The sequence below is a fragment of the Theobroma cacao genome, chromosome 9 (assembly GCF_000208745.1).
Source record: "Theobroma cacao cultivar B97-61/B2 chromosome 9, Criollo_cocoa_genome_V2, whole genome shotgun sequence".
NCBI lineage: Eukaryota > Viridiplantae > Streptophyta > Magnoliopsida > Malvales > Malvaceae > Theobroma > Theobroma cacao.
In genome coordinates, this window is record NC_030858.1 from 32,551,729 (window position 1) to 32,673,069 (window position 121,341).

The 121,341-nt window shown below is 33.8% G+C and overlaps 10 protein-coding genes across 13 annotated transcripts; 6 read left to right on the top strand and 4 right to left on the bottom strand.

Annotated features, from left to right (window-relative positions):
* LOC18590154 (beta-glucosidase BoGH3B) lies at window positions 2,892-8,306 on the top strand. 2 transcript variants are annotated; one of them, XM_007015518.2, is made up of 10 exons: window positions 2,892-2,970; window positions 3,439-3,687; window positions 4,140-4,344; window positions 4,886-4,976; window positions 5,079-5,224; window positions 5,945-6,188; window positions 6,280-6,384; window positions 6,550-6,732; window positions 6,850-7,054; window positions 7,622-8,109. In XM_007015518.2, the coding sequence occupies exons 2-10, from the start codon at window positions 3,468-3,470 to the stop codon at window positions 8,107-8,109; spliced, it is 1,887 nt and encodes a 628-aa protein (XP_007015580.2). In that variant the 5' UTR covers window positions 2,892-2,970; window positions 3,439-3,467. The 2 variants fall into 2 exon arrangements, with proteins under 2 accessions (XP_007015580.2, XP_007015579.2); XM_007015517.2 differs by having other exon boundaries at window positions 2,898-3,063; window positions 7,622-8,306.
* LOC18590155 (beta-glucosidase BoGH3B) lies at window positions 8,840-12,875 on the top strand. Its single transcript, XM_007015519.2, has 9 exons — window positions 8,840-8,922; window positions 9,177-9,641; window positions 9,786-9,876; window positions 10,005-10,150; window positions 10,330-10,573; window positions 10,657-10,761; window positions 10,861-11,043; window positions 11,139-11,340; window positions 11,447-12,875. Exons 2-9 carry the CDS (start codon window positions 9,208-9,210, stop codon window positions 11,923-11,925), a joined length of 1,884 nt encoding a protein of 627 aa, XP_007015581.2. The 5' UTR covers window positions 8,840-8,922; window positions 9,177-9,207; the 3' UTR covers window positions 11,926-12,875.
* On the bottom strand, window positions 12,448-32,571 carry LOC18590156 (structural maintenance of chromosomes protein 3). The gene is made up of 30 exons (XM_007015521.2): window positions 32,210-32,571; window positions 31,274-31,313; window positions 31,091-31,166; window positions 30,403-30,441; window positions 30,242-30,309; window positions 30,082-30,153; window positions 27,293-27,372; window positions 27,081-27,159; window positions 26,841-26,958; window positions 26,562-26,737; window positions 24,360-24,605; window positions 24,144-24,265; window positions 23,550-23,694; window positions 22,483-22,649; window positions 22,303-22,402; window positions 19,511-19,647; window positions 19,200-19,401; window positions 18,214-18,301; window positions 17,981-18,130; window positions 17,287-17,438; window positions 16,982-17,173; window positions 16,712-16,895; window positions 16,557-16,627; window positions 16,326-16,477; window positions 15,817-15,985; window positions 15,573-15,719; window positions 14,682-14,780; window positions 14,179-14,353; window positions 12,997-13,188; window positions 12,448-12,802 (listed from the first exon to the last, which is right to left on the bottom strand). Exons 2-29 carry the CDS (start codon window positions 31,286-31,288, stop codon window positions 12,998-13,000), a joined length of 3,612 nt encoding a protein of 1,203 aa, XP_007015583.2. The 5' UTR covers window positions 31,289-31,313; window positions 32,210-32,571; the 3' UTR covers window positions 12,448-12,802; window position 12,997.
* LOC18590158 lies at window positions 35,182-37,001 on the bottom strand. Of its 2 annotated transcripts, none has more exons than XM_007015524.2 (3): window positions 36,673-37,001; window positions 36,474-36,599; window positions 35,182-35,654 (listed from the first exon to the last, which is right to left on the bottom strand). In XM_007015524.2, the coding sequence occupies exons 1-2, from the start codon at window positions 36,909-36,911 to the stop codon at window positions 36,497-36,499; spliced, it is 342 nt and encodes a 113-aa protein (XP_007015586.1). In that variant the 5' UTR covers window positions 36,912-37,001; the 3' UTR covers window positions 35,182-35,654; window positions 36,474-36,496. The 2 variants fall into 2 exon arrangements, with proteins under 2 accessions (XP_007015586.1, XP_007015585.1); XM_007015523.2 differs by having other exon boundaries at window positions 35,182-35,539; window positions 36,673-37,000.
* LOC18590159 (serine/threonine-protein kinase TOUSLED) lies at window positions 37,368-46,919 on the bottom strand. The gene is made up of 16 exons (XM_018127416.1): window positions 46,284-46,919; window positions 45,656-45,745; window positions 45,235-45,441; window positions 44,489-44,539; window positions 44,138-44,245; window positions 44,000-44,044; window positions 42,975-43,087; window positions 42,019-42,085; window positions 41,775-41,841; window positions 40,396-40,493; window positions 40,097-40,276; window positions 39,721-39,931; window positions 39,289-39,553; window positions 38,504-38,558; window positions 38,084-38,245; window positions 37,368-37,649 (listed from the first exon to the last, which is right to left on the bottom strand). The coding sequence occupies exons 1-16, from the start codon at window positions 46,560-46,562 to the stop codon at window positions 37,554-37,556; spliced, it is 2,094 nt and encodes a 697-aa protein (XP_017982905.1). The 5' UTR covers window positions 46,563-46,919; the 3' UTR covers window positions 37,368-37,553.
* LOC18590160 (probable RNA polymerase II transcription factor B subunit 1-1) lies at window positions 54,149-61,875 on the top strand. Of its 2 annotated transcripts, none has more exons than XR_001929448.1 (20): window positions 54,149-54,460; window positions 54,829-54,907; window positions 54,998-55,059; window positions 55,207-55,270; window positions 55,776-55,890; window positions 57,078-57,153; window positions 57,243-57,338; window positions 57,529-57,573; window positions 57,754-57,810; window positions 57,968-58,123; window positions 58,258-58,323; window positions 58,593-58,716; window positions 58,894-58,950; window positions 59,034-59,161; window positions 59,237-59,428; window positions 59,526-59,639; window positions 59,873-59,950; window positions 60,086-60,328; window positions 60,411-60,458; window positions 60,816-60,836. XR_001929448.1 is itself a non-coding variant. In XM_018127428.1 (20 exons), exons 1-20 carry the CDS (start codon window positions 54,380-54,382, stop codon window positions 61,403-61,405), a joined length of 1,794 nt encoding a protein of 597 aa, XP_017982917.1. In that variant the 5' UTR covers window positions 54,150-54,379; the 3' UTR covers window positions 61,406-61,875. The 2 variants fall into 2 exon arrangements, 1 of the variants encoding a protein (XP_017982917.1); XM_018127428.1 differs by lacking the exon at window positions 60,086-60,328 and adding an exon at window positions 61,319-61,875 and having other exon boundaries at window positions 54,150-54,460; window positions 60,816-60,884.
* LOC18590161 (ubiquitin carboxyl-terminal hydrolase 13) lies at window positions 62,629-79,205 on the top strand. Its single transcript, XM_018127408.1, has 32 exons — window positions 62,629-62,870; window positions 63,034-63,100; window positions 63,245-63,395; window positions 63,512-63,669; window positions 64,308-64,573; window positions 64,651-64,869; window positions 64,951-65,059; window positions 65,150-65,265; window positions 65,730-65,828; window positions 66,596-66,705; window positions 68,216-68,290; window positions 68,822-68,900; window positions 69,013-69,159; window positions 69,594-69,674; window positions 69,755-69,874; window positions 70,184-70,306; window positions 70,637-70,714; window positions 71,145-71,233; window positions 71,319-71,427; window positions 71,817-71,885; window positions 71,966-72,076; window positions 74,099-74,154; window positions 74,320-74,497; window positions 74,593-74,694; window positions 74,784-74,855; window positions 74,971-75,036; window positions 76,349-76,414; window positions 76,620-76,706; window positions 76,828-76,944; window positions 77,124-77,198; window positions 77,292-77,378; window positions 78,645-79,205. The coding sequence occupies exons 1-32, from the start codon at window positions 62,841-62,843 to the stop codon at window positions 78,684-78,686; spliced, it is 3,354 nt and encodes a 1,117-aa protein (XP_017982897.1). The 5' UTR covers window positions 62,629-62,840; the 3' UTR covers window positions 78,687-79,205.
* On the top strand, window positions 80,871-84,977 carry LOC18590162. Its single transcript, XM_007015538.2, has 4 exons — window positions 80,871-80,977; window positions 81,894-82,168; window positions 83,514-83,758; window positions 84,349-84,977. The coding sequence occupies exons 2-4, from the start codon at window positions 81,928-81,930 to the stop codon at window positions 84,721-84,723; spliced, it is 861 nt and encodes a 286-aa protein (XP_007015600.2). The 5' UTR covers window positions 80,871-80,977; window positions 81,894-81,927; the 3' UTR covers window positions 84,724-84,977.
* On the top strand, window positions 87,116-97,298 carry LOC18590163 (ubiquitin carboxyl-terminal hydrolase 8). Its single transcript, XM_007015542.2, has 13 exons — window positions 87,116-87,401; window positions 87,842-88,093; window positions 89,266-89,407; window positions 90,071-90,130; window positions 90,208-90,303; window positions 91,411-91,761; window positions 91,888-92,028; window positions 92,146-92,316; window positions 92,879-93,136; window positions 93,238-93,386; window positions 94,414-94,971; window positions 95,597-95,870; window positions 96,739-97,298. The coding sequence occupies exons 1-13, from the start codon at window positions 87,289-87,291 to the stop codon at window positions 96,850-96,852; spliced, it is 2,679 nt and encodes an 892-aa protein (XP_007015604.2). The 5' UTR covers window positions 87,116-87,288; the 3' UTR covers window positions 96,853-97,298.
* On the bottom strand, window positions 104,595-112,275 carry LOC18590164 (putative axial regulator YABBY 2). Its single transcript, XM_007015545.2, has 6 exons — window positions 111,683-112,275; window positions 109,441-109,560; window positions 108,863-108,986; window positions 107,796-107,844; window positions 107,617-107,692; window positions 104,595-104,997 (listed from the first exon to the last, which is right to left on the bottom strand). Exons 1-6 carry the CDS (start codon window positions 111,749-111,751, stop codon window positions 104,887-104,889), a joined length of 549 nt encoding a protein of 182 aa, XP_007015607.1. The 5' UTR covers window positions 111,752-112,275; the 3' UTR covers window positions 104,595-104,886.

Consider the following 121,341-nt stretch of genomic DNA (forward strand, 5'->3'; position numbering starts at 1 on the left):
CTTATTGGAGCCGAATGGGTCTTTGATTGGATTCCACAACGGTTATAATTTTTCAATAATTTTAAATTCCTCTTTCAATGACTTAGAAAAAGAACAAAAGGAATTATTTTTAAATTTTATCAAGGATATTGACAGATGAACAAGAGTCATATAGATTAATCATTGAATAAATATGGATGAAACTTTACTATTAATATATAAAAAAATAAACCCTTGCTTTAATCTTTCTTTGACTTCATGTTCGTAAGCCGCCGCAAACTTGCAACACCCAATTAATTGAATTGTTTACTACCATTAAAAAATGCTCCCACGTGGACCTTTCACCTTTACTTGAAACTTAAATTTATCTTCTCGATATTCATTTTTCACATGTCCACGCCACTTATATTTAAGCTTATAGATTTTTTTATTATTTTTTTATAAATTATAATACCAACAAAAATTTAGAAAAAATTTATTACATTAAATATTATTATTGTATACTAAATATAGTCTAATAGCAACGGCCAAGCAGGGCAGAGTTAGGATTAGAAGTGGGAGGGGATCAAACTGTATTCTATTAAGAATCTGTTTGGTTCGATTTTTTTTTAACTTAAAAGCTATTATAAAGCTCTTATAAAAAATAATAACTTTTAGAATTAATCTGAAATTGTTTGGTAAATTTCTTTTTATAAGTTATAATTTTGATTAAAATTATCGTAAAAAGTATTTTTTGTATAAAAGTAATATTATAATTATTTTTAATAGATAAAGATATTTTAAAAATAAAAATAAAAATTCTCTTGCATTTAAAAAAAAAAGAGAAGAAAAAACTCATCATATGAGCTTTTCTTAAAACTCTTTTTTTTTAATTTTATTCTTTAAAAAAAAGTTATTTTTTTGTGAAGAGCTTTTCAAAATTTATGTTTAGCCTGACTTTTGCTTTTGAAAAATAATTAAGTAGAAAAAAAATCAGGCAAAACAAGCACTAAAGGTTTTTTACAACGAGAATTAAGTTAAAAAAAATAATTACTTAGTGAAAATTTATTATTATTTAATTAATTTTATATTTTAAATATAAATAGTTTAGTTTAAAATTTATTGGCATAAATTAAAGTTCTTGTATTATTGTATTTCAAGCTATTCAAAATCATATGCCAAAAAAAATTAATTTTATATGTAAGGAAATATAATTTTATAAAACAGATGATCCATTTAACAATTAATACATGGTTTTTTTTCATCATTTTCAAAATTTTAATCGGAAGGATTATAATTATATATACAAATTGAAAAAAATGAAAACAATTATATGAAAAAGAGATAAGTAAGAAAAAAAAAAGGGATATATCGTTAAAAGAATATTCAAGAATTTGTTTTGATAAATAAAGTAATTAAAAAATCAAATAAAAAGTTCAAAAAACTTAATTGCAAAATAAAAAACTTTGAAAAAAAATGAAGGGATCAAGTAAGGATTAAAAAGATTAACTTATTCCTCAAGTAAAGATAAGGAATAGAAGTCAAGATGAGGCTATCCTACCATAAATAAATTCAGGCTGAGCCCGGTTTTGTCTTCGATGAGAAAAAGTGAGCATGTCCCGTTTTCAGTCAATTCTACAGTTGGCATGACAAAGATTTCCAACCGAAGCCTTTCCTTCTTGGAAAAATCCATATAGAAAATAAATCAAAAGAGACGGCCAAGAAGTGACGGGTAGAGAATACATAAATATATATATTTACATGTAATATCCTGATTTGTTAAATTTATAATTGTCTTGATAAAAAAGGTCTATTTAATAATCGACTTTTAGATTGCAATTATTTTGCTATAAATTGTGAAAAAAAAAGAAAAAAAAAAAGGGAAACCTGTCTTCTTGTTTTGTAGTGACCAGATTTTGTAGGTGTTAAAAGGTAGGAAATGGACAGGTAAAACATGTTGAGTAGTGAGAATTTGTCTCTTTTCTAAGCCAAGTTGAACAAGTATTTTTATGCATCTCAAGGAGAATTCATCCAAAATTCAATCATTGAAAACTTTAAGGTTTCCTTTTTTTCCTTCAGCAGTGGAGGAATTTAATGATGCCCCCACGTTACCTGTTGTTGCATCATACACTTAATTTTTGCATGATGTGTCCAATATTTATTATGTTAAATTAAATTTTTATATAATTATTTTAAATTAAATAAAATTTTATAATTATGATTAATTTACTTAAAATATTTTTTATCATTTTATGTTATATGAGATTAATGTAGTATACTGATATGATATAATTGATGATAATAAGTGTGACACTAATGTCATAAAAATATAAAATGATAATAGTGTTAAGATTATAGACGATTAATAAATCATTAGCAATAAGAGTTTATTTGATTTAAAATAAATATATAAGGGTTTCGTTGCACGTAATATAAAAAAAATAATTTAAAATTTTTTTTCAAATATTATGTCATATTTATTATTAAATAAAAAAATAAATATTACATTAAAAGTCTCGATCCTCCTATCACTTTTGACTTAGTATTTCTTATAAGTAAATAGTTATAACTCCAAAATAATGGGGGAAAATAATAAAGATGTAAAAAATACAGTAATAATAAATAGTTTAAATTAAAGTAATCGAAAATAATATGTTGTACTCTTATATCGAATTCCATCATATCAAGAAAAAAAAAAAAGAATTTCCCTTCTTTTCATTTTATCTTTTCTTTTCCTGCTAACTTTCCTTTCCTATTTCCCGACAGTTACAACGTGACTGAAGGTGAAGGCTGGATAGCAAAACCAGGCAGCTTGAAGTTTGAACACCCAGTAAAAGTAAATAAGCAGATAGAAACGCTACCGGACAAGAAGAAATTAATAAAATAATATGACTATGGTTTCTATAAGTAGATGGCATTCTCACATTCTCATCATTCCCACTGGCAGTCTCATTGAGACTACAAATATCTTCTCTCTTTGCGTATAGTTTCTCAGCTATTAGTTTCAACCCAGTAAGTTCAAAGTTCAAACCCCTTTTTTGGGTTCACTGCTTCCACAATATAACATTTGCATTATTCTTCATTGTTCCGCTACTGGGCTTCAATGTAATACTTCACTTTCAATCTTCTTTTTCAGAATCTTTTCTTTTTTCTATTGTCATTTATTTTTTTATCTTATCTGGTAGCAAATGGAAATGCTTTGAAGCATTTGGTTTTTGGCTTACAAACAGATTGCTTTCACATTGGCTCTGTCTCGTCCTTTCTTTTAGTTTTCTGCCATTTTTAAGATCCTAATCTTCACTGTTTCATTCTATTCACTGATTTATCTATCTAAAATATAGATCTTTCATCATTCCTTAAAGAACGTTTTCACATTTTTACAGTGCCAAAAATGGTATTTTTTTTTTTTTTTGGCATGCTAAAGTTTCACTTTTTTGCTTACTTACCATTCTAACAATCTTTAAATCTTCAATCTTTCAGAGCAAAAGCTTGATCTGGGAACTCGAAACATGGCTAGATTTTCAATACCCAAGTTGGGATTTCTACTCTTGTGCTGCTTAGCAGCTGTAACAGATGCAACATATATGAAGTACAAAGACCCAAAACTGCCATTGGGTGTTAGGATCAAAGACTTAATGAGCAGGATGACTTTAGCTGAAAAAATTGGCCAAATGACGCAGATCGAGCGCAGTGTTGCTACCCCAGATGTGATGAAGAAGTACTTTATTGGTAAGAAGTACTTCAATGGTATAAGCTAAATCCTTTTTTAACAATCTTTAGTATGTGCACATTTTAGTTTTTCACACGTTTGTTTAAATGGTCTGTTTATCTCATTTGTTCTATAATTGTATCCTTTTTTTATCAATTTGATGAAAAATCCATTATAATTTGTACATTTAGATTCAATTAGTCACTTTCATGGTTCCATTTAGCAGCGGATTTATACATTTGGCACGTATTCATTTAATCGAATATGTTAAACAAATTCATTATCTTATTTACTGTTAATGGATAAGCGGTAAGTGTATATAAGTCCACTTAAAAACTTTAACTCTGCTACCGGTGTATAAGATAATATTCCTTTTTTATTTTCTTACATTTATCTAAATGAATGTCTTGCTTTTGCTACTGTTTATGACAAACGAGTTGTGTTGTAAATGGATGTTCTTTGGTTTGTGTAGGGAGCGTTTTGAGCGGAGGAGGGAGTGTACCAGCTGCAAAAGCTACTCCTGAGACTTGGATTAAGATGGTGAACTCAATCCAAAAGGGGGCATTATCCACCCATCTTGGGATTCCAATGTTATATGGGATAGATGCAGTTCATGGCCACAACAATGTGTACAAGTCCACTATTTTTCCTCATAACGTTGGTCTTGGAGTGACCAGGCAAGTCATGCTCTTGAGGCAAACATGTTCTTTGAATTTTTTTTTTTTGTTTAATCAAGGTTGTATATTTTACCTTGAAGTATGAACTTTCATTTTTGTTTTGTTATATAGAAAGCTGTTATCCTAACTTGTGTTAAGTGTCTTATTATTGAACTGAAGTGGTGCTTTGAGATTCAAATCGTTTAACCTGCATAGACCCAAATGGTAGTATTAAATTTAGTGGATGAAAATTTGAACAATTAAGAACTTCGTCATCTTTAAAATAACTAAATGATATTCCTATGAATTTGGTATTCTATGCTACTCTGCTTCTTGAGCTATCAAGAATATGGATATTCTGGGATTTCCAGAATGAAGATTAATGAGAAGGTTTATAATGGTGTTGAGTTTTCTTACCCTATCAGTAAAGCAATTGGAAATATTGTTGAAAATTGAATGGAGAGGTTGGAGTGCTTTCTTTCTGCATTGCCCATCCATTAAAGTCAAATCAATTGTTTTACAATTCTTGGTTGGAATTATTTATTCTTTTTTTTATCTACAGGGATCCTCAACTTATCAAGAAGATCGGTGATGCAACTGCTCTTGAAGTTAGAGCTACAGGAATCCCCTATGTTTTTGCCCCATGCATTGCGGTAATTAAAACACAGGAACATGCTTGAATGCTGATTACTGTGGCCTAGACCATGTGTCTGATTGTTCTTTTCTTTTTACTTCTGCTGTCAAATCTTTCACAGGTTTGCAGGGATCCAAGGTGGGGTCGATGCTATGAAAGTTACAGTGAGGATCATAAGATTGTTCAGTTGATGACCGAGATTATACCTGGTTTACAAGGAGACCTCCCTGCCAATGCTAAAAAGGGTGTTCCCTTTGTTGCTGGAAAGTAAGAGTCTTTATTATAAACAGCCACCTGATAACGCTAATGTTCCTACTTAGGAAAATATTAGTTATGATGGCAATTTCTCAACCGGCAAGTGTCCCAAATTTGTCTTAATTCTTTTGGACATCTTTAGGTGTAATCATGTGGCAGGCTCTCATTGTGGGCCATTTAGTCATCTAAATATAAAGCATGACTTGAATAATGAAAGCAAAGCATTAGGTCCACCAAACACTTCAATTTCATACCTTGTCAGTTAGATGAGGTTACATCATCTGATCCGGTCTTGAAAAGTGTCTGCTCCGTTAGATTTATAACACTCTGCTATAGTGGTCAGCCATCCAGTGCTTTATGCAGAAGGCAGGGTAAAACTCAAGCAAAATGTTTGCCCCAGCTTCCATATTGAGCTTTATGTATTTTCCAGTTTTAATCATTCATTTTCTTTTTTGGGGGTTCTGCATTCTGTCTGATAGCACAAACACAAGTTTGGCATAAAGTAGACAATTCCCTTTACGGATTTACCTGATTCAGTGGATAGATAGCTGCTGAATTTTACCGCTGGGAAAAAATGTATCATGGTAAAGTAGTTGTGAAGATTTAAAGTAGGTTCTCCTAATGTATAATTTCAAATTAGGCATGAAGTAATTAATCAATTTGGTCTGATTAAGTCTGAACTTTTAACTTCAAAAGTAATAATTTCTCCTAATCAATTAATTACTTTGTTAGGAAAAAGGTGGCAGCCTGTGCTAAGCACTATTTGGGGGATGGAGGTACGACAAAGGGCATCAATGAGAACAATACTGTGATTAGCTTGAATGGATTACTCAGCATCCACATGCCTGCATATATTAACTCCATCAGAAAGGGTGTTGCAACTGTTATGGTATCTTATTCTAGCTGGAATGGAAAAAAGATGCATGCTAATCGTGATCTTGTGACTGGGTTCCTGAAAAACAAGCTTAAGTTCAGGGTAACAAAAAATAACTTGAACTACATGTGTTTCTATTTACTAAAATCAGTTTAAAGCATTGGTTTGACACATTGCTTTGGGTGTATTTCAGGGTTTTGTTATATCAGATTGGCAGGGTCTTGATAGGATTACCTCTCCTCCACATGCTAACTACTCATATTCTGTAGAAGCTGGAGTCAGTGCAGGGATTGATATGGTCAGTCAATATTTAGTACTACTATCAATGTCGATGCAATTTAAAAATTTGATGCCATCAATGCACAATTTGTTTTAGCATATGGTACATTCCTTCAAGCATTTAAGATTTTTACATTCACCTTTCTCCCTCTTGTTTTCTAATATGTCTCTGGATGTTGTGCAGATTATGGTTCCTTATAACTTCACAGAGTTCATTGATGACCTAACCTATCAGGTCAAGCACAATATCATTCCTATGAGCAGGATTGATGATGCTGTGAAGAGGATCTTGAGGGTTAAATTTGTGATGGGTCTCTTTGAGAATCCAATGGCTGATTACAGCCTGGTTAACCAACTTGGGAGTCAGGTACATCTATCTATTCTGTTGTTTATATATGGACTTGGACTCTCTTCATTTATCTTCATTTACAGGCAAAGAGGAAAGCAAATAGTCTTTACTAAATGAATAATGTGCTTTGAACAGGAACACAGGGAGTTGGCAAGGGAAGCTGTAAGGAAAACTCTTGTCCTACTGAAGAATGGTGAGTCTGCTGATGAGGCATTGCTACCCCTTCCCAAGAAAACAACTAAGATACTAATTGCTGGAAGTCATGCTGATAACCTGGGCTGTCAATGTGGAGGCTGGACCATTACATGGCAGGGTCTTGGTGGCAATGATCTCACAAGTGGTACGCTTTAAATTTACACTTAAAACACTAAAGACATATAGGTTTTGATAAATACTGACCCAGAAAAGCATTCAAGAGACGGGGAAATTTACCTTCTTGCCTCTGTTAAAAGATTTTCCCAATTTGGTGCAGTTGGACTTCTGTGTGAGTAGTATTTTTATTTCCATAGGCACACAATATGGTGACATGCTTGGAACTTAATAGAACAGGAGCTCCAAATTAATATGAGAGCCGCTTGATTAACTACAAAGATATCAGGCACCGATTTCACTGTCTGAAATCAATCCCAGTGGTAAATGTCATGTGATTGCTAGAGTGCATTTGCCAGTGTTATTAACCACCCTATCTTGAGGGCCTAGCTAAAACTGAAATATAACATCAGTTTTGCTTAGTTTAATCATAGTTGAAGCCCTTCTGTTCTATGGCTTATGTCTCGGGTATCACGGAAGAAACAATCAATCAGCAAAATGTGCAAACTGATCCTTAATAGTCAGAGTGTTATCAATTGGAAATTTTCTCAAAATGTAAATTTAGAATGATTTAACTGAATACAATCTGCATGAACAGGTACCACTATCCTCCAGGCTATTAAAAAAACGGTTGATCCAACCACTCAAGTTGTCTACAGTGAGAACCCTGATGCAGACTTTGTCAAGTCCAACGAATTTTCTTATGCCATTGTTGTTGTGGGAGAACCCCCTTATGCAGAAACATTTGGTGACAGCCTGAATCTTACAATATCCGAGCCTGGACCAAGCACTATTTACAATGTTTGTGGGGCTGTGAAATGTGTTGTTGTTGTCATTTCTGGCCGCCCCGTTGTCATGCAGCCCTATCTCTCATCAATCGATGCACTTGTAGCTGCTTGGCTTCCAGGAACCGAGGGCCAAGGTGTTGCTGATGTTCTGTTTGGTGACTATGGGTTCACTGGCAAGCTTGCAAGGACATGGTTCAAGACTGTTGACCAGCTCCCTATGAATGTTGGTGATCCACACTACGACCCTCTCTTCCCATTTGGATTTGGTTTGACTACTAAACCTACCAAGCAGAACTAAAATCACGTTGGAGCTTGCTGCTTTATATTTGACTTCTTTTTCCTATTTTTTCATGTAGAAACTTGTGAGATATTGTCCCTCTTCATTGAAGAGTTCACAATTTCTACTTATTAATCTTATATCAAGTGGTCGAGAAACGTTTAAGAGGGATGACAATCTTCTTTTCAAACTTTTAACGTGAAGAACAGATTTGCAAATGGTGTGCACCCCAATTGCGATGGGAAAATTGATTGCTCTGTCTAAGGGTAATATGAAATTTTAGCCATGAGAAAATCCAAAGGACCATGTCTTCCTAGACATATGTCCTCCTCTCCACGTTGGAAATCATATGTATTTTCTGAAGCGCAAAAATGTATTGTTCTTTATCACCCATAGCCATAGAGAGAGAGAGAGGCAATAAGAGCAACAGTTTTAGCAAAATGTTAACATTTGTTTTTTCGAGTGGAGTGGTATTAATTTGAAAAAATGAAAAAGCTTTCTAGGTCTAATCGTAAATAAATCTTTTGCTTTTGAAGTTTAGAAGCACAATCATTTTATAGCGAAACAAATCTAAACAAACCAACCAAAATTGTAGGTAACTTTATATAACTGCTCATTATCCAAAACTTGAAATAATCCATTCAGTAAAACAGCGGCATCTTGCTTGTGTTTATCTAATCCTCATTCCATACCAACATTATCTCCATTAATCCCCACTGCATGACCATGCCTATGTAACAACTTAAACATACTCCTTGGTATATTTCCTTGGCTAATCTATTAACCATTCTGAAGGTTCCTTTTCTCTTTTCCCTTTTGTGCCTTAGCAGCAAGGTTTGAGTATGATTTTGTTTTTCCAGTACTAAATTCTACATTTCTTTTTGATAAAACTTGTTCATTAGTTTAGAACAATGTATATTTGTGGAGATATTGGAAATGCAAGTTTATTCTTTAATTTGGATGGAAGATGTTTCAAGTGTTAATCATTTGCAGCAAATTGTTTCCTTTCTTTTTTTTTCTTTTTTTTGTTTTCCTCGTTGTTTTAGGCATCGAATCTGAGTGGACTGTGGTCTGTTATTTTGTCACAGAAGCAAAGTTCAGATCATAAAGCAAAAGAAAATGGCGAGAGTATCAGTCCCCTTAGTGGGATTATTTCTTCTCTTCAGTTTCTTGGCATTCACGGCACAAGCAAGAACTGAGCACATGAAGTACAAGGACCCCAGCCTGCCCACTAACATTCGGATTAGGGACCTCATGAAACGAATGACTGTAGGAGAAAAGATTGGTCAGATGGCGCAAATAGACCGTGCTGTAGCCACTCCAGAGATCATGAGGGACTACGGGATTGGAAGCATCCTAAGCGGCGGAGGAAGCGTGCCGCGTCCTAAGGCCACTCCACAGGATTGGATCAAAATGGTTAATAATTTCCAAAATGGTTCTCTCTCAACCAGGCTTGGGATCCCAATGATTTATGGCATTGATGCGGTGCATGGACAGAACAATGTTTACAAGGCCACCATATTTCCTCATAACATTGGCCTTGGTGCTACAAGGTAACACCATTTTTTTTTTAATTTATTTTCTTCTAGTACAAGTTAACTTCCTGTCAAAAATTTTCAAAGACAAGTCTGTGTTTTGTTGGTTACTCTCATTATTTATTAATCTTGGACAAATTAACCTCCTATTCCTGTACGTAGGGATCCCGAGCTTGTGAGGAGGATTGGTGCTGCGACGGCTCTTGAAGTTAGAGCTACTGGCATAAATTATGCATTTGCACCATGCGTTGCGGTAAAGGAATAATTGACCATAAGTTGTGCTTTGTTTCTCTATTCACAGAAATTATATTCCAACTTCTCAAATATTTCAAGGTTACAAAATGGAAGTGCGGCTGATATGTTAATTCTGACGAGTGATAGGTCTGTCGAGATCCTAGATGGGGTAGATGTTATGAGAGTTACAGTGAAGATCCTGAAATCGTCAGGGAAATGACAGAAATCATAAATGGATTGCAGGGTGAAATCCCTCAGAATTCACGTAAGGGTGTTCCTTACATTGGTGGAAAGTAAGTTAATGCGCAAAGTATGAATCTCCATAGAAGATTGAAGATTGTTATCGAGTTTGCTCTTTCATTTTGAATCTCTGAGAAGATTGAAGATTGTTAATGAGTTTGCTCTTTCATTAATTTCATCTATTTGTAAACTTTCTTCTTCTTTTTTTTTTGTCTTTTGTGCTTTGGAAAAGGGACAAGGTTGCAGCTTGTGCCAAGCACTTTGTGGGTGATGGTGGCACAACCAACGGCATCAATGAAAACAACACGGTGATTGATAGGCATGGATTGCTGAGCATTCACATGCCAGGTTATTATGAGTCCATCATTAAAGGAGTGTCGACAGTCATGGTTTCCTACTCTAGCTGGAATGGAGAGAAAATGCATGCTCACCACGATCTCATCACCAATTTCCTCAAGGGCACCCTTAGGTTCAGGGTAAATTTTACTAAATCACTAATTATTGACAACTGGAGCAAAACAAAAATCTTATGATCTTTTGCATCACGTACAAATTGCAGGGCTTTGTCATCACTGATTGGGAGGGTATTGATAAGATTACAGCTACTCCCCATTCAAACTATACATATTCCGTTCTGGCTGGGGTTCAAGCTGGCATTGACATGGTGAGTAGCTCTGGCCAGTTAATTTTTTAAGTTCTTTTTCCCCTTACATAGAAATCAACCGGTTGGTTTCCTTACGGTTGTCTTCTGCTTGCTTTCCAGTTTATGATTCCCTTCAACCATACCGAGTTTATTCATACTTTGACTAAACTTGTCAGAGACAAATTCATTCCCATGAGCCGTATTGACGATGCTGTTAGGAGGATTTTGAGAGTGAAATACAAACTTGGCTTATTCGAGAACCCCATGGCTGATGAAAGCTTTGTGGCTGAGCTTGGAAGCCAGGTTATTAACCAACATGCTTTTCCCGAGATTCTGGTAACATTGACATTAAGAACAAGCTTCGGGTCAGCAAAATTAATACGTGTTTTCTGAAACAGGCTCATCAAGAATTGGCAAGGGAGGCTGTCAGAAAATCGCTTGTTTTGTTGAAGAATGGAGAAAATGCAGATGATGCTGTGCTACCCCTTCCCAAGAAGGCATCTAGGATCTTGGTTGCTGGAAGCCATGCCAATGATTTGGGTAATCAATGCGGTGGTTGGACTATCTCTTGGCAAGGACTTAGCGGAAACCACACTGCTGGTAACTGTTCCTTCTCTTAGCTTTCAGTACGAAGTAGTAATTAACTCTATCATCAGCAAACACTTAAGTTTTTAACGAAAGCATTATACGCGTTTTTAATCAACAGGAACCACCATTCTCGAAGGTATTTCAGCAGCTGTCGACCCTGACACAAAAATTGTCTTCAAAGAGAATCCTGACATGGATTTTGTCAAGTCCAAAAACTTCTCCTATGCCATTGTTGTTGTTGGAGAGCCTCCCTATGCTGAGGGACAAGGAGACAGTATGAACTTGACAATTCCAGAGCAAAGTCAATATACAATATACAATGTCTGTGCGAATATCAAGTGTGTGGTTGTTCTAATTTCCGGACGACCTCTGGAGGTAATGCCCCATCTTGACCAAGTAGACGCTTTCGTTGCAGCGTGGCTGCCTGGGTCAGAAGGCCAAGGGGTTGCTGATGTTCTTTTTGGAGACTACGGGTTCACAGGTAAACTGCCTAGAACCTGGTTCAAGACTGTGGATCAGCTCCCAATGAATGTCGGTGATCCTCATTACGACCCTCTTTACCCCCTCGGTTATGGCCTCACAACCAAGCCTGTCTAGCCTACAAATTAGCCTCGGGCCTCTGATCTTGTCTAAGTGGTAGTCCTTAGGTTCGTTTTTGTTTTTTGGATTTTTGTCCTTTCTAGTTTAGCTTGACAGTAGCAGTTAAACTGTTGTTTGCCATTCCAATGGCGTATGAAAAGAGGTTTTGCTTTGCTATCACGGAATACAATAGCAATAATTCTGCACAAGGAAAACAAGGATTGAATCCACTAGGTTGGAATGAAAACATCCATTCGTAAATTAAGCGGGTTTTGCACATTTATCTGGTCTATTTTTAAAGTGGCCGACAACACTGGCAGTTTCTAGACTTGTAGTTGCACACTCACTTGCGGAGAAAACAAAAGGTTTGAAATTAGAAAAGAAAAACCAAAGGTAATTTAGTAGCTAATAAAGCAGTCATGCACGGCCATTACCATTATTTAGTAATAAGAAAAGACAAAGGGTGCCCTTGACAAAAATATTTTCAACAATTTATGTAAAGCAATCACAATCCACCATCATTCCATATATAACATAAAATTGAAAATGAACGTAAATTCCAAATTTGATTTATAGATAACTAGCCAACTTCATTTAACACTGACCACAAAGACTAAGGAGATTCAATGCCTACCAAGCTTAGCAACTAAGGCTCCATATATATACCATCACATTCATTGTAAGTTAACAGGCAGGCACCAGCAAATAAAGGTAAAACAACTTCGTGTTGACTTCTTCAGCACCGTACAGCCCTATGATTTCACAGCAAGACCTAAACATTATGCGAGATCCACATCACTCCAGGCTACCTATAGCATTTAATCTTTACACTGACAACTAACAAGTAAATATTCCACAGCCTCCAATCAGCTTGTGTAATTTACATGGCACTTTTCTGCACTTGCCAACAAACAACAGTTGGCTCAAAACATAGAGATGGAGAACTAAAGTAGAAGAAAGAAATGGGGGGAAGCTTGGGGCAAAGGGACAGTACATATTGGGAGGTGGGATTGTTTACTAAAACAGTATTATTAAAATGAAAATTTATGCCCTCTAGTAAACATATTAATGAAAAAAAAAGGTTCCAACCTTAATCAGTATTATGAGACTGATCATGCTCGATAAAATCTAGCGCATCTTCCTTCGAGACAACATTTACACGGCTGACCCTGTTTTTATGTGTCACCCCATATATCTGATCAGCAACTTTGACAAGCTCTGGCCGAAATGTGGTGGTTATGAATTGTGTATTTGCCATGTCTGCCAGACGACGAATCATATCTAGATGAGGTAATTAAGGATCCACCAGCAATCCAAAAATATCATTCCTTCTACTTACCTTCAGAAAAGAAAAAATGACGAAATTGCATAGTTCACTTATACCAGAATTATACAAGACAAACCAAGTGCTAAGAAATAAAAATGAGAATATGCTGAGGGTCAATGAAAGGAACTGTGAAAATGAAAAATCAATAACAGCAACTTCATTAGCTAATAAAAGGGAGGTTGTAAAGGCAAATCAACATGCCATGGAAGACATTCTGATTAAAATATTTCCAACGTTCAGAAACAAATCAATTATGCAGGCCCGTTTCCTCGTGTTTTCTTCCCTACTAGGGCATAATGTTTGAGCAGCAAAAAATTGCAACAATGCAGTCTGTTGTGTATAACAAATTCCTTTGTTCAATTGCTAAGACATGAGAAAGTCACTGTTCCAAAATAATGAACAGTGTCAAAGATGCATTGACCCAATTGACCTGAATGGCCTTTGATCCAATTGACCTAACTTGACCAAACACAACACCAGAGAAACCTGAACCTAGAATGATGCAAACCAATCTGAAACCCACCCCAACCTGCCAAATTGCCACCTTTTCTCCAAAACGCAGTTTGGTTTCAACTCCTCATGGAGACAGCTTCCAACAGGTAGTTAATCAACCACAGAAAGTAATTTAGGTATAGGACTGCAAGGAGCAAAAGGTTTATATTGCTGCAATGGATGCTCAAGAAAAGGTGAAACACCTTTTGGGCTAAATCATTTGTTTCTTAATGACAAAACATTAGGATTCAAGTTCCACTCTCTGGGGTCTAGATGGTCACAAATTTGCCCCTATCCCCCACATTTCCCCCATTCTGCAAGCATCACCTTTGAAAAATGAAGCGTGGGTGAGGAAGCATAATTATAAAGATAGCGATGAATTAGAAATGGAACCATAAACAAACATTAATCATTGACAGAGCTAAATATCTTATATATTAGAAATAGGATACTTCCAACAGCAGTTCGGTATTGAGGATCCAGCGCTGCATCTATCTCATCAAAAAGATAAAAGGGAGCAGGATCACATCGTTGAATCGCAAAAATTAACGTGAGGGCTACAACAGTTTTCTGTCCTCCAGACAGCTGCTTCATTGATTGAGTCTCACCTTGCCCAGTAAAAGAAACCTACCACATCAATAACAAAGCTTAGAAACATTACATTTGAATGTATAAGAGGAAATGGAATTTGCTTCCAGATTCAGCTGTAAAATCTAAGAATTCAGTGCAATAGGCCTAATTTAACTTTCACATGTAACCTTCTACCAACTTTCCAAATACGGACCAACATATGAAAATTAACAAACAAGAACTAGACCAGTAATATTCCTACGTAGTATTAGAATGCAACACATGCACATCTATGTCCAACAAGGTCAAGCAAATAACAAGCTTCAATAGTTAACCACCTCACTTTTGTTAAAGAAAATAAGTGATACTGCATAAATATACGTACCTTCACTTTTACGCCAATGTATTTCTCAACCCTTCCCTCCAAATCCACCTCACGAGGTCCATCATCATCATGATCATCATCATCAGCACGATCACCATCCTGTGGAAAAGAAAATACAACTATTATAACAGAATTGCTATATTTCCTCCATTCCTAATTTGCCTAGAAATTCTTTATTCATATGGTGAGAAGCTAGGGTCAAATACAGAATGTTTCTTAAAATTCTATTATGATTTATCTAGGTTTTGATTCTAAAGTGTAAGTCTAACATAAATAAGCCATGAACTCAAAAAAATCATATCTTGCAACTCAATCACATCAAGTTAACAAGTGGATTCATTGGAGAGATAAGGGTGGGGACAAGAACAAATTGAGAAATTGAAATTAATCTAAAGATTAGGGGTACATCCTCTCATCACAGCTCCCATAAACATAAGATATAAGTTAGATTGAAGCAAAATGACTGACAGGACGTATCGAACCTCGGGCTTCGTCCCAATGGTTCACCCAACCCCTTTAGGGGATGGACTTCCCTCAGGGCTGAGGTTCTAGCCCAGCTCCTGCATAACCACAGAACTAAAGAAAAAAGAGACTGACAGGACCTATCTTAATAAGAAATTCATCCAAAAGAAAATATTGAAGCCTCCAGATGGCAAGACAAGGAGGTGCACCTATTGAAGACAGAGCAAAACAAAATAATAATAATAATAATAATAATACCAATTTTTTGGACCCTCCAAAACCATAAATCAGAAGTGAGAAGTTCACCAGTCTAGAGAACTATGCATTGGCCAGCAAAGTAACAAATCAAACACCAAAGTAGCCAACAGATGAGAGACTATATAATTCAAAAAGATGAAATAAAAATAAATAAACTTAAGCCCAACAAACCTTTTTCTTCATCATCACCAAATGACCATGACCACCTTGCACAAGTTCAGAGAATACTTCTCGAAAATGTCGGGCAACACCTTTGAAAGTGCGTTCTATTGATTCATCCTTCCGCTGATCTAAAACTGCTATAAGTTCTTTAATTTTCTGCAAAAAAAAAAATGTAATCATATATATACAAGGTTAAGCTGAGCAAAGTTCATATGACAGCCCCATTTGCTGGGAAATTTAGGTTTAGTATTACCTCATCGCCTGAGTCCAACTCAGCCTGCCTTTTCTGCAGTTCTTCTCTTTGCTCTGTGAAATTTACATACTGGTCAAGTGCTTTTTTGTTCACATGGCTGAACTGTTGCAGCTGCTCATTGCACCTATGAAGCATTTTCTGCAACTCTTTCACCTGCTTTCGCTTATACCTATCATTTTCAACATGGCAATGAAAGAATTAAATAATTTTTTTTTAAAAGAAAAACTATATGTTGCCAAGATAAGCAGATACTATCATAACTAAGGGAAACAAATAAAAACCACCAAATTTTATTACATATCAAACAGAATCAAATAGAAGAAAGAAAAACATGATGTACATTGATTAAAATACCGCTAAACTTAACTAGAGAACATAAGAAATCCTTAAATAAATTCACTGCGACATAATCTGAGACCAAGTATCTAACAACTTTTATGAAGTCCAAATACCATCTAGAGGTGAAATGAAGTAAGGGAGGAAACTAAAATTTCAGGCAGAAGATATACGTTTCAAAAGCATCTGACGACAAAGGACCCAGCTCCCTTATTTTCTTTGAGAACTCCTCTTGCTTAGCAAGAAGATTACTCCTTTTACTTAATAGTTGTTCCAACTCTTTCGCTTCATCCTGAAGTGTCCCCTCATAGGCATCTTCCAAACCCTGCACTAGCAAGTGATCTTTTCAGCCGTAAAAATAAATATCACGGATTTGTGCTAAACCTTATCAGAGAACTAACTACCTTTAGATTGTTCTTTTCATCCTTGATTGCCCTAAGTTGCTTTGTTCGTTCATCAATTCTATCAGAAACTCCTGCAGAGCAAAACCAATGTGAACACTGAGCATTAGATCTTAACTCCATAACTAAATATTGTGGCAACTTCTAAAAGCTCTTACTTTTAAGCTCCTGTGTTGCATCTTGAACCAATAATTTAGCATCCATCAGCTCATGCCTCTTTAATTCAGCTTCATCAAGCAACGTGTCAGCCTCTGCCACAGATATTATTGCTTCCAACTCTTGTTTCCGCCTCTTAAGGTTGGTTGTGAGATTAGTCTCAAGTTCTGCTTTTCTCGTTTCAGTCTAGCAATAGAATTTGTGCATGGACAAAGTATGTAAGTGGACACAAGTCACTGCAAAAGAAATCAGATAAGGTTCAGTGAGCAGACCTCAATGCGATCACTCCTGCAACTGATAAGCTGCTCCTTAAGATCTGTTATTTCAGGGTTCAATCTAGACAGAAGGTCCTTCTCTTCTGGCGTTAAGTGATCAATAAGCTCTGTGCCCATTTCAGCATGTTTCATGGCCATACTAGCTCTAAGCTGATCAATTTGCGTCTGGACATCTGCAAGTGACTTTTCCTATAAACAAGTGACAAGAATCTGAGCAGGTTGAACTAAAATAATCACAAATAGCTAATACGAGTAATCCTAATAACAAGGCATAGGAAGTAAATTAAAAGTTTTTTCAATACCTTATTTTCAAGAGCTTTACATATATATTGCTTTTGCTTATTAGCATTAGCAATGTCCTGCTTATGCTGTTCCAACAGTGATTTGTCAAGAACCCGCTTAGCATCAAGTTGCTGCTGTTCAGTAACAAAGGCTGTAATTTTCTGTTCTAACTGTGAGCTAAATTAAGTTGAAACAAAGCATAGAAGCATATAAGGATTGATGGAAAATAATTCAGGATAACAAAGAATGCAGAGCTCATGTAAAGTCATGCACGGTAATTTAGTCGCTGTCAGATTTTTATTCCATGTTCCTTTACATCTAGCTATGTTGCTTCCATATTCAACTTTAACCTCTCTAACTAGCCACAGCAGATCTAAGACATTCATCAAGAAAAGAAGCAGTACACTCATATTTAGATGTCTTGATGTAAATACAATACGCATGAATTTATGCCTGAATGCATACAGAATTCAGAATAACACCCAGTCAAGAATTTTATAAAAGAAAAAGCACAAAACCTCAATGTCCACAATTTTTTTTCCAATTCCCTGATAGACTGAAACTTGCTACTATTAACTACACACACACCAGAACCCAAACTCAAACAAAGAAGTTAACACCTTGATGCACGTAATACAAACTGAGAAAATACACAATACACGAAAACAAATTGAAAAGAATAACATTAAACCATAAACTACGGCAAAAGGATATTTTGAAGTTCTGAGCCAACTCCTTTCAGCTCTTCTTCCTTCTTATTTATAGACATCGTGTTTTGCATAATTACATTCATGAACTTTAATTTGGAGCGCCTATAATCATAAAATCCCCCAGTCATACCACCCTTCTTGCTAACTTGATCACCTGTTATCACACGACAAGGGACTTGTTATAGAATTAGAGACATAAGCCAAAGCCAAATAATAGAAGGAAAAATCATTGCCAACCTTCCAAAGTTATGCAATCCAGGCCATCAGTCCGAGCAACTCTTGTAGCCACATCAATATCTCGGCAGATCACTGTTCTACCAAATACCTGATAAAAACTAGAATACATAATATAAGAGGATGAAGCTGAGAATATATTTGTACATTCTAGCAGTTAGGAAAACATTATAACCTCCAGTAAGACTTCCTATTTTATTCCCAATAAGAGATGAGCCCTGACTCTGACCCAGGAATTTCTTCAAATTTTTTTTCTTTTCAGCAAACTTTACATCTCAGATCATCTCTAATTTCCATTGATTTTTAATATTACAAAGAGAGGGTTAAAATTTTAAAATAAACAAAACAGCAATCCCCAACTTCCACCTCCACTTTCTGAGCTAAAACAGTAGGGCCAAATCTTTTACCTATATGAAAACATGGTAAAACAACATAAATCAGATTAAACCTATCAAGGTCCAATAGCAAAGATGATGTTACCCCCTGAGCAAATATTAGAAATCATTGTCTCCAACAAGGAATAATCATCTAATATTTTAGACACCATGCATGACATGCAGATGGTGAAAAAGCTGTCAAAATTCCTCACAATGGAAGAAATAAACCATTCTTAATTTAAGCAGTACCAATGGTCAAAACAATTCCTCTTTCTCAGTCATCTAAATGTTAAATTTGGCTCTCTCAAGTTCATCATAACCAAGTAAATGAATCCAAAGTTGTAAAACATGGCTATGAACACTTGGAACAAGCTCAGAATGATTAAAGATGCAAAAGCAACATACAACTTCCTATGACAAAGTTAGCAATATAACCATTAATTTAGTGATCAAATATAGGCCCTAACAAAATACATGGATATTAGGAGAGAAAGAAAAGGGAAAACGAAGGAAATCATAAAGCTAAAAGTATATTTGCTAAAATTTCATCTTAGTTCTTGCAGGTATCCATGCTCATGCCCATTCAAGAAACAGACTCAGTATGAACCTGACCTGTGCAAATGCGGGAGTGAATTTGGGAGAAAAGTTCAATTTCTTTAACAGAGGTATCACGTCAGAACTTTGTGGATATGTAACATGTGGAGCCTTTACGCGGTTAAGTGGTATAAAAGTAACACGTCCACCTTTCAGAGAATTAAGATGTCGAATTATCTGGGTTGATATCTCATCCTTTTCAACAACCACATGAAATAAACTGTGGAAAAACAAGAGCAAAACCATGTTAAGCCCAGTGTGCACAAAAAGAAGTTAAAGTTATTAAAATAATTTGCAGTCTTATAATAGAAACATCAGGAAGATTATACCTGTTTCCAGCAGTTACTTCAACTGCAGTAAAAAACTTCTCATCACAATTGAGTAGCTCAATAATTGGACCAAACACTCCACCAATATTATACTCTCTGCAGATCCTCCTGATAGAATTCAGCCCTCTCCTTACATCCTGATAATATAAAACAAAAGGAAAAGAAGAAAAAGTATAAAAATGTTAAGGTCACAAACACAAAACTGAAATCTAAGAATCTATTTGCCAAGGGTACACCTTTCTAAGAATTAAAACCAACGGGGAAAAATGTTAAAAAAAATTGAGAGCCCCTGATTGTTTATATTACTTTAACAGCAGAAAGAAACACAACAATTACATGAAAAGATAACAAAAAGGACAAAAACATACCATTGATGCAATTTTTGAACAAAATTCTAAGTCACAGCAGGATCAACTTTATCTTCTACATCTGACCATACCATACAATTAAGGTACCAAAAATAGAAAAGAAACTGCAAACGTTTTGGATTTTATTTTACAACACAATAATGGTATAGTCCAAGAGAAAGGACATTGAATGTCATCTTTTTTGTTAAACAGATTCTTTTCATACATACAACATACATATTTGAATGTTTATACAGTTGTCATGGACCCAGGCTTAAGCCAAAAAATCTAGCCTTTAGATAATGATATTATTGCTCATATATGCTTAAGACATCATGAGTACATGGACTCAACACACACCAGCTTCACATGACAACTCTGCTATCCAATCCATAGCACCTTTGCCACAGAACCCACACCCTAGTGTAAAACTGGTAACGTAGTGCCCCTAAGTCCGCACAATAGTACCCCTAGGGTGGCTCTGATACCAAATGCCAAATCTTGGGAATCAACCCAAAAGACTAACCTATCGGCTAAAGATATCATCCCTCTATATATGCCAAGACATCTGTAATACACATCCACTGTAGGACTCAATACACACCTGCACCACATGAAATAATGCCTAGATCTCATGCAAAAATAGGCCCATTTCAAATATTATGAATTGGATGTCTTCCCCTCTCTTTCTCTCTCTCACACACACATATGACAAAAAACAAAAACTAGAAACGAACAAGGCAACAATTTTATCAATAGGAATACAGAATGTATGATGCAAAACATCTACAGCAAGTTCTGCATGGGCAAATTAGTATCATTAGCAAGGTTCCCTAATCCCTAACTCAAAAAAGCAAAAGGAAATGCAACAAAAATTTCATTGAGAACAATGGGGCCACTTTCTTCTTTGATCCCCATCATTGCAACACATTACATGAAATGATATATCAGGTTGCTACAAATGAGAAGGGCCCTTTCTGGTTTTTATTTCTTTAGTTTTGACCAAAAATCAAATCTAACCCTATAAATTCATCCTTATCATTTAATGCTTTTTATTTGAGCAATTAATCACAGAGGGTTCATCTCCATTACTTTATAAAACATGACAACAATACCCTCTCTAAGTCACCTTATGTTCTTGTTACGCATCCATCAAAAACAAATTGGTAATAGGTGGAGAGGCCCAAATATAAAACCACAACAAACTCAAGAATTAGCCAATGAGAGATAGCATCACTTCACACTTCTCCAGACCACTTAACAGTTCTTTTATTGGTTTTGGGATACTTCTCTTCCTCTCTCTAACTCTATCACCCTTTCCAACTTTTCCTATTTCACCATCATCATTGTCATATTCACCAATGACATTGACTTGCTTTATTTACTTTCGTTTACTCTCTCATTGATGTTCTTAAAAAGATCTTCAGATATCTCTAAAACAAAGACTTTCCATTTCTAAAGTTTGAACAAAATTTGTTTCTGCTAAGAAGCACCCATGTGCACCCCCTAGCAAGAAGAAACTGACTAGAGATTTCACAAGGCTCTAATAGGCTCTACCTATGTACACAGGATGGGTTTCCCTTAAGATACTGTGATTCTTGGGTAAATTTTATACATTACACTTTTGGGTTATTTTCTTTATTTTCAGCTTCATTATTGATATTTTTCTTTTGGGACTGGGATAGGCAATTCCAAAGGCAGAACCGCAAAGGATTAACCTGTAATGCGTCTTGTGAATTTGGAAGGGTCAATTTCTGAAAATTATAGATTATTGCAAACAATGGGCTAGATAGTGGATGTCTTCAAAGAAGAGTATTCTATTTGTTGTTGATTAGGCATTGGGTCAACCCCCCTGCCGAAGGAAGTGTTGGATCTTTTCCAGGAAGAACCTCCAGCATTGCAGCATATATGGAAGAATGGTGGGGTAACTGGCCTGCTTGGCTTTGTTAAGGGTGTTTTGTACTAGCTACTTGGTGATATTGGAGCATGCAGAGGTTTTGGAATGATCAAGGCTATCATGGGAGAACTATAACTATGGGCTTGAGTGACAATTTGCATGGGAAAGAGCGGGTTAAGAAGAGATAAATGGTGAAGAAGACCAAAAGGACAAAAATAAAATGAGAGAGATGAGAGACATGGTAATCAAAGAGTTATTATTTCAGTAAAAATTAACATCATAAATCAAAAGAGGTTTAGTTATAACATTGAGACAGAGGTAATTTTCACAAACCATAAGCACATTAAATTCAATTTGCACTCTTTTTAATAACATCATTATTTAGTATAACACACCCAATGTGATATGCATTAGTTTAGTTCTTCCATTTCTAGGATCTGCACCAAGCAAGACGATCTTGTGAGCAAGTGACCTAGCAAGCGTGTGCGCACACACAAGAGAGAGAGAGAAGAAGAAGAAGAAGAAGAAAAAGGAAAGTAATTACTCACTCCAGGAGTTGCATGATCGAGGCTCTTCTCTGCTTTCTCAACTTCTGCTTTCAGCTTATCTATTTCAGCAGAAAGTTTACTTTCTTTTTCCCATAAGGACCTAGCCAAAGAAAAATGAAATTGATATGTTGACTATTTGAATATCGACTAGACAAAAACTAAAGGTTTCAAAGGACATACTTCCTTTCATCCTGCAGCTTGTCTCTTTCTGTTTTCTGAGTGTTGAACCGTGACTGAGAGATTGAAGATTCTAACTCTTTGATTTCAGTTTTGCGTCTTTCAATAGAAACATCCAAGTCCTTCAAGTCAGCATTAAGCCGACCAATTTCATCCTGAAGCTTTTGCTCCTGAAAAATACAATAGTAGCCAAGTGCAATCAAAAGATAATACCAAATTTATTGTACAATAAGATAATAAGCAACTCATGCACAAAGAGATACAAGGAAAAGTAAGAAACAAGGGCTGCAGACAAATGAAAACTATGTCATTTTCTAGATGTGATTCCTCCAAAAATTAGCAAGCAAAAACTTGACAAAAAGATATATCCTAGGGGAAGTAAGCTGAGTCAACAAACACAATCAAGAATTTAGATCGTTTAGAACTGCTATCCTAATTAATAATCATTTACAACCCATACCCCACACAAATGTCATATCTTGCCACTAAGCTAATATCCACAGGCAATGATAGAATCCAAGATGTCATTTTGTACTTGCACAAAGAGCACCATAGCTGTGTACAAAATGACTTTAATTGTAAAATATTGCTGTACAGAATCAAAGAATAGAAGTGCACTGTGCTATCCATCAACCATGCCATGGAAAAAGTGTATCCTATTCAAATACTCTCTTCATGATGATCATCAGGTTGCACCATCAAGCCAATTAAATATTATTAAACCATTAAATATTACAGTATGCAGTATGTACGCTAGATATCCTAGAATGTAACAAAACATTATTAATACAAAATGGCATCATTATATCAAAATAATCAAAACTATCATAAGCATCAGTAGATAAAGATGGAGACAAAAAAAATTCTATTTCATGTATTTTTAAATATTCATTTCATTCAAGTTCGTTGACCCTTCCCCTCTAATGTTTCTTCTCCATTCAGTTGCATTTTCCTGACTGTATTGACACGATAAAGCACTCACATGATATCTACCACCTAGAATATCCTGACAACAATCCATCATAAGATCTCAAACTAAGTAATATATTTTCAGAACAAAACCAACCAACCTGCATCAAGTTTGACGAAAGCACTCGTTGCAAATCATCAATTTCCTTTTGAAGCCATTTATCACGAGCAGCTTTACTGGAAAACTGAGTAGCACGACCTTGTTTCTGATAAAGAATGCTAAGCTGCTTTTCACGCTCCATGATCCTATAAATTATCAGAAACAATCATGAAAAAGCAAGAGCAACAACTATAAAGAATACGGTCTGGTGGGCGGAACCATTCCATTATTTTGGGTACAAAGATAATTGCAATAAAACACAAAAAAAAAAAAAAATCACATTAAGTCACTAATATATGTGCTACAGTAATAAAGTTCAACAAAAGAAATTAACACATTTCATACTTAAGACTGAATGGGCGGCTTATGAAGCGAAGTGCAAACTGGGCAGACGCTCAGGCAGTAGTATATAAAAAGGCACTCAGCTTAACATAAAGTGCTAATCTTGAGCATCCTGCCTAAGAAACCGAATTCAAGACATAAAAGCACATATTTGCACTTGGCATCTGGCATCTAGAGATTTTAAACATGTAACTAAAAAATGGTGGCCCGTCCATTATAATCAACATAATACACAAATTGTATACAGGCATACCCTTTTGTTATATTCTCCTCCTTTTTGACTTGGCTGTCATACAGGGGTTTAATCCTGTTAAGCTCCTCTGTTGAGTCCTGTATTTCCTTCTGCAACATCTGTAGCTGTTTCACTGCATCATCCTGCAAGTATTGAAAATAAAATACCAAAAAAATTTTAACATTTCCCCCTTTTTAAAAACGTAATTAAGGAGGAAATTCTGTAAGATAATAATACTTTGGCTTGCATGTTCCCCGACATCCTCTCTTCTAGATCAATTACATCAAGGTCGAGTGCAGTCTGCTTCTTTAGAGCTTCCGCTTGTTGAATTTCTAAGGCTTCTTTATCTTTGTTTAAACTTTGAAGCTCCTTTGTCACATCTTTAGACATCTTGTCGAGTTCCTTGAACCTTTCATGGGAATCCAGCACAGCATTATACATTTTAGCTGATGTTTCAGAAACCTTGGTTCGAGCTTCTTCTAACTGAATAAAAAGGAGAAGGTCAGAAAAAGGAGAAGTTTCGTGCCCAGGGATCAAAAAGAAATGCTATAATAGCAGGTATGATGATCATAACAATCTGTGCACTAAAAATCATTGTTGGCAGAAGAACTGGAAAATAAATGACCTTCTGTTTTCAAGAACAGTAGGCTCTCACAATATGTTAGTTCGCACATTCCTTGCTTCCAAGCAAATTATGATACTCTCAAGTGAACATCTATTTTGTATCATAAGGACATGAGATGGAGACTAGGATGAAACTTGGTACTTAAAATAGCTTCACTCACAACATGCACAACAAAATTATTCCACTTGTTTAAATTATGACAAATACCAACTGACTTCCTTCTAAAGAACCCAAAACACACAATATCTTTGCATTTATAAATGGCAAACGCACTAAATCTTTACATATTATGGCTCAGCCTTCAACTAACTCCAAATTTGTAATGCGACACCTAATGCAATGTTCTTCATGGGGTCATTCTCAAAAGGCAGCCGGAGCAACTCATAAGCCTCATGAACCTAAATATCCATATGATCAAACTCAGTTTTCCATTTTTGAGAGACTAATGACAATTAGGTACATACACAGCCGCAACAAACATAGGGGTGAGAAATTTGGGTTCACCCCAACATCTTAGTTAAATAGCATATTTTTCTCCTATTTCTTTTTTTTCTTGGGTGGGAGTTTTGGAGGTGGCTGGGGAGGGGGGTGTGATTGGAAAAGACAATACAAATACCCAAATCCTCACATTCTTCTTCTACACTGGATTCTTTTCATCATTTTACAACATCAACCAACTGCTCCATATGTATAAATTATTTTAACACTGCAGTACCATTATATTAATGCATACAGAAGCTAGTTAGAGATCCATTTGGTGCCATGCCAGGCATGTTAGGATACAACTGCTATTAACAATAACAACGAATGGGTTAAACAGTTCATATATGTGATAAATCCAAATAGAACTCTTTCTATCAGAGATGTAATTTCTTGACAGTGCATGAGAGAGAAAAGAGAGAGAGAGAGAGATCAATAAAAAAGGACTAACAGACATATGCACGTGTGCTTACACATTGAAACATAGAGTCTATCACAAGCAGAGTTAAAAAAAGAGAGGAAAGATAACAAAAGTTGAAGGAACATAGAAAACAGGACTATATAAGCATATTAGGCAGACGCCTGCATCTACATCTGTGCATGTTTGTACAAGTCTAGAACAAAAATAAATAGACCCTCAAGACTTCCTAGTTTCTAAGCGTCATAAAATCTTCAAATCCTATAGTTAAGATGCACACATTTTGAGTTGGCAATGGTATCCGAATAACTTATGGCCCATGCTGAACGACAATAAGATCTTGAAAAAGCTACAAGACAGCATTCACTCTCATAAACGATTTACTATCTCTATCATATCAACAAGTAAATACCACATGCAGGAAGAAAGTAGGTTTCTTTTTTTATGGATAACTAGGAAGAAAGTAGGTTTCCTTTTTTATGGATAACTAGGAAGAAAGTAGACGTATTAGTGTATTGGAAAGCATTTGGGCCCTTCACATCAAAAGCTATCTGCATGCCAATTTAATCGTGTTTTCTACCTCTTTGAGAAAGAAAAATAAAGTGTATAAAATTCAGGTACTTGTGTGCAGAAAAGTATAATACTCTTCCAAGTATATATAAGATAATTCATCATTATATAGAAAAGAAAATGTTAGGATGCTTACAATTCCAAAAGAAAACATATAAACTATTTTAGTAATCATTTCTTGGGCAACAGCAAATGGCTAGGTGGTTATGCATATGTTTAACAACAAAAGTTCACGTTAAGGCATGTACACACATTGATTCTTTGATGGCATGTCTTCCACCAACTATATGCAACTTAACATGCTGATTAGCAGTAACATTGCCCAAGCACCTAACATTAAACTAACCTCTTCCAATTTACGCCGAGCATCTTGAAGTTCTTTATCATAAATGGTGTATACTAGTGACCTTCTCTGCTTGTCAAGCTGCTGATATTTTCTAAGCTCTTCTTTCTCTTCATCCAGCTCTTTTAATCTCTCATCTAAGTACTGAACAACTTGTATTATTTGCTTCCTTTTATTGCCTGCTTAACAGAAAAAATAAATATAGCAAACAAAAAACAACATGCACGGATACATACAAGAATACATCATTAATCACAGAGGGAGAATTCAAGAATGACTTGCCAGTTTCCTGCATGATTTTCAAGCTTTCACGACGTCTCTCTTCATAAACTCGAGTACCACCAATTTCTTTCAATAAGTCCAGCCTCTCAGAATCTTTCATCAAGGTCAAGGATGCTATCTGTAGACCAGCCCAAATTTTTTACAAATTAACTTACTAAGAATGAAGCAACAGCAGCTCCACTGGATAATAACTTCAACAAGGTTGGCAGTTACATGTGACTAAAAAGCAGAAGCTGATACCTTGCCTTGTTGCACAACATAATAAGGATTAGAACGAGAAAACCCAGCACTTTCCAGTAAATTCATAACTTCTGTTTTCCTGCACATTACCTTCTTGTTTTATTCAACAAAACTTAACTGTGGGAAAGCTCAAAAGGCCCATATGACAAAAGATAGACAACATTAACTACTTTCAATTACTATAAGAAAACGATGAAGAAGAAGAAGCTTACGTGATATGCTTTCCATCCAAGAAGTACTCATCCTTCTTCAAGCCAATTGTTCGACGTAGGCGTACCTCCTCCTTGTCAACCTGTTCAAAAGAGCAAAAGCCTGTTAAACTGTTTAATACAACACCTAACAATTTAAACTCCCTTTGGTAGATGCTTCTGCTATTTGCTTTTACGTTTGGAAGAATTGCTATAAAAAGCAAAAGCCAAAAGTAAAAGATAATATCATATTTGATTTAAAATGGACATATAATTAAAATATAAAACTAATTATAACATAATAGGTCTGTATATAATTAAAATCACGCATTTTATCATAAAAAAAATGACATTTGGTGTATAATTCTTCCAAATTTATATTCGCTTTGCTATCCAAACACACTTTTTACTATTTGGTTTCCAGAAGTAAATAATGAGTAGCAAAAGCACCAACCAAATGGAGCCTTATTATTCTAGCCAAAATCTACTCGTCATTGAAAATAAATCATCCAAAAAGGAAAAAAAGCCTATCCATGCTAGAATAACCACATTACAGCCCTGTTTTTGGTCTCAACAAGTGTCCTCAGATATGATTCATCTAAGATAAAATGAACACCTTCCAAATCTACTTTCGATGACATGATGCAGCAGCAAAAGTTTTTCACAAAAAGTTACTATAGCGAAGAGTGTCTTCAATCTTCATGCTACTATCAGAGCTAAAGAATGATCATAAACTTGCTATGGCAGCAAGAGAGGGAGAAACCCTGGGCTGAATCTCATGCAGAATGGAAAGAAACTAATTTCTCAAAAATTAGAAGATTGAAGTAAGTTTGTTGATGACACAAGGTTCGGTGATTTTAGAGAATGTAAACCCTGGTTATCATTTAATCACTTGTCCTTGGTTCAGCCAATTGGAAAACAGGTCCAAAGAATATTCAAAGTGCAAGCCTCATCCTGAGGGAGATAAGGTTGACATTTTTAAGCGGTCTTATTCCACATAGGTTGGGTTTAGAGTTTGTTATGGCCTTATATTTAGGTTGCATCTTCACCACCTATTGCCAATTGGTTTTAGTTTGGAAACTTGACACAGTATCAAAGCAGATTAGATCTTGTCTCTCATTGTCTCTTTCACTCTACATCAGATTTTAGGGTTTTCTAAATAAGCCCTTTTTCAGATTTTGGCATCTATATTGCCTTTATCAACATCCATAGATGGGTTTTGATCCCCTTTACAAGCCAAGTTTCAATTTCTCAGAATTTGTAGTGTATTTACACAGTCAAAGTGCAAAGTTTTCAAGCCAAGCTAACAGATAAGGTATCAATGTATTCAAGACAGCAACAAAAGCAAGGATGGACAGGGTTGTTCTAATTGATCATGGCAAGCTTGTCCTAAACTCAACAACAGATTTTCTTTCCATACTAAGGAATTGATCCAGGAGGAAGAAAAAAATTAACTTACTAAAGCAATGCACCGCTCACCCTACTGTATGCGTACTGTTGCAGCTTATTGGTCCGTTTTCCTTAACTTAATTAGAATGCATGAAATTAGAATTATTTAAGGGCTAGCATTCAGTCTTATTCAGGATTTTATGCTACATAAAGAACTCTTACTAATGTCGTAAGAGTATTTGGACCTTGTCAGGCAAAAATATTAAAGAAAAGACCTTTTCTTTCACATCCTGACCTTAGAAGCCAGAAGAAAAGTTCCTTTTGGCTCTATAATTGATCTCTACTGCTCTCCCTCTATCATCTTACTCTCTACCTCAATAAATGAGGATCCTTTTCATCATCATGACAGTAGTAGGAGAAGATGATAGGCTCAAAGGTCACCTTAAGAAAATGTGCAGTTGGTCACAACAACCAAAAGAAATGAAAAGAACTAATCCGGGGGGGTAAACTACCAACTCAGAAGACAAGTTGCTAAATCCAAAATCCTAAAAATTGACAAATTTCAAAGGCTTGCATATGATACTAAGACTTAAGAAGCAGCACACAGCATTTCATAATTGCAGAAATTTTGAATAGCATTCACCAGCGAGTAAATTTAAGAATCATCCATAAAGTCATTCTGGATCAAAGGAATATCTAAAGGAGGACTTACAACAAATATAGAAAGTTTAAATAGCAAAATGCAAGGAAAATCTCAAGGAAGAAGGTTCAAAAGGTTAAGTATTTACAAGTGATTGATTTAAGAATCATCCAGAAAATGGCGATGATTATCAAAGGAACATTTAAAGGAGGACCTAAGCAATCACAGTCTATTCAAATCTCGAAAAGCACCAGAAAAATAAATAAAATAAAATAGAACATATCAAATATTTTCATCATTAAGCCCCATGAAACCTTTCTACTTTCTCATGCTCTCTAATTCTTTCTAGAAACAAAGCCAGATAGCCAATACACGATTAAAAGCATCAGTCATTAACATAACCTGAAAATGTTTGCCATTTGTCGAAGCACTAACTTCTTTTCAGCAAATAAAAGAACACCTTGTCTCGATGTCCAGATGATGGAGCCTTGTTATTTCAAAGAATGATGGGAAAACAAGAATAAAAGGTTTCATATGATTAAGAGAAAGAAAAAAAACAATCATATGAAAATGGTGCAGTTTAGGCGAACTTTTTGCATTTAAACACCAGAGAGCAGCATTAATCAAATAACTTTTTTAACAACTAAAATTACCAGTAATAGTATCAAAAATTTAGATAATACTAATATTTCACAGACATTCATCACGGAAAGGAAAATAAAAGTCATGCCATACAACCTTCCTCTTCCAAAGAAAAGAAACAATACGAAGTAAGAACAATTACCGGGATACGATTGTCAAAATTATCAAAAACAATCTCCACAAATGCAGATAAAACCTGGTGTCCTGCACCTTCCTGTTTAATTGTGACATATATTAAAATTAAAGGATGAGAAAACCACATCAAAATAGTTTAAAATGAAGAAATATATTGTGAAACATACATGTAGCAATGCATGCCTATCTTCACTTCGCAGATTTTGGAAGAGGTCACTCAAAACAAAACGAATTGCTACAATAAAAGCACAAAGATCAAGTTCAAAGTCATTTGGTTTCAAGAAACACCAGTCAACAAATTGAAATGAAATAATATAATTACAGTTACCATGAAAAAAGTTTGTTTTGCCAGACCCATTAGCACCAACTGCAGAAGCCATCATTTAAATAAATACCAAATGTTAGATATAAAATTACCTAGTTTTAATAGCACGCAATTAGAAATGATTACAGATTATAACTCAGACAGCATGGTTGACACACTAAAAGATTTTACTGAACACAGAAACAAACACACAAAAGAAAAGAATATGTACATCTCCATGAAAGCAAAGTTCAATTATTATTTATTTCCTTCAAAGCATAATAAGTCCACCTTAAAAACCACATGGATAACCTTGGTGACAGATAAAAGCATCAAAACAACTATCCATGATCTCCATGCTATAATTGTAATATAAAAATTACTTTCTTTAATAATGGGAATTCCCATACACACATGATAAATTAAGGACATCCTTCCAACTGATAGCAGGAGAAAAGTGGTGCCAAGCAATTCTAAACCAAAATTTCCATCAAAATAAATTTAATATTTTTCAGAGTCCAAAGAAAATTACTTGCAAAAATTATATTGAACGCTTCTCCATACAATAAATCAGCATACTTTTAAAATCACAAAAAGATAAAACAAGCATAAAGCTTCAAAAGACAGGAATCTCTTACAATGCCCTCTATAGTTGCCTTCAACAAGCAATAGAAAAGAATCAACTAGCATTTTTAAGTAAACACAACATTACCAACACAATTAACTTTTGGACTGAAAGGCTCAGTAGCAATCTGCTCCCTGTAGCTTTTGAACCCTTCTATAATAATCTATATAGAAATAAAAGATATTCAAAAAAAAAAAGTCATCAAAAAATGAACTAAAGGCAGAAAGTTCAAAACTAAATAAGCCAACTCTATCAAAAAATAATGATCACCTGTTTTATAAACATGATGAACTACAAAATTAGCCAGCCTCTGTAAAAGAATTAAGAAGAAAAGTAAATCAGTAACAATTAGCAGAAATGATAAACAGTGATACATTACCTAGAATTTTCAGAGTAAGTTTCCCAATTTTAGAGATATGAAGAAATAAATAAATAAATAAATAAATAAAGACAGCTATGCATCTGAAAGCAACAATATAACATCCTAAACACTATGCATACAAGATCAACATTTTTTGAAGTATTATTTGATTATTACGTAACAATAAGAGCGTTTAGATACAACACAAATAGTACTGATATTTTTGGATAATTCAAAATTAAGAACTATAGTCTTGTTAATATCAAAATGCATGGTTTAATTAATACAGAACAATTAAGTTCGAACATGTTGCTTATTTTAACCATGTGCTTATTTTTAATTAAATATCTGATTTTGCTTTTCATCATTTGCCTGTGCTTTTTAGCAACTTTCCAGGAAGTGAAAGCCAAAAAGCAAACAACAAAAATAACAATCAAACATCTCTTTCTCAATTAGTTTTCCTTTTCTGTCTTTCAAAAAGAAAATAACATCAAATCCATGTACTACAATATATAAACCCTAAATAAAAACAATTCGAACCTCATTTGCGTATAGAAAATCCTTGTCATTCTCACAAACAGCAAAAACTTCCAATAATAAAGCTCCTAAAGCAGAAAAAGAAAATCATTTCCAAAACCCTACACAATAGTTTCAAACCTAGCATGCCAAAACCCAAGCCAAACAAAATATATCAAGCGAATAAAGCAAAAATAACACAAACTATCTACTTGAAATTTCACTCTAGGGTTCTTCAACAACTTTAATTTAAAACAAAAAAAATTGCGGTTAAAAAAGCGTAGGAGATTGTAAAAGAAATTAATGAAATTAATGTTAAAAAAACTTACCAGTAAGAGCAGCTAATTTGAGTTCATGTGCCTCAAAGAGAAAAACAGAGAGAAATGATTTTGACTTGCAGTGGAAAAACGGACGACTGAGGCCGTTGAGTGTCTTTTTTTTTTTTTTCCTTTTTCGGATGTTTTGCAGTTTCTTGGTTGCTCCGATTTTAAAGGTGGCTGTAGGGTGCGCAGGTTAAGGCGTGTCCGTGAAGTTTAGCGAGAGAGGTTGGGATATAGTGTGGGAGGTCAACAAATGCAAATTATGGGCGGCAAAAGGCGCAAAGCTGAAATTACTCCTGAATTTTGCTACGGTGCGCCCATATAGGGCGTATTGTGCGCGATTATGTATGACTGTTTGTTTATGAGGTTTTGTTACCGCTACAGCGAACAAGTCACTGCTTATAAGGCAAACAGAATCGAGACTAAACTATTTTAATTTTAGCTACATGGGGTCCCTATGCTTGACACCTGTTCATAGCATTTGTCTCCCCTCCACCTTCATTTAGTCGTCCCTCTCCTTCTCTATGCCGACGAGGGCTTTCCTTCCACTCTCCTTCCCTTCTCTTTCCCCTTTATTTCCACCAACAAACAGCCAATAGATAGATACACATTGTAGAAAAGCCAAAGCTAGAACCATCCTTTAACGAGGATGAGACTCGAATGTCGAATCAATTAAATTGATAAGAATAAATTTAAATCAAAAAATATAACTAAGTAATTAAGAATTCATTCAAGAAAATTTGAATCAATTTTTAAGGTTTTTTGAACCGGTTTAAGGGTTTTTCAAATTGATTTTAGGATTTTGTAAACTAATTTAAATATATTTTTAATTGATTTTAAGGTTTTTTTATCGATTTTAAAATTTGTTGAACTGGTTTTAAGATTATATTAAATTGATTTTGGAGTTTTTGAACTAATTTAATAAATCTTAAACCCTAAAACTAATTTAACTAACTTTTAAAATTGGTTTATTAGAATTGATTTTAAAGTTTAATAAATCAATTTTAGGGTTTAATGAATCGATTTTAAGACTTGTTAAATTGATTTTAGAGTTTATTGAATCTTAAAATAAATTTAACAAACCCTTGACCCAGTTCATTAAACCTTAAAATCGTGCAAATTCTCAAATCTATTCTTAAATCTTAAAAATAATTTAATAAACTCTTGAACTGATTCATTAAACTCTAAAATTGATTTAACAAACCCTAAAATCAATGAACTTTAAAATTGATTTTAGGATTTAATGAATCGATTTTAAAGTTTATTGAACCGATTTTAGGTTTTATTGAGCCGATTTAGTAAATCAACCTAACAAATCCTTAAACCAAATCATTAAACTTTAGAATCGGTTTTAAAATTTATTGAATCGTTTTAGTAAAACCCTAAAACTAGTTTAACCCTTAAACCAATTCACTAAATCCTAAAACCAATTTAGCAAACCCTAAATCGATTTAACAAATCTTCAAATTGATTCATTAATCTATAAAATCGATTTAATAAACCTTCAAATCAGTTCATTAAACTCTAAAAGGTTTAGAAACCCTCGAATCGGTTCATTAAATCTTAAAATTGATTTAATAAACCTTCAAACCAATTCATTAAACCTTAAAACCAGTTTATCAAACTTTCAAAATGACTCATTAAATCTTAAAATTAGTTTAACAAAACCTCGAACCAGTTCATTAAACCCTAAAATCAATTTACCAAACCCTCAAATCGATTTATTGAACTCTACAACTTTTTTTAAGGTTTAATGAATTGGTTTTTGAAATGGTTTCAAGGTTGATTAAACCGATTTAATAAATCCTAAAAACTATTTTAACAAACTCTCAAATCTATTTATTAAACTTTAAAATCAATTATAAGGTTTAATGAATCGATTTCAAAATTTGTTAAACTATTTTTAGAGTTTACTAATCAACTCAAGAGTTTAATGAATCAAATCTAAGATTTGTTAAATTGACCAATATAGGTTTGTTGAAATTCCTTTTTTCCTTTATTTGATTTTTATCTTGTGTGTTTTTTCTCTTTTCTTTTTTCGTTTCCCTTCTCAATATATTTTTTTATATCTTTCTATTGGCATTTCCAGCTTTGTCACCTCTATCAGTGTCCTTCCCTCAATCATCTTCTCCAGCAAATCGACCTTATGATTTTTGAACCATGATTATTCAATAATGATGACGTTATTATGATTACAGTTTATTACACGATTAACAAATTGCAAAATAAATTCCTACTTCCCAATGGGCTATACAATCACAGCCTCAGGAGATGAACTTTCCATTGAAGAGCTGATCAAACATGGTGGATTAGATAGACAAATTGCTATTCAAGTAGTTTTCCCAAATTCATATTATTTTCATACGAGTGTGATGCACGTGAGTTGTAATCGGGATTATTAATTAATTTTTTTAATTCAGTTTAGAGCTGTTGATGTAATAGACATATAAATATGTAATATTAATTATATTAGCATATAAACTATCAATGAATATTTGGAGTATATAAAATATTTTTTTTACAAAAAATTATGGAGTATAAGTGTAGGTATTACGCGAGCATCGAATGTTTAAACAAAAGTGATGATTATATTATTGAGAAAAGACTGATGCCCTGATATAATAAAAAAAAAAAAAGTTATGTAGTTGATGTACATAAGTAAATCCAAATGCTTGCAATAGAGTTATGTCTATTTAACAGGATTGTGCAAGACTACTATCTTCATACAAAAAGGATAAGGTATTCTAATTTGTAGTTGCTAAAAAATTTAAGCAAATCTCAACACCTCTCTAGTAAGGTATTACAGAACAAAACCAAACAATAAACAAAAGACCAAGAAGACAAACACGCTAAGCAAATCAAAACAAAAGAAATGAAACATACAAAAACCAACAAAGCACAACAAATCGAAACCAAACCATAACCACAACACTGGTGATAGAAGCAAAAAGAAAACAGGCAAGAAAGTAAAGGGAAAACAGTAGACATGAAGGTTCTTGAATGGATTAAATAGAGCAAAAATACCAAAATGCATTAATTATTCTTTACAAATCCTAAAAGAACCCTAGGCAAAGCAGAAGAAAAAATTTCAACAAACCCAAACACATATCTAGTAGGGTACTATTACTATACAACAAAAATCAAATAGTTGAACACGTCACGGAAGCACAACTGACATGCAGCGTAGCAAGGAGCCGGCAGTCATCGTTTGCTTAAAGCAAAGCCCAAAATAGAAAGTTGAGGAAAGTCAGAAACACCTATTATTGATAATCAAAGCCCACAATAGGAACCCAAGTCGAGCCGAAAACAGCTGCCGTACATTGTCAACGAAGCCAGAATCTAAAAATGTAATCAAAAAGAGCAAGCAAAAGGAGTAAAACTATGAACAAAAAATGAAAACCATCAACTATGCTCCATCAAATCTGAAGGTCGGAGCCCATAGAATCAACCACCTCTGAGAGCAAGCAAAATGAGCAAAAAGATAGAAAGAATAGTCATTAACCATGTCCCATAAATCTCAAACTCATAACAAAAAAATCAGTCACAAGTCAAATGATTAAAGCTTTACGTAGAGCAAAACCAAAGCCTGGACGTGTCAGAATGTTGAAACCCTCTTGGAGCTTCTTTCAATATAGTTATAGATTTATAATGATAATATTATTTTATCCCAAGAATTATATATAAAGTATAAATATTTTAAAAGATAAAATTAATTTTTTATAGTAAAAGACAATTATAATTGAAAGACACTTATATGCATAAAAAATTTGACATTTTAATTATATATAATTGAAATTTTGTAATATTTATACATTATTCATATTATTACAATTAAAAAAATGTTTTTAACTAAAATCATTAAATACAATTTAATTTTTTATTTAAAAATTAGATAAATCTTATTAATATATATAATAAAAAATATTTTTAACAACAATGATCTTCTATATTTAAAAATTATATAAATTTAATTAATAATATTAACGATAAAAAATATCTACAATAATAATTTGAAAATATAATGAATAAATATGACCAATTTTATTAATAAAAATTTGTTCAACATCCGTAATATTATATAAATATAGATAGATAGATAGATAATTAAAGTATAATGACAATATAACCCTTTGCACCTTTCTCTCCTTATTATGAAAACGAAATACAAGTGAAGATTGCTGCAAAATATTTGGTTCCCCCAAACATGGGAGTTGCATAAACTAAGACCAATTACATGCACAAAAAGTATAGAGCTTCTCTGTTGGAAAAGGACCTTGAAGCTATTGTGAATCAGATTCATTCATCAAACTCCAATGGTTTGAAGTATTTCCTGTCTAAGAGATAGGTGCCAATAGCCAGACGAACTGCCCACACATCCTTGGGCTTTCTTGAAACAATTCTGCACAGGAAGTCAAGTCCAGTCATACATTCATTAACATACAACATTTGTTTACCATGGCCAAAGCTCAAACCTTCCAACATCCCCAGGCTTGACCAAGCCGGCATTAACTCTGAGGCATGGAACTGATGCGGCAGTCTTCACCATTTTGGGTGCTTCAACCACAATTATGGGAGACCCTATCTCAAGTCTCGATGTTCTTGCCGGCAGCCTTGAGTCAGGCGATGATGATTCACACCTTAGAAGCAGGCTTGGATTGCAGTGAGAATTTGAGCATGGAAATGCCGAAGTAGAAGATAGAGATGGAGCCATGAGATGGGAGGATAATGTTTTTGTGGCTCCAGTCTGCGGGGGATGTGTTTAGTCGTTTTGCTTGCTGTAAGACTTGTCGCTTGTAGAGGGTCTTATATGGGACAGGACAGAAAGGGTTCCTAAATTGTAAAACAAACCCCTCAATTAAAAGATTTAACATTATAATACAAATGGACTTAAATAAATATCTCAATATAGAATTGTAGACATTTATCCTCAATAAGATCAACTAGGCACTAATAATCACAACTTCTTTCGAAATCATTCAAAGGGTATTCTTTTCTAAATTAGTTCCCTCTATTAAATTAATAGGTATAATGTAATACAAACTTTTTTTAAAAAAAAGAAGAAAGGTTCATTCGATTAATCAGTTAAAAGCCATCTTTTCTATGCTTGGCTATCAAGAAAAATGAAACTATCATATGCACAACAACATACATAACGAAAAAAAATGAATTGAAGCTAAACGATAACCAAAAAAATAAACTAAATTGTCAGGTCAAAACAAGCAGGGTATAATTACAAAACCTTTACAACCTATACAAAATTCCATGAGGATATTCCAAAATAATTCAAAAGGAAATTTTCTATTCCCCTGCTCTTCTTGAGCCCCTTTAGCTGTGTATGTGTACATTTTTCTTTTTACTTCTTTGAATATGTAAGATATGGATCCTGTGCTATTGTCAAAACATCCGGCCTTTCTGATTGGTTATAGGTTAGACATCGACGAATCAAATCCTGCACGTTTAAAAATATGATCAAGTCAATCATCAAGCTACCACAAGTTCTCCACATGTATCGGCATTCCATGATAGTCAAAGCAAATGAAAGCCTCAAACTTCTGAAAAACAATATTAAACCCAGAAAATCTGCATCATTATACATTAACAGATAACAAATGCCCTTATTGTGCATGCAGCAATACAATTTCTGTGCTTCTTAACACAGGAGAAGAGTAAGTAAACTCTGCAGCTATGAGATCACCATTGAGCGGAAGTATTATCTGACAAGAAATTATCTACAATAAACAATTGAACATCAAATCATAGTCAAACTGTCATACTATGATAACCATAATATATAACTCTGATTTTGATGTTTATGTACAGAAGTTGTTTCATCCATCAAGACAACAATATGCAGCAGAATCTACCTAAATAGACAGAACTAACCTTTGCCTCATTGGAGACAGTAGGTCTTGATGGGAATTCAACCTTGCGTGCTTTGATAATTGTGTCTTCACGCAATATTCGTTCTTGAGTCTGGTCATGCCCAAAGGGGCGTCTACCAAAAAGCATTTGGTAAAATAGAACACCAGCAGACCAAACATCCACCTGCTTCCAAAGGAATATCACATTAATAGAAAGCTGAAGACCCAAATAACAAATCATAAGTAACAATGGTGTATTGGGTCAGACAACATTTAGGCATTCTAAATCCAATGAACTGAAACAAAAATTCACAAGGTCAGAAAAGTTACAGTCTAAATGGTAAAGAAACCATCAACTTATCGGTTCCACTTAGATGGCCCCACCCTCATTTTGCAAGAAAAACAGAGAGAGAAGAAAATGATTGGGGATAGAGTCACTAACCTTTGATGAAATCAGAGGTGTTTTGCTGAGCTCAAAGCATTCTGGGGGCAGGTACCTGAAATTACAAAACAAAAATTGACACACTGTTGCTCATGAAAAGAAACTGTGAAGATGACCAAGCACATATCAAAGAGATGAGGTTACATCCAAACATAGGAAACTAGAATCTCTCATTAATTCAAAAGCAATACAGAGAAAAGGGGGAAAATGATAAAAAAGCCTATAAACAATCATTATAGTGGATTAACAACGCTGCTTATATGGAAACATATCCTGTTATGACAGCCACTGAACACTGATATAAACAAAATCCAGTTTCAGGGACAATATGTAGAATGCACTATGTTTTCAACATCAAAAATATAGCACAAAGAATCAGAACCAGAGAGAGATAGAGATTTCTTTCCAATAATTTATCCTCATTAGGAAATTTAATAAATTTGTGCTCATGACATCAATCATTATTTATGTGACATCAGCACTCTTGTTTCCTATACGTATTTCAAAATCATACAGCCATTGCTACAGCATCATATTCAAAAACATCCACAACAAATAGGTACGAGTTTTCTTTACTCAAACCCTTCTCAAAGGCCAAATTACCATAGAAGATGATGGTCAATTATTCAACAGAGACTCTTTATTGCATCCAAGTTGGAAAAAGTGCTAAATTTAGCACATGATTGGCATAAGATATGAGGACATTGCAGCATAAATGAGGAGAAGAAGCAGAAGAGGTAAAAATTTCAAAGGTACAAGGAAGGACACTAAGCTGCATCACTCACCAATAAGTTCCAGCTCCCTGGGATGTGAGTTCCATACCCTGAGAACCAACATCATCCTCTACTATTTTGCTAAGACCAAAGTCAGTCACTTTTGCTACACCTAACTCATCAAACAGAACATTACCAGGCTTCAGATCATAATGTATAATCTTCTGTGCTTTTTTATTCAAGTATACAAGGCCTTGAAATATTTGAACAATGATAATCCTAGCTTCTTTCTCAGGCAGTACAGGTGTTGCCTTCAATACAGCATCGAGATCTTTGCCTGAAAGAAAGAAAAGAAAACAAAATAAAAGACAAAAGACAGAGAAATTAGAGTCAAGCATGCAAGGCAGATTTAAAACCATTGTCCAGACAGAATTTGCAGGTCTTCCCTACCAGGTAAACTGAAATAAGACCCCCAGACAGAATAATATGGATGAGAGAGTTTACCGCTGCAGTACTCTAAGACAGTGCAGAATGTATTCTGGTCAATCTCAAAAATGTCCCAAAGCCGAACAATATGATGGTGCACCAATGTCTTGTGAATGTTGTACTCTCGAATTGCATGCCGTATGTAACTTTGCTTCTTTTCCTCACTCCACTGAGGGTTCAGACCATGAAGCTTACATGCAACGTATCTATGCTCTACCAAGTCATAAGCCTGCCGGAAATTTCTTACTTCAAATCACTGCAAAAAGATATACTTTCACAATTGCCAATTTTGGCAAAGGAGCTCTAGACTTTTGACATAGCAAATAGGCCTCCGTCACACATGCTTAAGAAAACAATAGAATCACAAAAGATATAAGCTTGCCAAAGTTCTGACCTTATAAACCTCACTGAATCCTCCTTTGCCAAGAAGGTTTAAAAGGGCATATCGATTATTAAGTATCTGAAAATTGTTAAAACGGGAACCATCCTCATCTCGAATGCGCTTCATTTCACGTATAAGCCTTCCCTTATCTAGTTCATAGCGATCTCTTTCACGGAGAATACTTTCCTCCTCCTACAGAAAATCCACAACTCAACCATTAAGGATGTGCAAGTTAAAAATCAGTAGAACTTTTGTGCTCTCTAATAATATCAGATAGAATCACGAACAATCACATGGAGTGATAAACTTACACGCTTAATACTGGCTAGACGTGATTTGTATATCTCATCTTGAATTAAAATATCTTCTTCTTGTGCACCTGGTTCTGCATCAGTCGCATCACCCCTGTCTTCAAGCAAGAGAAAATTGCTCGTCTTTTAGATGTGTACTCTTTTACATATTTATTTGTGTGTGGAGTCATGTTTGGGTGTGTCTGCATGTATGCTACAATATTTGTGTATATTCCATATCAATGAGAGCATCGATTTATGTCTGTATGCACCTATATGTTAGGTGCATGTACACCAAGACTAAATCTTCAAGTAAAAGTTAGGTGCATGTGCATTTCAGATGTCATTAATCCAAATCAATGAGTCATATATGTGGTCAAAATCCTTTTCAAGGTGCACCCTGATGCAAGGCATGGCTAAAAAATAATATGATATGTTAAATATAGCTCGACTCAAGGTTAGCACAACCTTCTCTTATGAAGCGACTTAAAATAGCACATTTTTTACACTATTGAAGCTTTTTGGGCACCTCCAGCATTAAAAGAGTCTCTGCAGTGCATGGCATCTTTTTGGTCATATGATGGCTCACCAGAAACTTCCTCCACTTCTTTGGTAATGACTCATGACATATTAGTAAATAGTGGCCCACCATAAAGATTCCAACAGATCTTAAGATCTTTTCCTTTCCTTATCTTGAGTATATTTACTTGTGTAACTGTTATTAAATTATTAATGTTTGATATTAACGCTTATTTATTTAATTTTAGTTTCAAACTTATTTTTATGTTCAATTTACACCTCAATCTTTTTATTGAATTAACTTATAGTTTAAGAGATTGACTCTCAAAAGGTTTATGCTTCATTACTTGGCTTACTTCTTGTCTCATAAGAGGCAAAACACCTTGTCTAACTCTTTTGCTTTTTAAACATAAATCACATTATAACTACCAGGGCAACAAGAACAAGGACCAAAAGGCAAGTTAATGGCACATTAATAGCTTAGTTAGATAAAGTTCATCCACTTTGGAAGCCGAAGGCTTAAGATCATGGGTCCTTTGTCAACAAAGAGGTCCTTTTGGTACTAGAGAAGATGGTTGCTAGCTAATTAGGAATTAGAGTAATAATTTCTCAATTTAATTGAGCTCTAGAACCTGGAGCTATTCCTAGATAAGCAAATACGCATGCCTGTAAGCAACAAAAAATTTGGGCTTCAGCCTAGCAACAGGTTTTGAGACTGGAATTATGTGAACTGATGTCCTTAAGTTATCCTGTTTATAATTCCATAACACTTAAAACAGACTGAACAAATTCCTAAATCTATTCCCATATCATAATTTCAGAACTTGATATACAGACAGTAGGAACTCTTAAACCTTGTTATCACAGAAATTATGCTTTACCAGATTGTCGCTTCTTCAATTGTTTCCTCTGCCGTTCAACAGCCTCCTTGGCTTCTAACAATTGTCTCTAAAAGAAAAGAAAATGCAAAGGGAAAGGGAAACATATTTAAAAAAGAGAAAAGCAATATCAATCATCATGCCAGTATACTTACAAAAAAGAATGCTAAGGCCTAATTTATTGCATCAATTAACTTATCCTTTTATTACTCATTAGAGAGAGAGACAGAAATAGAGAAGAACATACAAGGTGAGCATTTAGATCTTTCAGCGCCTGCCCATCCTCCCATGTCTCAGATATGACTGTTCCGGCTCTGAAGGATAGAATACATAGGTCAACTTATAAATTAATAGATGCAACGAGTAGTAATACCATGGTACCACATTAACATGAATGATGCAAATGATACAGAAAGAAAGAAAAATATTAAACCAAGCAGCATTTTTGGATCCTCAAACCATATAACGCCAGCAGTGTGAAGAGATAATCATAACAAATTTTGCTTTTGCATAATTTATCAAAACACTTTTTTTCCTCCCACTTAAGTTTAATATCAGGATCACATGTTTTATTAATCCCTGCATATTGTGAAGCCTGCCTTTCAATACATAATGTGCGCAGTTTTTTTCTTATGGTAAAATCTCTCTTTGAGGAATCACACTATCAATGTGTTATTTTAGCACTGTAGGTTGCAACAATCATAAGGAACTATCTGATAATGTTCTCAAATAACATGTTGCAACTTTATGAGTCCATCTATATCTGTACATCCTTATTTTGAACACTTTTAAATACTTAACATTTTCACCATTATTTTGCTTTTTGTTATGCAATCAATTCAAAATTTTTCTTTTTGCTTTTCTCTCACACAGACCAAGCACTATACCAAGCATGAAGAATCCATAGCAAGCTTGTTATCTAAAGCTAAGAATTTTTTACAAACCAGAATACACCCACATTGCCAAGTCTAAAGAATTTGTGAAATCGTTCATCCCAGTTTATTACTATATTCTTTTATTGAACACTATTAGATACCTAAAATAGTTACCATTCCTTTGCTTTTCATTGTATAAAATATTTGAACATTCTTTTTCAAAATTTTCCCCTAATTGCTTTTTCCTTCACTCCGACTAAGCACCACACCAAGTATGAAGAATCTGTTCCAAGCACATTAACTAAATCTTGAAAGCTTCTTTATATACCTGATTACACCCACATTCCCGAGTCTCAACGAATCTTGCCGTACTTTCATCCTAGCTTCCTGTCTCTCAGCTTTTGAAACAGCTATCAGCAGATCAGATATCATTTTTGTTCTCTGAATCACAATCGATAAGAGGTCCAGAATTAAAACTGACACCATAAATTGCTAACGAGCACACTTAATAAACAAAATTTTCCTTTATAGTCATTTTCCTTTTCCCTTTTAGGTATGAGTGAATACCTATCTTGTGAAACGAACAACAATTTTAGAAGTTCAATAATGCACATTAAATTAATGGTTCACAAGAATATTACAGAAAAGCGTAACCAGTGAAGACGCAGAAGTGTATTGAAATATTAGGCAAAATTTTCCTATCAGACTAAAGCAAAGAACAAGCCCTCTATTATAGCAATAACAAGAATCTAGCTGTCTTAGATTCCATTATTACATAACTTGTAAGCTTCTTTCAGAAATGAGTCAAATTACATTGGAAAAGAAGTGGTTATTTTTTCTGACATTGACCTCAGAAGATGAATTCCTTGGATCAAAAGGACAACTAATCAATGACGCCGATTTACTACAGTTTCAGTTTACAACGCAGTATACAAGAACTTTGCTGCTACTTTATTCCAATGGAATACAAAAAGAACTTGTAAAAGTCATTTGTAGTCTACTATTCTAGGCTCCAGCTAAAAAATGTTCATTTTTTATGTGTATTTCTGAAAATGGATAGAAGTAAAAAAATTTGGTTTCCTCTGAGCATAAAAAAATAGAGTTTTTAGATCTCTTCCAGGATTTAGTTAATGACAGAAATAGAGAATTTATATATTTCTTGTTTGCAACATTTTAATCCTTCCCCCACCCCTTCCCTGGTGGCGGGAAACACCACCCAAAAAAGAAATCTTGTTTATCTTAGATCTAGACTATAATTGTGCTAGAGGTGTGATATAAGCTCATATCTATGGCCATTGAATAAAGTTAGAACTTGCAGCATATTGAGATCCATCAATAAATCCCAATAAACACCTTTGGCTTCATTTGCTGGTCATAATCTTTAATATCTTTCAATTCCTGCCAAAACACCATAAATACTAAGAGGTAAGTACATAAAGAATTGTGCACTGCAGATGAAAAAAAAGTCATATAGCAGAGGTACTTTAAAACCTTCTCTAGTAGCTGGCAAAGATTTTGATAGTCAGAAGCTTCTTGGCGACATTTCCGTAGGTCCTCCTCCAATGCGGCAACTTTTGCACGTAAAGATGTCACCTCTTCCTAAGGTAAGTTGCCAACCAAAAGGGTCAGAAATGTGAGTTATAACATCTACTGCACCTCTAAAGAAAATGACCCAGATAGTAAAATGACCCAAAAATATATTTTAGAAAAATTGCAAAAACAAATCATAGTTCTTTTTGCTCCAGATTTTCTAGACTAAAAAGAAGTAAATTCTATTGCCCAAATAAATGAAGAAGAAATTGAAATAGTTAAAATGAAGACAGACTTTACCAGGATACATACCTCTACTGAAATTTGGTCATCAGTCCGAAACGGCTCTTTAGGCCTACTATCCTACAAAATGAGTATAAATAGTATCAAAATGCCTGTAATTGTATGTGATTTGACTTTTAGAACTAGTCTGTTATAATAATATTGTAATTTTTCTTAAAGAACCAGTCTGGTAAGCCATAAGGAAAGAGCATTAAATTTTCATTTTTTCTCAATTTTCCTCTATTTATTTAAAAATTTAAGAAAGGAAAAGTTCTTATTAAATTTTCTTTTTCAATAAATCAGTTAAATATGGAAGAAAAAATTGACAGACACTTGCCACCAGAGTCCCACAGGTTTAAGCTCCAGTTTAAAGTATAATCATTTTCTCTTATCACAGGAAACCTGACGTTTTTAGTTTTCCTTCATATCTCTCCTTCCTCTGGAGCAGTATACGGAGCAGAAAGTAAAGAAATCGCAGAAAATAAGCTTAAATATTGAAAGAGAAGAAATGTGACCAATGTCCTCAAGATTAGTTTATTTTCCTTCTGTTTTTCATCTCTACTCTTTCAACTTAAAAAGTTTGACCTCTAAATGCCCCAACTTAGCCATCTTCTCCGCCTCTTGAGCTAAGCAAGTAGACAGCACTCAAATCAATGGTCCAACATGCCAAAAAGGGCACTAGACACAATGCAAAAGTGCATTTCCGGCATTGGTGACTTTAATTGTCATCAGGGAGAGAATAAAAAGCAGAACATCCTGTGGCAGTGGAGGCACACCTTATGATATGAGTTCTCAAGCTGACCATTTGAAGGTGATAGTAAGGAACTAGAGATTGGTTGTCTTGTCTGATCATTAGCTCTAGAACCACGGCCTCTGCTTGAAACAGAATGGCCCCTTCCACGACCTTGTTTTCTCCTATTTCCATCAGAACTTGCTTTGGACTCCATGGCTTCCACAATCTTCTGCCTCCCGTCTGCAACTGCCTGATTCATTTTTCAAGCAACAATAAATACATAATCCTTTTCTGGAAGCAATAAGGAAAATTTACAGTGCTCAGAGAGATAAATAGAGACAATAAGTGAGGCTATATAACCAACTGCTTCACAAAAGATGTCACCAAATCACCTTCACGACCTCAAAAGCAAAGAGATTATTTCCAAACCCCCAAAAACATTAGCTCATGAATCATAAACCTACCTCAACATGTTCAAACACAGGCAAGTTATCATCTTTTTGAACTTTCTGGCGCTTCAGAGTATTGGCTTGTATTAAAAACTCTCCTCCATTCTAGCATCATAAGACATATAAAAAGACATTAATCCAACTCTTAAAACTAGAACGATATCAATGAATTCCACAACACTTGAAGATAAGGGGATGGGAATTCACATAGTCCAAATAGCATATATATAAATGGTGAAACTGCCAAACATGTCATAGATATGATTACTCTTTTGATCAAATGCTACAAAATTTATCTACAAACTTGGCAACAACTTCAAATGTGAAAGTGCAGTAATGAACCCAAACATTCTACTGGTTTCAATGATCCACCATAATGAATCAAAACTTCTAATCATTTACACCAATCATTCCGATCAGGAATGTCTTATCACAATGCAAAGTAGGCCAATGCCACGCTAAATAATTACTGCAAAGCAATAAGCAATAAACATAGGAACATCCAAATCGCAGCCCTTCCAACTAAAATAAATTGTTCCGAGAAAATGTGCTCCGAAACTAACAGTTGTTTTTCTATCATTCCGCATTTGAAATTGAAAAAAAAATAAAAAACAATGTCGAGAGAATGGTAAGGGCTTTTTACCTCGTCATCGGAATCACTTGAACTAGAAGCGTCGGGCAACTCCTCAGCAGAAGCGAATTTCGAAGCCGAAGATAAAGAAGACCAAGCCGGCGGTTGCTGTTGCTGTTGTTGCTGCTGCTGCTGCTGCTGTTGTTGCGGTAGCGGCGGTTGCTGAGAAGCAGTTGCCGAAGAGGCCTTGCCTACCAAGCGAGCTTCGAGCTTTGCAATCTTGGTGGGCAAAGAATGGTCCGATTGGTTTGACGAGTTCGAAGAGAAATGTAATAACATGTCGTCCGACATTGCGGACCAAACTCGATGAGAAAAACCAAAATGACTGGTCAGATCATCAAGGAAAATAAAAGGAAGAGGACAGAAGGGGCAAAGCGTCTTTCCCTTATCAAGGATTTAGGGTTTTGAATGTTTTGGTAAAGGAGGGGAAGAGGAACAAGGGAGAGGGGACGAGAAATGAGGCCTTGGGAGATTTTCTTCTGCTTTGGGTTTTGAGGTTTTGAAGTTTTGAATTTTTGAGTCAGGGAAAAGAAAAAGGAGTTTTCTTTCAATGGGGTTTGATTTGGGGCTTGGGTTTAGATTTGGATGAAAACATGGGGACTAGCTGTGGCATTGTGTGCGATGGAGCATTTGGAAGAAAAAGACCAAACAAATAGAATGGGGAAGGAATGAGAAGTTCAAAGTACGTTAGGTTTTTTCACCTTAGTAGTAAGGGTAGAAAGGTCAAATTATATAATTAATTTTTATATTTTATAAGAAAATGTGAACTTAATTCTTGTACAATAATTTACCTAAATTGAATTACCATATTTTTCCAATTTATTAATTTCAGTTTAGATCCTAATACCATTAAAATTTCATGATTATGACCAAGCTAATATGATATTTTTTTGAAGAAATTGTGAGAAATAACTTTCTTCATATATTCATTTCAGAAATAACCATTGATATAAAGTTAACTATTTTTACTCAATTTTTATAATAATTTTACAAAAATACCTTTGAAGACATTTAAGAGAAATTAATATGCAATTTCTCCATCCCACTATATAGATGAATTACATGCTCCCTTAACTCTCTCAAATCTTTAGCTTTCTCTAATTTGAGCATCATCACCATCACGCTTTAGTCTATCTCTTGTCATCTCATCATGTCGTTGTTGATTTACAAACCTAAGAGCATAAATAATATCAAGACATGATTTAGGTTTATTGCTTTTCACAGAACCACAAAGTTAATGGAAAATCCACTCTATTCATTTCTTAAACTATGTCTGTAAATTAAAACATTGCCAAAAGTGTTACATGTCATGTTTACATGTAACAACTCTAATGCACGTGACGTGTAAAAAATATTTGAACACATGACGTGTAACGATATGTTTGTGTATATGGTGTGTAGTAAACATAGTATATAGCAAAATGTTGGAACATGACATGTAGATTTTTTTTTTGAATACGGCGTGTAAAATTTTTTTTCTAAAAATGGCTTGTAGCATACTATTGTTGAACATGACGTGTAACAAAATTATTTTGCACATGGCGTGTTCAAGTCTTACTAGTTACAAAATTTTATAACATTATATATAATATAAGTATAATCGGGTTATAGGGGTATCGGGTACTTGTTAATACTTGAAATAAATATAATTGAGTTCGAGTTTAAAGTACCCTAAAAGTGATACCCAAACCCGACCCATAATTGATTATGGGGTACTCGAATCCTATGTTATCGTGTCGAGTACCCACAGATACTCAGTTACTTAATACCCATTTACATCTATAAGAAGAGGTAAGTATTTTAGAATTCTTTCTTGAGTTACTCAAGAGTTTAAGTAAAATTTTGAAGGTTGCATACTTCTCGAATTAGACAAGGGTATTTTACAAAAAGTTGAATGCTAAAGTAGTTGAGATTGATATTCCTGAGTATCCAGACCATGAGCATGAGCTAGTGACTTTATTAATTTTTTGGTTGACACGACATATATTTCTAAGGTGTTCAAATGATGGTATCTCTTTAGTAGTCATTATTTTAGCAATAAAGATTGTCAAAGGGATACGTTTTCTTTTTGCTCATTTGTATTTAGAATCTTTGTATAAGAAGTTGGACTTGTACCAACTTAAGATTGCCAAATCAGCTGGGTATTATAAAATTTTGACTTATATAGATGTTTTTTTCATTTAAATGTGTTTATGAGAAAGGTTTGGTAGTTGCACTCCTATAACTAATGTATATCCTTTCACATATTTTTCTGTGAATAACCCTAAATTGGGTAATTTTGAACACAACATATTAACATGACACAGGGTTAAACAAGTTTGCATTTAGATTTAACATATTTTATGTCTAATTGTGTCTGATACGTTAAAACATGAAAATTTTCATGTTTTAATGTATCAGACATGACTAACATGTTTAAATACTTTTAATTAATCATGTTAATTGTGTTTAAACGTGTATACGTGATACATTTACCAACTTGTTAAAAATTAATAATCAAAGACTACTTTGGCTTCACTTAAATAATTTTGAATAATTATTTTAATAAGTTTTTTTTTTAGTTTTATAAGGATGATAATGTAATTATGACTTGCCTAAACCTTAATTTTGAATTTTTGCTTTGTTATCATTTTGGATCATTTTAGATATTATTAATATTTTAAGTTAAATGTTAATGATGGATTTTATCATATTATATGATAATGAATTTTATATATGTTATTTATGTTAATTTTATTATATTTGATGTTATTATTATTTTGTTTTATTATAATTATTTTTATAATTATTGATTTTAAATTTAAATAATAAAATTATATTTAATTGTAAATATTTTTAATTAATCGTATTAAACTTGTCAAATGTGTTAATCATGTTATTAATCGTGTTGTGTCCTATATTGACAATTTAATAAACATATTAATTGTGTTGTGTTAAATCGTGTCGTGTCCTATATTGACAGTTTAATAAATATATTAATTGTGTTGTGTTACATGGTTATTAAATATATACGTGTACGTATTTCAAATTTAAGACACGTATATTATTCGTGTCGTGTTCATATTTAATCTTAGCATATATCTTATCTAATAGTATCTGACACATTTAAAATATGAAAACACGAATTGTCAAGTCTAAATAACCATTTATCTATAAATAACTATAAAGTTTGGGTATGGCATGTTCTGATCTCAAAAGGTAATATTCTTCAAGTGATAGATGTGACAAAGGAATTCAATACGACACCTTATGTGTAGCTTAAAAATGGATTTGGTGATTTTGGAATTTTTTATGACTACCACCCATTATAGTCTAAAAGAATAAGCTAACGAGATTTTAACTTTTACATATGGGGTCATAGTTCCCAATTGCCTTATATGCTTGAAAGTGTTAGTCCAGGTAGAGATAGAGATTCACTCTCTAGATTGAAGTGTATTTTCCTTAAAGTGGCATGCCAATTTGGATTTGATCAATCAGTTTCGCTTGACTCTTCTTCATCTATAAGCTTTTCTTCATTCTTCATGGCAGCACTTCAATTCTGTTTACATAAACTTAAAAGTTATGTCGTTCCGTCTTTTAATGGAGTTAGTATTCACATTTCTAAATGGTTTGCTTATTGAGGAGAGTATCTTAAAGAATGAAAAAATTTTATGGTGCTATTAGTTAATTCCAACCTCGTCTTTACACTCCTTGTGTTAGTAACATTGATGTATCCTTATGCTTGATTTCTCTTAAAAAGAATAAAAAATCAAATGAAGAAGATGTTGCTCATCACTCTCTTACTTATCGAACAAAACATATGCATCAAAAAGTAAGTTCATCATTTGATTATTCTTTTACTTTTTTTTTAATTAAGTTCCTCATTTTATGTTTTTTAAAAAAGCAAGAACTACTAGAGTATAACTTAACTCGGTTGAAGAGGAAGAGACTTCTAAAGTTGAGACTAAGAAAGAATTATATGATTCTGAATGCAATGACAAATCAAATGATGAGTCATGTTGATGAGGCTAAAGTTGAGAATGTTGCTTTTTCTTTTAAAAAGCAGGATATATTGCGAAGCTCTTTTGATGATTTCGTTGATTTGAATGTTCTGTTTTCCTTTTGCACTTAGAGTTCCAATATAAACCGGTAGAAACATATTACTATGCTATTTCAAGTGATGTTGTTTCATTTTTTTGTTTGAAACTATGATCATTTTTACTCCTTAGGCTACTAAAGATAAGGTTGTGCTTGACATTGAGGTTATTTTTGCTATTGAAGGTGTTCTTGATGTCAAAGTTCATGCTGGAACTACTTCGAATGTTGAGGTTATTCATGATGTTAGAGCTACTCCGAGTATTGAGGTTGTTCATGATGTTGGAGTTATTACTGATGATGTTAGAGCTACTCTGATTAATCCTCATGCTTCTTCTTCCCTAATGCTAGAATACAGGGGTACTAATAGTGTTTTTGACACTTAAGTAACTCTCGTACTGAGCAAAGTGGTAGAAAAGTCGACATTCACAGTTTTCAAGTTTCAACGAAGTATGTAGAATACTTAAAGCATATTTTTAATATAGAGGGGAAATTTTGAAGTACATCTCCTTTAAATAATGTATATGTCATTTGTTTCATAATGGAGGTGTTGGATAGAGTTTTAGTGATTTCTCATACTCCACTAATGAGTTCTTCACCAGAGAAATCGCAGTTGATGTTACAGTATTTTGATGACACTTATAGTGTTGGATTCAAACTTGAGTGCCTCAATGATTATAGATACAGAGCCATAACTTTTCTTGAGATTGAGGGTGACAAGTCTTCCTTGGAAAATGAGTTAAAAGACATTGCAATAAAGATAACTTTACTAAGAAAGCGTGATACTGAATTATGAGAAAAACTAAATCCCTTTACGAATAGTAAAGGTTAAAATAGTAACTATTATCTATAGAGTCTGTAGTTGGGTAGGCTTTTACTTCTTTTCTTTTTTTTTCAAGCTCATTTAAGTTAGTACTTTGCTATGATATATGGTATCTCTTTTTCTTTTTGCAATAATAATAATAATAATGTTATACTCATGTTGCGTACTTATTTACATTTCACATCATTGTATACTGTCAAAGGGAATTCCTAACTTTACATCAAAGAGGTTAATTTTAACCTAACGTGATAGAGATTAATTCAACCCATTAAATAATTAAGCGTAAGAGCTACGATGAATTTTGTAATTAATAAGCTAGGGCTAAAAAATGAGCAATAAAGCTTGCAGCCAATAACATAACATCATTACGGCTCAATTATGAGCGATAAAAGTAGTGATTGGAATATGAATCATGAATTATGATCAAATAATGAGCGTAAAACTTATGACTAATAAAAAAAAATCATTGCAACCAAAATGTGAGCGATAAAACTTGCAGCTAGAGTAAGAGTGACGAACTATGGTAAAAAAATAAGCGATAAAGCTTGCAACCAATAGCATAATGTTATTACAACCAAAGTATAAGCGGTAAAGCTTGCAGCTTAAATAAAAAGTGATGAACTATGGTCAAATAATGAGCGATAAAGCTTACAACTAATAGTATAATATAATTGTAGCCAAAATATAAACAATAAAGCTAATGGATAAATATGAATTTCTTTTCTTTTTAATTGTCAAATTGCAATTCATAAAATAATGAAGAGTCAAAGTCTTGAAAATTTCATGCATGAGCGGGAAGCGAGTTGTTCTGAACCTTATTGTTCTTAATTAGTAACTTTCCTATTAGCGTATTCTTGTGGAATATTTTACTCAAGTCTCTACATTTAAGAAGTGAATGACCAACTGTTCAATGTAGTCACAATACCTCATATTAGACTTGTCTTCTATTGTTGGTGGTCGTGTAACATAAGGCAAGTTCACTTTTCCATTCCTAATCCATTCATGGAGTAGCATTTTCATTATATATAGTTGAACTATCAATCCCTTCTGGTAACACAAAGTTTTTCTAATAAGCTTTTACGTAATGCAATCACTTTTCTTTAGTAGAGTTGTCAAAATATGAAGGGAGTTATTGTGATAAAGAGAAAAAGCGTTGCAAATAATTAAAAAGATACGCTAGAGGCAGTAGAGAAAAAGATCATAGCAGTTCTTGAAATATTGAGTATTGTTAAAGGCAGAACAAAATAAGAAGAGAATAAGTAGATAATGTAGAAAAGAATCAAAAAGAGAACCTCTAGAAAAGTGAAATCCCTCTAATGAATTGTGAAAACTTTATATATAGTGTCAAAAGTAACAGTTACTTAAGAATATGCTATAATGCGCATAATGAATTACATTATTGTGAAAAGCTTTAATGTGAGTAACTGTTACTAGAAAATAGATATAAGTAAAAAGTTATATAAAAACAAGTTAAGAGAAAAATATATACTTGAAACAAGTATAAGAGAACAAGGTAAAAGAAAAAAACACTTGTATTTTGGGAAAAGTTTAATACGAAGACCTCTTAACTTCTATAGCTGAGCCACCAAACCAAACTCTCCGAAATATCTAAAAAGTAACCTGTGAATTCTGTCACTTATTTTCACTATTATCTAAGTGAAGTGGCTATTCTATGCGATATAGTTCTTCTATTTATATTAGTTGTTTCGTATGGAGTAGTACTCTATTTATTTTAGTTCTTCTACGTGAAGTAATGTTTTACTTGTTTTAGTTGTTTTGTGTGAAGTAGTGTACTTTATTTGTTTTAGTTGTTTTATGCGAAGTAGTGCTTCACTTTTTAGTATTGTTCTTGCGTGAAGTAGTACTTTACTTATAAATGTTGTTCTTATTATTTTTTGTAGAATATTATGTTGTAAAATAATTTTTTAAAAAATAGGTAATAACAAAAATCAACTATCTACAATCTCTTTGTGTTATTAAAAGATTTGTGGGTTTTGTTGAAATTAAAGTTTTTTGTATTAAAAGATTTGGGTTATTTTTTTTTATTTTTTGGTTTTTTAATGATAAATGATTTGTTGGTAAAAGACAGCTGTTCCGAAACAAACCACAAACTCAATGGTCATATTGCCTCAATTTTGAAATACCTTCTCATATGTTTTGATAACTTATTAGTAACGTTAGTAACACCTTTGCCTCCAACTAGTGCTTTAACATTAGAGTTTGCACTGCCTTCGTAAAGTTTCTCATTTGCTTTAATCTCGAGTAATTTCTACATCCCAAACGCAAACATTCTAGCATTAGAAAAGCCTTCGTATATTTGCCATTAACTTTTTAATGTTATTGACTTCAACAAATTGATAGCTTAGAAAAACAACATTTGGATCATAAGGAATATGAGAATCCACATCTGTAGTAGTATCGGCTATGCGTATGCTAGAGCCTTAAGGTGTACTATTACTCCCCTTTTGAAGTTCCCACAAATCTTTGAATTGATGGTCATTTATTTGATTTTTGGTCTATTAAATGATTTAGAAAATTTTGTTAAAGAACCCTAAGATCAAGTTATTTTATTTTTTTTAAATCCCTAAATCTATGATTTTATGATATATAGTTGAATAAAAAAAATCTAATCAATAACTAAATTTTTTTAATATTTCGGTCACGTCATCTATTAGTGTCATTATTATAAAAATGACTTGTCAACCTATTATGTGGTAAATGATTTGGTATTAAATTGATAGCTATTACTTTGACTAATAATAGGTAGCCTAAAAAAAAGAAAAGCTTATTTGATCTTAAAAATGAATTTAAAGATTTAATTAAATATAATAAAAAATAAAAATTTATAAAAGAAATTAAAAATTGAGATTTGGTTTCCCACGTCCCTAGATAATTTTAGGGCCTATGGTTTTAAAGAGCCCAATTTGAAATTACGTTTTGGCCCAAAACCTGCATAGTTTTGATTTTTCCGTTGATTATCCTCTCTCTCTCGAACGACGATTCCTTCTTCCATCTCTGGGTTGATCTTGCTTTCAGTCTTTTCCCTCACTCGGACTGCAACTTTCTTTTTCACTCTTTAAATTTTTTGTCCTCTCCGATCCAATCTCTCTCTTTCTCTTTACCTACGATATAACCTAAAACTATAAAGCTCAATTATATGATTTTTATCAATAATTATTAATTTTCTAAAATTTTTCCTGATTAAGCGAAGATGGCGAGTGGTCACGTGACTAAGCGAGCTAAGTATAAAACCACAATCAAGGACCCTGGAACTCCCGGTACTCTTAGAATGGTACTCATTTTTAGTTTATTTTCTTTTTATTTCATTTATTTATTGGATTTCAATTTGATCCATGTTGAAAAAGAATGATGAACTAATGTTAAATAATTTATTTTTTTATACGATATTTCAAGATTCTAATACATTGTATTTAGTGCTAGCTATTTTCATTTTTTTAAAATTTTTTTTAAGGCATTATATTTATGTTTAAAGTAATAAAATGTCGTTTGAATAGATGCTAAGAAGGAGCTCTTTGGAATTAGAAAGTTGTAGTTCAAGAAATTTAAGCTGTAAATATATAATTTTTCTGGCCAGTATTTCAAATAATATATTGAGTGGTAGGAAGGAAATAATGAGCGAAGTAACTTTGCTTTGAACAGACACTTGAGAAAATCTTATTTGTGCCTCATAATCCTAAGTCAGCTGGAAAGCTTGATGTCGAGTTTCGATTCATTAAAGGTAAATTGCTGTGTCTAATTATGTATGTACTTATGATGTCCACAATATCATGTTGTATAAAAAAAGTTGCTTAAATGATGAAATACGCAGGTCAAAAGCATACGAAGGAGGGATCAAGTAAGCCGCCATGGCTTAATCTTACAAACAATCAGGTATATTTGTTCATGTTCATTGTGGAAACTTTTGTATGGGGACAGATAACCATGGTTTGGTTATTGATTTATTTAGATTGATCTCAATTCTTTTCTGTGTTTTGATGAGATGAAACTTGCAAAGTTTTTGTCATGTGTTCTTTTCAGAATGGGAGTTTCATCTTTGAGTTTGAAAATTATTCTGATCTCCAAGATTGTCGAGATTTTGTAGGTAAGTTACAAGTTTCTGTTAAATGGGTTTTGCCACAATAGGGTTCTAGGATTTTACTTAAGGGTTTACTATCATATTTGTCCTTGTTATGAGCAGTAGCCATGCATGCTCTCAATTTTCTTTGTCTTTTCTCATAAATTATTTGGAAGAAGCTTTTCAGTTTTCTATCTCTCCTTGTTGATATTGAATAAGTTATCAAGTATCAATGGTGTTAATTTGCTCTTGTTTCTGGTTTTCTATTTTTTTTTTTTGTAATAAAAAATTTTTGCTTCTCTCTTGACAAGTGCAAAATTCTGTTTGATTTCTATGGTTATGGGCCTGAAGTTGTACTTATTTATCAAGTATTGTTTGATCCAAAGTCAAAACATCTCTGATAGATCATTATTCCCTTTGTGTTTCTTTTTGATTAGTGGTTTAGTATAAAATCCACCCCCCTCTTTTCCCTTTTAATTTAACTGCTCTATGCTTTGCATAATACATCGCAATCTTCATTTATCATGAATAGGCAAAGTTCTTGCAAAGAGTGGAGAAGTTTCTGAAAAACCTACTGTCACATATCCTGATGAACAACTCAGTGCAGCTGAAATGGAGCTTCGCATTAAGCTATTACGGGAAGATAGGTAAATTTACTTTTTCTTGTTTACATGATTCAAAATCAAATTTGTTAATGAAAAAACCTATTAATTAGAAATCAACTATCATCACTACCTATTTGCTGGCATGCCGGTTTGTATTATGAAATCCAACTGGATTGGGGTGAGGGCTTCAAGAGGCTTACATCAAGCAATCTAAGAAAAAATTAAAAGGTGGGAAGGAAAAATGGGAATGAAGCCTACTGCAATGTGAAGTAATCAACAAATTGTGGTTTACAGGATTAAGTTTATTATACTTTTATTGCACCATTGCATTCAGTTATCCAACTTTCTTGATGGTCCATGCTTGAAAGAATTTCAGATTCATGCTTGAAAGAATTTCAGATAGGTGAGGAAACATAGGAAGTTGGAGTGTGGTTGGTTAAATATAAAAACTCATGTTGATATTAAATAATTTACAAGGGACCATAAATCTCCAACAGGAAGTTAAAACAAGCCACAAGGTGTTGATAGTAAGTTTATTCTGAAATCATCTCCTTGTCTCTTTCAGGAGATATAAGTAATTTGAGTGGACATATCTTTGTGATATAAACATTTCTGACAATGAAATTTCCCTTGGTTCTTATGTATGATGGGTGGAACTTAACACATGTCATTATAAGTGTCTTGTTTGAAATGGACACAGGATGTAGAACATGATAGCTACTTTATACAGATATGTACATGCTTTAAGCCAAATAGGATAAATATGGTATGATCATGTGAGTTGAGTTGCCACAATCATATAACTAGACTGAGCTGATTTGGCATGTAAAATAAATGCTTAACTGATTCTCTTGAGTATGCATGCTTAATTTAGGTCATGAGCTCTGCTTATGCTTGTTTTCATTGTTTTAAATGAGCTGGATCTTGTGACTATTTGTCAATATGATGGAATATTGTGGAACCCTGTGTTCTGCATTTTTTAAAGGGATATGTGGTGAGCTTTGGAAGTCCTATATAAAGCTTTGTGGTCTAGTGTTTTGATTGGTAAATAAGCACATCTTTTGTGCTGCCATAGATTCTGTAAATGCTTGTATCAATATATAATAAATCTTTCCTTTACATCTCGAGCACAAAGTTTGAAAGCCAATACTGCCTGCTGAATTCTTTGCTAGTGGATGCAACTTCTTGAGTTGATAAGTAATTGTTAAATTGTCCTTTCTTGTTCTCAGTGAATTGCAGAAACTTCACAAGCAATTTGTGCTTAGCGGTGTCCTGACAGAAGCTGAATTTTGGGCAACACGGAAGGTTAAGCATACATTTAGGCCTGTGTTTTCCCCTGTGGAGACTGTTATTTTTGAAAGAATGATTGAAATCTTCCTCTGCATCAATTGCAGAAGTTGCTGGATAGAGAGGCCAACAAAAAGACAAAGCAGAGGCTGGGTTTCAAAAGTGCAATGATTTCTGACATTAAACCATCAACTGATGGTCGGGTACAACCTTTCTCTCTCTCTCTCTCTTGCACTCCCACTTACTCTTGCTTACATCTTTCCCATCCCATGTGCCCATGTCGTCACTCACAAGATCAACTCTTTCCTACCATATATTAGTTTATTTAATGTCTGTTTCCAAGTAAGTTGGCTACACAAAAATTATATGATTTTTGTTTTGTTGTTACTGCAGACGAACAAAGTCACATTTAATTTGACCCCAGAGATCATTCTTCAAGTATGACATCCTTTTGTTTCTTTTTATCTTTCATTATACTTAGTTAGTGCCAAGCTCCTTTTAAAACTTATCTTGTTTCTTAACTTTGGTTTCTACTATATAAGCAAATATGAAATACCTTTAAGCATTAGTCTTTGGCTGTCTGACCTGGTATAATTGATGTTCAATGATTTGGGCCAGATTTTTGCTGAGAAGCCAGCTGTTCACCGTGCATTCCTAACTTATGTTCCTAACAAGGTACTTGGAACATTGAAAAAAAAAAATTGTTCTTCTGGCAGTTGGCCTGTCAATGATTGTTATATTGCCTGTTTGTGGATGACTATTAGGTAATGGTTCATTCAGCATGTTTCTGTATATCCTACTTTTTTTTTTTCGTTTCTTTTTTGGATTATAGATGTCAGAACGGGATTTCTGGACCAAATATTTTAGAGCAGAATACCTACATAGTACGAAAAATAGTGTTGCTGCTGCAGCAGAGGCTGCTGAAGATGAGGAACTTGCTGTTTTTCTCAAGCAGGATGACATATTGGCAAGCGAGTCTCGGTCGAAGGTGCTTTTCTTTGAAAGTCATATGTTTTTATATTTTGAATGTTTTTAAATTGGAAGAATTTTACATTCTTTCCTGTAATAATACTCTGAATTAGGACAGTTTTTACCTTTTTGTATAATGTGTCTTTTTTGCAGATCAGGCGGGTTGACCCAACGCTGGACATGGATGCTGATGAGGGGGATGATTATACACATCTTCCCGTAAGTTGGATACCATCTCTTCAATTTATTTATTCATTTTGATGCTAGTTTTATGAGGTTTGCTTTCTGACAATGTGAAGATAAAAAAGTGAATTTTTTGGTTTCACTTTAAATTTTACCCTGGGCTCATTTACATTTTTCTCTGTCTATTGTAGTGGATTAGTTCCATAGTCTCAACTTTAGGCAATATATCTTATTTTAATTGACATTTCTCTCTGTTTTCTTTTTTATCCCCTGCATTTTATTTGTTTACATTTTTCAACGTGCAGGATCATGGAATCTTTCGTGATGGTAGTAAGGAAGTAACTGAATCAGAAAATGAGCTATACAGAAGAACTCTATCCCAAGATATTAACCGGCATGCTGCAGTTGTTCTTGAGGGAAGAGCAGTTGGTAAAGGCTCCCCTGAACTTATGTTATCTACCAGTACATAATTTTGTTTCTTATATATATATATATATATATTATTTTTTTTTAATTGGCTTGTTTTTTGGGAACATGGTGTACATGTTTTCCTTTCAACAAAACATGTCTTCTTAAATGGCATTTGTTTTATGAATTCGAATTTAGATGTGGAGTTGGAAGACACGAGGTCTGTAGCAGAAGCTCTTGCTCGGTCAAAACAAGGTTAGCATGGTTTTATTCTAATTCATTTAACCACTGTGGTTTTATGCTGTAGAATGTGCACTTATGTTCTTTCTTTGCATTAGAATCATCAACTAAGGGAGAATCATATGGGGATACAAGCCGGGAGAGGTTAGATAGGGTATCAAGGATGACTGAAATAGAAGATCTTCAGGCACCTAATAATCTTCCACTGGCACCACTTTGCATTAAGGTGACTTTCTTGTGATCATGTGGTTTCAGTATGTTTTTTTTGGTAGATGTTTTATTTATTTGTGCCCAAAACCAGGATCCTCGAGACTATTTTGACTCTCAACAAGTTAATGCACTTAGAACTTCTGGAGATGAACTTGCTGGAACTGAACAAATAAAATGCAGTTTGAGCAGCCAGGAGGTGTATGGTTCTTTGAGAGAGTCCATCTCTGTGATCAAAGCTATGGGGTTGAAGGATCCAATAGTCAAGCCTGAAGTTGCTCATCAAGTAACAGCAATGTTCTTCTTGGTGCTTGTTAATGTTTTCAGGTTCATAAGGGAAAGCAGTGGAGAAAATAATTAACAGTTTTAACTTTGTGATGCAGGTTTTTGATGCTTTGACCCAGAGTATCTCAACTACCAAATATAATATCGGGAAAAATCCTCAAGAGAGTGTTCTGGACAGATTGCCAAAGAAAATTAAAGAGGAACTATTGCATGTGAGATTTCTTTGTTAGTGTAATTGCTATAGCTGCTTTTTATGTTGTGGACTATTTTCTGGCACCATTGCTTATTCTATAGTTGCTGGAGCATGATCTAGTCTGCCTTAACCCTTAAGGATGTACAAATTTATTTAAACTTTATTTTTTTACTTAATTTGATAATTTTATTTCCAGATTTTGGTTTGTTTCCTGTGATCTTTTGCTTATAGAAAAACTGTCAATGTTTCCAGCACTGGACATCAATCCTTGAACTGCTCAGACATTTTTGGGCATCATATCCTATCACCACCAGTTACCTCTATACCAAGGTCAATGCTGCACTTGTTCTTACATTATTAAGTTATCAAAAACTAGAAGCTGGTAAATATGTGATTAATTAAAGGTTGGTGATGTCTTCTGTCATTGGATGAAGTTATCATACTATTTTGAAATGTTTTTTGTAGGCTTCACCTCCCTCCCTCTGTCCTGTGTACAAAAACACCCACACAAAGTCACAAAGATAAAAAAAGTTGTGTTAGAAGGGAACTTTTTTATTCAGCCTGGAATCAAGGCCGTTTTTCAGGAGTATTTTACAAGGAGAAGCTACTTAGTCAGTTGTTAGGAACATTGTCCTGAAAGCAATGGCCAAAATGAGAAGTTGAAAGCAATGAATTCTAATGCAGCACTCTTAAGAAATTAATCTTAATGTGGTTGACTTTCCTGATTATAGAATCTTTATTTTCAGAATTTATCATTCCGAATTGTTGTTCATTCAGTAACTGTATGCAGGTAAACAGACTGAAGGATGCCATGTCACATATCTATCCACAGCTAGAGGTAAATTTGTCGGAAAAAGTTTTACATCTTCGCTTAACCTTCTGATCTCTGTGTTGGTATCTGTCTTCATGATTCCTGTATATAGCTCATAACCATGTAATCCTTGTGGTTCTAAATTGATGCTACAATTACTATTATTTTTTAATTAGGATCTTGTAAGCTCAGTTTTTGTGGTGAATCTGCCTTTTCTGCAGTTGTGTTGTCTAATTACCCACAAGTACCATTCATATCCTCTCTTTTATTTTATCTTCTTGGCTCCAGTGATGCCAAAGCATCATATGTTTGGATGGTTGGTCAATGATGCTTTACCTTTAGTAGTTTAGCAATATAGTTTTTAACCCTGCCATTAAATTCCAGGAGATTAAGGGATCTGTCCCGTCAGACCTTCGGCATCAGGTTTCCCTCCTTATTCGTCCAATGCATCAGGTGAGAACTTGCCTTCATACTTTGTTCAAGTGCAAGGTCATGTCCCAAAAAGTGAATGGGAGAATTAAGGGGAAATATTGGAGTTAAACTAGTATAGGTGGTAGTTGACTTACTCTTGTGAATTTTGTGTTCTAAAGTTACACCTGCTTGGGTGTTTGCCCATGTGTTGGCTTTGGGCTTTGGTTGAAACTCGGACATGGTTCCTTCAAGTTCATAATAAATAAAGGAGAGATCTTCCATTAGCCTCACTGGCAAACGGTAATAGCAGCATATGCAGGTGCAGTGATGACTCATGTTCTATGGTATGAAATTATCTCAATATATTTAGTTGGAAGATGGTGGGTAACGCCTATGATGGCATTATGGGTTGCAGTTGGTTTTATTGGGTTTATCGTTTTTATGAACTTCACTCCTGTCTGATGTCTCTTGTGCAGGCTCTAGATGCTGCGATTCAACATTATGAAGCAGACATGCAGAAGAGATCTGCGCGAAGTGGAGAGAGACCAAATGGATATGCCTAGGGGAATTTAATTGTTGTCATAATACATGTCTTACTATTAAATACAACTGTACATTAGATCAATTTTGTTGTGGAGGGGATTTTATTTTCGGCCCATTGATGTCGAAACAGACTTTACAGTTGCAGACGCAACATTTTCCAAAATTAGTCGAAGAGAGGAGCTGCTTTATGCATTCCTACCATACGGATATGCTTCTCTAACCTGATCGGTTAGAACTGCTGAATGCTGTGTGTAAGATGATGGCCAAGTTTTGAAAAGCTCAAATGCTTTTGCCAACCATCTGATTTCGGTCTTCTGGTATTTGTTATATTTAATTATGTTTTAGCATTTCTCGTCAATGAATTATCTTTTGATTGAGCTGACCTTTTAGACTGAGGTTCCTTCAAACAATTGAAGTGTGTTATGTGCCTGAATTTTTGGTCTCTATTGTAGTTGACTATTCTTAGCTCTATTTAATTTGGATTATTTTAGATTTTCTTTCTTTATTAGATTAGTTAATCACTTTGGGTCATATTTCGCAGCCGAGAATAAATGTACCCATGGAGTACTTCAATCAATTGGTTAGCTTATTAAACATTTTTTTGTGTTGACTTCTTCTTATTAGTCGAAGCCAGGGAAATTGTGAAGGAAAATCATGTGGTATTTTCCTAATTTTGACCCCTTGAGAGTTGAGATAAGAAAATAGAATTATTAATGGAAAATCCACGTTATGGAAATTTTGAAATTGCTTAAGGTATTTTTTTTCAATCATGTTTTTTTCCAATACGGATTGTTTAGGATAAGGTAGTGTATTTCTGGATCTCTTATGGAATGATTATTCTGTGAATTAAAAATTAACATAAAAGAAGAACAGGAATACAAAGGTAATGATTATTTTATTTTTTCAATCAAATTAGTATTAAAAAAGATTTCAAATTTAGTCTTGAAAGAATAAAATGGAGATAAATGAAAACAGAAAATTTGATATTTAAGGACAAAAATGTTACATACTTTTTAAAATAAATAAATTTATATTAGAATCTCATTTTGATTAATTGGAATAAAGTAAAAGGGATTAAAATAGAAGGTTGACCTTGTGATTGTGTATATCTACAAATATCATACACAGTATTATTATTGTACGTCGTATTTGTATATGTATATTACTTTTACCTTTCTTAGTGGAGTTGCAAGAAAAAAATATAAAGTGCAGAAAATAATTCGAAATCCCAAAAACGCCCACTTCCCAAATAAAGACCATCGAAAGACCTTTCTTTCTCTCCCTCGACCACCTTCTGGTGATCTCTCTCTCTCTCTCCTTTCTTCTCTTCTCTTCACTGTAATAAATCACCATATAGAATTGAACAAAAAGAAAGAGAAAACATTTCTCCCATTTCCCCTTCTCTTTTTTCTCTCTGTTTCGTAAGCTTCGAATTCACCTCTCAATTTCATAGCCATGACAGTCATGACCCCTGCCCCCGTCGATGTACTCTCTCTCTCTATTTTTTTTAATATTTTAAAATTTTTCTTTCGATTAATTGATGCCTTTGGATTTCATTTTAGGGTTCTTTTCTTCAATATTGATTTATTTATGGATCCGACTTCTTCTGATTTAATTATTTTCGGAAAATATTTTCCTTAATTTTCAGCAACAAGAAGATGAGGAAATGCTCGTGCCACACTCTGATTTGACCGACAATCACCAGCCCATGGAAGGTAATTCCTTGTTAATAAATTCACTTCTTAGAATTGCTTGCGTCAATGCAAGTTCGCCAAATTTCTGCTCATTTTTTTGGGGAGCACTGATAAGGGGGGGTTTAATTTGATTGTGATCCTTGTAATTGATGTCTTAATTGTTAGTTGCTGCGCAACCCGAGACTGCGAGTACTGTGGAAAATCAGCCGGTGGAGGATCCTCCTTCATCAAGATTCACTTGGAAGATTGAGAACTTCTCTAGATTAAACACTAAAAAGCATTATTCCGAAGTCTTCCCCGTCGGTGGTTTCAAATGGTGTATTTATTATTCCCTTCTTCTTGATAGTACTACTGTCGTTTCTTTCTTTATTTCTTTTTATTTTTGGGATAGAAATTGATGATTGATACTTTTTTCTTTCTTGCATTGCTTAGGCGAATACTGATATTTCCAAAGGGAAACAATGTGGATCATTTGTCTATGTATTTGGATGTTGCTGACTCGGCAAGTTTACCCTATGGGTGGAGTAGATATGCGCAGTTTAGTTTGGCTGTGGTTAATCAAATTCATAATAAATATTCCATAAGAAAAGGTACTAACCCTTCTGTAGATTATCTATGCACTTACTGTTTTGAGTATTTTTTAGTTCTTTTTGTCAATGGGTGTTTTAGTTGCATGCTGTTGTGATCAATATAAGAACATCACTCATTGTGTTGATGTTCCATCATGTCAAAGACTTATGCTTTTGTTACCATTTTCTGAGCAGTCTAATATAGATTTGATGCAATGAAAGGCAGGTAATCTCTGATTACTTGTCAGATTAAAAAGAAGCATGACACGTTTATGACGCCCTATGATTCAATATGGAGTTCTCTATATCATTTTCTGATGACTAATAGACATGACTCTTTCTTTTGGCCGATAATAGTAGTCTTGAAATTTAGAAGGTAATCTCAGCACGATGTATTTGAATCTTGATCTTTGGTAAGAATACCCATTTTTCCTTGTGAACACAATGCTGTTCTTGTATGCAAAGCATCTGACTTTGTTCGATTTATTTATTTGTTATCTAAATTCCATACGTGGGTCACTAGGTGTAGGTGGTGGTAATATGTAGTATTACATGGTTTTCACAACTATTCTTTTGGTAACTTGATGTGGATTTTGTCATAAAATTGGAGACAATAATGATAGGCCTATTAAATTTGCACTCTGACTTGGATTTTGCAGACACACAACACCAGTTTAATGCACGAGAAAGTGATTGGGGTTTCACATCCTTCATGCCCCTTGGCGAGTTGTATGATCCTTGCAGAGGGTATCTTTTGAATGACACTTTGATTGTTGAAGCAGAGGTTATTGTGCGCAGAATTGTGGATTACTGGACATATGACTCAAAGAAGGAAACTGGTTATGTTGGTCTTAAGAATCAAGGGGCAACTTGTTACATGAACTCTCTGCTCCAAACTCTGTATCACATTCCTTACTTCAGGAAGGTAAGTACTGATGCTTCTTATTTTGTTGAATATGTCATTAGTTTAGTGTAGCTAATGGTTTGGATGTTACATTTCAGGCAGTGTATCATATGCCTACAACTGAGAATGATATGCCATCTGGAAGCATCCCTCTTGCTCTACAGAGTTTATTTTATAAACTCCAGTACAGTGACAGCAGCGTTGCAACAAAAGAGCTGACCAAATCTTTTGGATGGGACACATATGATTCTTTCATGCAGCATGATGTTCAAGAACTTAATAGGGTCTTGTGTGAAAAACTTGAAGATAAAATGAAGGTGAAAAGCTTTCAATTGATTTTCTGTCTTGAGTAATGTAAAACCAAATTTAAAATTTGATTACTTCTGTTATGCTGCCAGGGAACTGTTGTGGAGGGCACCATACAGCAGTTGTTTGAAGGGCACCATATGAACTACATTGAGTGCATTAATGTGGATTACAAATCTACAAGGAAGGAGTCATTTTATGGTATCTGTTTCTGAAATGACTGATTTGGGGTTTTTTGAGTCTTGATTAGTTGTTTTCCATGTGATGCTAATTTATTTTTGCCTATACCAGACCTTCAGCTTGATGTTAAAGGCTGTCGCGATGTATATGCTTCTTTTGACAAGTATGTAGAAGTTGAACGTCTTGAAGGTGATAACAAATATCAGGCTGAACAATATGGATTGCAGGTAAGTTTCTTTTGTATGTTGTGAAATGCAAATGGCTGATTTGATGCTTAATGATGTTTGCAATGAGGATGAATAAAATGGATCTAGAATGTCATCAATCAATTTCATGCTTCTAAGAGCATAACGATACGATGGTCTATGCGTACAATACAAATAACTTAATTACTAGCAATTTTGCCTTTAGTTAGATCATTGTTAATTAGTACAAGAGCTGCATAAGAGGCTGCTATTTTGGCAAGCACAAACAAACTGTGGTTATTTCTCCTGTGGATGTAACAAAATTTTGTGTTTTGCAGTAGGCTAGAACTGAATGGCTTTGGCAGTTTTCTTTTGGCACAAGCATTCATTTTTCTTTCAGTTGTTTTATGTATGGTGTTCAATGTTCAGTGCATTATAACTGATTCTCTGTTACTGCTTTTCCCAGTTAATGACTGCATTTTGAATTTTGGGTGTGATTATTTCAGGATGCTAAGAAGGGTGTGTTGTTCATTGACTTTCCTCCAGTCCTTCAACTTCAACTTAAACGATTTGAATATGATTTTATGCGGGACACCATGGTTAAGGTTAGCAGTAACATCTTAGCTTTCTGTGGTTCTTTTTAATCTATGGTGCATGTGCTGTCCAGGGACCTCCATTGTTAGTGTTAAATACATTTCAATTTTTTCCTCTTTAGAGAAGTATAGAAATGACTGGTTCTATATTTTTTTTTTAACTTTTACCATACTCAAATGATTTTTTTAAATAATAACCAATATCTTGAGCTTTAAAATTGGTTTCATGTTCTGTGCTAGTTTTGACTATGAAAATAACAAAACTGATAAAAAAGTTTTAGAAAAGCTTTTTGGATGGGGGGTTCAAACCTACCTATCAGGCACAATGCAATGACTAGTTTTCTACAGCTTGATGTTAGAGGCTGTTGTGATGTGATGCTAAACTGTTGGATGGTGTTGAGGGCATTCTGTTTCAAAACCTCCTTCAGAGTCTTCCCTAGCCTTTTTTCTTTAGAGAACAGAAATGCGATGACTAGTTTAGCTTTTTCTATTTTCTTACATCTTTTGGGCTATTTTGTATTCTATGTAGCTTGTGTGCATTATTAAAAAAGAGGCACTGTCATGACTGCTTGATGTCTCATTCAATGAATGATGACATTCCTTATGTCTGAGACACTGTTGCAAGTTCTGTCATCTTACAATTATCAGATTTTTGTTTGTATAGTTGCTTCAAATGATTCTTTTGCGTACTTTAATTGATTTGTGCTGATGATTTTCAAGTGTGTTGTCTTTATCCTGGAGTCAAATGTTTTAACTAATATTTTCCGCTCATAATTTAGATTAATGACCGCTATGAGTTCCCTTTGCAACTTGACCTTGACCGAGACGAAGGAAAATACTTATCACCAGAAGCTGATAGGAGTGTTCGCAATCTTTACACACTTCACAGGTACTCGTAACATTAAGCTTTTCTTCTGTCTCAGCTGTATGCTTCCTTTCCATGTGCTGATCATGAGTTTCTAGAATAGGTTGCTCTTGATGGATACTTGAAGGGCAAACAAATTCAGATATACCTTTAATATTCCTTTTTTTTTTTCAATTTCAAGCTTCATGGTGGAAATAGTTTCTAGATTTTCTATAACTTCTTTGATATCTTTGATTCATATTTGTTAAAATTTGTATTATTAGTAATACTACAATAACAAACTGAACCTTTTAAACTTGTAACTCATGTGGATTAAATGATTTTATGATTAGGATTGTTATTATTTAGAATGTGGTACAGGCTTCAATTTTAGAAAAATTGAATACTCAGATTCTTTATCTGGACCATTTTAAAAAAGGGGTCGCAATGGATATTTTCAGGGTTTACAATATGTCTTTGATTAGTTTAAATCATTATGCTGACACTAATATGTTGATTGTTGGAGGTAGGACAAATTTGAGAAGTCTGCCTACTTAGGCTAGGGTTGAAAATTAGGGATTTTATGGTTAATGGCTATGGTAAGAATGAAGGTGAGGGTTGGGGAATCAATTAGGGTATGATTTAGTTGAGTTTTGATCTCAGAGAGGGCTGGAAAGTCATGGGAGTCTTCCTAGTATTTGCCTGTAGCAGTAGAATTAGAAAAGAGCATATTATGGCTGCTGTTTGAAAGCTGTGAACGGTAGTCTGAAACACTATAGCCGGAGAAAAGAAGAAACAAGAAGTAATATTTACTGAATCACAACATTCTTAAAGAACACAAAATGATTCATATCCTTAATAAAATTCAACTCTGCCAAGTTTGGTCAATACAAAGAAATATAGATGGGCATATACTTATTTATCCGCTTGGATTAGGGTTCTGTAAGCAATTAGACTAAGTAATAATCCGAACTAATATAAACTAAAGGATGCTTTAAAGCCCCAATACTAAACTAAACACAAGACCAAATCGACCATAACTAAGGCTCAATCCAGCATAAAAGATAATTTCCAATATTCCTATGGACACCAGAACTCTGAAGTCGATATGTTACTTTTCTAATGCCTTATTGGCTACCTAGGAGATCTTCTTAGACCAAAACAGTCTTCTTTGTTAATGAAGAACTCTCTCCGGAGAGGATGAGATAATTGATCAAGCTATTGGTGTGCTAACATTGTTATATATTGAATAGAGGCATCTTACATGCCTGACATAGTGGCAAGAGAATGCTGATTCTGTTTACATTTCCCTCAACTGTTCTGAACAATTGGACTTGGTTCTTTTTCCAACTGCCTATGGTAGGATGGTGAGGAAAAAGAAATGATAAGCTTAGAAATAAACGATGTACTTGGGTTCACTAATGATTCTAGGCAAGATGGTATATACACAACAGTGGAAGTTTTGCTGATGCACAGGTTTTATGGACTTGCTACTTTATGTTTCTATGATGCTCATAATACCGTCTGGTGCTTACATCTTTGAGTTTGTTTACAGTGTCCTTGTTCACAGTGGTGGAGTGCATGGAGGACATTATTATGCATTTATCAGGCCGACTCTTTCTGATCAATGGTATGGCTCATCCTGTGAAGTATCTCAAGGGGGTGTGTTTGTTTGCTTGCTACAGTTACTTGTTAATGGAGAGTTTGAGACTATTTTTGGCAGAGATTTTACTTTTTAAAGTTTTGAAATGACTAAAGCTTTACATGTGTCCTTGATGGGTAGATTCTCTATTTGGCCAATTTTAATCATGTTTTTAAGTCTTTTTGGTGGACCAACAATTGACAGATCTGGTGGTGGCAGTGAAACATTATAGTGTGGATAACTTAGAAGTTTTACCAATTGGTTCAGTCAAATTGATGCATAAAAATTCTCCTAAACAAAAGAATACCTGAAATAGGTTTTAATCAATTATTCTTGAAAAAAAAGAATGGGCTGTTAAATTCTTAGGCTGCTACATGGTTATTAAATTAGCCAAAGCTGATTGTATTTAAGGTACTGTGTTTACCACTTACATGTACCCAGCTATGCAAAGGAGCCTGTGCTGGGTGGAAGTATTAATTCTTTCATATAGTTACCTTATTGAAATTGTGTGCTTTTCAGGTATAAATTTGATGATGAAAGAGTAACCAAAGAAGATATGAAAAGGGCATTAGAGGAGCAGTATGGTGGTGAAGAAGAGGTACTGTTTCCTGGGCACTTTTTATTAGAATTTCTATTCAACTTTTCTGCTTTAACTATATGTATTTTCAGGGTATGATTTTAACAAATTTTCCTTGCTTTTGATGTAACAGTTACCACAGACAAATCCAGGATTCAATAATACTCCTTTTAAATTTACCAAATATTCAAATGCATACATGCTGGTGTATATACGTGAAAGTGACAAAGACAAGATAATATGTAATGTGGATGAGAAGGATATTGCCGAACATCTTAGGGTAAGATGCTATTGTTAATTATTTAAAGCTGCAAATGAGCTGATTCAAGGGGAGTGGTAGGCAGGGAGCTAGGCTTGAAAAATTAACAAGCTCCTAACTAGGGTTGAGATCGGCTGGTTTAGTGTACCAATGATCCCAAGGGGCATCAAGTAATCTGATATCACGTAGTTTGTCAACTAGGAGTAGATGAGCGTATTGAATAGAGTGGTATTCTTCTCAAGCTTGGCTTGAAGAAATCGATGAACTTTAATATGATTGTCTCTTGGGTTGCTTTATCAAGAGCAATTACAAATGAGCCTCTTACCAAGCTGATTTCAAGCTGAGGTTGAATAGTCTATTTTGTTTTAAGAGTTATTATTGGATTCCAATTTTATTATTTCAGATCACTTCCTTGCCCACAATCTAATATGAAATACTTTTATTATTTTTCCCAGGAGAGGTTGAAGAAAGAGCAAGAAGAAAAGGAGCATAAAAAGAAAGAAAAGGCGGAGGCACACCTTTACACTATTATAAAGGTTGTTATTTGAGTCATGAATTTAGTGACTGGTTTGAGCATCATTTAGCGTATTTTCTTACAGCTATATGATTGATCTAGGTTGCACGAGATGATGATCTTGCAGAGCAGATTGGGAAGGATATATATTTTGATCTTGTGGATCATGATAAAGTCAGGAGTTTTCGAATTCAGAAGCAGACACCTTTCAATGTGTTTAAGGTATGACAAATAGACAGATAGGTTTTGCTTCCCTGTGTCTTAATTGAAAATTATAGCAACGGTTTTTCTTTGGGAATTATTGGTTTCTCCACCAAATCGGTACTCTCTTTTTCCTTTCTTTCTCCTGATTACTACCTTTTTGATGATGTTTCAAGTTGCATTAATCATTTCAAGTTGAATGTGAAGTTTCTAAGTTATCTTCTTCTTTTTGTGCTTTTTATGATGCATTGCCGTTGTATTGGTGGTTCATGTCTGTTGTTGGCAATTTCTTCATGATTTGTTCGTAATTTACCATGTTGGTACATGCAGGAAGAGGTTTCTAAAGAGTATGGCATACCAATACAATTTCAGCGTTTTTGGTTGTGGGCCAAGCGTCAAAACCATACATACCGTCCTAACCGACCATTGACACCTTTGGAGGAGACACAATCGGTAACTTGCCGTACCTTTAATTGTTATATGCTATGGCTTCAGATAGTGTTGTTTTGGGAGTGTTAATGTCTAGTTTTAGCTTCAGTTCTTCTTAAGCATAGTTTTGGCTTTAACTGGCTGTCTTCATTCATCCTGCTAGCTTTTGCATGCATGTTCTTGCATACCTCTCTCTCTCTGTTGAATAAATATGTATTTTTATATTTATATATCCGTAAGTTTCCTTTAAGAAAAAAATACAGAAAAAGCCAGGAAAATATGCTGAATTTACCCTTTCTTTAATTTTAAAAGGATCAAACTGTGTGCCTAATTGGGTGTTTTTCCTTACTGTAGGTTGGAGCATTGAGGGAGGTATCAAATAAGGCTCATAATGCAGAACTAAAGTTGTTCCTGGAAGTTGAGCTTGGACTGGTAATCTGGTTTTCCTTTTTTTAAGCAACATATTTTTTCTTAAACACTTTATTTTTTTTCCATTGATCTCATTCAGGATATCATTCTCACCCCAAAAACTCAAATTAAGAGATCCAAAAAGATAGGTCTGATTTGTGATTCTAAAAACTTTCAAGTGCAAATAGTTTAGAGTAGAAAGAAGTAGAAATTAGGCATCAACCCATGAGGATATGAGCTTTGCTCTTGTCCACCAAGTAGAATTACTTTTCTGCCCTTGACAAACAAGTTAGTGAGATTTGAAACTGGCTGCATTTTATTAAATTCTTTAGGCAAGTCCTCGTTGTGAATCTGGCCTAAGCCATATTAGCTTTGATCCAGTTTTGCCCTCCTACCCTTGTTATTTTTTGGGTCTAATTGTATTTGCGTCGTGATCTTAAACATTATTGTTCAGGATTTACGCCCAATTGCTCCACCAGATAAGACGAAGGAAGATATTTTGCTTTTCTTCAAGCACTATGATCCTGAGAAAGAAGAGCTTCAGTAAGTTGTCTCATGTTGTGTCTTCCTTATGTCTTCTGGGAAATTATGTGAAATCTTATAGGGTATTATCTTTCTGTTGTATCAGCTTTGTCGGAAGGCTGTTTGTGAAAAGTACAGGCAAGCCGATAGAAATTTTGTCCAAATTAAACAAAATGGCAGGATATGCTCCTGATCAAGAGATCGATCTTTATGAGGTTTGCTTCTGCAATTTTGTGTTCTCAGTCAACTTTTTCCAGTGGTTTCTCTCTCTCTTTCGCTTGCTTTTGAGGGAAGATAGTTTTCAGCACAGAGGGTCTTTCGCTCTTTATTCCTCTTTCATTTCAGATATTTTTATTAGTTCTGCTGGTAGTTGAAGCAAATGTATAGGTCTAGATATGTCATTTTTTTCCCAATACGGTGGTTTAGGTTGGTATTAATCAGGCCTAGTCGAAGCTTTTTTCACTTGACTGTTGGTACTTGTTCAATAGTAATCTGTATAATAGTATTATTGTGGGTTTGACAGAACTGGTTAATTTTTCCAAACATTCGCATAGTCTTGACATTCTTATGAAGGATAATACCTTGATTTTGCTCTAATGTCCAGGAAATTAAGTTTGAGCCCAGTGTTATGTGTGAACCAATTGACAAGAAAATCACTGTCCGAGCTAGCCAGGTGTGCATCATACTTCATATTGGAATAATTATTGGTTATGACCTTTTGAGTGTTTTATACATCTATCATTTTCACTGCAGCTTGAGGATGGTGACATAATTTGCTTTCAAAAGTCTCTCCCTGTTGAAAGTACTGAACAATTCCGCTATCCAGATGTTCCATCATTTTTGGAATATGTGCATAATCGCCAGGTACATTCTCTTCATCCTAAGAACGTACAGTTTTCTTCAGTGATTTTGTTCTATTGTTTTCATTGCATTTTCATCTTGAGTCTTGATGGATGATAAGTAAGCGTGAAGGTTTACCTGCCAGTCATATTGCTTTTTTTTTTTTTTTGAAAATTAACAACCGGCTTTCATTAAACCTGGAGGAATAAAAAGGTTCCCACCAGTAAGAAGGGCATGTACAAAAGCATCGAAATGCTCTGAAGCAAAAAGTGAGCATATCTGTCATAGTGCTGCTTTTTATATGATTGTCTTCCCAACATGCTTCTTGCAATGGATGAAGTTTGGTGGCAGATTACTTGTGCTTCTTTTTGGTCCAACCTGATACCTGGGTTCTTAGCTTCTAGAAATGTTTGGGCGCATAAAATGTGTAGATTTTCACTCATGATATTCAGGGGCTTGAGTGCAATATATTGTTTTTGTCCTTCAATGATTAGGTTGATAGCTACAGATTGTTGATATGTTTTAGGCACATTTTACGAATTTCATGACCTGTTTCTGATCTACCATTTTAGGATGGTGGATAAATGTCCTAAAGTTTGATAGGCTTTACCAATAGATTAAAGCAAAAACAAATTAACTGTTTTAATGGTGTTGGGATAAGTTGCATTGTCTCGATGTGCCTCACATTTTGATTGATAAGATCGTGAAATTAAAAGTATCAATAAGAGTGCTTGTTGGCCAAAAACACAAAAAGAAGAGTTTTCGGTTCTAGAAAACACTGTTTATTTCCATGTGGATTTTCCTAATTTGAAAACAGTTCAATCTTTTTACTCTTTGAAGAATGCATTTGGTAATGAGAATAATAAAAACACTTTTGAAATCTGTATTTTCTATTTAAAGAAAACTATAGAAATTACATATAAACATAACTGATATTGATATGCTTATTTTAAAAATCAAACTACATGGTACTACAATATGACAACTAAATATGAGAGAAAAAAATTACTTAATAGAAATTTCACTTTTTTGGTTGAATAATCAATATACTTTTTTCTCATTTACATTATCTTTATTAGCCTTTTCTTTAATCCACATACCAACCCAAATTGAAAAGAGTTATGATAATCTTTACCAAATACATGGCACTCTCTTTTTTTTTAAGTTCTAATAAGGTATATGGTTCTATTTTTTGCGTCTACTAAAGATACAACAAAAGCTGTATATGCTCTTATAGTCTTCAGAGTATTTTGGCTCACTTTAAATTCTATCCATGACTTCACATGTTAGCTTATCTGTGAGGACATATTTCTAAAAGCACTTTGTCATTAAACTAGCTGCTGTCGTTTGGTTAAGAGCTTTTGACTTACTTTTCATGGCATTTGAGTCTCTACCATGAATTGGCTCTGTGGATGTATACAGCATTCAGCTTTCATCATTACAAGCTTTTTGTTTTTTTTTTTTTGCTTGAAAGCACTCAAATAACCTCTTCTTTTTTCTTTTCTTTTAAAGAGAAAAGCAGAATGCATGCATATCTAGAACCAGATCTTAATTTGTTGGTTTTGAATGCATTTGTTTTTTTATTGATTATTTATAAAAAAAGAGCTTAATTGAAATTTTAGCAAATGAATTGGAGTTATCTCATACGAATTTAGTATACATTCTTAATCCTCATTGAAAGATATGATTCTTAGACTAGAATCTTCTCAAATTTCTCTATGAAGCATTTTTAAATAGTAATCATAAGAATAATGTAACGAAGAGGCTTCCTTTAGAATGTGTGGTTTTTCTTTCATCTGATTTATCCTCACCTCTCCTTAAGGGTAATGGTCAACAGTCAATGGGTCAAGTTCCTTTTGCAATGCTGTTTCGATTAAAATAATGCTGTCTTTAGATTTTCTGTAAGCTCTTTAATTAGCCATAAACAGTCTTGGATTGTTGCCTGGGCTATACCGACCTCCAATGAATAATATTATCTGCTTTAAAAAGCTTTTTTTGCTTCATAGGCTAAAGTAATATTGGCATTTCTTTTTTTATTTATTTTAGGTTGTACACTTCCGGTCTTTGGAAAAGCCCAAGGAAGATGATTTTTGTCTAGAGATGTAAGTTCAGAATTTCAGTTCAAGTTGCCTTCCATTACCTTTGTTATTGACATATCTTTAGTAACTAGCTGGTAAATAGTAATCACTGTGTTGTATTCTGTGTTATCGTTTACGTGAATGTGAAGGTGAAAAGCTTTATACTCCTTTCCACTTTTGAATGTTTAGGTCAAGGCTTTATAGTTATGATGATGTTGTTGAAAGAGTAGCTCAGAAACTTGATTTGGATGATCCATCGAAAATCAGGCTTACTTCTCACAACTGTTACTCTCAGCAACCCAAACCCCAGCCTATTAAGTATCGTGGAGTGGATCATTTGTCTGACATGCTGATCCACTATAATCAGGTAATAATTAAATTGCCTTTGTAATGCATATTGAGAAGCCAAAAGGATGAAAGGGCAAAGAGCTAACTATTCTGTTGTATTTTGTTTCCTCACAGACTTCTGATATTTTATACTATGAAGTATTAGACATCCCTCTGCCAGAATTACAATGTTTGAAAACCCTGAAGGTAGCATTTCATCATGCTACTAAGGATGAAGTGAGTATGTGGATCATATTTAAGAGTTTCAATGAATGATTTTAAAATTTTGTTTTAATGCAATAAAATTCGGTTCTATCTGATGTCAGGTTGTTATCCATACAATCAGGCTTCCAAAACAGAGCACTGTGGGCGATGTGATTAATGATCTTAAGACAAAGGTAGGTTTTCTTTCATTTCATGGGTCAAATGATCATGTTGAGGGCATGTATGTTTTGGTAGATTATTTCTTAATCTTCTTAGGGGGTAAAAATTGTGAACATCATTCTGAAACAGGTGGAGTTGTCTCATCCTAATGCAGAACTGAGGTTGCTTGAAGTTTTCTATCACAAGATCTACAAGGTGTGAACTTAATCTTTTTATGGTTACGTTTTGCTCGTTTCAGTGTTTACTCTGAAAATTTGAAATGAGTAAAAGAAACCTTTTTACATGTTTAATTCTTTTGATTTGATCTGGATGCCTAGGTGATAATAAGACCTGCAATTCGTGTTTTCATGTCGTAAATGTGTCAGACACGATTATACACGAAACACGTTAAGGCTAAACACGAACACGACATGTTTAATATTCGTGTCTTAAATTTAAAACACGTACACGTATATGTTTAATAAACGTGTAACATGACACGACACAATTAACACGTTTATTAAACGTGTCAATATATGATACGACACGATTAATAACACGTTTAATACGATTAAATAAAAAAATTTATAATTAAATATAATTTTATTATTTAAAATTAAAATCTATAATTGTAAAAATAATTATAACAAAACAAAAATAATAATAACATCAAATATAATAAAATTTAATATAAATAATATATGTAAAATTCATTATCATATATATGATAAAATACATCATCAACATTTAACTTTCAAATACTAATAATATAAAAAATCATTCATAATTTTCAATCGTAATAATTACATTATTACATTTATAAAATTTAAAAAATTTATTAAAATAATTATTTAAAATTATTTATATAAGGTTAAAATAATCTTTAACTATTAATTTTTAATAGGTTAATAAACGTGTCATGTATACACGTTTAAACACGATAAAACGATTAAGTAAACGTGTNATTAATTACTATTTAATTAAAATTAAAATTATAAATAATTATTAAATTATTTATATAAGGTTAAAATAATCTTTAACTATTAATTTTTAATAGGTTAATAAACGTGTCATGTATACACGTTTAAACACGATAAAACGATTAAGTAAACGTGTTTAAATGTGTTTTAAACGTGTTTGTCGAGTCTGACACGTTAAGACACGAAAATTTTCGTGTCTTAATGTGTTAGACACGATTAAACACGAAACACGTTAAGATTAAATCCAAAATCTGTTTAACTCGTGTTTTCTCGTGTCGTGTCCAAAATTGCCAAGTCTACCGTGATATATTGGCAAATATCATAATTCTTACATAATCCTCTGATGCAATGAGTTCTGTTATCAGTTTAAAACTTGACATTGCTTATTGAAGAGACCATGGTTTAGTTTCTTGAATTGCATAAGCCCTTTCTGTGTTTCTTATTTCTCACTCTTCCTGGTTTGCTATTTCGGGGTTCCTTTGTCAACCTGTTCATTTTTCTGTCCCTATGGTTCCATAATGTTGTATGTTGCCATTGCGTTTCTGCAGATTTTCCCGCCTACTGAGAAGATTGAGAATATAAATGACCAATACTGGACATTACGGGCAGAAGAGGTCAGTTGCTCTCTCTCTCTCTCTCTCTCTAGCACACATGCACTCACACACAAGAAAAGCTGTTGTGCTGTCTCCATCATTCTGTGATCTAAGGAATCAGTTTTATTTTTCTTGTATTTTGTTGGTTTATTTTATGAATGAATTTCTTAGTCAATGCTTTAAGATATGTAGTGCTGTTTTTGATATTTGTTTTTCAATGTTACAGATTCCAGAAGAAGAGAAAAATCTTGGTCCAAATGATCGCCTAATTCATGTTTACCACTTTACTAAGGAAACAGCTCAAAACCAGATGGTAACAAGCTCCATTAGTTTCACATTATCTTATTTTCAATTGCCATTTTGCTATGCCACAAATTGCTTCGTGATCACTATTATGTTTTCCTTGCCACTTCAATTGCATCTTCTATTGACAGCAAATTCTGAATTTTGGAGAACCCTTTTTCTTGGTGATTCGGGAAGGTGAGACTTTGGCTGAAATAAAAGTCCGAGTACAGAAGAAGCTGCAAGTGCCAGACGAGGAGTTTGCTAAGGTTTGTATTACTTCCCAAATCCTATGTGAGCATTTGCTGACTGATTTACAGTAATCCTTCCTGTGTTCACTCCCTTTGCTCTTCTCCGTTTTTAAGTAGTCATTTTTCCTTTTCAATTTTGTGTTTGTTTTTCTGTTTCCTTTTTCTTTTAATTTATTTGAAACCTATTTTCATTTCAGTGGAAGTTTGCATTCCTTTCACTTGGCCGGCCAGAGTACCTTCAAGATTCTGACATTGTATCTGGTCGTTTTCAGGTGTGTGCATTGTTTTATGTATATGTATATTTGAAATTTCTTTTTAAGTTTTATGAGGATTTTACCTTTTATCTCGGTTTCATATATTCTCAGAGACGAGATGTGTATGGTGCTTGGGAGCAGTATCTTGGGTTGGAGCACTCTGACAATGCTCCTAAAAGAGCTTATGCAGCTAATCAGGTAATTGCCCTTTATTGGTGGTGTTGCGTATTAGTGACAGGCACTCACGTTCCCTGTAATATGTTCAATTAAATTATATTACAGTATTTGTTTTGAAACAAACTATTGCAATGTGATTTCCATTACATCCATTGGATGTAGGGAGATTGCATTGAAAAACCAATGCAATGTCAAATTACAACTCACTCTATGATATTATCAAACTTGATTTGATATTTTTACCCTTTTCCAATCATTAAAATTCTAAAACTTAGTTTTTTGTACTTTAATAAATTTTATAAAATTAGAAATATTTTTAAAGTTTTGGAAAAAAATCTATAAATTTTGAAAAAAATAAAAATAATTTTTTGATTCTTAGATATTCTAAAAAAAAATTTAAAAATAAAAAATATTTTTTAATTATTAAAAAAAATTCTGGAACGATAAAAAGTAGAAATAATTTTTATTTTTAAGAAATTATAAAAGATTAGAAAATCTATAAAATAAAAAACATATTTATAGTTTTTGAAAAAAGAGAAAATATTGTTTTTAATGTTCATAATTTTTTAAAATTATAAAAATTATTTCCTCTTTGCAATTTTTAATAAACTTCTAAAAATAAAAAATATTTCTTTTCTACTTTCAATTTTTTTTATAAAAATCTCTTTTGGTATTTATAATTTTGGTTTTTTTCCAAAAAGAATTATTTTCATTTTTAATGTTTTAGGAATATGTCAAAATAATAATAATAACAATATATTTTAAAATTTTCAAAATTGTTAACAAACATGGATTTACCCAATGTTTGTTTATTTGTTGGAAAATTTATAAAAGAGATGATATCATATAAAAATTTACAATAAATGAATATGCTAGTATATTAAACTTGCATTTTAATACATAGGAGTAATTTTGAAAATTAACATTACATTTCCAGTAAAGTGTTTGTAATCTAAACGTTGCAATGTTATCTTCTTGGCATTTTAATCACATTTTCCTTAATATGCCAAACGTTACAATGTTATTTTACCAGCAATTATATTCTTTGTAATCACATTTCTTGCAATGTGATTGCATTGCAAGGCATCAAATGCAATCTAAAAGTATTTCAGAGTTTCATCACAATTTCAGTTAATGAGGCATTAAATAAGGGATTAGGATATTCTTTGTTTGTGTTTGCTTTTTCTCTGAGGTTATGATTAATCTATATGCTGCTTATGCGAGCCCATGACACCGACTTAGCCAAGATAATTGACTGTGCATTGATATCATCATACTTCTTTGCAGAACCGGCACACCTTTGAGAAGCCAGTTAAAATCTACAACTAGGGAGCATTTTAGATAAGTCCCTTGATGACATTGTGAAAAAGGGTGCCTGTCTACTCGGATGATAAGGGTGGAGAGGAACACTTAAAGCAAATGAGAATGTGAGGCAACAAGTTAGAGTTGAGATGGCATGTGCAGCATTTGCTTGTTGATTTGTTGGATATGTAATTCTTTGGCTTGTGTGGATTGGAAGGGGACTTTTACCTAAGTAAGTGTGCATCTGCAAATGTGAAATACAATCCATTGAGCTTTTGCTACTTGAGGTTTTGTCCCGGTTAATGGGTAAGTTGCCTTTGTATTTTGGAAGGTACATAAACAAGATTTTGGATTAGTGAATATGTATACAGAGTATAGTTGGGAGAACGATGTCATTGTCCCCCCCCTTGTTTGCTTCCTGATTTTGTCCATGTAGATGCCTTTTAGCGAAATGGGGGGGCTTTGTAATGGTTGATTGCCATTCTTTTCAAGCCTATGGCTATATCTAGTTTCTCATATAAGAAATTTACCTAACTTTTTCTGGAAGGCACTTGTATATCTCCTCCTTTTTACCTTTTTCTCCTACAAGTAAAAGAAATGCTTATCAATTATTAAGGCAAAACTCTCAAAACTTGGGTTTCAACGGCTGAGAACAAATCTTGCCAAAAAAAAAAGACAATCGATTCGGAAATTTCACTTATTCTTTATTGTGGAAGTGAGGCCTCTGGGATAGAATTACAAGCTTGCTAACATGGTTACCGTTTGAACTTCCCAGATTTAACTTACTCGAATCATCCTATCATGGTTTTTGTTTTGACCTAATATTTAAAAAAATATTTAAATAAGTTATTATATTTTTATTTCGTTAAACCAAGTTTTTATATTTTTATTGAGTCAAATAAGTTTTTATGTTTTCATTTTGAGTTAAATAAGCATTTATGATTAATGATTGATTTAATTAAAATATTATTTATCATTAACATGTAGCGTGACATTAACATGGCATATTAACATTTTATAATTGATGATAATATGATATGTTGACATATTATAATTGATTATGTGTGATATGTTAATTTAATATGATAATATAATTATGTGATGTTTTTTACTTTTTTGTATCAACGACATGTCAATATCATGTAGAAATAAAATGACAAGTAGTATTTTAATTATTAGTTGAAAAAGTTTATTTAATTCAAAATAAAAATATAGGAATTTGAGTTAACGTAATAAAAAAATAAGGGTTTATTTAAATTTTTTAAAATAGTTTAGGGGTTTATTTGAACATTATATTTTTTTAAATTGCAAAACATTAAAATTATTAAATGAAGTATAAAATAATGAAAGTATAAAATTTCGGGAAATAGATTTGAGGTAGTTTTATTACTGATATTGTATATTATGAATACTATTGGATAGGGATGTAAATAGGTTGTCGTTATATGGGTACCCATAGGTATTTAACTTAATAACATAACATTAGAATACCCTATATTCAATTATGGAGTGGATTAGGATAACGTCTTTAAAATCTTAAACGGATTTAAGTATCACTTTTAAGATATTTTAAATTTGAATCTGATTATATATAATATTAAAAAAATTTAAATTTTTTTGAAATTTGAACCTTCATTCTTCTTACCTTAAAAGACAAACTTTATCACCTCAACTAACCTATTTTTTTTAAATTAGTAAATATAATATTAATTTATATTAATTGAATTATGGTGCAAACTTAAATATGTAAAATTTTATTATTAGGAAGGATTAAATTCATAAGTGGATGGAAAACACTCCAAATCTTTGCCAAATTTATCAACTTAAACGAGTATTTAATGGATTCGGATAATTAATGGATAATGTTATACGATGAAGATTTGATTTTGGATAATATTTTGTAATTTTATACAAATTTTAATAGAATTTAAATATTTTAATAATTAAATAATTTTAAATAAATATTTTAAAAATAACTAATACCCTACTCATTTTCATGTCTACTTTTTATGAAGTTTTAAAAAGGTTATAACATTGTTATTATCTTTGGGACGAAAAGTGGATGCTTTTAGTATCCGCATGACGATCGAGATTGATAGCTTGGGGCCATAACAAGTTTGTGAAGATCAGTGCCTGATTTAGGCCCATATTTTTCAACCCGGCCCATAAAAGAAAACCGACCCATGTCAATCGCTACATTGTCCTGGCTTTAAAGTCTGGAAAAGTGTCCCCGGGGAGCTGGCCTTCCGCCTTACGCCCCTGTTCAAAACGAAACAACAAAGAAGAAAAATTAGTAAAGAGCAAATCAAAAATCAAAGGTAAGATCTTTTTTATTTCTTAATTATAATTCCTTTCCTTGGCTCTAAATGTAATCCTTTTTTTTTTGTTTGCTTATATAAAAGAAATTGCGTGGGATTTTATTACGTTGATGAGTAAGGTATCTGGTTGAATTTCTGGTGATTTTTTCCCCCTAGGGATTGAATATATGCGCATCAACTCTTTGTTCAAATGCTTCTTAGTTTACTTGCCCTGCAAAAAAAAAAAAAAGGAAACCCACTGTGTATAATTCAAGTGAAAACGTGTGGAGAAGGGTTTTATTTTGTTAAATTATTGGATTAACCAATTGGAATTCTATGTTCATCCTGATTTGACTTGTTATCTTTTTCAGAGTTGAGCTTTTTTTTTAAAAAAAAAAATTTAACTGCATGGCATAAAGTTTTCTTTTTCTAACCTCCTTTTGACTGTCTTAGTAGATGTTAACTTCATGAGGAAATAAGTTTACCGGTGAAAAGCCGTTAGCTCAGTAGTTGATTAGGGTTAGGTCCAAGTTCAGCTTGGAGTAGCACGTGTTTTTGGATTAGGGTTACTATATATTTAACTTTTCATAAATACTTACAGGAGAGTTTTTGAATTTTTTATTGTTTCAAAAGCTAATGGAAGTTGCATGTGACTAGTAGGGATTTCTTGGCTGCAAGAAACTTAATATTTGTAAAGGATGCTGGTAGATTTCAGTATGAAGTTTCAATCTTTAGGATAGTTGGATTATAATGGAAAAAAGGGCCTTGCTTATTATTAAATATATGGATAGGGAACCCTAACTACTAATTTGCATTAAAATTTAGCCCCTCCTTATGCAACAACTTCGTATTGTTTTATGGTTGAATTACTTGTGTCCATTTCTTGTTAACTTATGAGACATGAGATTTTGATTGTGGTTGCTGTCTTGCTTGTTAGGTTCTACATTGAAGCTGATTTCTATGTAACAGTGATGAGACGGCATGGACAATATGCCGACTCTGGTGGTGCCAATGCTTATGTCTCTGCTCAGATGCAGCATATGCCTGCACAGAGGATGGAGCACAAGTCTGGTCATTTTCAAGGACAGCTAGAAGCATTCACTCCTGAGAGGGATCAGCCATATGGAACTCCCAAATCAGATGGGCAGTGGAGGTGGGAAAGAGATGGATCAAAAGTGTCAAATCCAATGGCGGCGAAAGTGTTTAATGAAGGCAAGATTGTTTTTTGGACACTCTTCCTCTCTCTACATGTGTTTGTCTCAAGTAGGAGTTTTATTATTGTTGTATATGCTAGTTAATCTCGTTATCTGTTTGTTGTTTATCTTGTAAAAGGAAGACATAAAAGATATGGAGAGCCCATCATTGAGATAACTTATAAACAAGGACATTCCAGTTGTTTAACCAAATATTGGATGTGGGTTATAACATGTGCACCTCTTTGGCTTATTTGCTTGAACATCTTGCTAAGGATGCTTTCTAAACTCAATTAATAACTAAAATACGTCTAGAATATCTTATGCTTTTGTTTTTACTCCAAAACTAAGAGGTTACTCCTGGTTATATTCAGAAACTGGTGCCAATTTTTTCTTTTTCTTGTTGTTATTGTTGTTTTATTTTGCATAGGTTTAGAATTGTGCAGCATACTTCTGGTGGGTTGAGATATATGTAATCGAATGCAAAATGGCCTGTTAACTATAGATATTATGAAATGTTATGGTATTTGCCTCATGCTCTTCTTGAGAAAAAGAGGTGTAGAGCATACTTATTAAATTGAAAGATAATTTATTCCTTAAGATGTTAAAACGTTCATGTCTAAATAGATAAATGTTTGTATTGTTCCTTTCAGTCATTTACTTTCTGGTTTAGTACATGTTATTTTCAAAAAGGGTCTTTCTTGTCCTGCAAAATTCTAGGACAATTTTGTACAAGTATCACAGAATGGGAAACCTGATGCCTAGTGTGTGCTTTTAGAGCCAGGACCAGGTTATGTGACCTTTTGGAGTGTAGGTATTTGCTATTTCAGAGTCATTGACTTGCTTCTCATGGTGTGTTGTCCTTCTAATATTTGTTTCTGTTACTTATACTGCGTGGTTCTCCTCCTAAAGCATAGCCCTCTATATACTTTTTAATAAGCATCTAAGTGAGAGAGAACAGATATTGGAAAATAAAGCTAGAGAGTTCTCTACTTCAGTTTGGGAGATAATTGAATTTCTTGAAACCCTTTTTTTTAGTCCTAGTTTTCTGAACGAGTACTGTGATTGATTGGGGTCATTCTAGTACTCGTATCCTAGATCTTTAGATATATATTCTTAAGGAAGTGGAAAAATGGGCACGAGACTGAATGCCTTTGCTTCATTAGATACTAGGGCTTCTGCGAGATGGCTTCCTTGTAATGGTAACAATTAATTATGACTTAACAATTAACCATGACTTTTTATCATTTTTTTTTCTACATGTTGATGTCTTTTTTTTTCATGCTTGAAAATAACTTTTTAACTTTACATATAAAAGTTGTATTGGACCACTGTTCTTAGTGGAGCTGTTTAATGTGACATAGGACAAGGCACTGATGGATCAAGAACTTATTTCCAGGGCCAGAGGCCAGATCCCAAACTATCTTTAGAAAAACAAAATGCTGATCCCAGATCTCGACCCCATGACGAAGATATGGAAGTTGGCTATGAACAAAATCTTTTGTCAAAAACTTTGGAAGGTCTTGAGAAGAAATTCCTTGATGACATAACGAAACTTGCTAGAGAACAGAATGATGCTGAGGATGCAGAAAATGCTAGACATAGGGAGGTTAGTATTTAGCTCATTTTGCTTCACATTCTCAATATTATCTGCTTCTGTATCTTTGAGTTATTTGCAAAACCAATAACTGCCGACAAGGAAACTCTTTCATAAAATGTTTGCCTGGTTTTTCCTAAGGAAACATAAGTAGAGTTCTAAAAGCAAAAGTTTTATCCAAAAAAAATGTTGCATTGTGATGTTTTAGAGTCAGTACTTTCTCCTTTGATTGGGCGGTTACAGATATTAGAATATGAAACTTTATGGTTTGTACTTGCTGTTACTCAGGCACAATAGTTTTTATGTACAAACTAGTCATTTATAGTTGCCACCTTTGTCTAAAGATTGGCTTAATATAATAGGATGAATCTAAGAAGGGTTCTTCAGCAACCATGCTCTGGCTTCATGGGTTTGCTCTGAATCTAAACTGGCAAGGCAACTTATCTGAAGTAAATATGCCTTCTCACAGAAGCATAAGTATTTAAGGAAGCAAACTGGCATCTGCATTTTGTTCTCATGCCCTTCTTTCCTCTTCCTTGATATCCCTTGGACAACCTTGTTATAGACTTGGATAGTGGTAATATTTTTGTTTTAAATTTCAGAAAATAAATACAATCAATACTCAGTATCAGGAACAGCTAGCAGCACTTCGAACACGGCACGCTAGTCGTAGAGATGAGTTCCTGAGGAAGGAATCTCTTGCACGCCAACAACAATATCAGCAGGCAGTGATTGACCATTATCCTCGTAGCAGCATGGGTCCAGCTGATACCATGCCAATCGGTAATCCTCATCCATACACTGGCGTTGCAGGTTCAGCTGCTGCTGGAGATGCACGTCGAGGCTATAACTCTGATAATTTTGACTCCTACAGAGAGAGGGCTCGATTTCTTGGGGGTGCCAGGGATCATGGTTTTGAACCAAGAGGTTCATACCCTGGGGGCCGTGTGTATGATACCGGATCACGTTATTACTAAATTTTGCTTAGATTAACTTTACTTAGCTACATCCTCCAGGTAGAGTTTTGATAGTTAGCCCGCGAATGCTTGGCATGCTATCTTGTAGTTTATGTTTTATTTGCTGCATCCGTTTGCTTGATTCTTACTTGTTAAGATCCATATCTGGAAAAATCTATTTATTTTTCATAGCTCATTTCTGTTATTTAATTTCATTAATATTGTAGTTTTGAAAGTTTTGAGAATAATGGATCGCTATTCTCTTCATTCTTAAACGGTAGCGTACATATTGATAAAAGCTGACAATTTGGCAATTAGTTGCCTAATCCCTTCTTCAATGATATTGTAGGAGTAGCTTGAGAGAGAGAGAGAGAGAGAGATCTAACCCTGTTTTGTTTGTGACTAAGATTGTGTTTGTAATAGCTGAATTTGATTCTAGACACGATGCCAAAACATTTTTATTCAATTTTAAATGGAATGCTAATGCATTTGCTCTTTCCTTGTGTTTTGTTTTTCCTCAAATTTCGCCATGTCTTGTTTTCTCAGTAACAGAAGCTGGTCTCACTCCACCTTTACCTTTACGTGTGGCCTCCTCCTCTTTTTTGGTTTGGAAAATGGAGGTTTAATATAGTTAGTCAAAAAGTTAGAGATTAAGCCAAGACAATTTTCATGTTGAATCTAAGTTTGATTATATAATTAATTCATGCCTCCAAATGCACGTGCCATGTGCCATTCCTCACTTGCTTTGCTTGGCTTCCACCTCCATCTCACATTGTTGTCCTTGTTTCTTTTTCCACTGTTTTTGTCTCTTTTCTGAATTATTGTATATTTGGAAATGTAATTATTCCATTAAACACCTCAAGATGAAAACCATGTCATTGATAATCATAACTTAACCCCTAAGGGTAAAAACATAGAAACCAAACCACTGCAGGTCATGGTCCTCTTTCAATTTGAAAACTTTTAAACCAAAAGCATAATTATGTAACTCCCTCCAGTTAAGCAATTTGGGATTACAAAACATTCAACAAGCAAGAAAGGGAAGAGCATCATGACTTGGACAGAACTACACAAATGTTGTTACCAAAGTAGAGTGCATTAACAAAAAGGGGAAACAAAGGTACAAATATATACTTAGTAATTGAAGTGGTGGAGGGGTTTTCACATCATACCCCAATTTTGTGCAAACAAAACACCATATCAAACTCAGTCCTCAAGCTGCTAATTTTACTGCCCTAGTAATAGTACATCAAGTTTTGTTGCAAGTAAATTTATTATACTCATTTAAAATAAAAAGAAGAAGAAGAAGAAAAAGAAAAAGAAAAAGAGAGAGATTGAAGTAAAAGGCATGATCATAGAAAAGTAACTGAATGGATATCATTTTAAGGTTTTTTTTTTTTTTTCATTATTTTTGAGCTTTTTCTTTTGGTCAAAGTGCCATTTCAAGTTAAAGGCATTTGGAGGAAAAGAAACTAAATTTGAAGATTTGTTTTTTTCTGTCTTTTTTCTCATAGACATTGATTTTCATATATTTTACTTGTATCCAAAATGAATTAAAATGGAAAATTAGTAGAAGAAGTCAACCACTAATTTTCCTTTGATCTACTTAATCCAAATAATCAATCATTTGACATAAGGATTTATTCAAAGTTCCTTTAACATTATACATATTTTGTTTCAAAAAAGACAGTGGCATATCCACATCTTTAAGGTGAATCAATTAGTGCATAGAGCCACCTCACCATAAAAAGGACAGTGCATAGAAAAATAAAGAAAAACCATTTTTTTTGTTTGTTTTTTGGGTTGAGATTTATGCCTTGGTTTCCTCACATGGTACTGGCAGTCCAAAAGAGGATGAAACCAAGCATAAAAGATACATAGAAAAATATTAATCTAAACCATATAGTATCAACAACATATTATTGTAAAAAAAATAAAAATAAAACAATAGATCTTTTTTTCTTCATAAATTTATAGTAGAAAATGAGAATTCAATTATACTAATTTATCTTTAATTTTATAGTAAAAAATATTCTTAAGAATCATTTAAAATTGTTTTTTGGTTTAAGTGGTAAAGATATTGTAAAGTTTTTATAATAGCATGAAGCTCAAGTTGCAGCAAGTTGCAACTATTTCTCTTATGAAAACCAAACCTTTTTATGGAAAAAAATTAAAAAAATTAAAAATTAAAAAATAAAATATTGTGACCTTTTTTATTACCTAAAAATAATAATAATAAAAAGACATGTCACCTTTTCTATTTCCAGCATTGCTTTTCTTCCCATAACATTTGTCTCTACTTTTGTCCCATAACTTTATTTTCCGATAATAATATATAATAATATATTTTGTTGTATTAATTTTCCCTCCTTGAATCCTCCTCACCAGAAAAAAAAGAAAAAAGAAAAGAAAACAAAACACTGTAACAGTTGTTTGTTTCTCTATTGCAAATCCGGCATTCATTTCTCTCTCTTCTCTCAAATTTTTAGAGAAAAGCAAGAATGATGAGCACCATTCTCTCTCTTCATTTTTAAGCTCTCTTTCACTTTCTTTCTCTCTCTCTTGTTTTTTGTTTCTCTTCCGAGGATGGTGGGTCTCCCTTCCGTGGATTCCTCCGATTCAACTGGCCGAGTCGACTCAGACAACATCATCAACGACAACAACAACAGCGACCAGCGAGTTTACTTTGTTCCCTTCAGGTCAATTTCCTTTGCCAATTTCTTTGTTTTTTTGCCCTTTCCTAATTCAACATTTTACCAAATCTTGAAAAACTTAACTTTTAAAATTTATCAAATGACTCTTGTTTAAAAAAAAAGTTTGGAGTTGAATGGAGCAGTCGCTATCCGTAATGTGATTGGGAATCTTAATAAATATTCATTTTTTATGCTGTTCTTTTAAGGGTAACTTTCTTAGTAACCGAAAAGAACATTTTTTTCAATGCTTATTTAGCTTTGGTTCAATTGGGTTTCTGTTAAAATTTGTAGCATTGTTTGGATTTTTTAAAAACTGGGTTTTGAAGTAAGAAATCGAATTTCTAAATTTTTTAGTGTTTTGTTTTCTAAAATTTTGATTTCTTGTGATTCGATGATGTCTACATTGGTGAAGAGTTTATTTTTATCGTTTTGGTTTTTCTTTTAAGGTGGTGGAAGGATGCACAGGATTCAACTTCAGGTGAATCTGACGTGAAGAAGGGGATTTTGTTTACAGCAACACCAGGGACGTCGTATGCGGGTCCCATGAAGTTAATCAACAACATATTCAACTCGGATCTTGCTTTCAATCTAAGGAAGGAGGAGGATTCTTTGCACAATGGTGAAAATGGTGAGGTTGGTGTTTCGGGACGGGACTATGCTTTGGTTCCGGGAGAAATGTGGTTACAGGCTCTGAAATGGTGAGTGTTTTTAAGATTGGTTTTTAGCATAATCTGATCAGACACTGTTTTCCTTTTGATGTTAAATAGTTTGAATAGGTGGTTCTACTATCCACTGTGGCTTGAATTCTTTTTGATTTCCTAATGGGGTTGAATTGTGTTTGAGTCTTCAGGCAATGGATATTAATTGGATTGATAGGAGAGAAGAGGAAAGAATGGAATTTGCATGAGACGAGTGAATTAAAGTAAAGTTTGATTTCTCTCCAATTGTTTGGATTAGAGAAGTCATGGGGGGAAGAATGATATAGTTTTACTATACTAAAGGTTTTGGTCCAAGTCTTTACCTTTTGAAAGATCTTAATATCTGTGTAATTATATTTTCTATGTTATATGAACTATCTGGTTCCTATCTGATATGGTTGTGACGCCTCCATTGCTCCTTCAAACAACAGCAGACTAAGTTAATGTAAAACTAGGCCAACAATTCTTGACATGTGAGATTATCCTACTTTGAAATTCTTGCAGAACACCCTGATATATTTCACTACAGTTCCTTCTTTGTGTAAACTATGTGGTGCCATGACATTTTTAAATGAATTTAGCTTAAGATCTGCTTTATGAAATTTTATATCATCTATAGTCCAACTGAATTAGGGGGCCTACCACTATGCTGAAATTTTTATGACAAGACTGCAATTATTCTATGCTGGAAACTTTTAGCACACATTCTCAATCTTTTAGATTCCAAGGTTGCTACATCATCTATATCAAATTATACTTGTCAGTATTAGAAGAGCAAGACCTCCTTTAGAAAGAGTGATCTTTTTAACCTATCCACATTAAATGTGAAGTCAATTTCATTCTGAAAATCTTTACTTAATGATCAGAAGATATTGACAATTTGCAATCAGCTTTTATGCATCATGTCCTTCTGGTTTTCTTTTTTTTTTGGTTCCTTTGGGTTCAGGGATATTTGCATGGCTTCTTCTTCCATATTCACTTGCTTTTTATACATCTGGTATTTGCCACTTAATTGTATGAATTTTAGAATGAAAACCAAAGTTTGTTTGATTTACTAAATGTGATTCTTGGAAATCTGTTCTAGTGTTTGATAAATCAATTCTATGTGGCCTTAGAAACTAAGAAGAGCTTAGTAGTATCTCTCAACTCCTACTTTGTGCTGTTCCATGCAGGCATAGTGATGCAAAAGTTGCAGCAAAAGGTGGAAAAAGCTTTTCAGCTGCTGAAGATGACATGGCAGATGTCTATCCCTTGCAGCTAAGGCTTTCTGTTCCACGGGAAACAAATTCATTGGGAGTCAAAATTAGTAAAAAGGTAAGTTCATTTAAGTAGCCAATTGTTCTACTTTTGGTCTGTGAAGATGTATCACACTAGGCTAGCGATAGTTTTTATAATGTATAGAGGCCTAGACATTCTCACATTCTGACCTGTTTTTAATTTTTATATTCAATTTTCAAATGATCAATCTGTTAATTTTAAAAGGGAAATAGAGCATCATGGCATAATACAAAAGGTGTATGTTCAATTTTCACTCAGGAAAGGGGCTTGGCATATTTGTTCCATGTTTGTTATAAAGGCATAGTTTCAAAATAATTAGTTCCATTGAACCAGTCCTATTTTAATAATCTTTTAATTAACTGGACTAAGTGATTCCTGATTTGAGTGCACATGTTGTATTTTGAAACGACACAGTATGAAACTTCATGATTGACAGATGAATCAACTCTGTATAAATATAATTTATTGATTCATAAGATTTTGCTTGCATCTTGGGATTTCAGATGTTCTTACCATTAACGCAATACTATAATCATTGCTTAGTTTGTAGTTTTCTCTGTTGTAATCACAAGATGCATTTCTCATTAATATTGTATCCAGTTTGATTTCTCAAGCTTGTTCATTTCTGAATCATTAGCCCTCCTTCATATTATTGGATCCCCTTGGTTATGTTCTTACATTATGTTTCACTCTTTACAGGACAATGCAGTGGAACTTTTTAGAAGAGCCTGCAAAATCTTTAGCGTAGATTCTGAGCAGGTACTTTTTCAAATCATTAGGGAGGATTTTTTTTTTCTGTTGAAATGGATGGCCATCTAAGTTTCTTGATTGCACAGTTACGCATTTGGGACTTTTCTGGGCAGACAACTCTATATTTTGTGAATGACAGAAATAGATTTCTCAAAGATTGTCAACGCCAGTCAGATCAGGAGGTAAGAGGTAGATTTTTATTTATTTTTTTAAAATGAGATATTATTTTTTATTGATTCATTTGTTTGATGCTGTGCAATCTCCCTCACACGTAGGTTTGTAAAAACCACTTCCTTTACTATTGTGCTTGTGTGCATGTCTTGCGTCTATATAAGAAGTTCAACTTTTTAGAAATTGCTTGTACTTGCCTAAAATAACCATTCAAGTATTTAGAATCTTTGAGTAAAAACACTTCCATCCTGTTTTACCTATAATTACTGTTCAGTATAATATTTTTAGGAAATATACTTCCCATATAATTTCTACTGATTAGTGCTAATAGAACCAATTCACAAATATTGCCTTCCATCATTTGATTTACACTCCAATGTTCAGCTAAACTACCTGGTTTCCATCATATGGGGCATATTGAAAAAGGAATATTGTAAGAATCCTTTATTCAGAAAATTAAAACTACATGAGATTATTTTTAATTTTGAGACAAGGTCTTGACATTTGAGTTTCCTTTAGGAGAGTTTAATGTTTCTTTATGCTTATAAGAGATATTCTAGCTTCACAATGTTCTGTTTCCTTTTCCCATTTGATCAATTTTTTCTTTATGGTACAATTTGGGCCACTTGTTATATTTCAACTATTCCTACCATATACTATTATTTTTTCTTTGATTGACATGATTATTTATTTGATTACTTAATTATGCTAAAATTTCTAGAAATTATTTCACATTAAATTTTGAGCCCCAAAAAGGTAGATTTCAGTTGCATTCTAAATCAATATATGTAACCTCATGAGGGGAATTTTTATATACCTGAAGTCCTTTTACTGTGAGTCATTTTTTTATACCATAAAAGCATTTGTATATTTGGTAGGATAAGAGAATGAATGTTAAGATGATGCCAACTGTGATTTGGACCACTGCATGGCAAAAGTGTGAATCGATCTCAAAGCAAGGGGCACATGATTTTCCCCCTTCATGTTAATATACTGCTCTCTAGCTGCTTTCTTGTTGGTCTTTAATTGGAATATCATATAAATCACTTGTCTTGCAAATCATTAGTTGTAATTTTGATGCATGCCAGTAATGTTTTGTTACTTCTGTTTATCTGTAGATTCTCCTGGAGTTGCAAGTCTATGGGTTGTCAGATTCCATGAAAGGTAGAGAAGGAAAAAAAGATGAAATGTCAGGACAACATCCTACAAATTGCTCTTCTGGTGCTTCAGTCATGATAAATGGTTGCACTGGCACTGCAAATTCCACTTCATTTGGTACTAATGCTTCAACATTCTGTGGAAGATCTGGAGAAGCTGGTTCTTTGGGATTGACTGGATTACAAAATCTCGGAAACACTTGTTTCATGAACAGTGCCATTCAGTGCTTGGCTCATACACCAAAGATGATTGACTATTTTCTTGGAGATTATTGTAGAGAAATAAATCATGACAATCCTTTGGGCATGAATGTATATTCTATTTCTTTTAATCCCTCTGCTTTCATGTTTCATTATATTTAATAAATTTTCCAGTATAGTGAGAAGTCCAAACTGTTCTTAGTTGTATGCACCCTTTGAAGCATGCACTTTTTTCAGGGTGAGATTGCTTCAGCTTTCGGGGATCTATTGAGGAAGTTATGGGCCCCTGGAGCAACTCCTGTGGCACCAAGAACATTTAAGGCAAAGCTTGCTCGTTTTGCTCCGCAATTTAGTGGCTTCAATCAGCATGATTCTCAAGTCAGTGAACATTCTCTTTCTCTCAATACTTGACTTTTTTTTTCCTCAGGTGGGTGATTGTAATGTGATACATATTCCATGTTTTTGTTTATTAATTTGATGTGTGTTATATCTTAGGAACTTCTTGCTTTTTTGTTGGATGGACTTCATGAGGATCTAAATCGTGTGAAAAGCAAGCCTTATGTTGAAGTGAGGGATGGTGAGGGTCGACAAGATGAAGAAGTAGCTAATGAATATTGGCAAAACCACCTGGCTCGTAATGATTCTATCATTGTTGATGTGTGCCAGGTAATTCCTATTTTTCCTCTTGTTCTATTTGGTTCTGAGTACTCATGGTGAAAATTTTATTTGACTAGTTAGTTATTTAACTTTCATCCTTTTGAACTCCTAAAGCTATTGATTCTGAGAAAAAAAAATTGCAAGATTTTAAGTTGGAAATGGCATAAAACAACTTGATAACTACAAGGAGTAGATAGCATCCAATTTCTTCTCTTTTAGAGGAGGGGGGGGAGGGGGGGTTAATAGGGAGATCATGATAGCATACATCTTGGAAAATTAAGTATGTACATTTGTTTTTATGTTGTTCTTGTAGAATGATATAATTGTGGCTTATAGATGAATCAATTGTTCTATTATTGCATGGTTGATTTTGTTTAGTTTATGGAATAAAAAATAAGACTTATTCCAGAATCCAGAATATTGTGAAATACCTCAGGCAAGCTGGATTTAATGTGTATACTATTTTAAATAACACTTTGTGTTTCAGTATAAAAGTAGGTGGTTTTTGCTTGTATTTGTTGAATAGTTTATTATTCCACATAATTCTTGTCATGATTATATTTCATTGCAGGGTCAATTTAAATCAACATTAGTTTGTCCAGAATGCAAAAAGGTCTCTATAACATTTGATCCATTCATGTACCTGTCACTACCTCTACCATCAACAACATTGCGAACAATGACTGTAACTGTCATCAGTACTGATGGAACTTCTCAACCATCTCCATTTACGATTACTGTCCCAAAGAGTGGGAGATTTGAAGACCTTATCCAGGCTCTAAGTGTTGCATGTTCTTTGGGTGCCAATGAGACCCTTCTGGTGGCAGAGGTATATTGCATTGTTTACAACATCTGAATATGTTTGATTGTAATGTTGTTGTTATGCTTATACATATTTATCTAAGCCTGTAACCATTAATTTATATGCAGATATATAACAACCGGATTATACGTTTTCTCGAAGAGCCTGCTGATTCTTTATCCTTGATTCGAGATGATGACAGACTGGTTGCTTATCAGTTAAATAAAGACATGGTCAAAGCTCCTTCAGTTGTATTTATGCATCAGCAGATGGAGGAGTAAGTTTGTTTAATTCCTAGCTTGACAATGCTTTCAGCTCTCAGCATCTCTCCCACTTTCTTGTTCATGATTTACATTTTATTTTCATGTGTGCACGGTGTATGTCTTTGTTTTTTTGGACTTCGGGGAAGGGGGATCTGAACTCTGCTCTTTAAGCAGTGAGATCATACACCCACCAATGAGTCAAATGCTTGGATGCATGCATGGCGTATGTCTTGTTTTACTTCTTGTTAAAAAAAATGTTCTGAGGTTGTTTAAATTGAAAATTAAGTAATGTGGATTACATGTGACTACCAAATTTTGCTGTGACTGATACATATTTTATATTTATGTAGGAAGATGTTTGAGGCAAAATAGATGCCTGTCAAGTTATCCCATAATTGCATCTTTGCATGTTCATTTGGGATTTTGTTGCATCTCCTTGTTGTGTTATCTAGTTTAACAGCTTTGCAAACTCATTGACCAATCTTTTGTTGTAGATTTGATAGAATATGATTTTTTTCATGCAAGCTAAACCTTGCTGCTTGCTTCATAAGGGAACACTTTTTGGGATGGCTTTATGGGTCTTATAGGTATGACAACTAAGGTTGAACACCATTCATGCTTGATCTTAATAGTAGGAAATGATGATAGGTTTTTTTTGTCAATTCTAGTTTACCTCTCAACATCAGTTGGGAAAAAAAGATGGTAGATTCACTTGATTATTAAAAAAATTTAATATGTCGAGTGTTATAGGTAATCTAGTTGTTTGGTCTGTTACCTCCAAAAGACATAAAACACTCATGTGGGTTGTACCTTTTTTCCTGTTTCTTCTTCTTGTTACTTTTTTTTTCTGTACTTGTTGATGATCCACTATGATTGGCAAGATAAATTTTACTTAAAATCCTACTTCTTGTTTTCTTTTGACTTTAAAAAGTCTACCACATACATCTGCACAATGAATACTTTGAGTTTGTTTTGAAAATACCAGTTAGTTTTGGTTGGTATCTCTTATAACCTAAACTTTATGATATTTTCTACTTTCAGGCAGTACATCCATGGGAAACTGACCTCAAGTTGGAAGACATTTGGAATTCCTCTTGTAGCAAGGCTTTCTAATGTTGTCAATGGATCTGACATCCATGGTCTGTATCTGAAATTACTAAATCCATTTCAGATACGGGCTGAAGAAGTCTTAGATGATTGTGATACCTCTGAGAGCACTGCAGTTGAAGACATTTCTCAGAAAGAGCATGGATCATCTCCTGTTTCAAATGGGTTTGAAAAGCACCCTGATGCAAATGGGGTTGTCTCACCCTCAGAGTGTGAATTACAGTTTTACTTAACTGATGAAAAAGGAATAGTCAAGGAATCCCAGATAATTATGGGTGAAACAGTACCAGCTGCAGGAGTGTCTGGGAGGTTACATGTGCTAGCTTCCTGGCCAGAAAAATATGTTAAAGAGTATGATACACAGCTGCTTAGCTCTTTACCGCAGATTTTTAAGTCTTGCTTTTTCACAAAGAGACCTCAGGAATCTGTTTCTCTGTATAAGTGTCTTCAAGCATTCTTGATGGAGGAGCCCCTTGGACCAGAAGACATGTGGTCAGTGTCTACATTTTTGCTCTTTAACTTTGCATAAGAAATGTTTTGCATCTTAAAAAGCTATAATTTTTGTGTTACTTATTTGGGAGGATTAACGTCTATCAGCCAGTAAGTTGAATTCTGTTTTGCTGATTATTTTTAACCTTCGCAATGTTTTCTTGTTTCTGCTTTGCCTTCTGATAGAAAACCTTGCATGCAGGTCTTGACTATTGGAAGCTGCAGTGCCCCTTTTATGAACTAATAGCTTATCCATTAATATACTATTCATCAATAGCTTCTTTCGATTTTAGATTGAATAATATCTGCTCATACTCTATTTTCTTATGTTTTTTAAAGCTAATTTGACTTTTCTGAGGCCTGCTAACTTCTGATGCTTTGGCTTTAAGTCCCTGTATTTCTTTGCAGAATTGCCATTAAAATCCCTCCATACATCCTCTAATAAGTTGTTTATATGAGTACTTGAAACATTGGCCTATTTTATATATGAATGTATGCATGTATATAAGAAAAATTGGCTATTAATCTCCATCAATAGCCCTCCTCATCAACCATCAACTTTTCTTGTGGATATGTTGCTTCTTGACATTGTCTTTCTAATGCCTGGTCTTAATCAATGTAATTTTAGGTACTGTCCAGGGTGCAAAGAGCACCGTCAAGCCAGTAAAAAGTTGGATCTTTGGAGACTGCCGGAGATTCTGGTTATTCATTTAAAAAGATTCTCATATAGTCGATTCTTGAAAAACAAGCTGGAGACATTTGTTGACTTCCCCATTGATGATCTTGATCTGTCAAATTATATTGCTTATAGGAATGGTGAGTTATCTAATCGTTACATGCTTTATGCTGTCAGCAATCACTATGGAAGCATGGGAGGTGGCCATTATACTGCATTTGTCCATGTAAGTGAAGACCTAAAAATCTTATTTATAGTTTCCATAAAAAATATGAATTTGGGGAGCCTGTTCGTGATTTTTTATTAAAGAAAATCTTATTTCATATTAATCATGATTGAGCTAACAAGAGTACAAGGATAGCATATTACCTTCATGTGTATGTAGCATGTGGTGCATGTGGTATTTTATGCTGTGGGTTTGCTCAAGTGGAAAGAACAACACACACAAACAAACTCATACATCCTTATGTTGCCGTAAACATCAAACCTGTCTCAGTGAATTGATATCCGTGGTGATCAGTCCCATTGTTGGAACATTGGTCAGGGTACATGAACCTTTTGAAAGAATGCAAGGATCTGGATCTAGACCACAGGCATAGAACCTTCTCAGTTTGTGACCGTAAGACCTGAGAGTATGCAAGATTTTAGTTGGATGATTAAACAAATTTTAGCATTTGAGCTAGCTAATTTAAATCTTGTTATTTACTTCTCTGTTCTGCACATGTTGGAGGACTTTGTTACAAATCCTTTTCAAGCAGTCAGCTACTTTCAACTTCAAATGCTCTTTTCCACACTTCTCAAGTACCAAACCCTCTCCCGACCCCCCAAAAAAGGTGTCCAAAATCCTTTTTGAACTGGGTCTCATAATGCAGGCTCGTTTCAGAAGAGGATATACATAGATAAGTGCCAATAGATTACAATGGGGGATACTGATTATTTTTTATTTTTGGGAAGGCAAACTGATTAATTTGTTTAGCATGAAATATAAAATTTTCCCCCTTTCAATTCTAAGATTTTGTGAAAAATGATTGCATGTGTACTTGATTGTGTGTTGGTACTGCTGGAATACTCTAATTTTTGTTTCTCTGATGTAGCATGGTGGTGGTCGGTGGTACGAGTTTGATGATAGCCATGTTTATCCCATCGGCCTGGAGAAGATAAAGACATCTGCTGCTTATCTTCTCTTCTACAGAAGAGTTGTAGAATAAAAACATCTGGGTCATCACTTGCCAAAACCATTCTAAGCTAGGTATTATTTGTTAGTGAAAATATCAAAATTTTGCTGCCTTACAATTACCAATCTCAGAAGAGTAGCATTCTTTCATCTTTGGCATTGTTTAGTCTAAGTCGATAGTGTCTAGCATTGCAGAGGAAGGGAGATTAAAACGTAGAGTAGATGCCAGTGATGGCTGTAACATAGTAGCAATTCAAGAGGTGAGAGAGACTGAAGGGGATTTTTTTTTTTTTTATACTTATATCCATTTGTGAAAGGAAGTGTCTAGCTTTTTCTTTTTTCACATATTGAAAGTTTTACCAAAGGTTGTTGCTTTTAACCACTGTGAAGGTGTAATTTTGGTTAATGTTATTGTACAACTGATGATTGAACACTGAATTAATTCATTGATAGCTAATTCACGAGTTACCATTTTCAACATGCCATTATCTATGCAATGTTTCGTAAATTGTTGCCATTGCTTTCTCTTAAAGAATGTGAGTGTAGAACCCAAGTTACTGCTGCATGTCTGCGTTCATACTTAAATTCAGGATTTACTTAGGGGATGACTGGAGATTTGATGTCATTTGAAGAGAATCAAGTAAATTCTCAGGTTAAAAAAAGGTTAAATGACAGGAGATATTTTTATATATACCAGGGTCAGATGGAAGATATCTGTTTTCTCACTGAGTTTTATTAGTAATGGTGGACCACTTTTCCCCTCTTTCCCTTTTTGTGTAAGATGTGACTTGACTCTCTTGATAATTGTAGTACCATTGTACCCTGAGCCCAGTTAACTCCAGGACCACTCTCCCTTGGTTCACATTTGCCTCAGTTGCCTGTGGTTCTGATTTCTTGAGCACAATTGAGTTTTTCATTGAAAAATTCCAACCTTTAATCTCTACATGATTATAATTATTGCTTTTGGTATGGTCAGTTTATTTGTTAGCTTTGAATTAAAGAGAACACAAAATTAGAAAAAAGAACAAAAGATTGAAATTGAAAATTTGCGGTATGATCCTCTGTGTGGGGGTGCAAAAGGGAGAGAACTTCAATTTGAGACAATTGACATGTGAACAAGAAGGTTAAATTCAATTTAAAGAAAAATGTTCTACATAATCACGTGAAAGTTGTCCTGTTGAGGAATGCTTGGGTATTCTCGGTGTTGAGAATTGTGTTCACTTTGCAAGCCCATGTTACATGTTGTCGAATCCCACCAAAAACCCATGTTACAGGACGCTATGGATAAAAGAACTGCATGTGCTTGGACTGGTTCCACTGAGAATTGATTCTTTAATTTCAAACTAGCCAGCTACTAATTCTTGTTTTCTTTTCTTTAACCCCTTTGGACATTGGATACTCATTGATTGAATCAAGTAAACTTTCATTGTAGTAAATACATGTTTCAATTGCCAGAGAATAGCCTCAGATTTCTGTGTGTCGTATTTACTTTTAGGTTCTGGAAGAAAGCCAAAGCTATCATGGTCTCAAATTGACAAGCATTTTCCTGAAACCCAAGAAATTAGAAAGGCAGGCAGTTCTTTCTTTTGCTTTGATTGATTTGCTACTCTTGATAACTCAATTTCTGTTTGTTAGGAAATCACTATACAAACACTTTTCATGGATATGCTAAGGCTGGTAAATTTGTATGCATGGAACAATGATGATCTGATAGTATATGCATCACATTACTAAGAATGATTGATTCAGAGGACTCCAAAAGAAAGGAAATACAAGCATTGCTTCTCATTTCCATTGATTATCATATGTAGGCAAATCCAAATCATCAGTCAATTTCATATAATTATATGAGGACCAAAAATGTCCTTCAACTTGTTCTATGAAAAATTGTTTGCTTCCAAAATTATAGACAAATCTCCACCTTTTTCCAACTATCAAAGTCTAATCTATCTAATCAGAATAGATAGATAATATCTATTTTTTTTACCAGACGAAAAATCGAATATTAATTGATATTATTAATTTTCAATATAGAATAAATAATAGTAATCTATAATTTAGATATGAATCAAGATATCGTATGTTAATTAAAATTTATATTTAAATTCAAAATTTTAAATTAAATTATTCTGATTGCAAAATAGAATAATTTATGACGATGAATCAATTTTATGACTATCTTGGTAAGCTATCAAGTAACAAAATTTTCTTGGAAGCCTTATCTCGAAATAAATCAACTAAGCTTTAATTATGTATAAATATATGTTTGTATGCATTACGTGAGAAGCAAGGTGATGAAAAGAAGTGAAAGTGAAGGATACAAATTAAGGAGGACAGAATATGTGGTAGACAATTTATACAAGTGAGATTGTACACGGAAGCTTTATTTATTATTTTGGAGGACACTGACACCGGACTATACTTAGGACCACAAAATAATTTTTAAATCTCTTTTCTTTTAACAGAAAAAGAAAAATAAATAAATAAATAGAATTGGAAAAGAACAGTCTCCTCTTGCACCACTATATATCATTAGACATTCTTTGGAAGAAATAATGTTTATTAGCTTCTTACATAGTTGATGACCCTAAATATGCTAATCCTTTTTAATTCTAAGAATTAAATGAGTTATTATTTTTAAATCCCAAAAACTTAGTTATGATTATTCAAAATAATTTTAAAAAGCAATGGATGTATAATATAATGAAAATGAATGGTACCCTTAATTATTATGAGTTAGAGTTGTTGTTTTCATGTGATGACGAGTCTACATGTGTTACATAAATAGCAGCTACATTGGAGTGGTCCAATTTTAACATTGTCCTGCGGGAAAATTAGATCAGATCGAAACAAAATCCAAGGAGTCATCATTTAATTAAGTTGGTGACATTTGGTTTTGGATTTTGGCATCGCTTTCGAGATAATAAGACGAACAAGCAGCCACCATACGAAATTTCTTTTTTCTTTTTCTTTTATTTTCCTTGATCTTGAACTGGAAAAGCAATTTTCAATTGACATAATTGAAGAAAGCATTACAAAGACTACACCATTGTGACATCTCTTTCATGCCCCAATAGAGTATTATGGAGTCTCCCTCAGCCAAAAATATGTCACATATTTAAGAATATATATGTGTGTGTATATATAATATCAATATTATTTATATTTTTAATGTTACCGATGAGAATATGAGATCTTCTCTTAATGGTAAAACGGAAGTAGCTGGATTTAGCATCTCTTTCATGCCCACATATGAGTATTATGGCTTAAACAACACAAGCTTGAGTTTAAATTTGATTAAACATCTCACTCTTGCTTTCATCTCAAACCTTATATATCAGAAAAAGACAATCATACATACAATACGTACATGCATGTCATAAAGCCCAATTTCAAGGGTCTTATTAGCCACAAAATTGAGACAAAACAAAACCTAACCCATCCCGACTTGTTTGCAAGATTGATTTTTATATTCAATCAAAATTTGGATTAATACATTTTTTTTAAAGGTTGGATTAATACTGGTTACATAATCAAATTTACCACATTGAAGAAATATTAATGACAAACATATATTTTTTTTTTGGAGAAGGGGCTATTTTGGATTAATTCTTTTCTTAAAAAAGGCTTGAGATATTTTATTAAAAATCATAATCATCGTGTCATTAAAATCTTTTACGAGAGTGACAAAGTAAAAGACTTCTGATGACATTAATTAATCCGGTTAAACGTAAGTCTTTGTACAATTCTTGTGAGCGTTGCGTATAAAAACAAAGCAGTGCCTCTAACCCTATAACCCTACACAAAGTCAAGTTTCCTTTCCCTCTATGCCGACATGATAAACAACCTTAACAGCAAGCCAGAACTTATAAGCCACACTGGTAAGAGTGAGGGGATTTAGGACTTAAACTATGTTTGTTTTTTTTTTTTTTTTTACCCTTTTCCCTTTGCTTTCTTAATCAGGCAAAAAAGATCATATACATCCTTTTAGAAAGTCCCCTGTGACAAGTGCTGTCCAACGAGATTGTATGTCTGTATTTCCCAAATTCCACAAGTAAAACCAAGTAATACAACGCTAGCTAGTGATGATGATAATGAAGCATTTTATGCAAAGGTTTTTTTATAAAGGAAAAAAAAAGAAAGTAATTAAGCTGTTTAATTAGAGCAGGCCCTATTACTCTTCCTATTTGATTTTATATATTCTTATATTGTTTAATATATTAGATTTATTCATGAACTGTAATTCATATATGAATTAGTCATTATCAATATTAAAAAACCTAGGTTGATCAGCCATCCCAATCATTCCAGCTATATTGTAATACCAAGATATTTGTTCTAATAGACATGCATATCTGTCAAACAAGTACAACACATTGGAGCTTCCAAGTGGTCCATAGCAGTGTTCACCAGATAAGTAAAAACCTCAAAAACAAATCAGATCCAATCCAACACTTCAAGATGAAAGCTTCATGTGTATACAACTATCGATCGAATGCATATACGTATTTTTTCTTTCGTTTTTCCAGTTAATTTTGAAAATAGTTTAATTAATGGTGCCCAAAGATTAGAACTTAGCATTCATTTTGGAGGTCTTGGATTCGAATTCTAAGACAAGTTGAACGAGATTTACGAGATGAAAATTATTATTCTTCATTGCGTAATTAAATAGTTCATAATACAAAAGAAAATCATTTACAGGTGTTAATAAATTAATCAAATAAAATCTTAATTATAAATATTTTATCAAATTAAAACTTGAAAATATAATATAATCTCATATCCTTCTAGGATAAAGACAAAATAGGAGAGCTCCTATTCTTGCTTGAATTGTATAGCTTGCGCATGCATTGAACTTGGAGAATCATAGTTTTATTATTTATAGCGTTTTAAAGATAAAATCTTAAGCTTAAATTAATGTTTCCAATTGTCGAAGAAGATACTTTCCTAATTTATGATCATTTTATTAACAATAAAAGGTAATAATTTATATAAGTAAAATATTGATAATAAGTTTGCATATCTTTTTAAGTATATATAATTTTGAGTTATACAATAAGAAATAATTTTTTTATGTCTCATAAATTGAATCATTTTTTTAAAGATTGAATATAAAATACTTTTAATTCATTATAAGTTTTAACTGAATAGTATTTTTTTTTATAATTAAAAGAAGAGAAATTTGAATTTTACTTTTTAAGTAAGAGAATTATATATTAATTAATGTGTTAAATGTTTGAATGTAAATTTTAATTAAATAGTGTCATTTTGAAAAAAAAAAGTAAAAAAAAATGATGTTAAGTGAAGTGGTATGAAATTTTTTACCATGAACGGGCTGTGTCCAAGGAGCAAACAAGGGGTGCCCGTTAAAATGGCGGTACCAATTAGTGTAGCCCATATTTTTTAATTAAGAAATTAGAAAGAATAGGTAATAATTATGGAGATATTGACCGAAGAGAAAAAGAAAGCGTCGGAAGAGAGAGGGAATGAGTTGCATGGTGAATGGTGATAATGCGAGGAAGACAGAGAGGGACCGCAGGGAGAGTAAAGTGTGGGGTTAAAAAAGGGCGGGGGTTATCATATCAGAAATCAAAAGAACGCATGAAGTGGGAAATCTAAAGGTATCTGCCAGCCTTGATGTTGGCAACGAGAAAAGGTTATGTCACTACTGACTGACCACCTCTCTCTCTCTCTGCTGTTGCTGTTGTTGCTGCTGCTGCCTCCATCTGTTGTTTCTGCAGAGACGGCAGCTGTTTCCTGTTTCTAATCCTACCCCCAGAGAGAGAGAGAAACAGATCATAGCTAGCCTATATATTAGCTCTCATTATTTGTGACATGACAGTCCAATCCAGACTTTTTTTTTACATAAAGAGAGCCCATAAAGTAATAATAATAGTATTATATAAAAGAAAGAAAACCAACATATACTTCCAAAATACCAATTACATGATTTGACATTACAGATTCTGTACTATTAGCCCATATCCCAACAGACAAACCCCGGTTTCATTTACACCCGATTACCCCTTCTTAATCTTTCTCTTTCTCCAGGCCTTCCTTTTTTCCTTTTTATTTTTTCTTCTGGGCAAACTACAAATTTCTGTACAAGCGCAGAGAAGTCATGCTATATCATATATATATATGGACACATGCCATGCACGTTTGATGAATTCACAGTCCCACTGTATCATGGTTCGATTTGGCCATTTGGGGGGCATCAAGTAAAGTGTACTGTGCTATAGTGGGGATTGCACCATACAAAGGGACCCCACTTTTCAAGCTTCCTTTTTCTTTTTTTCCTTAAAACTTTTTTCTTCAAGGGAATCAACTATTGCCAATGGTGGTTTGTTCTGTATTATCACAGTTTGTTTTTATTGGTTGATGCTAGGGTTTTCATGACCTCAGCGTGACACAAGCATCTAAGGTTTTTACTGCTTGATATGTGCTCTGCTTGTTAAAAACAAAAGGAGAGAGTGCAAAGAGTTTGCTTGAGAGAGAAATACAAGTTACGAGTAGGGACTATGAAAGTGAAAAGATTATAAAACATTAATGGCTCAGTTAAGCATCGATTAAGTTGAATATTAAGGTGTTGTCATTTTTCTTTTTCTAATGAGAGAGTGATTGACGTTTAAGTAAATCTGCACCAATCCTAGCGGCCACTAGTAGCGTCGTTGACGTAACATCTAGGGTTTTATTACTACTTACGTTCGTTGGCTGCTAACAATTCCTCATCTTGACTTTGAAAGCTATAGGCTATATTCCTTTCTCACTGTTCCATTTCTATTTGGTAAAAGGGCTAATTTGGCACAAGCAATAGACTCATATGATGCAAATATTTGGAGCTTATTTTGAAGAGATTCCTTGTCATAAAATTAAAATTGATATTTGGATGGTATTTTATCCTTTCTTTTTTTTTTGGGATAATAGAATCTAAAATTCCTCTCTAGCAAAGACAAGAAATGTTTACACTACCAGTGGCAACGAAATGACTATCCAATAAGACTCAAACCTAAAATAATTACTTATTCGTTAAGGAGAGACAAGGTTACTACATATACACGTACGTGTGTGTGTGTGTGTATGTGAATACAAATATTTTTCATATATTAACAAAAATTAAAAATTTGTACCAAATTTGAAGCTTGAACTCGAAAGAAAAGGGGTGACAAAAATTAAGCAAAACTCAAGGGGTTTTAACTCAAAGGCTGCTGAAGCTGATCATAAGTCTTTTAGTGAAAGAAATGGAGGAAGAGCAAGCATGCATATATCTGCAGACAGTAGTCCCTTGAAGAATATTTGTATGGCTGATTTGGCCAACCGGAAGCATTGCAAAAGTTGTTTTTGTGTATCCCAAGGTTGTGTGTGTGTCGTGTATCACTGTAAATCTTTCTGCATGATTTTTGAGCCATCAAATTCGGTGAAAAAAAACAAAATATTATATAAACTACAATTATTTTTGGTCATCTTAAATTAAAGTTTTAACGATTTGATTTGAGCTCTGAACATGGCAGGTGAACACATGCCAAACAACTGTATACCATTCTGTCATCCCCGTCCATGCCATTGCTATTGGCTAACCTAACATCCCTATTTCTCAAACAGGAGCCTACCACAGCTTGAATTGGGGTGAGCTCATACTCCTCTGTGCAGAGCACTAAATCAATGAAATGTCATATTGGTTAAGTGGTCCTCTCTAGCTAGTACAGTGGACAAAGGCGGCTGACCACTCTGAAGAATTTGAAGGAAAGGGAGACATAGAAATTAAGACTTTGCGAAAATTGTTACCAAAAGAAATTGCACATTATTCCCTGGGAATTAACGTTGTTTACTTGAAAATATAATCTGAATTAAACATATGTAAATGCAATCACAAGAAAAGAAAGAAACTTCTGAAAAGAAGAGGGGACAAAAGGCAACACACGGTGAGGTTTTTCAAGAGAGCCTTCCTATCTAGTTAGGAGCCTTCATCAAAACCTCAATTGTTTTAGTAATTATACATAGAATATATATATATATATATATATATGATCGACGAGACTGGCTTCTAGTCACAGGTTGCCATTGTGTTTTAGTAGAACCCAGTAGACTTTTGAGTACCCTCTGCAAATGCCTGGTCCAGTTTTGCTTGCTTGTTGCCATCCAGCTTTAGGCCAAAGTGAATGTGAGGAAAATGTGCCCACTGCAAAACCAATGTTGTTATTTACCCTATAATTGCACTATAATTTATTCATAATTTGGTTGATTAAATTAGTTTCTTCTGTTGCTCTAGGTATCATCATTTTAAACGAAAGAAGTTGAAGATATCTTTTTGAGGCACAGACAAAATCCTTCACTTGGTCTAATTTGTACCTAGGGTAATAGCATTATCATAGTCAAACTACCGGTATGCACGCTGCCTTCGACCCTATTTACACTATTGGAGGTACATGGTTGGACAAACAGCAAGCAATATATAGGCTCTATGTACCTATAATCTCTCTCTTTTGGCTAGAGGGAAGAAGGAATGTATCATGAGCAGCCCAATTTCTGAAACACATATGGTTGTACCCAAAAAAAAAAAAAAGAACATATAAAGGATATGAAAGAAGTGGATACGTAGTTAAGAAAATAGATTAATTTGCTAGATAAGCACACTAGGAGTAATTATGGAGAGAATCATTGAATAATTAGGAAACTTGGAGTAAATTCAACAAGACATAGTATATAACATTGGAACATTTAGTCTAATAATAAGACCTAACTAATAAATGCATGTATCCCTTATACAAAAGCTAGATTTGAATCATCTCTCCCCAAAAATCAAAAGAAAAAAAAAACTATATATACACAGCCAGTGGCCTTAATAATGACCATGACTGTCTTTAGCCAGTTAATATTTAATAATAAAGGTAAAAATGTGAAAAAAAAAAACAATTATGATCATTAATTTTCACTTGTATGAAAAATAACCAGTTAAGTTGCCAATGGCAACTGTGCCTATATATATCTCTTAGGCCTTCTAATAACCCTGTTAATTCCTGAGGCTAACTTAAACTAGTAGGCTCAGACACTTGAAGCAGGTGGAATTTGATGCCACTAGGGAGGTAATTCAATCGAGTCAGGTTCAATGATCTTTATTTCATTTCTTTAAAGCACAAGGAAGGAAAGAAGGCAGCGCCACAACGTTTTACTAAAACAATCTCCATAATTAAAAGGTCTTATCACTCATGAGGTGAGATTCAATGTGCATTCTTTAACCTGTGGTGATGAGTGAGAAGCTTTTCCTTTTCAGTCGTCTGAGAGTGATAAACGACCAAGGACCAACTACTCTACAAGCATGAGCTAACTGTGAAAGATTTGTTTTAATCATTTACCTAGTCAGTTCTCCCTATCATAGGTTGGTAACTGAGCCATCTTTCATAACAAAATCTTGCAGATGTATTAATTCTATAATTTTTCTTTCTTCTCAAAGGAAAAACTATATATACTTAAATGATCTTTGAATGTATAGAATATTCTCCTTCTCTAACGGATATATTATATATGTATATATATACTATATGCATCCATAAAAAAATTTAGATAGATATACTTATAACCATTTCCAAGAGCTGTCACCTTATAGAATTAAAGCATTTATTGAGACTTTACACCTTGGAAGAGTATGTGTATGAAACAAAGATGTTGATTTATTTTGGGAAATCATCCATTTGAAAATATCCATGTTTGCAGAGGCTTTATCTTGCAATTACTAGAACCTATCATATCTTTAAAATATTGCATATGTAAGAGTTTGACAGCCTTTTCTACTGTGAAATATCAAATAATGCTTGAGAGTTCTGACACTCTAGCTTATGATGATATTGCCAAAAATGTTTCACTGCAGGTTGCATAATTGGGTTTCATTTACATTATTATTTACCTATGTCTTCAACCAATTAATAGAGAAGTAGGATAATTGATTACAAATTCAGGAAATGACTAGCCTAACATATTAAAAAATCACTCTCTGACCATATTTCTCATATTTCCTAATTTTACAACCTCATGGTACGGATGCATATATATATATATATATATTTATACATGTCCAACACATTGCTTTTTTTTTTTTTTTTTTTTAAATCACTTTTGGCATTATAAATAGTTAACAGTCTTGTACCAAGAAACAAAAAGTTGAACATATATATATATATATATATATATAATATATATAGTTATATATATATATACTTATTANTATATATATATTATATATTATATATATATATATATATATATATATATATCTAATATATATATTGAAATGTATTGTAATTTAAAATATCTTAATTTTTCTTAAAAATGTGTGTTATATAAGTCCAATGATAGCCTTTGATTTGATATAAAGGGGACACAATTAGTTATCTTGGGTTTTAGGAGTAGCTAGTTTTATATGATTTATTTATGATATTATGCATGCCTTATAATTATTATAAAAGATTCTAGGATAAAGCATTATTGTAGCACAAAATTATTGGCTTTCTATATGCGTAGAGAAATCAACTAGAAAAAACAAACAAAAAAGTGATGAATACCCATAATAGCAAAACCATGAGTTTGCTGAATGTTTGTGGCTTAACAACACAAGCCTTAAATTAATGGTAGTTGGCTAAACCATTGCAGACGGAACTACATTGAAATGGGGAGAAATGTATAGCCTACGACCTACCTATAAAAATCGGAAGTATTTCTTATAATGGGGTTATGATTAATTATTGCATGGGATAAGCTGTGGGTATATATTCTATCTATAAATTTGCAGACCGAGTAAACTTACATTTTTTGCCGCTGTGCTGAAAGCTTCCCTGTGGCTGATGTCTGGATTACTAGCCTTGATCCTTTGGATTTCCTCCCTAAAATGTAAGAGCCCAGAAAAGGAAAGTGAGAGAGAGAGAGAGAGAGAAGAGTCATATATGATTCATATTTAAGTAATCATGAGATTTTGTTAAAACTTACTTAATGAACCTGTTATATGCAGAAGGAACACGCTGTCTCTTCTCAGGGGCTGCATTATGGATCATATAGTTCATCAAACATCTAATAAGCAAGCTTAATCAAACAAAATACTAGATTTAGAACATCTATTCTCATCAACAGTCTATTAATTAAGGCTTCATATCTTTTCTATTGTGTTGAGAATAATAGCAGATTGCTTTGAATCTTAGGGACACCAGGACTGATGATCGTGTAATCCACACATACAATCCAAACAAGTAAGGTCGTAACATTCCAAATGTCAATCTGTCTGGTGGTCCCGTTGCTCTTCAGTGTCAAAGCTTTCTAATCAATCATATTTGTGTGATCATATAAATGTGCTAAACCATAAAATCCAAAATGGTGGCGAGTTTCCCTCTTCTTCAAACTCTGTAGACTGTTTCTTATTCCAAAAGGGTAGCAAATGTTTCTGGTGGCATAGGCAACCAACATTTTTGGCCTGTGAAATCTTTGACAGGATAGGCAAGTATAGGCTTGCAGCCAGGGTTCTCAATAATGGTCTATTTACATGCAAGCAACCTGAAAGGCAAATGGCAATTTGCTTCGAATTCCTTCTAATAAAGAAATAACAGACTGCAATATGTATGATCATTTAACGTATGTTCGAGGGCAAACTTCCTCTGGTTTAGGGTGGTGTAGGGTACTGTTAATAATTAATGTGGAGTAAAATTTGTTATGTAAGGTCACCATCTTGGAGGGGCCGTGATTGGAGAGGAGAGATCAGATGAGTTGCTTTGCTTAAGGTGTTTCTGAAGACGAAAGCTCATAAAGTGGCCCTATTGACAATAAGGTGATTGATTCTACTTGATTATTCACTATTGCCAGTTGTGTGGGAGACACGTTTCTGTTCGGAGTTTTCCATCATAAACATAGCCTAAGTAGGTGGTTCTGCATTTAACCCTTTGGTATCAGTTATGCATAATAACATATACTGAAGGGTACCTTAATAATGTATTTGAATGTAACATGTTTATATGCTTTAACACATACAGTATGTATTTCTCTGAGAGAGAGAGAGAGAGACTAACGGCGAATTGGAGGCATTCTTGGAGCTTCATGCTCTGCAGAATCAAATGCAGAAAACTTGTTGCATTTGGAAGAAGACCCACACTCCTTATTTGAATGATCCTGATCAGTGTTTATCTGCTCCTTCTGCAGCCCCTCTCAAAACAAAACAAAGAAGTAAATCATCCAAACACAATCCCTTTCTTTGGCCCACAAAGCTTTTAAGTAGCATTTTTTAAGAAGCTAAAGTAGGCCTGGATTGAAGTAGCACATACAAAGACCAAGGTACACATTTAGCAAAAAGGCCTTATAAAAGAAACCAAAGGTTGGAGAAATAAGTAGAGGAAAGAGGTCAAATCAACTGAAACAACAATAATTGTTTCATATTGTTTTTTGAAAACACCAGAGTATCTTATCAGCTGAAAGGGTTAGGAACCCATAAAATAATATGCTTTGGAATCTTTGGTCACTGAAAAAAATGTATCTTTCTTGTCTTAAATACAACAATTCTTTAATAAATTATTCTTGTAATTGAATTTATTATTCAGAAACTCATAAGAAAGTCCCAGGAAAATGGGGGCCAAAAGAATCTGAAAAATACCTGAGCATCTTGAATGGGAACTGTTTGAAGTGAAGTTCCCATATTTACAGACAGCAGATTGGCACAATGCCCACATCTAACAGTCACAATGTTGAACAAACTGGTGCATGGAACACTGACCTGCAAATATTACCATTTTGGAATGTTATCAATGCTATAACCTGCAAGCTTAATAAAGTAATGAGAACTGGTCAGCAGCAACAATGTCTCAAGCTTTTGAGTTTTATCTGCAGCCAGCCAACCCTATCTTTCCCTTTTGGTCATAGAAAGAGTTGAGGCAGATGAGATTTGATAATCACAAAATTCATGAATGTTGCATCATACAATATCAAACCCTAGAGGAAAATAAAGAAACGTTTTCCTTTTCTAGTCCCCAGATCTGCCATTTTCAGAATATCCAAACACTAAAGTTTAATTATGCAGAAGCTTGAACTCTCCCACCAAAACAATTTTGAAAGAAGGGGAAGGAAAAGAGAGAGCGAGAGAAGACTCATGAAGTAATATTTTCCGTGATAAACTATATGAATCTCTTTCAATTTTCTTTCAGGGTCCCTTTTATAATGGGAAGAATCAAGGGAGTTAGAAATGATAGCAGGTGCCAAAACATATCAGACCTCACTCGCACAGATCACATGGGCAATAACTATAACTACAAGGACTTCTCTCAATATCTGTTTTTCCTTTCGGTGCGCCTAACTTTTCTGCCTGACACCGCAAGCAAGATGATAAAAGAAAAAAAAAATTTAGCCCGGAGAGAGAGAAAGAGAGATAGATGAAAACGACGTGACTGGAACGGAAACCATAAAGGCCATCACCAGTAACCACAGCTATCAAAGATGGTCATTGAATAAAGAAAAGATAAAATCATGAATGGTGATCGATTTCTGATCTTTGTGCAGTGTTTAGGATCTTGTATTTAAAATGTGTTTCTTTTTTTCTTTCTTTTGGCTTGGGAGAGGAAGGGGAAAAAAAATGAAAGGGATAGGAAGGAAGATATATAGAGAGATTGGTTTCGAAAGGGGGTGCTTAACATAGGCATGTTATGATGAAAGGAGGTTGAAAAAAGAGAGGAAAAGCACTTGGGGTTATGGCTATAGCCATGATTTCTCTTTGACAGCTCTCTCCACAAGTTCTTGTACAAAGAAAGAAAAACACTCTTTTTTGTACTTAAAGGTCAAACAAACCTGAAACTATGCAACAAATAATGAAAGAACTTGGTTTATATCGATCACAAAAAAGAAGAAAAATGCTGTCTTCCTTCAGTGCCTTGGTATTTTAGAACAGAAGCACCCACCTCCACCTCCTGAACAGAAAAGATCTAGAAAAACAACGATTCTAGTTTCCATCAGATGGAAACGGTTCAAAAGGGTTCTTGATGCATCTGTAGTAGAGAAGTATAGCTGATAATAAAGACCAAGTTACTGGTAATGAGAATTTCTAGTGGATACAAAAGCAAGTGGTAGGCTTGCATTTACAGTAGTAGTATTAGTACATCAGACATAAAATACCATGAACACCTTGAAAGGTAGAAGAGGAAAGATGCTCCAACTTGACTTGTGGCTTGACCTGGAAGAACCCTAAGACTGCTTACCCTAAAGAAGCCCTAGTCATAGCTATATCTTGAAAAGCTTATCGCCAGAGGTCTTTGGGATTGCTTCTCTTTGAACCATCGAAAACTCAATTGGCCAAGCCTCGTTTGCTTGTTTACGAGAGATCAATCATTGAAGGATTTCCAAATCATCAAATTCTCACTTTCTTAACTTCCTTTGGCCTTCCGCAAATGATTTCACACTGTGCTCCATATACATAGTACTTGAGCTTGTTTTAGATGGGAATTTTGAATCTTGTTGGAGACTTTGAGACAAAACCAGGCTACGATTTCTCATAAAATATGACATAAGAAACAGAATCTTTAGCTATTTTCCAAATAAAATCAGGAAAATCTCATGATCCATAAACCATGATAGGTAAAGTGAAATTTTTTGCCAGAAAAGGACATTCTATAAATTGGGTTAGAAGAATTCATTTTCCATATTTGTAGCTCTTTTCAGGCGAATTCCGACCTTGTTCTTCAAGAAAAGAACCAAAGTCATTTCAGCTACAAAAGGGTAACGCTGAAACAAGCCAGTCACGGCCAATTCAGTTCCCTTTTGCATAAGACATGGGGAAAAAGAAAAGGAAAAAGAAAAGGAAGAAGATACATATAAAGAGAAAGAAATAATAATAGAATTCAGTGCTGTACCGCTAAAATGGTGTTGCAGAAGTTGCAGTGAACATAACAAACACGTTCAGATGACAAGTCCAGTGACATTTTTTCTATGTTTCTCTCTTTTTTAAAACAGTGTTGTAAGTTTGTATTCCCCTAGAACAAGGAAGAGAAAGAAATACAAGTAGTGTGGATCAAGGTTGAAGAATTGATGAAGAGGAACAGGAATAAGAACAAAGAGAGCTAGGACGACAAACAAGAAAATTATTGTTTTTCTTTTCTATTTTGTAAGTGTAAATTTTTAAGACAGAGAGATTTGAGAAGCGAACAAAAAATCTGATAGGACTAGTCTGGTCGGGGGAGAGAGAAAGAGAGTAGTGAAGTGGGGGTGGAGAGAGTGGAAGGAAAGTGGGTAATTTTATTACTAGATTATTTTTATTTTTCTCTTCCTTTTGTAATGTGGTAGCATATGGATTTATGAGAGAGAGAGAGAGAGAGAGAGAGAGAGAGAGAGAGGAAGGGGTTGGGTGGCGTTATGATTGAGAGAATGAGTGGGTGGGAGTCACCCATCCCTTAACCATCCTGGCTTTCTGTAGCGGACGAGGGGGGCGAGATATTAATGCTTTGGAATGTTTTAGGGATGTGAGAGAAAAGAGGGAGTAAGAAACGAAAGAAAGAGGAACAGGCTTATATTGGGATATGAAAAGAGAGTTTTTTTGGGATTATGAAGTCCGTGTTGTTTTCATTTTTTCTCACAAGTGATGACAAAGTGGTTGTCTGTGTGAGGGAGGAAGTTGAAAAAAACCTAAGAGTGGCCATATTTAAACTTGCTCTCTCCATAGCTTTATCTTTCAACTATTTCTTCTTCGTAACCTTTTCCTAATTTCTTGTTTTAAACTTTTTGCCAGTTGATTACAACATCTTAACATCCTAAAGTCTAATGACTTGACTTTAGGTGAGCACTTCCTCAATGTTAAACCATTTCATCCTTACTTCATTACATATGTAGTTAGTGAGTTATAATCAAATTTATTGACAGATTAGAGGTTATTTTTAATGGTAAAACACTAAAACTTGGGTTTTTTTAGGCCTAATTCAATTTGTAAAATTCGTATAGGCATTTTGGGCCGTTATACCCATAGATACATTATAGCATTGGGCATATCAACACAAAAACACACCAGGCACAAGTGCCTGTAGTAATCAACCTTTACAAATTTAATGAAAACAATGACTCAATTTTCAACATCCTCTACCCAAAACTTCCCCTTTTCCCTGGCTGATTCAACCTTCACACCACAAAACGAGAAATGCCAGCAATGCAATCATTTCAACCGTAGCTCACTCTTACCTCAAGGACATCTAATCCAAACACTTGCAATAAAACATAGACCTTGTACACCACAACAGAAAAACACAGTCAAGAATCAAGGTTAATCATAGACATATAATAAGAGACCAGTATTGGGCAGACATGAGACAAGACCAGAGATATGGAGATGGGTTTGGGAAGGTTTAGCTCCTCCAAAAGTGGAGATCTTTGTTTGCCAATTAAGGCGGAGTAGAGTGGGAGCAAAGGAGGCGCTTGTAAAAGGGGAACTTTTGAGTAGGGACTCCACCTTGTGCATGTTATGTAAAAATGAAATTGAAAACACTGACCATTTATTTTTTTCATGTACAGAGGCATGGAAAGTTTGGGCACTACTTGTAACAATTGGGAATCAAATGGATTGCCCCAAGAGAGGCCTCATTGTTCATCCTAGCATGGTGTGGGCTCGAAACCAAGGGAGAGCATGCCAAGGCATGGCGTAGGGAAATATACGCAATTATTTGGTCTATTTGGTTACATCAAAATGAAATGATGTTCAGAGGGAAAATTTGAGATATAGAATAAACGTTTAACATCATTAAGCTTAGAGTTGCATGGTGGCATAAAGCAAAACAACTTAATGAGTTGTCGTTAATCATAGATATACTAAGACAATCCCACTTGACAAAGGAACCTCGAAAAAGAAAAAGTCCAAGAATGCATAACATGTGGATGCCTCCACCGATAAGCATTTTGAAGTTTAATGTGGATGGCTTTGCCATAGGGAAATTGGGAGTTGCTGCAATAGGAAGGGTACTTCGTGATGACAAAGGTATGGTGAAATTTATGTTTTCTAAAGCAATTGGGATGATAGATTCTAATTGTGTTGAGTTATTAGCAATAAGAGAGATGTTTATTGTCTTTGTCGCCTCACAATGGGCTCAAAACCATTGTTTTCTTATCGAGAGTGACTCATCAAATGTAGTCAGTTGGGTGCTTAATCCTATTTTCACTCCTTGGAAATTTAGTAATTTTATATTGCATATAGAATCATTGAGCTCATAGATTAACAAGCAAAAAATCTAACATATTCTACATGAAACTAATAGCTTAGTTGATCAATTAGACAAAGTAGGATCACAAACACAATTGTTCCAATAATTTATAAGAGAAATGAGCAACTACGCCAACATTTGATAATGTCAATGTCAAGGGTGGATGAAGAATAATTCACATGTGATTATATATGTAAATTACTAGTAATTACCCTAACATATGGAGACAGAGGTTGTTGAGAGCAATTGAAGAAGGTGGGACTGCTACATATATGAAATTGATCATTGGAGGAATTTTTGGCTTTGCTATTATAATAATAAAGCAACGTGCGAACAACAAAGACTTTAACTTACACTAAAATTGTTTGATACCTGACTTTTCTTTCCTTCTTCTATGAGTTTCTCTCTGCTTTGATTTGCTTGGCCTGGGATTTGACAATGGCTCTGTAGGCTCGGGATGACAGATTTTTTCTTTATATAGTATAACTCGAGGGTGTTTCCTTAGGTTGTGTTGTGATGATGTTCTTGATTGTTGCCATTTTGATCTCATCACAATCTGAGGGTGTTGCTGAACTTGTATAATCTGTTTCGATGCTACTTATTTGCAGCTCTAGCCTTCTATGGCTTTTTTTGTATAGCAAGTTATTAATGAGATCTTATCTATCTTTCAAAAAAAAATTTATTTGATAAAAGTTCCCAAAGAGGTTTATGAGAGAAGGTTACAAGCTATAGCTATAGGAGTTTAATTAGGGACAAATAGAAAGGATGGCAACAAGCAAGGGAAAAGATAAGGAGAACCACGAGTTATACAATCCATACAAAATCATGTCAAACTTTATAAATAATCTGTTGCCCCAAGTTGGTAAGTGATCGCTTAAAGATAATTGTGACCAATTTGGTGTAGTGGTTGATGTTTTTATTCCCCATTAATGGTTGACTAGGGGAAGGCATTTCGGTTTTGTTCGGTATCGATCCTTATCGGAAGCTCACCAAGCAACATGGAATTTAAATGGATTTTGGCTACTTCATTACAAATTTGGCACCAACATAGCTAGACAAATCCGTACAGCTCTTTCTGGAGAAGAAAATTTAGTAACCAAGAAGCCTCTAGAGACATGTTTGCAAGGTGTATGTCAAACTGTCACATAAAACTAACCTTGATGTCCTTAAAGGAAACAACATAAACACTTCAAAAGAAGCAATTCCTATCAAACCCATACCTTTCTGTAGTAGCTTTATTAATGAGGAAGTTTTCCATTGGCTTCAAAACTACTTAGTTGGGCATAGTAAGAATTACTTTGAACTTAAGGCAATTGTACACCAAATAGAGCAAAAGGGGAAGCATGCCATTACTATTAGAAGATTAATGGGCTACACATTCTTAATTTCCTCTTTAAATAATGAAGCTTTGGAGGAATGACATTTGAGAAATTAGGAATGGTTGAAGGAGTGGTTTTCCAAGCTAGAAAAATGGTCTCCCAAACATAGCTTAAAATAGAGGAGATTCTAGCTTTCTATAATGGGCATGCTTATTCATGCTTGGAATCAAGTCACTTTCCAAAACATAACAGGTCTTTTTGGTGACTCAGTTTGTATAAAGGAGGAAACTCAAAAGCTCTAACCATTTGAGTATGCTTTATTATTGATTAAAATTGAACACTTGCAAACGATATATGATGAGGCACGATTAACAATTAATAACAAGTCTTTCAATATTAACATTTATAATATCTTACCTAAATTTGTGCTCAAATTCTCGATGTGGTTCAAGTGAAACAACTTATCTAGCATTACCAGTTCTTTCTCTGTAGACTCAATTGTTGGTGATGAAGAAGGTCATTCATGGCAACCTAATGTACCCATCTTCCCTACACATATTATGTCTTTATTTGACCATTCGATATATGTAATTAATATATTAAAAAATAAAGTTCCAAATGATGTTATGGTGGATTTTGAAAGGGTTGTTCTGCTCGAAAGTAAGATCCGTGCCGAATCCATTCATGGTTTCCATTTGACTCGATGTGAGCAACAATCCTACTTGTAAGCATCATTGCATGTCAATGATATACATGCCCTTAATGATACACTAGCTCTAAATATTACATGAGCTCTTAAGGCTAGGTTGAAAAACCCCATAATAATGCTGCCAAGCCAAACTAATGTGCCCAGAAAACCTCCAACTGAAGGCTCAAAAAGCAAAGGTGACCCAGATCCAAATAGGCTTACTTTTAATACTCTACTCCTAAAGCCTATTGCAATGGAAGCAAGTTTCAAGCTTTTTGTGATATACATGGATTTGTAGACAATAGAAAAAGACCTTTTTCGAGCCACGCACAACCCAACAGTAGTGCCTAACTTTTCTCGATCGATACCATGTTTTCCTTCTCTAATCATGCCTGATGATTCACAATAAATCAAACATTCAAAAAACCGTCATCACCATTGAGTCATTTGGGAATGATGAGCCACCTTGACCTAAAAATTGGAGCATTGTCGAGGAGGTTGTGAAAAAAGCCAAATTAAAAGCTAGGAAAAAAAGAAAGAACAACCTAAAAAAAAAAACCAAAATGAACAGTAGCAATCAGTTGGTGGAGGAATCTCCTGTTGTTTGGTCATTACTTTGCTTAAATTTCTTTTGTCATGTTTTAAAGTGAAAACAAATTTGAGAAACTTGTTTTCAAACTTGCCTTCATAAAAAGTTTAAATTTGTTGAAAATAATTTTTAAAAATCTAATTCACCCTCTCTTAGATATGTTTCTCATTATTATAGAGCTAATACTTCTAACAAAAACTAAGGTATCAATACTTAATGTCATCTTTACAAAAATAAAAAGGGTAAAATAGTATTTTTACCCTAAAATTTTCTTTTTAGGGCTTTTCTAAAACCCCTCTGCACTTAGTCTGCCTCTTTTTGCCTTTTCTCTCAATTGTCAACCTCTCTTTACCTTTCTCACTCAAAAACATCCATTTTTTAAAATTCAATCCTAGTTTTTGATTTTGAAGCTAAGAAGAGTAAGAATTTAACTCTCAAAACTCTTCAATCCTTAGTTTTCATGTTTTAATTTTACCTTTCTCAACATATTTGGGTTTCTCTTTCTAAGGGTTTGGTGTTCAAATTGATTTTTCTCTCACTACAAGCTCACCAAGGTAAAAGGACGATAAATTTAGGTAATTATGTTATTAGTTTACCTTTGAACAGTAGATTAACAAGCTAAAAAGTTAGATTAGACAAGATTTAGTTAAGCTTTGAACTAGCCTAGCTTCAAATTTGAGTTTATGATTGAATGATTGTTGCTATAGGATCTATTAAAACTCCAAGGATTGATTTGGAGTGAGGTGTCCATGTTTCAATTGCGTGCTAGTTGACGAATCGATCACGATGGGTAGATACAATGCTTTTAAGTATTTTAATATATATTAAACTAAGCATGTTTGTCAAATTCTTCACTTCACATGAATTCCATGTTATGCTCATAAATTTGAAAAGTTTAAAGTTGAATTAGATGTTTTTAAATGATGTTTTCAAAGGTATATATGCCATGTAAATACTTAAACTATGTAGTAGTTTTATGCATGGAGGAGAAGCCCTTTCAAATGTTTTTCTTCCAAATAATCTAGGATGGTATGTTAGATATGTGAATTGATGGTTGAACTTTGTGTATACATGAATATGGTAGCATGTTTGGGATATAAATGTTTAATTCCCTTGTTCACGTGTGTATTGATCAATATGTAAATGATAAGAGTTTAAATGTTGATTTTGTGTTGTGATACGTTATGGATTTGTTAAATACCACACAAATATGTTGCCTTAACGTGGGGCGTGGTACCACTTGATTGTATGTCCTACATAATGGGGGCCGTACTATTATTCGAGAAATGTCCTAAATAGTGGGGATCATACCATTATTCGTGAAATGTCCTAGATAGTGGGCATTGTACCATTATCTGCAAAATTTTCTAAATAGTGGGGATCGTACCATTCTCCATGAAATGTCCTAGATAGTGGAGACCTTACCATTGTTCATGAATTGTCTTAGATAGTGGGAATTGTAACATTGTTCCTATGAGATGACTATTATGATGGATTTACGAAGATTGGAATTGCTAGATTGATGAATAGATTAAATTCTGAATTATGGGTTAGAACTAAGTATTATTTGATAGTTAACAGTGTTATCTTGTTGAATTGTAGTGAAATATGACATTATCTTATTGCCTTTAAGGATAAGAAAATAGTTGGGATTGAATATTGCTAGAACTTGCCTAAATTTTTGGGTTTTATAAATGAAGTATCAATACTTCATGAATGATGTATCAATACTTCATGAATGATGTATCACTACCTAGTAAGCAAAATGCCTTAGGAAACATTTCATGTGGGAAGTATTATTCCCTCCCAAGAAGTATCGTCATATCGATCCCTAGTGACTAAAGAGCCTTTTAGATGAAAAGTATCGATACCTCAAAGAGGGATTGATACATAAGGTACAGAACAACTTATTTTCTCTTTTTAATGGTTTTTCATTTTTTTTAACTTCCTTTTTCAATCTAAACTCTTTTGTGACTTTGATTTCAATTAAAATTTGAATTGGGCTTGTAACAACGTTATTTCAAGGATTTGGAAGAAAATTGATGGTTATCACTAAATTCATGTTTATATCAAAATTGTGATTTATGTAAAACCTCTTTCCCTATGGCTTGTCCTTTTCCTATGTCTGCTCACTGATTTTTATAACTCACACATGAAAGATATACTTGTTTTGTTTCAGATCAGTAGCTTGCTTGACTTGCCACTTTGTGGAGAAGTTTCACAACTTGTATGTTGGTAAGTGTGGTAGAACCTTTTTTCAAGCCCCTCATATTGTTACACTTCGTTGTGGTGTTAAGTCAAGTCTTTACTATTATGTTTATATGATGTTGAACACTTTATATATGTAGCCACGAATTGGCATTGTACTTTATATGGTCTTTTTTTTTTTTTTTTAAGTTGAAGATAAATTTCATTAAAGAAAGGCTTTACAATAAAATTTCATTAAAGAAAGGCTTTGCCAAAGCTACCTAATAAGGCAAGAAATCTAGTTAACCCATAAGAAGTAAAGAAGCAAATTTACACAAGCTCAAGAACAAACCTTAGGTTGCTATGAGATCAACATAAACAACCAGCATAAAACAAAACACAACCTAAAACACTAAAAGGACAAAAACAATAAAAGATCATCCCACCAATCATCATATAACAACCCAAGAGGATCAAAAGGATCACCCTATACATAAAGAAAAAAGCAATCCCAACCAAGAAAAAAGTGATGAACTTGGTTCTGCATAATAGCCTTAAACAAAAACACAAGACTAAGAAGAAGCATAACCTACTTATACAACCAAGCAGCAAACAAACCAAACTAGATGAGAACAAGAAGAATTAGAAGGAATCCATCTTGGTGATGAACCAAAAATTCCAATAAATCGTTGCCTCTTAAAACCCCATCCTTAACAAGCGAATCAACAATCTAATTTCTTTCATGTAATACATGTTGAACCCTTCATTCACTCACCTAATTTACCAAACTCTTTATTCCATCGAGATAGTAATTTTGCTTTTGCCAAAATAGCCATTCTAAGTGTTACAAGGTTGAAAAGCTACAATGCATCTCAACACGTGCCTTGGAAAACTATCTCGTTCCTACACAGCCATAAAAACCACACTATAATGAAGAAAGCCATACTCTATATTTTAAAATCCCTTTCTTTTATTGTAACAAAATTACATGACAAGAAAGACTTTACTTTTTTTTGGAGATGTTAAAGAATATCGCCAAAACTTGCATGGTAATGCCCAAAATTCTCCGGAATTCAACATAAGAAGCAAGTGTTTAATGGTTTTTTGGTCTTTATTTTTTGTTTTTTTGGCTAAGTTAATATTTTATTACAATGTTAAAAAATGAACACCTATCCAAGGCAATAAACGAAGCATCTCACACCAACTTGGTTGCATGAATACAATAGAGTAACAAATAAGGCATAGAGCCCTTTCACCCGATAACATGCTTATATTTATGGACATCCAATCTTGTGAACACAACAAGTAACCCACATATGACTATAACCAACCAAATTACTAAAAAGTAAACAATCTTACTCTAAAAATAGATATACGACCATATCAAAACATAAATAATAACAGATCTAAAATTATCAAGTAGATTTCTTTCTATGTTTCCTACCAAATATCAGCCACTTCATTAGAACAAACCTTATTTAACCAACGTCCACTAAATCACTACCTCATTTATTAGGAAAATAAAATTGCAGTTAAATGGCTTCAACTCTCCAAATCACTTCATTGTCACAACCTAAGCAACAACAAGTTTAATCTTTAGAGCAAACTCGCATCAAGCCCTCATCAAACACCATAACAAGTCATTAAAAACAATAAACAGTAGAACATACCACCCAAAAACATTGCCATCAACTACCATTAATCTATCAATTCCAACCTAGACATAGCATACTCTTAGAGAGAGAAAAAGACAAAGGTAAAACGCCAACACAACTCTAAATAGGCACCACCTCACTTAGAATAGAGTAGAAAAAAATCATTTCCAACAAAAGAAAAGTCTATAAAGTATCTTACTTTTATGTACTTAATGAAAACCTACACTCCACATCTCTCATGTAGAATAGTTTAATTCTCTTCATTGGTTTTTTCATGTGTTGAAATTCGCTCTTGTTTAGTGAAGTATTAATGCTCAATATTTCCCACAATCCACCTTAGCTCCCCTCGACTAGATCCATAACCCTATCTACATCATCTTGAAAACGAAAGATTTGAAATATAAATTCCCCTTCTAAATTAATGTTTCTTGGATTAGTATCATGTCACCCTTAAATTTCATCACAATATCCTTTTAAACCTTGTAAATCACATTACTACACTTTCCCTTAATTTACGAAGACATAATTTTCATACTTATAATTAACAATAGACCTTCCTCATCCTATTTATCCCCTCACTTCAATAATGAGGCATTGATTGAAAACCCCCATATCAACAACACTTTTGAGCACACATATGATCAAAATACATCCCAATAAAAAGCAATAAAACCAAAACAATCATCATCAACGCCTAATCAAAGAATAAATCTTAATCCTCTTAAAATAAGTATCAAGTACAACATAAACAACATGCTCAAAGTCAGGCTTATCAACCTATCTTACTACTTCTTACTAGCCAAGGAGATCTTCTCCATCTTCATCAATCTTTACACAATCTCATTTTCATTAGAAATTGTTTTTAGGTCGAATCTTTTTCCCAACTTATATTT

Bases quoted from the DNA above. Each gene is read 5' to 3' on its own strand.
- LOC18590154 (XM_007015518.2), top strand. From the start codon at position 3,468: ATGGCTAGATTTTCAATACCCAAGTTGGGATTTCTACTCTTGTGCTGC. The intron at 5,225-5,944 runs GTAAGAGTCTTT...TTACTTTGTTAG, and splicing joins GTTCCCTTTGTTGCTGGAAA to GAAAAAGGTGGCAGCCTGTG. The intron at 7,055-7,621 runs GTACGCTTTAAA...CTGCATGAACAG, and splicing joins TGGCAATGATCTCACAAGTG to GTACCACTATCCTCCAGGCT.
- LOC18590155 (XM_007015519.2), top strand. From the start codon at position 9,208: ATGGCGAGAGTATCAGTCCCCTTAGTGGGATTATTTCTTCTCTTCAGT. The intron at 9,877-10,004 runs GTAAAGGAATAA...GACGAGTGATAG, and splicing joins CATTTGCACCATGCGTTGCG to GTCTGTCGAGATCCTAGATG. The intron at 10,574-10,656 runs GTAAATTTTACT...TACAAATTGCAG, and splicing joins AGGGCACCCTTAGGTTCAGG to GGCTTTGTCATCACTGATTG.
- LOC18590156 (XM_007015521.2), bottom strand. The intron at 17,439-17,980 runs ATATCCTTTTGC...AATTTAGCTCAC, and splicing joins AGTTGGCTCAGAACTTCAAA to AGTTAGAACAGAAAATTACA. The intron at 16,478-16,556 runs GTAGTTAGTTCT...TTGCTAGTGCAG, and splicing joins ATGAAAAGAACAATCTAAAG to GGTTTGGAAGATGCCTATGA.
- LOC18590158 (XM_007015524.2), bottom strand. From the start codon at position 36,911: ATGGCTCCATCTCTATCTTCTACTTCGGCATTTCCATGCTCAAATTCT. The intron at 36,600-36,672 runs GTTTGAGCTTTG...CTTCCTGTGCAG, and splicing joins AAGCCTGGGGATGTTGGAAG to AATTGTTTCAAGAAAGCCCA.
- LOC18590159 (XM_018127416.1), bottom strand. From the start codon at position 46,562: ATGTCGGACGACATGTTATTACATTTCTCTTCGAACTCGTCAAACCAA. The intron at 45,746-46,283 runs GTAAAAAGCCCT...TTATGATGCTAG, and splicing joins CAAGTGATTCCGATGACGAG to AATGGAGGAGAGTTTTTAAT. The intron at 38,559-39,288 runs GTGAGTGATGCA...TTGTAATTTCAG, and splicing joins CAGGGAGCTGGAACTTATTG to GTACCTGCCCCCAGAATGCT.
- LOC18590160 (XM_018127428.1), top strand. From the start codon at position 54,380: ATGGCGAGTGGTCACGTGACTAAGCGAGCTAAGTATAAAACCACAATC. The intron at 55,271-55,775 runs GTAAGTTACAAG...TATCATGAATAG, and splicing joins AGATTGTCGAGATTTTGTAG to GCAAAGTTCTTGCAAAGAGT. The intron at 57,339-57,528 runs GTACAACCTTTC...TTGTTACTGCAG, and splicing joins AACCATCAACTGATGGTCGG to ACGAACAAAGTCACATTTAA.
- LOC18590161 (XM_018127408.1), top strand. From the start codon at position 62,841: ATGACAGTCATGACCCCTGCCCCCGTCGAT. The intron at 69,160-69,593 runs GTAAGATGCTAT...TATTTTTCCCAG, and splicing joins ATATTGCCGAACATCTTAGG to GAGAGGTTGAAGAAAGAGCA. The intron at 76,707-76,827 runs GTAACAAGCTCC...TTCTATTGACAG, and splicing joins AAACAGCTCAAAACCAGATG to CAAATTCTGAATTTTGGAGA.
- LOC18590162 (XM_007015538.2), top strand. From the start codon at position 81,928: ATGAGACGGCATGGACAATATGCCGACTCTGGTGGTGCCAATGCTTAT. The intron at 82,169-83,513 runs GCAAGATTGTTT...AATGTGACATAG, and splicing joins GGCGAAAGTGTTTAATGAAG to GACAAGGCACTGATGGATCA. The intron at 83,759-84,348 runs GTTAGTATTTAG...TTTAAATTTCAG, and splicing joins AAAATGCTAGACATAGGGAG to AAAATAAATACAATCAATAC.
- LOC18590163 (XM_007015542.2), top strand. From the start codon at position 87,289: ATGGTGGGTCTCCCTTCCGTGGATTCCTCCGATTCAACTGGCCGAGTC. The intron at 88,094-89,265 runs GTGAGTGTTTTT...TGTTCCATGCAG, and splicing joins TGGTTACAGGCTCTGAAATG to GCATAGTGATGCAAAAGTTG. The intron at 93,387-94,413 runs GTAAGTTTGTTT...TTCTACTTTCAG, and splicing joins ATGCATCAGCAGATGGAGGA to GCAGTACATCCATGGGAAAC.
- LOC18590164 (XM_007015545.2), bottom strand. From the start codon at position 111,751: ATGTCACTGGACTTGTCATCTGAACGTGTTTGTTATGTTCACTGCAAC. The intron at 107,845-108,862 runs GTTAGTCTCTCT...TCCATAATGCAG, and splicing joins AAGAATGCCTCCAATTCGCC to CCCCTGAGAAGAGACAGCGT. The intron at 104,998-107,616 runs GTAAGTTTACTC...TTGGTTTTGCAG, and splicing joins TCAGCACAGCGGCAAAAAAT to TGGGCACATTTTCCTCACAT.